This window comes from Xyrauchen texanus, chromosome 45, assembly GCF_025860055.1.
Source record: "Xyrauchen texanus isolate HMW12.3.18 chromosome 45, RBS_HiC_50CHRs, whole genome shotgun sequence".
Lineage (NCBI taxonomy): Eukaryota > Metazoa > Chordata > Actinopteri > Cypriniformes > Catostomidae > Xyrauchen > Xyrauchen texanus.
In genome coordinates this window covers 1,086,392-1,230,570 of record NC_068320.1, presented here as the reverse complement: position 1 = coordinate 1,230,570, position 144,179 = coordinate 1,086,392, and the positions used below count along the sequence as shown (strand labels likewise).

General features: G+C 42.7%; 1 protein-coding gene and 1 long non-coding RNA gene across 2 annotated transcripts; one reads left to right on the top strand and one right to left on the bottom strand.

Annotated features, from left to right (window-relative positions):
- Positions 1-31,438: 31,438 nt before the first annotated feature.
- On the bottom strand, positions 31,439-34,003 carry LOC127637153 (uncharacterized). The gene is made up of 3 exons (XR_007969677.1): positions 33,522-34,003; positions 32,358-32,457; positions 31,439-31,566 (listed from the first exon to the last, which is right to left on the bottom strand). It is a non-coding gene; the product is annotated as an uncharacterized LOC127637153 (long non-coding RNA).
- Positions 34,004-56,654: 22,651 nt separating this feature from the next.
- Positions 56,655-141,508, top strand: si:ch211-262h13.5 (uncharacterized protein LOC571127 homolog). Its single transcript, XM_052118161.1, has 7 exons — positions 56,655-56,922; positions 57,167-57,277; positions 59,213-59,300; positions 60,713-60,879; positions 86,290-86,391; positions 133,006-133,092; positions 138,521-141,508. Exons 1-7 carry the CDS (start codon positions 56,728-56,730, stop codon positions 138,959-138,961), a joined length of 1,191 nt encoding a protein of 396 aa, XP_051974121.1. The 5' UTR covers positions 56,655-56,727; the 3' UTR covers positions 138,962-141,508.
- The last annotated feature ends 2,671 nt before the right edge of the window (positions 141,509-144,179 follow it).

Sequence of the window (144,179 nt, the reverse complement as noted above, 5' to 3'; positions counted from 1 at the left end):
TGAGTGTTTATGTACCTGTGGCGGTCTGATCTGGTGTTTTAATGTGTTAAATATGAGTGTTTATGTACCTGTGCTGGTCTGATCTGGTGTTTTAATGTGTTAAATATGAGTGTTTATGTACCTGTGGCAGTCTGATATGGTGTTTTAATGTGTTAAATATGAGTGTTTATGTACCTGTGGCGGTCTGATATGGTGATTTAATGTGTTAAATATGAGTGTACCTGTGGCGGTCTGATCTGGTGTTTTATTGTGTTGAATATGAGTGTTTATGTACCTGAGGCGGTCTGATATCGTGTTTTAATGTGTTAAATATGAGTGTTTATGTACCTGTGGTGGTCTGATCTGGTGTTTTAATGTGTTAAATATGAGTGTTTATGTACCTGTGGCAGTCTGATATGGTGTTTTAATGTGTTAAATATGAGTGTTTATGTACCTGTGGCGGTCTGATCTGGTGTTTTAATGTGTTAAATATGAGTGTTTATGTACCTGTGGTGGTCTGATCTGGTGTTTTAATGTGTTAAATATGAGTGTTTATGTACCTGTGGCGGTCTGATATGGTGGTTTATTGTGTTAAATAGGAGTGTTTATGTACCTGTGGCGGTCTGATCTGGTGTTTTATTGTGTTAAATATGAGTGTTTATGTACCTGTGGCGGTCTGATCTGGTGTTTTAATGTGTTAAATATGAGTGTTTATGTACCTGTGGCGGTCTGATATGGTGTTTTAATGTGTTAAATATGAGTGTTTATGTACCTGTGGCGGTCTGATCTGGTGTTTTAATGTGTTAAATATGAGTGTTTATGTACCTGTGGCGGTCTGATATGGTGTTTTAATGTGTAAAATATGAGTGTTTATGTGCCTGTGGCGGTCTGATCTGGTGTTTTAATGTGTTAAATATGAGTGTTTATGTACCTGTGGCGGTCTGATCTGGTGTTTTAATGTGTTAAATATGAGTGTTTATGTACCTGTGGTGGTCTGATCTGGTGTTTTAATGTGTTAAATATGAGTGTTTATGTACCTGTGGCGGTCTGATATGGTGTTTTAATGTGTTAAATATGAGTGTTTATGTACCTGTGGCGGTCTGATATGGTGATTTAATGTGTTAAATATGAGTGTACCTGTGGTGGTCTGATCTGGTGTTTTAATGTGTTAAATATGAGTGTTTATGTACCTGTGGCGGTCTGATCTGGTGTTTTAATGTGTTAAATATGAGTGTTTATGTACCTGTGGCGGTCTGATCTGGTGTTTTAATGTGTTAAATATGAGTGTTTATGTACCTGTGGCGGTCTGATATGGTGTTTTAATGTGTTAAATATGAGTGTTTATGTACCTGTGGCGGTCTGATCTGGTGTTTTAATGTGTTAAATATGAGTGTTTATGTACCTGTGGCGGTCTGATATGGTGTTTTAATGTGTTAAATATGAGTGTTTATGTACCTGTGGCGGTCTGATCTGGTGTTTTAATGTGTTAAATATGAGTGTTTATGTACCTGTGGCGGTCTGATCTGGTGTTTTAATCTGTTAAATATGAGTGTTTATGTACCTGTGGTGGTCTGATCTGGTGTTTTAATGTGTTAAATATGAGTGTTTATGTACCTGTGGCGGTCTGATCTGGTGTTTTAATGTGTTAAATATGAGTGTTTATGTACCTGTGGTGGTCTGATCTGGTGTTTTAATGTGTTAAATATGAGTGTTTATGTACCTGTGGCGGTCTGATACGGTGTTTTAATGTGTTAAATATGAGTGTTTATGTACCTGTGGCGGTCTGATATGGTGTTTTAATGTGTTAAATATGAGTGTTTATGTACTTGTGGCGGTCTGATATGGTGATTTAATGTGTTAAATATGAGTGTACCTGTGGCGGTCTGATCTGGTGTTTTATTGTGTTAAATATGAGTGTTTATGTACCTGTGGCGGTCTGATCTGGTGTTTTAATGTGTTAAATATGAGTGTTTATGTACCTGTGCTGGTCTGATCTGGTGTTTTAATGTGTTAAATATGAGTGTTTATGTACCTGTGGCGGTCTGATATGGTGTTTTAATGTGTTAAATATGAGTGTTTATGTACCTGAGGCGGTCTGATATCGTGTTTTAATGTGTTAAATATGAGTGTTTATGTACCTGTGGTGGTCTGATCTGGTCTTTTAATGTGTTAAATATGAGTGTTTATGTACCTGTGGCAGTCTGATATGGTGTTTTAATGTGTTAAATATGAGTGTTTATGTACCTGTGGCGGTCTGATCTGGTGTTTTAATGTGTTAAATATGAGTGTTTATGTACCTGTGGTGGTCTGATCTGGTGTTTTAATGTGTTAAATATGAGTGTTTATGTACCTGTGGTGGTCTGATATGGTGTTTTAATGTGTTAAATATGAGTGTTTATGTACCTGTGGCGGTCTGATATGGTGTTTTAATGTGTTAAATATGAGTGTTTATGTACCTGTGGAGGTCTGATATGGTGATTTAATGTGTTAAATATGAGTGTACCTGTGGTGGTCTGATCTGGTGTTTTAATGTGTTAAATATGAGTGTTTATGTACCTGTGGCGGTCTGATCTGGTGTTTTAATGTGTTAAATATGAGTGTTTATGTACCTGTGGCGGTCTGATCTGGTGTTTTAATGTGTTAAATATGAGTGTTTATGTACCTGTGGCGGTCTGATATGGTGTTTTAATGTGTTAAATATGAGTGTTTATGTACCTGTGGCGGTCTGATCTGGTGTTTTAATGTGTTAAATATGAGTGTTTATGTACCTGTGGCGGTCTGATATGGTGTTTTAATGTGTTAAATATGAGTGTTTATGTACCTGTGGTGGTCTGATCTGGTGTTTTAATGTGTTAAATAAGAGTGTTTATGTACCTGTGGCGGTCTGATCTGGTGTTTTAATCTGTTAAATATGAGTGTTTATGTACCTGTGGTGGTCTGATCTGGTGTTTTAATGTGTTAAATATGAGTGTTTATGTACCTGTGGCGGTCTGATCTGGTGTTTTAATGTGTTAAATATGAGTGTTTATGTACCTGTGGTGGTCTGATCTGGTGTTTTAATGTGTTAAATATGAGTGTTTATGTACCTGTGGCGGTCTGATACGGTGTTTTAATGTGTTAAATATGAGTGTTTATGTACCTGTGGCGGTCTGATATGGTGTTTTAATGTGTTAAATATGAGTGTTTATGTACTTGTGGCGGTCTGATATGGTGATTTAATGTGTTAAATATGAGTGTACCTGTGGCGGTCTGATCTGGTGTTTTATTGTGTTAAATATGAGTGTTTATGTACCTGTGGCGGTCTGATCTGGTGTTTTAATGTGTTAAATATGAGTGTTTATGTACCTGTGCTGGTCTGATCTGGTGTTTTAATGTGTTAAATATGAGTGTTTATGTACCTGTGGCAGTCTGATATGGTGTTTTAATGTGTTAAATATGAGTGTTTATGTACCTGTGGCGGTCTGATATGGTGATTTAATGTGTTAAATATGAGTGTACCTGTGGCGGTCTGATCTGGTGTTTTATTGTGTTAAATATGAGTGTTTATGTACCTGAGGCGGTCTGATATGGTGTTTTAATGTGTTAAATATGAGTGTTTATGTACCTGTGGTGGTCTGATCTGGTGTTTTAATGTGTTAAATATGAGTGTTTATGTACCTGTGGCAGTCTGATATGGTGTTTTAATGTGTTAAATATGAGTGTTTATGTACCTGTGGCGGTCTGATCTGGTGTTTTAATGTGTTAAATATGAGTGTTTATGTACCTGTGGTGGTCTGATCTGGTGTTTTAATGTGTTAAATATGAGTGTTTATGTACCTGTGGTGGTCTGATATGGTGTTTTAATGTGTTAAATATGAGTGTTTATGTACCTGTGGCGGTCTGATCTGGTGTTTTAATGTGTTAAATATGAGTGTTTATGTACCTGTGGTGGTCTGATCTGGTGTTTTAATGTGTTAAATATGAGTGTTTATGTACCTGTGGCGGTCTGATCTGGTGTTTTAATGTGTTAAATATGAGTGTTTATGTACCTGTGGCGGTCTGATCTGGTGTTTTAATGTGTTAAATATGAGTGTTTATGTACCTGTGGCGGTCTGATCTGGTGTTTTAATGTGTTAAATATGAGTGTTTATGTACCTGTGGCGGTCTGATCTGGTGTTTTAATGTGTTAAATATGAGTGTTTATGTACCTGTGGCGGTCTGATCTGGTGTTTTAATGTGTTAAATATGAGTGTTTATGTACCTGTGGCGGTCTGATCTGGTGTTTTAATGTGTTAAATATGAGTGTTTATGTACCTGTGGTGGTCTGATCTGGTGTTTTAATGTGTTAAATATGAGTGTTTATGTACCTGTGGCGGTCTGATCTGGTGTTTTAATGTGTTAAATATGAGTGTTTATGTACCTGTGGCGGTCTGATATGGTGTTTTAATGTGTTAAATATGAGTGTTTATGTACTTGTGGCGGTCTGATATGGTGATTTAATGTGTTAAATATGAGTGTGTACCTGTGGCGGTCTGATCTGGTGTTTTATTGTGTTAAATATGAGTGTTTATGTACCTGTGGCGGTCTGATCTGGTGTTTTAATGTGTTAAATATGAGTGTTTATGTACCTGTGGCTGGTCTGATCTGGTGTTTTAATGTGTTAAATATGAGTGTTTATGTACCTGTGGCGGTCTGATATGGTGTTTTAATGTGTTAAATATGAGTGTTTATGTACCTGTGGCGGTCTGATATGGTGTTTTAATGTGTTAAATATGAGTGTTTATGTACCTGTGGCGGTCTGATCTGGTGTTTTAATGTGTTAAATATGAGTGTTTATGTACCTGTGGCGGTCTGATCTGGTGTTTTAATGTGTTAAATATGAGTGTTTATGTACCTGTGGTGGTCTGATCTGGTGTTTTAATGTGTTAAATATGAGTGTTTATGTACCTGTGGCGGTCTGATATGGTGTTTTAATGTGTTAAATATGAGTGTTTATGTACCTGTGGCGGTCTGATCTGGTGTTTTAATGTGTTAAATATGAGTGTTATGTACCTGTGGCGGTCTGATCTGGTGTTTTAATGTGTTAAATATGAGTGTTTATGTACCTGTGGCGGTCTGATATGGTGTTTTAATGTGTTAAATATGAGTGTTTATGTACCTGTGGTGGTCTGATCTGGTGTTTTAATGTGTTAAATATGAGTGTTTATGTACCTGTGGCGGTCTGATATGGTGTTTTAATGTGTTAAATATGAGTGTTTATGTACCTGTGGCGGTCTGATCTGGTGTTTTAATGTGTTAAATATGAGTGTTTATGTACCTGTGGCGGTCTGATCTGGTGTTTTAATGTGTTAAATATGAGTGTTTATGTACCTGTGGCGGTCTGATATGGTGTTTTAATGTGTTAAATATGAGTGTTTATGTACCTGTGGCGGTCTGATCTGGTGTTTTAATGTGTTAAATATGAGTGTTTATGTACCTGTGGCGGTCTGATATGGTGTTTTAATGTGTTAAATATGAGTGTTTATGTACCTGTGGCGGTCTGATCTGGTGTTTTAATGTGTTAAATATGAGTGTTTATGTACCTGTGGCGGTCTGATCTGGTGTTTTAATGTGTTAAATATGAGTGTTTATGTACCTGTGGTGGTCTGATCTGGTGTTTTAATGTGTTAAATATGAGTGTTTATGTACCTGTGGCGGTCTGATATGGTGTTTTAATGTGTTAAATATGAGTGTTTATGTACCTGTGGCGGTCTGATATGGTGATTTAATGTGTTAAATATGAGTGTTGTACCTGTGGTGGTCTGATCTGGTGTTTTAATGTGTTAAATATGAGTGTTTATGTACCTGTGGCGGTCTGATCTGGTGTTTTAATGTGTTAAATATGAGTGTTTATGTACCTGTGGCGGTCTGATCTGGTGTTTTAATGTGTTAAATATGAGTGTTTATGTACCTGTGGCGGTCTGATATGGTGTTTTAATGTGTTAAATATGAGTGTTTATGTACCTGTGGCGGTCTGATCTGGTGTTTTAATGTGTTAAATATGAGTGTTTATGTACCTGTGGCGGTCTGATATGGTGTTTTAATGTGTTAAATATGAGTGTTTATGTACCTGTGGCGGTCTGATCTGGTGTTTTAATGTGTTAAATATGAGTGTTTATGTACCTGTGGCGGTCTGATCTGGTGTTTTAATGTGTTAAATATGAGTGTTTATGTACCTGTGGTGGTCTGATCTGGTGTTTTAATGTGTTAAATATGAGTGTTTATGTACCTGTGGCGGTCTGATCTGGTGTTTTAATGTGTTAAATATGAGTGTTTATGTACCTGTGGTGGTCTGATCTGGTGTTTTAATGTGTTAAATATGAGTGTTTATGTACCTGTGGCGGTCTGATCTGGTGTTTTAATGTGTTAAATATGAGTGTTTATGTACCTGTGGCGGTCTGATATGGTGTTTTAATGTGTTAAATATGAGTGTTTATGTACCTGTGGCGGTCTGATATGGTGATTTAATGTGTTAAATATGAGTGTACCTGTGGCGGTCTGATCTGGTGTTTTATTGTGTTAAATATGAGTGTTTATGTACCTGTGGCGGTCTGATCTGGTGTTTTAATGTGTTAAATATGAGTGTTTATGTACCTGTGGCGGTCTGATCTGGTGTTTTAATGTGTTAAATATGAGTGTTTATGTACCTGTGGCGGTCTGATCTGGTGTTTTAATGTGTTAAATATGAGTGTTTATGTACCTGTGGTGGTCTGATCTGGTGTTTTAATGTGTTAAATATGAGTGTTTATGTACCTGTGGCGGTCTGATATGGTGTTTTAATGTGTTAAATATGAGTGTTTATGTACCTGTGGCGGTCTGATATGGTGATTTAATGTGTTAAATATGAGTGTACCTGTGGTGGTCTGATCTGGTGTTTTAATGTGTTAAATATGAGTGTTTATGTACCTGTGGCGGTCTGATCTGGTGTTTTAATGTGTTAAATATGAGTGTTTATGTACCTGTGGCGGTCTGATCTGGTGTTTTAATGTGTTAAATATGAGTGTTTATGTACCTGTGGCGGTCTGATATGGTGTTTTAATGTGTTAAATATGAGTGTTTATGTACCTGTGGCGGTCTGATCTGGTGTTTTAATGTGTTAAATATGAGTGTTTATGTACCTGTGGCGGTCTGATATGGTGTTTTAATGTGTTAAATATGAGTGTTTATGTACCTGTGGCGGTCTGATCTGGTGTTTTAATGTGTTAAATATGAGTGTTTATGTACCTGTGGCGGTCTGATCTGGTGTTTTAATGTGTTAAATATGAGTGTTTATGTACCTGTGGTGGTCTGATCTGGTGTTTTAATGTGTTAAATATGAGTGTTTATGTACCTGTGGCGGTCTGATCTGGTGTTTTAATGTGTTAAATATGAGTGTTTATGTACCTGTGGTGGTCTGATCTGGTGTTTTAATGTGTTAAATATGAGTGTTTATGTACCTGTGGCGGTCTGATACTGGTGTTTTAATGTGTTAAATATGAGTGTTTATGTACCTGTGGCGGTCTGATATGGTGTTTTAATGTGTTAAATATGAGTGTTTATGTACCTGTGGCGGTCTGATATGGTGTTTTAATGTGTTAAATATGAGTGTTTATGTACCTGTGGCGGTCTGATCTGGTGTTTTAATGTGTTAAATATGAGTGTTTATGTACCTGTGGCGGTCTGATCTGGTGTTTTAATGTGTTAAATATGAGTGTTTATGTACCTGTGGCGGTCTGATCTGGTGTTTTAATGTGTTAAATATGAGTGTTTATGTACCTGTGGCGGTCTGATCTGGTGTTTTAATGTGTTAAATATGAGTGTTTATGTACCTGTGGCGGTCTGATATGGTGTTTTAATGTGTTAAATATGAGTGTTTATGTACCTGTGGCGGTCTGATCTGGTGTTTTAATGTGTTAAATATGAGTGTTTATGTACCTGTGGCGGTCTGATCTGGTGTTTTAATCTGTTAAATATGAGTGTTTATGTACCTGTGGTGGTCTGATCTGGTGTTTTAATGTGTTAAATATGAGTGTTTATGTACCTGTGGCGGTCTGATCTGGTGTTTTAATGTGTTAAATATGAGTGTTTATGTACCTGTGGTGGTCTGATCTGGTGTTTTAATGTGTTAAATATGAGTGTTTATGTACCTGTGGCGGTCTGATACTGGTGTTTTAATGTGTTAAATATGAGTGTTTATGTACCTGTGGCGGTCTGATATGGTGTTTTAATGTGTTAAATATGAGTGTTTATGTACTTGTGGCGGTCTGATATGGTGATTTAATGTGTTAAATATGAGTGTACCTGTGGCGGTCTGATCTGGTGTTTTATTGTGTTAAATATGAGTGTTTATGTACCTGTGGCGGTCTGATCTGGTGTTTTAATGTGTTAAATATGAGTGTTTATGTACCTGTGCTGGTCTGATCTGGTGTTTTAATGTGTTAAATATGAGTGTTTATGTACCTGTGGCGGTCTGATATGGTGTTTTAATGTGTTAAATATGAGTGTTTATGTACCTGAGGCGGTCTGATCTGGTGTTTTATTGTGTTAAATATGAGTGTTTATGTACCTGTGGTGGTCTGATCTGGTCTTTTAATGTGTTAAATATGAGTGTTTATGTACCTGTGGCAGTCTGATATGGTGTTTTAATGTGTTAAATATGAGTGTTTATGTACCTGTGGCGGTCTGATCTGGTGTTTTAATGTGTTAAATATGAGTGTTTATGTACCTGTGGTGGTCTGATCTGGTGTTTTAATGTGTTAAATATGAGTGTTTATGTACCTGTGGTGGTCTGATATGGTGTTTTAATGTGTTAAATATGAGTGTTTATGTACCTGTGGCGGTCTGATATGGTGTTTTAATGTGTTAAATATGAGTGTTTATGTACCTGTGGAGGTCTGATATGGTGATTTAATGTGTTAAATATGAGTGTACCTGTGGTGGTCTGATCTGGTGTTTTAATGTGTTAAATATGAGTGTTTATGTACCTGTGGCGGTCTGATCTGGTGTTTTAATGTGTTAAATATGAGTGTTTATGTACCTGTGGCGGTCTGATCTGGTGTTTTAATGTGTTAAATATGAGTGTTTATGTACCTGTGGCGGTCTGATATGGTGTTTTAATGTGTTAAATATGAGTGTTTATGTACCTGTGGCGGTCTGATCTGGTGTTTTAATGTGTTAAATATGAGTGTTTATGTACCTGTGGCGGTCTGATATGGTGATTTAATGTGTTAAATATGAGTGTGTACCTGTGGCGGTCTGATCTGGTGTTTTAATGTGTTAAATATGAGTGTTTATGTACCTGTGGCGGTCTGATATGGTGTTTTAATGTGTTAAATATGAGTGTTTATGTACCTGTGGTGGTCTGATCTGGTGTTTTAATGTGTTAAATATGAGTGTTTATGTACCTGTGGCGGTCTGATATGGTGTTTTAATGTGTTAAATATGAGTGTTTATGTACCTGTGGCGGTCTGATCTGGTGTTTTAATGTGTTAAATATGAGTGTTTATGTACCTGTGGTGGTCTGATCTGGTGTTTTAATGTGTTAAATATGAGTGTTTATGTACCTGTGGCGGTCTGATCTGGTGTTTTAATGTGTTAAATATGAGTGTTTATGTACCTGTGGCGGTCTGATCTGGTGTTTTAATGTGTTAAATATGAGTGTTTATGTACCTGTGGCGGTCTGATCTGGTGTTTTAATGTGTTAAATATGAGTGTTTATGTACCTGTGGCGGTCTGATATGGTGTTTTAATGTGTTAAATATGAGTGTTTATGTACCTGTGGCGGTCTGATCTGGTGTTTTAATGTGTTAAATATGAGTGTTTATGTACCTGTGGCGGTCTGATCTGGTGTTTTAATGTGTTAAATATGAGTGTTTATGTACCTGTGGCGGTCTGATCTGGTGTTTTAATGTGTTAAATATGAGTGTTTATGTACCTGTGGCGGTCTGATATGGTGTTTTAATGTGTTAAATATGAGTGTTTATGTACCTGTGGCGGTCTGATCTGGTGTTTTAATGTGTTAAATATGAGTGTTTATGTACCTGTGGCGGTCTGATCTGGTGTTTTAATGTGTTAAATATGAGTGTTTATGTACCTGTGGCGGTCTGATATGGTGTTTTAATGTGTTAAATATGAGTGTTTATGTACCTGTGGTGGTCTGATCTGGTGTTTTAATGTGTTAAATATGAGTGTTTATGTACCTGTGGCGGTCTGATCTGGTGTTTTAATGTGTTAAATATGAGTGTTTATGTACCTGTGGCGGTCTGATCTGGTGTTTTAATGTGTTAAATATGAGTGTTTATGTACCTGTGGCGGTCTGATCTGGTGTTTTAATGTGTTAAATATGAGTGTTTATGTACCTGTGGTGGTCTGATCTGGTGTTTTAATGTGTTAAATATGAGTGTTTATGTACCTGTGGCGGTCTGATCTGGTGTTTTAATGTGTTAAATATGAGTGTTTATGTACCTGTGGCGGTCTGATCTGGTGTTTTAATGTGTTAAATATGAGTGTTTATGTACCTGTGGCGGTCTGATCTGGTGTTTTAATGTGTTAAATATGAGTGTTTATGTACCTGTGGCGGTCTGATATGGTGTTTTAATGTGTTAAATATGAGTGTTTATGTACCTGTGGCGGTCTGATCTGGTGTTTTAATGTGTTAAATATGAGTGTTTATGTACCTGTGGCGGTCTGATATGGTGTTTTAATGTGTTAAATATGAGTGTTTATGTACCTGTGGCGGTCTGATCTGGTGTTTTAATGTGTTAAATATGAGTGTTTATGTACCTGTGGCGGTCTGATCTGGTGTTTTAATCTGTTAAATATGAGTGTTTATGTACCTGTGGTGGTCTGATCTGGTGTTTTAATGTGTTAAATATGAGTGTTTATGTACCTGTGGCGGTCTGATCTGGTGTTTTAATGTGTTAAATATGAGTGTTTATGTACCTGTGGTGGTCTGATCTGGTGTTTTAATGTGTTAAATATGAGTGTTTATGTACCTGTGGTGGTCTGATCTGGTGTTTTAATGTGTTAAATATGAGTGTTTATGTACCTGTGGCGGTCTGATACTGGTGTTTTAATGTGTTAAATATGAGTGTTTATGTACCTGTGGCGGTCTGATATGGTGTTTTAATGTGTTAAATATGAGTGTTTATGTACCTGTGGCGGTCTGATATGGTGATTTAATGTGTTAAATATGAGTGTTATGTACCTGTGGCGGTCTGATCTGGTGTTTTAATGTGTTAAATATGAGTGTTTATGTACCTGTGGCGGTCTGATCTGGTGTTTTAATGTGTTAAATATGAGTGTTTATGTACCTGTGGCGGTCTGATCTGGTGTTTTAATGTGTTAAATATGAGTGTTTATGTACCTGTGGTGGTCTGATATGGTGTTTTAATGTGTTAAATATGAGTGTTTATGTACCTGTGGCGGTCTGATATGGTGTTTTAATGTGTTAAATATGAGTGTTTATGTACCTGTGGCGGTCTGATCTGGTGTTTTAATGTGTTAAATATGAGTGTTTATGTACCTGTGGTGGTCTGATCTGGTGTTTTAATGTGTTAAATATGAGTGTTTATGTACCTGTGGCGGTCTGATCTGGTGTTTTAATGTGTTAAATATGAGTGTTTATGTACCTGTGGCGGTCTGATCTGGTGTTTTAATGTGTTAAATATGAGTGTTTATGTACCTGTGGCGGTCTGATATGGTGTTTTAATGTGTTAAATATGAGTGTTTATGTACCTGTGGCGGTCTGATCTGGTGTTTTAATGTGTTAAATATGAGTGTTTATGTACCTGTGGCGGTCTGATCTGGTGTTTTAATGTGTTAAATATGAGTGTTTATGTACCTGTGGCGGTCTGATCTGGTGTTTTAATGTGTTAAATATGAGTGTTTATGTACCTGTGGTGGTCTGATCTGGTGTTTTAATGTGTTAAATATGAGTGTTTATGTACCTGTGGCGGTCTGATATGGTGTTTTAATGTGTTAAATATGAGTGTTTATGTACCTGTGGCGGTCTGATATGGTGATTTAATGTGTTAAATATGAGTGTACCTGTGGTGGTCTGATCTGGTGTTTTAATGTGTTAAATATGAGTGTTTATGTACCTGTGGCGGTCTGATCTGGTGTTTTAATGTGTTAAATATGAGTGTTTATGTACCTGTGGCGGTCTGATCTGGTGTTTTAATGTGTTAAATATGAGTGTTTATGTACCTGTGGCGGTCTGATATGGTGTTTTAATGTGTTAAATATGAGTGTTTATGTACCTGTGGCGGTCTGATCTGGTGTTTTAATGTGTTAAATATGAGTGTTTATGTACCTGTGGCGGTCTGATCTGGTGTTTTAATGTGTTAAATATGAGTGTTTATGTACCTGTGGTGGTCTGATCTGGTGTTTTAATGTGTTAAATATGAGTGTTTATGTACCTGTGGCGGTCTGATCTGGTGTTTTAATGTGTTAAATATGAGTGTTTATGTACCTGTGGTGGTCTGATCTGGTGTTTTAATGTGTTAAATATGAGTGTTTATGTACCTGTGGCGGTCTGATCTGGTGTTTTAATGTGTTAAATATGAGTGTTTATGTACCTGTGGTGGTCTGATCTGGTGTTTTAATGTGTTAAATATGAGTGTTTATGTACCTGTGGCGGTCTGATATGGTGTTTTAATGTGTTAAATATGAGTGTTTATGTACCTGTGGCGGTCTGATATGGTGTTTTAATGTGTTAAATATGAGTGTTTATGTACCTGTGGCGGTCTGATATGGTGATTTAATGTGTTAAATATGAGATGTACCTGTGGCGGTCTGATCTGGTGTTTTATTGTGTTAAATATGAGTGTTTATGTACCTGTGGCGGTCTGATCTGGTGTTTTAATGTGTTAAATATGAGTGTTTATGTACCTGTGGTGGTCTGATCTGGTGTTTTAATGTGTTAAATATGAGTGTTTATGTACCTGTGGCGGTCTGATCTGGTGTTTTAATGTGTTAAATATGAGTGTTTATGTACCTGTGGCGGTCTGATCTGGTGTTTTAATGTGTTAAATATGAGTGTTTATGTACCTGTGGCGGTCTGATCTGGTGTTTTAATGTGTTAAATATGAGTGTTTATGTACCTGTGGCGGTCTGATCTGGTGTTTTAATGTGTTAAATATGAGTGTTTATGTACCTGTGGCGGTCTGATATGGTGTTTTAATGTGTTAAATATGAGTGTTTATGTACCTGTGGCGGTCTGATCTGGTGTTTTAATGTGTTAAATATGAGTGTTTATGTACCTGTGGTGGTCTGATCTGGTGTTTTAATGTGTTAAATATGAGTGTTTATGTACCTGTGGTGGTCTGATCTGGTGTTTTAATGTGTTAAATATGAGTGTTTATGTACCTGTGGCGGTCTGATATGGTGTTTTAATGTGTTAAATATGAGTGTTTATGTACCTGTGGCGGTCTGATCTGGTGTTTTAATGTGTTAAATATGAGTGTTTATGTACCTGTGGCGGTCTGATCTGGTGTTTTAATGTGTTAAATATGAGTGTTTATGTACCTGTGGCGGTCTGATCTGGTGTTTTAATGTGTTAAATATGAGTGTTTATGTACCTGTGGCGGTCTGATCTGGTGTTTTAATGTGTTAAATATGAGTGTTTATGTACCTGTGGCGGTCTGATATGGTGTTTTAATGTGTTAAATATGAGTGTTTATGTACCTGTGGCGGTCTGATCTGGTGTTTTAATGTGTTAAATATGAGTGTTTATGTACCTGTGGTGGTCTGATCTGGTGTTTTAATGTGTTAAATATGAGTGTTTATGTACCTGTGGCGGTCTGATCTGGTGTTTTAATGTGTTAAATATGAGTGTTTATGTACCTGTGGCGGTCTGATCTGGTGTTTTAATGTGTTAAATATGAGTGTTTATGTACCTGTGGCGGTCTGATATGGTGTTTTAATGTGTTAAATATGAGTGTTTATGTACCTGTGGCGGTCTGATCTGGTGTTTTAATGTGTTAAATATGAGTGTTTATGTACCTGTGGCGGTCTGATCTGGTGTTTTAATGTGTTAAATATGAGTGTTTATGTACCTGTGGCGGTCTGATCTGGTGTTTTAATGTGTTAAATATGAGTGTTTATGTACCTGTGGCGGTCTGATATGGTGTTTTAATGTGTTAAATATGAGTGTTTATGTACCTGTGGCGGTCTGATCTGGTGTTTTAATGTGTTAAATATGAGTGTTTATGTACCTGTGGCGGTCTGATCTGGTGTTTTAATGTGTTAAATATGAGTGTTTATGTACCTGTGGTGGTCTGATCTGGTGTTTTAATGTGTTAAATATGAGTGTTTATGTACCTGTGGCGGTCTGATCTGGTGTTTTAATGTGTTAAATATGAGTGTTTATGTACCTGTGGCGGTCTGATCTGGTGTTTTAATGTGTTAAATATGAGTGTTTATGTACCTGTGGCGGTCTGATCTGGTGTTTTAATGTGTTAAATATGAGTGTTTATGTACCTGTGGCGGTCTGATCTGGTGTTTTAATGTGTTAAATATGAGTGTTTATGTACCTGTGGCGGTCTGATATGGTGTTTTAATGTGTTAAATATGAGTGTTTATGTACCTGTGGCGGTCTGATCTGGTGTTTTAATGTGTTAAATATGAGTGTTTATGTACCTGTGGCAGTCTGATATGGTGTTTTAATGTGTTAAATATGAGTGTTTATGTACCTGTGGCGGTCTGATCTGGTGTTTTAATGTGTTAAATATGAGTGTTTATGTACCTGTGGTGGTCTGATCTGGTGTTTTAATGTGTTAAATATGAGTGTTTATGTACCTGTGGTGGTCTGATATGGTGTTTTAATGTGTTAAATATGAGTGTTTATGTACCTGTGGCGGTCTGATATGGTGTTTTAATGTGTTAAATATGAGTGTTTATGTACCTGTGGAGGTCTGATATGGTGATTTAATGTGTTAAATATGAGTGTACCTGTGGTGGTCTGATCTGGTGTTTTAATGTGTTAAATATGAGTGTTTATGTACCTGTGGCGGTCTGATCTGGTGTTTTAATGTGTTAAATATGAGTGTTTATGTACCTGTGGCGGTCTGATCTGGTGTTTTAATGTGTTAAATATGAGTGTTTATGTACCTGTGGCGGTCTGATATGGTGTTTTAATGTGTTAAATATGAGTGTTTATGTACCTGTGGCGGTCTGATCTGGTGTTTTAATGTGTTAAATATGAGTGTTTATGTACCTGTGGCGGTCTGATATGGTGTTTTAATGTGTTAAATATGAGTGTTTATGTACCTGTGGTGGTCTGATCTGGTGTTTTAATGTGTTAAATATGAGTGTTTATGTACCTGTGGCGGTCTGATCTGGTGTTTTAATCTGTTAAATATGAGTGTTTATGTACCTGTGGTGGTCTGATCTGGTGTTTTAATGTGTTAAATATGAGTGTTTATGTACCTGTGGCGGTCTGATCTGGTGTTTTAATGTGTTAAATATGAGTGTTTATGTACCTGTGGTGGTCTGATCTGGTGTTTTAATGTGTTAAATATGAGTGTTTATGTACCTGTGGCGGTCTGATACGGTGTTTTAATGTGTTAAATATGAGTGTTTATGTACCTGTGGCGGTCTGATATGGTGTTTTAATGTGTTAAATATGAGTGTTTATGTACTTGTGGCGGTCTGATATGGTGATTTAATGTGTTAAATATGAGTGTACCTGTGGCGGTCTGATCTGGTGTTTTATTGTGTTAAATATGAGTGTTTATGTACCTGTGGCGGTCTGATCTGGTGTTTTAATGTGTTAAATATGAGTGTTTATGTACCTGTGGTGGTCTGATCTGGTGTTTTAATGTGTTAAATATGAGTGTTTATGTACCTGTGGCAGTCTGATATGGTGTTTTAATGTGTTAAATATGAGTGTTTATGTACCTGTGGCGGTCTGATCTGGTGTTTTAATGTGTTAAATATGAGTGTTTATGTACCTGTGGTGGTCTGATCTGGTGTTTTAATGTGTTAAATATGAGTGTTTATGTACCTGTGGCGGTCTGATATGGTGTTTTAATGTGTTAAATATGAGTGTTTATGTACCTGTGGTGGTCTGATCTGGTGTTTTAATGTGTTAAATATGAGTGTTTATGTACCTGTGGCAGTCTGATCTGGTGTTTTAATCTGTTAAATATGAGTGTTTATGTACCTGTGGTGGTCTGATCTGGTGTTTTAATGTGTTAAATATGAGTGTTTATGTACCTGTGGCGGTCTGATCTGGTGTTTTAATGTGTTAAATATGAGTGTTTATGTACCTGTGGTGGTCTGATCTGGTGTTTTAATGTGTTAAATATGAGTGTTTATGTACCTGTGGCGGTCTGATATGGTGTTTTAATGTGTTAAATATGAGTGTTTATGTACCTGTGGCGGTCTGATATGGTGTTTTAATGTGTTAAATATGAGTGTTTATGTACCTGTGGCGGTCTGATATGGTGATTTAATGTGTTAAATATGAGTGTACCTGTGGTGGTCTGATCTGGTGTTTTAATGTGTTAAATATGAGTGTTTATGTACCTGTGGCGGTCTGATCTGGTGTTTTAATGTGTTAAATATGAGTGTTTATGTACCTGTGGCTGGTCTGATCTGGTGTTTTAATGTGTTAAATATGAGTGTTTATGTACCTGTGGCGGTCTGATATGGTGTTTTAATGTGTTAAATATGAGTGTTTATGTACCTGTGGCGGTCTGATCTGGTGTTTTAATGTGTTAAATATGAGTGTTTATGTACCTGTGGCGGTCTGATATGGTGTTTTAATGTGTTAAATATGAGTGTTTATGTACCTGTGGCGGTCTGATCTGGTGTTTTAATGTGTTAAATATGAGTGTTTATGTACCTGTGGCGGTCTGATCTGGTGTTTTAATCTGTTAAATATGAGTGTTTATGTACCTGTGGTGGTCTGATCTGGTGTTTTAATGTGTTAAATATGAGTGTTTATGTACCTGTGGCGGTCTGATCTGGTGTTTTAATGTGTTAAATATGAGTGTTTATGTACCTGTGGCGGTCTGATCTGGTGTTTTAATGTGTTAAATATGAGTGTTTATGTACCTGTGGCGGTCTGATCTGGTGTTTTAATGTGTTAAATATGAGTGTTTATGTACCTGTGGCGGTCTGATCTGGTGTTTTAATGTGTTAAATATGAGTGTTTATGTACCTGTGGTGGTCTGATATGGTGTTTTAATGTGTTAAATATGAGTGTTTATGTACCTGTGGCGGTCTGATATGGTGTTTTAATGTGTTAAATATGAGTGTTTATGTACCTGTGGCGGTCTGATATGGTGTTTTAATGTGTTAAATATGAGTGTTTATGTACCTGTGGCGGTCTGATCTGGTGTTTTAATGTGTTAAATATGAGTGTTTATGTACCTGTGGCGGTCTGATCTGGTGTTTTAATGTGTTAAATATGAGTGTTTATGTACCTGTGGCGGTCTGATCTGGTGTTTTAATGTGTTAAATATGAGTGTTTATGTACCTGTGGCGGTCTGATATGGTGTTTTAATGTGTTAAATATGAGTGTTTATGTACCTGTGGCGGTCTGATATGGTGTTTTAATGTGTTAAATATGAGTGTTTATGTACCTGTGGCGGTCTGATATGGTGTTTTAATGTGTTAAATATGAGTGTTTATGTACCTGTGGCGGTCTGATATGGTGTTTTAATGTGTTAAATATGAGTGTTTATGTACCTGTGGCTGTCTGATCTGGTGTTTTAATGTGTTAAATATGAGTGTTTATGTACCTGTGGCGGTCTGATATGGTGTTTTAATATGTTAAATATGAGTGTTTATGTACCTGTGGCGGTCTGATATGGTGTTTTAATGTGTTAAATATGAGTGTTTATGTACCTGTGGCAGTCTGATATGGTGTTTTAATGTGTTAAATATGAGTGTTTATGTACCTGTGGCAGTCTGATATGGTGTTTTAATGTGTTAAATATGAATGTTTATGTACCTGAGGCGGTCTGATATGGTGTTTTAATGTGTTAAATATGAATGTTTATGTACCTGAGGCGGTCTGATATGGTGTTTTAATGTGTTAAATATGAGTGTACCTGTGGTGGTCTGATCTGGTGTTTTAATGTGTTAAATATGAGTGTTTATGTACCTGTGGCGGTCTGATCTGGTGTTTTAATATGTTAAATATGAGTGTTTATGTACCTGTGGCTGTCTGATCTGGTGTTTTAATGTGTTAAATATGAGTGTTTATGTACCTGTGGCTGTCTGATCTGGTGTTTTAATGTGTTAAATATGAGTGTTTATGTACCTGTGGCAGTCTGATATGGTGTTTTAATGTGTTAAATATGAGTGTTTATGTACCTGTGGCGGTCTGATCTGGTGTTTTAATGTGTTAAATATGAGTGTTTATGTACCTGTGGCGGTCTGATCTGGTGTTTTAATGTGTTAAATATGAGTGTTTATGTACCTGTGGCGGTCTGATCTGGTGTTTTAATGTGTTAAATATGAGTATTTATGTACCTGTGGCGGTCTGATACGGTGTTTTAATGTGTTAAATATGAGTGTTTATGTACCTGTGGCGGTCTGATATGGTGTTTTAATGTGTTAAATATGAGTGTTTACGTACTTGTGGCGGTCTGATATGGTGATTTAATGTGTTAAATATGAGTGTACCTGTGGCGGTCTGATCTGGTGTTTTAATGTGTTAAATATGAGTGTTTATGTACCTGTGGCGGTCTGATCTGGTGTTTTAATGTGTTAAATATGAGTGTTTATGTACCTGTGGCGGTCTGATCTGGTGTTTTAATGTGTTAAATATGAGTGTTTATGTACCTGAGGCGGTCTGATATGGTGTTTTAATGTGTTAAATATGAGTGTTTATGTACCTGTGGCGGTCTGATATGGTGTTTTAATGTGTTAAATATGAGTGTTTATGTACCTGTGGCGGTCTGATATGGTGTTTTAATGTGTTAAATATGAGTGTTTATGTACCTGTGGCGGTCTGATCTGGTGTTTTAATCTGTTAAATATGAGTGTTTATGTACCTGTGGCAGTCTGATATGGTGTTTTAATGTGTTAAATATGAGTGTTTATGTACCTGTGGCGGTCTGATCTGGTGTTTTAATGTGTTAAATTTGAGTGTTTATGTACCTGTGGCTGTCTGATCTGGTGTTTTAATGTGTTAAATATGAGTGTTTATGTACCTGTGGCGGTCTGATATGGTGTTTTAATGTGTTAAATATGAGTGTTTATGTACCTGTGGCGGTCTGATATCGTGTTTTAATGTGTTAAATATGAGTGTTTATGTACCTGTGGCGGTCTGATCTGGTGTTTTAATGTGTTAAATATGAGTGTTTATGTACCTGTGGCGGTCTGATCTGGTGTTTTAATGTGTTAAATATGAGTATTTATGTACCTGTGGCGGTCTGATACGGTGTTTTAATGTGTTAAATATGAGTGTTTATGTACCTGTGGCGGTCTGATATGGTGTTTTAATGTGTTAAATATGAGTGTTTACGTACTTGTGGCGGTCTGATATGGTGATTTAATGTGTTAAATATGAGTGTACCTGTGGCGGTCTGATCTGGTGTTTTAATGTGTTAAATATGAGTGTTTATGTACCTGTGGCGGTCTGATCTGGTGTTTTAATGTGTTAAATATGAGTGTTTATGTACCTGTGGCGGTCTGATCTGGTGTTTTAATGTGTTAAATATGAGTGTTTATGTACCTGAGGCGGTCTGATATGGTGTTTTAATGTGTTAAATATGAGTGTTTATGTACCTGTGGCGGTCTGATATGGTGTTTTAATGTGTTAAATATGAGTGTTTATGTACCTGTGGCGGTCTGATATGGTGTTTTAATGTGTTAAATATGAGTGTTTATGTACCTGTGGCGGTCTGATCTGGTGTTTTAATCTGTTAAATATGAGTGTTTATGTACCTGTGGCAGTCTGATATGGTGTTTTAATGTGTTAAATATGAGTGTTTATGTACCTGTGGCGGTCTGATCTGGTGTTTTAATGTGTTAAATATGAGTGTTTATGTACCTGTGGCTGTCTGATCTGGTGTTTTAATGTGTTAAATATGAGTGTTTATGTACCTGTGGCGGTCTGATATGGTGTTTTAATGTGTTAAATATGAGTGTTTATGTACCTGTGGCGGTCTGATATCGTGTTTTAATGTGTTAAATATGAGTGTTTATGTACCTGTGGTGGTCTGATCTTGCAGATGCCGGTGTTCTCGGCGATCTCTCTGATTTTATGGATGAATCCGAACGGGTCACTGAAGTCCTGCCAGCTGGGCTCGAACACCGGACACTCCGGCGGAGCCACAAACTCACTGAACACCGACATCTCAGTAATATTTGAAGAACACATTGATCATTTCATCCAGTGTTAATATGAACCACCGTCTGGAAGATGATGTCTGTCCATTCAGCGACTACAGTCCAGTTGAAGAAGGGCGCAGATCATCCGTGTGTGTTCTATGATTGTTATTGTTATTATTGATTATGTAAAAACAGACGAAGAGCATCAGTTCCATCACTTCATTATCAAGCGATCACATCCGTCCGATTAATGACTGATCCATCAGACCCGTCAGTTCAGTGGATTGCGGATTAAGTTTGATTAATCTGATTAATTCATCATATAAACAGTGTTAGCATCTTCCGCTAGTTGCCTGCGATCTATTTCCGAAAACGTCACCTTTCCTCGACAGCACTTCCGCTTTACACCCTGTTGCGTTAAAACAAAAGCCCCAAAAGACTTCACACTTTTTTTTTTTTTACAATAAATATAATTTCCCCCCCACAAATATCTCAGGAATGTGTTCATTTAAGGGTCTGCTCTTACTTAATTCTGATAGATTACTGACATTTAAACACTTTGCCCTTATTATAGGTGCTTTAACATCTTGGACTTACAGTAACCCCTCGTGACGTGGATGCAGCATAATTTAAAATCAATAGTTTTCAGTTTCAGATGCCTTTGTAGAAATATTAACAGTCAGTCATGATTACTTTAATCAATGAGTGAAATAACAGAACGGTTACCAGAGTTGGGCAAGATACTATAAATAAGTAATCCACTACTGATTACTATTTCATTTTGGGAAATTGTAATTCGATTATTTTACTAATTACTTCATCTGGATAGTAATTTGATTACTAATTACTTTACTTTGAAGTTACTTTCTTAAACCAATCAAACCCTGTGAATTGTTTTTTTTTTTTACACTAATAGCTCTTTTAGTACTTAAAATTGACTGAAAACGATAACAAAATTACCGCAATATGACAAAGACAGCAACTTGGCTAAAGAGATCCAATGCATTTCTAAATATGCAACTTAACGACTCGGTTACTTACGTAACCTCGGTTCCCTGAGAGGAGGGAACGAGTATTGCGTAAGTAGCTTACGCTATGGGAAAACTCAGTTTCTCGAGAAATATTGAAGTCTTTATGTAAAACGCATTGCAGCTGCACAGCAGACAGCAATGAGCGAGGCAGCTCGGTCATTGGCTGTGCTGCGGCAACTTGCTCGAACCAATGGCGGGGCGACTCTGAACGCGCAACCAATGGCTCGTGCGCTCAGAGCCCACCAAGATGGGCATGGCTAGGGCTATATATTAGGCGCCCCGTCATGAGATTTCTTTAGGTTCAATCGACTGAAGCGAACTGACCAAGCACAAGCACGGCAGCTTACGTAATACTCGTTCCCTCCTCTCAGGGAACCGAGGTTACGTTAGTAACCGAGTCGTTCCCTCTCGAGAGGTCTCTCCTATTGCGTAAGTAGCTTACGCTATGGGAACACCATGCAAAACACTGTGCGTGCTGACTTCGCTCTATAAAGCCAGAGGCAGATGCCTGAGCCTTAAAGCAAAGTGATTATTCAACGAGCCGGCCAACGGCGAGCTATATAATGGGATAATACAGAGCGCCTTTGCCCCAAGGTGGCCCATGGTGGGAGCTCATTGTAAAAACATAAGCACATATCTTATGTACTGATTTTTTCTACATACTGATATGCATAAAAAACCTTCTAAGTCAGTCAGAGACGGACCTTATAAGGGAGGAGATAATGCTCAGCAAATACATACTCCAGTTCATACTACAGTCAGGCTGATAGAATGTTGGAATGCCATGAGGGGACCTGTAGGTTATAAAACCTGATAAATGTCGAAGGCGAGGCCCAGCCTGCCGCCACACAAATATCTTCAATGGGTATCCCACTCGACCACGCCCATGAGGAGGCCATGCTCCTCGTAGAGTGAGCTCTGACGCCTAAGGGGCATTGAAGGCCCTTGGCTTCATAAGCCAGCGCTATAGCATCCACTATCCAGCGCGATATTCTTTGCTTTGAAACTGCGAGACCTTTAGTGCGGCCGCCAAAGCATACAAATAATTGTTCCGTCTGTCTGAACAGGGCAGAACGTTCCAAATATACTCTGAGCGCCCTGACCGGGCAGAGTAAATTAGCGTTGCTTTCATCTGCTGGAGACGATAGCGCTGCCAGAGATATAACCTGTACTCTGAAGGGTGTGGAGAGCACTTTAGGAATATACCCGTGCTTTGGCCTAAGGACAACTCTGCAGCCGTTAGGTCCAAATTCCAGGCAAGCAGCGCTTGATGACAGCGCATGCAGGTCGCCCACTCTCTTGACTGAGGCGAGCGCCAGCAAGAGCGCAGTTTTGAGCGAGAGCTGTTTAAGGTGCACGGTTCGGAGAGGTTATAACGGGGCACTCTTGAGTGCGTCCAGGACCGTGGCCAGGTCCCAGATCGGCACCGAGGGGGGGCGAGGAGGGTTCATCCTCCTAGCGCCTCTTAGGAAACAAATGATTAGGTCGTTTTTCCCTAATGAGCGTCCCTTGTCAGGATTGTGTGACGCCGCTATGGCAGCCACATAGACTTTGAGCGTGGAGGGTGTGCGGCCCGCCTCCAGCAACTCTTGCAAGAAGGCGAGTACACTTGGTATCTCGCACGATTTGGGGTTCAAGCTCTTGGTATCACACCAGTCACTGAACACTTTCCACTTTTGGGCATATAAGCGCCTCGTAGAGGGTGCTCGCGCCTCAGTGATGGTTCTCAACACTCCACTGGGGAGGTTCTCGGGAACCCGTTGAGGGGCCATGCATGAAGGGCCCACAGATCGGGGCGGGGATGAAGAATCATCCCGTTGGCCTGCCTGAGGAGGTCCAGCCTCAACGGAATCGGCCATGGGGCAGATTGCATCATCTGCATCAGTTCTGGAAACCACGTCTGGTTCTTCTAGAGTGGGGCTACCAGGAGCACTGCACATTTCACTTCCCTGATCCGACTGATGACCTGAGGTAGCATCGCGATCAGGGGAAAAGCATACAAGGGGCGGTTCGGCCAGACTTGGGCGAGCGCGTCCGTGCTTTTTGAGAAGAAAAGAGGGCAGTGCGCATTTTCCCTGGAGGCGAAGAGGTCGACCTCTGCCTTGCCAAAGGTTTGCCATAACCACTGAGCCGTCAGGGGGTGGAGAGACCATTCCCCTGGGAGAACTTTGTCTCTGGACAGCATGTCCGCTCCCTGGTTCAGGACGCCTGGCACATGCGCTGCTCTCAGCGAGCGCAGGTTGTGCTGTGACCATAAGATGAGCTCCCTGGCCATAGAGTGCAGGGGGCTCGACCTGAGTCCACCCTGGCGATTTATATATGATACTACCGTCATGTTGTCCGTTCGGACCAGGACGTGTTTGTTTTTCAGGTACGGAAGCAGGGCTCTGAGAGCCAAGGCGCCCGCTTTCATTTCCAGACAGTTTATATGTAGGCACTTTTCCGGGTTTGACCAAAAGCCGGAGACAGGCCTGCCCTCGTAAAGGGCCCCCCATCCTATTTTGGAGGCATCTGTCGTGATAATTTTTCTCCGTGTGTTCATGCCCAGACTCACGCCGGTTTGATACCAGTTGACAGCTTTCCAGGGCGTCAGGGCTTTTATACAGCCGTGATTCGCTCTGATTAAAAAGTGGCCCGAGCGCCACGCGGGAGTGGGGACACGGCTCTTGAGCCAGCGTTGGAGAGGACGCATGTGCAACAATCCTAGCTGGAGTACAGCTGATGCCGAGGCCATGAGACCGAGCATCCTTTGAAATCGTTTGACGGGGGCATGCGCGCCCGCTCTGAATGATGTTGCAAGGCGCCGAATAGTGAGCCCGCGCTCTGATGAGAGGCGCGCCGTCATCTGCACTGAGTCTAGCACTATTCCCAGAAAAGAGATATTTTGGCTGGGGGATAGCACGCTCTTTGCAAAATTGATTCTCAGACCCAGGCATTCTAGATGGCTGATAATCCAAGATCTGTGCATTGTTAACTGACTCTCTGATTGTGCTATGATTAGCCAATCAGCGAGGTAATTCAGTATTCGCACTCCCCGCTGTCTCAGGGGGAAAAGTGCTGCGTCCATACATTTCGTGAATGTACGGGGGGCCAATGATAGGCCGAATGGTAGTACTGTGTACTGGAATGACTGTCCCTCGAAAGCGAATCTCAGAAAAGGCCTGTGATGAGGTGATACATTTCATGAATGTACGGGGGGCCAATGATAGGCCGAATGGTAGTACTGTGTACTGGTATGACTGTCCCTCGAAAGCGAATCTCAGAAAAGGCCTGTGATGAGGCGCTATCGGAATGTGAAAGCGTCTTTCAAATCCACTGATAGAAACCAATCCCGGGCTGAACTTGCGCGAGGATATGTTTGGTCGTTAACATTCTGAACGAGCGAATCATTAAAGCTTTGTTCAGATGTCTGAGATCTAGGATGGGGCGGAGGCCACCGTCCTTTTTCGGGACGAGAAAATAGCGGCTGTAAAAACCCGCCTCGCTCATAGAGGGAGGGACAGTTTCTGTAGCGCCCTTCTCTATCAGTTTGAGCACCTCGGTGCGTAGAACATGTGAAACATCTTTCCTCACTTTCGTCTCGACCACCGCTGAAAAGCGGGGTGGTCAGCGAGCGAATTGAAGCGAGTAACCGTGTTTTATTATGTTCAAAACCCATTTCGGTATGTCTGGGATTTTTTCCCAGGCTTTTGCTCGCACAGATATGGGCTGAATGCTGGCTGGGGGCGTGTCGCAGTGACGTATGGGCCCCACCGGCGAATCGCCTTGTGCTAACACTGAGCTTACAGCTCTCAGAAGCGCGGGCGCGCGCTGAGCAGCTTTGTTGAGTGCCGAGTGCAGGGGTGCGTGTGAGATTACAGGCACGCGTGCTATCTCCGTAATGCTCGCAGCGTGAGCTGGAGAAATGTTTGAAACTGTATCGACAGTGTTTACGGGTGGGGGTGCATACATTGTAATAGGCACGCGCGCCACTTTCATAAAGCTTCCCGCTCTTAGCGGGGAGTTTCTTGGCTCGCGCGTCGCATCTGTGATGCTCGCGGCATGAGCCAGAGAACTGTATGGGCAGCGCTTATGGGTGGGGGTGCATATACTGTAGTAGGCACGCGCGCCAATTTCATAAAGCCTCCCGCTCGTGGCGGGGGGTTTCTGGCCATGCATACAGTGTTTGTGTGTAGGGGTGCATGCATGACAGCAGGCACGCGCGCTACCTTTATAGTATTTCCCGCTTTTACTGGGGAAGTGTTTATAACTGTGGGAACAGTACTTGTGTGTATTGGTGCATACATGACAATAGGCACACGATCTACATTTATGGGGCGTCCAGCTGGAGCTGGGGAAGTATTCGGCACTGTTTGGACAGTATTGATATGTGGTAATGCGCACTTTAGTGTGGACACGTGACCCCTTAGTGACACAAGCAGAAAATGACTCTTTTTGTGATTTTTGTGTGTCGCTGTTAAAACGGCGTTTGATTGCAGGTGAGCGAGTTCTGTGACTGGCCCATTGACTGCTGTACAGACATTTCCAGCCACCTGTAAGGGGACTGGGTAATGTTTTACACGTTTTGGAGAGAGTGGTCCGGCTTTTGCGAGACACGCACTCTCTCTTTTTCTTCCTATGGCTAGGAAGACTTACGAGGCTCTGGGTTCAGCACGATCTTGGGCCGAGGTCCCCGTCGCTCAGGCGGCTGCTTTTGGTTAGCGGAATGCGAGCGGCGTCGAGCGTCTGTTCCAGGTCTGTTTTTTGGCTGGGAGACGGGAGGCGCCGCTCTGGCTCGCTGCTGCTGCTGAGGCGGTCTCTGGCGGCTCTGTGACGAGCTGGAGCGCTTGGGCAGGAAGTGACGCATAGCCTGCGAATCCTTCCGAGCTTCAGTGAAGCGTTCCGCGAACTCTCTTACCGCCGGTCCGAACAGGCCGCTTGGAGTGATAGGCGCGTCGAGGAATGGCGCCTTATCCGCGTCCTTCATCTACGTTAGCGTCAGCCACAGATAGCACTCAAGGACAGTCAGGTTAGCCATGGCCCGGCCGATGGATTGGGCGGTGGCCTTTGTGGCTCGCAGGGCTACATCAGTGGCGCTGCACAGGTCCTTGAAAGCCTCAGGTTCAGGTCCAGACTCGTCCATGGTGCAGAGAAGTTTGGCCTGATAAACTTGCAGAACAGCCATGGAATGAAGCGCTGATGCAGCTTGGCCGGCGGCGCCGTATGCACGACCGGCGAGAGCTGAGGTAGATCGGCAGGGCTTCGAGGGATGAGAAGCTTTGGCACAGATGGTTGGCCACAGCCTCCTCGAGGGGCGGGGTTCCCTCGTAGCCTCTTTCTCTTGCGCCGTCTACCGAGGAGCGCGAGGAAGAGAAAGAAGGCTTCAGGTGAGCAGAGTGCGGGGCTTTCCACGACTTTGTGAGTTCGTCGTGAACTTCGGGGAAGAAAGGGGAGGGTCTCTGTCGAGGGGCCTGCTGGCGCCCCTGTAGGAACCACTCGTCCAGCCGGCTGCGGGCGGGTTCTTCCGGAGAAGACCAGTCGAGCCCGAGGTCTTCCACGGCTTTAGATAGGATGCGGACGATCTCCGAGTCCATGCTGGTGCCCGTGCTCGTGTCCGCTAATGTCGACGGCGCGGGACGAGACGAGACCCACCGCTCTGTTGGAGGGGTTCTGGTCCGCCTGCGTGAAATGGACTGGCGGCGGGGAGTTCTCGGGTAGTGGTGAAGCACGCGGGGACTGGCCCGGCGTGACGTCACTGAAGTCTGCGTGCTCTGGCGGCCTCTGTGAGCGGCGCTTTCTTGCGCAGCTCGAACAGAGGGGACGGCAGCACGGTGGTAGCAGGCTCATTCGCGGCGAAAGCGGCGAAGCGAGCGCGCAGCTCGGTGAGGCCCAGGGAGTCACATTCGGGGCATCCGCCTCGAGTGAGAGCAGCTTCTGCGTGGTCGGGTCCCAGGCAGCGAGTGCAGATAATGTGACAGTCCCCGTCAGGAAGAAGGCCTCTGCACGAGGTGCAGGTGGAAGGCATTTGGAACAACGCCTCGAAATTGCTCTTTTACTAAAATACAAAAAGCGTCGCAGAGGCGAACACTTGCAAAGTAGCTTAGCAAAAGGATATCAGGGTGATGCGCGCCGGATGGCGTAGCAGAAGGCTTTGAAGGCAGCTGAAGGCGCCGGCGTCCTCGTAGTAGTCCTGCTGTAGGCTTGTCGACGGCGGGCGAAAAGACTCCAATAATCCGGAGGATCCAGCGAAGAGAAGGTCTTCGCTGAAGGAGATTAAATCTAAAGAACTCTCATGACGGGGCGCCTAATATATAGCCCTAGCCACGCCCATCTTGGCGGGCTCTGAGCGCGTGAGCGCGAAGCGCGAGCCCATTGGTCACGCGTTCAGAGTCGCCCCGCCATTGGTTCGAGCAAGTTGCCGCAGCACAGCCAATGACCGAGCTGCCTCGCTCATTGCTGTCTGCTGTGCAGCTGCAATGCGTTTTACATAAAGACTTCAATATTTCTCGAGAAACGGAGTTTTCCCATAGCGTAAGCTACTTACGCAATAGGAGAAACCTCTCGAGAGGGAACTCTCTTATCTCAAATATGCTGTAGTCATATCTTCAGGTGTGTGTGTGTGTGTGTCCGCTGTCTACAAACTTCTTAGCTGTGTGTGGCATGTATGTGTACAGTATGCTTGTTAACCTGTGTTTGTGACAGAAAAAGAATACTAATGAACTGAAAATATTTCTGAAAACACATTTGCAGACAGCTTTGATAGTAAATCCATTGTGTATTTCTTTTCAGTGTGAATATACAGATTTGCTTGTGTGTTGCATCATGCATGTGTATGTGCAGGGCTGGAGTAACAAAATACATGTAACAGGATTACGTATTTAAAATACAAAATATAAGTAACTATATTCCACTACAGTTACAATTTAAATAATTGGTATTTAGAATACAGTTACATTCAAAAAGTATTTTCATTACTGAAGAGAATACTTAGCATTTTTATTGTCATTTGTTTCATTTAATATTTCCTCCTTTCAGATGTAAAACATTTCTACATATAAATGATGAGATACAAAGTGCATTTGAACAGCGGTGAAACACTTTCTTATGATGTGTTTATTCATATGAGAGATAAGTACGTTTGAAGTAAGTTTGGAGCAGAAGAAATAGAAATAAACCTTGTGTAAACTGTCAGCTTTACGCTAAGCTAAAATGCTATTTCTAGACATTTTACATGCACATGATACCAGACACCACCATATTTTTATATCACTTTGATTGATCTTGTTTTAGAAACAACACTGCATAAGGTATTTGGGTTTTTCACAGAATGTATTTTTAATGTGTATTTTGTCTTACTGTACTGACAGAGATGTTATAGTCAAAACAAGTGAAAAAATCTGCCAGTGCTGAAGAAGTAATCCAGAGTATTTAGAATACGTTACTGACCTTGAGTAATCTAATGGAATACATTACAAATTACATTTTACAGCATGTATTCTGTAATCTGTAGTGGAATACTTTTCAAAAGAAACCCTCCTAACCCTGTGTATGTGTGCATGTACAGTATGTCTGTTTGTGTGTGTACATGTGCAGCATGTGTGTGTTTACACAACTTTACAGCAAGTGGATTATCTCTCCGCTTGTGCTCGGATGAATTGTGTATCCTATCACTTGCGCATCTGTAACACTACTGCATTGTGTTTGTGTTTTATTGTGTACAGTATATAAAGAACATAAAAAGCTGTATAATTAGTGATGTCTTTTTTCAAGATGCCGCTCTACATCTGTTCACACACTGTGAGCGATATATCCCTCTGTCAGGCGCTGAACAAGCAATGTTTTCTATATACACCTGAAACCGATCCCCTCTCCTCCCACAGCAGCTGCAGAGAGGGATGTGCGTGAAGATGGGGTAGAGCGTGGTTATTTAAGGAGGATTTGTCGGCAGCCCAGGGCTGGGAGCAGAGATGGGCAGTATTTCAGATACATGTATTTGAAATACAAAATATTATTTTGTACTTCGTATTTTAAATTCTTTGAAAAAAATCTAATGTAATTTGTATCTAAAAAAAACTTTGTACGAAAGTTTGGTATTAGTGTATTTTCAAAATATATCAAATACTTTGTGCTAGTCAACCTCTTTATTAGCTGCTGATTTCCTGTATCAACGAGTTCCGCTGTGCCCCCCAATATGGGCTGAAATATGTGCCACCAGAAACTGAATTTGAACCATTTATATTTGAATTTGAATGGCTAAACTTGAATAATTGCATTGAAAAACTGAATTTGAATCACATAATTTGAAATTGTATTGTTTAATTAAAATTGAATTTATTCAAAAACTGAATCTGAATTGTATCATTTGAAATTGAATTTATTAGTTTGGAACTGAAGTCCAATAAAATTTGATCCTCAACTCTCTATATATCTTCACATTAACTTCTCACAATTCAGATTCAGTTCTCAAATTCAATTTCAAGTTACTGAGACAGACATCCGGGTAGTTGGAGGATGAAGGAAGAGCAATCGAGCGCAGATCGATAGATAGCGTTCATTGGTTGGTTTCACGTGACGTCACGCTGCTGCATCGCGAGAGCGCGCAATTCAGATGGAGGGCAGGAAGTGAAATAGCTGAGGATCTGCCGTCTGCCAAAATGCCAATGTTTTGTGTAGTTTACGGCTGCTCCAATCGTTCTAATCGAGAAAAGGGAAAGGGTTTTTATAGAGTAGATTTCTCGATTTTTAACGTACGTCTGCGGTCGGGAGGAGCAGAGTCTGTTAATGCCCGTGTCTGCAGCGACCACTTCGTCGGAGGTATGTTAGCTAGCCAACGTGTTTTTTGTGCCTGTGTTTATATAGCATTAGGTTGTCATTAAATGCTTATTTACTTAGTAATGCTTATTAAGTTACCGGTAGTCTAATATGGACTTTTTAGGTTGCCCTAGCGCTTGTCTAATCTTTCGGAGTCTGTTGTCCCATTGGAGTAAGGAGGAGGGATAATAATCAGTCAGTCCAGTACCTGAGCCCTCACACATGTAGTGTCCAATACCTGATACCTGCTTCTTGGCTCTGATGATGATAAGTAAGAGGACAGGGAGTAGTAGTACCTGAGCCCCGACACATATCAGTCTGTTAATATGTTTTCAACAAGTGTAATACTTTTATCCACTAGTCCAATTGTACTGGCTATATGTATTATATGTAATGAAATGGATTCTAATCTGTTATTGCACACCATGTTCTTGTTATTATAACAATTGTTGAAAAATCTAATCTTGTAAATAAACCACCATGTATAATTCTGTCTTCTCAATGGCATTTAATCTTTTCATTTAAATTATACAACAACCAGAACTCACAAAGACCACACTCATAACAATAGTCAAAATGTAGAGTGCCTAGATCCTTTCATTACATTATACATGTGAGTTTGTAACTTGCTGTCCCAGTATTTCTGGAGTATACCGTTTCTAAAAAAGCACTCAACTTTAGGGATAACATCATCCCAAAGTTCAAGATCGGGCAAAATCCTTTCAACAAAAATGTCATTGTGGTTCCACACAACAAAATCACAGTACTCAGCGTCTACAATGTGAAGCTGTCCCTGAACTTGGTAGTAGTAGTCATGTGTCCGGTCCAGCATGACATTATAATAATAATGCATTTTATTTAATGGCGCCTTTCATAACACCCAAGGTCACCTCACAAGCAATATACAGGTCACTGCATAAGACAATACACACAACAAACAAGCCGCATACAGATAAAGTGCATTAAAAACTCAATACCATATGTTATAAAAAAGCTTGTATAAAAAGATATGTCTTAAGACGCGTTTTAAAAGTCAACAAGCAGTCGCTATTGCGAACATCAAGGGGGAGAGATTATCCCCATCATTGATGAGGCAGAAGCCCTTTTCCCCAGCACACAAGCGCAGATTGGCTTCATCTTGGTGAGAGTGTGGACACTAAAATCACAAAGAGAAGGACACGTGAACAATAGATTAACAAATATATTTTCTGCCTTTTTGCTCAGTTTAGGACTTGAGACACGACTCAGACTCGAGATTTAGGGACTTTACTACAACAGAGACTGTAATATTACCTTAATCTCACGAGATGCCAGTTCCGTGACAGTCACAAGCAACAATCCCATCAGGGAGGACCCCATGTATGGCCACTTGGGGTTCAGCCAGAGACCACTGTCCATACAGGAGAAGCCTGCATGCTCCCGACCCATCAGCTTCTCATAGACTCCTCTGGCTTGTGCTTCATGTTTGCATCCATAACTGTACACAGTACACATGCAAAACATGAAAAGGAAATGATTACTTAGTATTGGATGTGTAGAGCTAGTTCAGTGATTTAAATGCCATTTCCCTAACCCCTATACTTAGTTCTACTCCTGCATAACCATAGTCTTATAACCCTATAACTAATAACTAACGTGCACCAAAGCAATGTGTTACTATACATTTCATTTAATATTCCACCAGTAAGATACATTTACTTAATAGACAAGCTTCTTTTTTATCCAAATTATACCCTTTGTTGTTAGTGTTTCTTTTTCTGGACATAAACACTGTTTACACGCGGCCTTACCTCTGCCTTACCCTAATTCAAACCCTAAATACCTTGTAGCGGCTGTGGTGAACCTATATGCTTCTGGGTAGCATATGGCCTTGATCAAGCTCTTGGATGGTTGCTGTGGGTTGGTCTTAATAGCTTGTTTCAGCTTGGAAGCAGTTATACGTCCAGCTCTTTGCCTAAACCAAATCCTGCATGCACTCTGACTTCGAGTTGCCCTCTCTACAGCCTGGACCTGGGACATGATGAGCTCTTCTAGGTGGAATACCTGGCATAGCTCTCCAAGCTCTTTGGGGGTAGCTGCAGAGTCTCTGGTGTTCTGTATTCAAGAACAGTTTTAGGAAGCATACTAGATTTGGGGATGAATTCTTTGTAGTAAGGCTCCTAGCCATCAGTGCTGCACTCCTTGGACAGTTTTTGCTTAAAGTCTCAAAAAAACTAGCATATGTTTCTGACCCTCTCTTCACTCTTGGGCATGAAGTGATTTCCCAACCTGGTTTTCAGTTGTCCTGCCATCAATAGAACGGTCAAGCTTTTTTTTTTTTGGCTTTAGCAGAGGAGAAGTCGATCAGAGCTACTGGAGCAGCAGGAATCTGAAAATAAGTTAACACAAAGAAGATCATTAAGTCCACATTTCTGTGGTCCATAACCATAACATATCTATATGCAGTATAAATCTGCCGTTTATCCTATGGCTGTGAGCAAAACAGGTAAGGCTATCATCACAGGATTGAGATGCCAAACTGTGTTTATGTGGGTCTTTGCTGTCTTAGCTTCTCTTTGTCCAACAGGGAAATTGTGATGGACCACATTGTCACAAGCTACACATATTAAGGCAGAATATAGAATAGAAATAATTTAATAATCCCCAACATTAGGTATGATGGAATATAATGAAAATCCCCTAAAAGAAGATGAAATGTAGATGAAGACAAGCAATCTGCCTGATGAAGTAACCAAAGGGGCACAATATAAACATTAATTTAACATCATAATTTAGCCTACAGTTACACAGTGTCCAAAAAATACAGTGTCACCTTACCTTTTTTACGTGTGATGGCATCAGCCACTTGCACTGCTCTGTTGTGCAGGAAGCTGTATCGCTTTCTTTCGAAGTGTAAATGTGCTATTTTTGTGTTCTAGTCAAACGGAATTAGCTAACTTATGCATTCAATTCAAATGAATAGGGCTAGTGCTATGGTGTAATTGCCCTGAAGTTTATGGCCTTACATTATGCTAGCACCTGCCAAACACAGCGACACATAACTTACACGCTTACTACTCTCTCTCTCTCTCTCTCTCTCTCTCTCTCTCTCTCAGTAAGCAGTAACGTTACTCTGACAATGACAACCACGAGGAGAAGTTATCGGGAAAAAAAAATCACAATGAAGACATGACCAGTCTACTTGGCGGCGGCTAACACTAGCTACGTTTGCAACAACATTTTCACCGGAGGAAGAGGCAAACGCTTAGAAATAATAAACACCAGGCAAAAATGTTGTTACCAGAGCTAGTAGGCTACCATAAAAACGTGGGATTATAGCTACTGTGTTTGCAACGTCGGAGAAAGATTTAATTTCCCTGTTTCTACAAAATAGCTATAACATTAACAACAGTTAAACAAAAGATCGTTAGATCGTAAAAAAAATGTCATTACCGTATTTGTCCCAGCCGAATCCATGGTGGTGGTCACGCAAGTCAGGCAGCACTTCTTCTTTGTTTCATGGCGGGTAACGCCCTGTGCTCCAAAACATTGGTGCTGATTGGCCCAAGAGGAGTCCTGTGCGCCAATGAACGCTATCTATCGATCTGCGCTCGATTGCTCTTCCTTCATCCTCCAACTACCCGGATGTCTGTCTCAGTAACTTGAAATTGAATTTGAGAACTGAATCTGAATTGTGAGAAGTGAATGTGAAGATATATAGAGAGTTTAATTTTCAGTGAGGATCAAATTTTATTGGACTTCAGTTCCAAACGAATAAATTCAATTTCAAATGATACAATTCAGATTCAGTTTTTGAATAAATTCAATTTTAAATAAACAATACAATTTCAAATTATGTGATTCAAATTCAGTTTTTCAATGCAATTATTCAAGTTTAGCCATTCAAATTCAAATATAAAGGGTTCAAATTCAGATTCTGGTGGCACATATTTCAGCCCATACCCCAACCCCAACTTTCATGCACGCGAGCTGCAGATGTCAGAGAGAATTGCTCCATCTAGCACTGGGAGAGTGAATTGTCTGTGCTTCTGCTAGGAAATATGGAGAAAGAAAAGGTGATGATGAGATGGTCGATTCTACTTGTTGCTGGCAACAGTTATTTTATTTCCTTTCAAATATTAAGGTAACTATGATACTTCTCGCCAGCCAATGCGATGCATGTCAACAGTGAGAAAATCAAAATTAGTCAGCAGCCAGCTAGCGAGCTAGTCTAACTATCATTAGCTAGATTGCTAGCTAACAAGCTAAAAAAAAAACATTATTCAGATCTGACTTCAGTTTACATGAAGGAATAAAAGAGCACTGGCAAGTTGAAAATAGTTTTAGCACTAGCACTGGAAATTAGAGCTAGCTAGTCACTCTTGCTAGCTAATCAGTTGTTGGTGTTAAGGCGGCGTCTCACTAGCTGATTTTTCTAATGATATTCAGATAACAAAATCACAGGCCAGACACAGGGTTCTTCTTTTTCTGAAGAACTGAGAAGACATCAAGCCGATGTAAATGTTTTCATTCCACTCAGATTCTGTCACCAAACTATTTTGTGCACTAAAATGAGCTACAACCGTTTTTGTTGGATGCATTTCTTTCCTCACTGAAAGCTGTATGTTGACATGCGTTCTACGACAAGCCTCGATTGGATAAATAAACAATCATGCACTTTCACAAGGAAAAGTTACTCTATATTCACAATTACTTATTTGCATTGCAGCAAAAGACAGGAAGAGTTAGCTCAGTGACTGTGAGAAATGATGCAAAAGCAACTAATGACAGGTAAAAATAACCACAAAGAAAATGCTCCATTTTGAATTTTTTGTATTTTTATCCCCTTTCCTCCCAATTTGGAATGCCCAATTCCCACTACTTAGTAGGTCCTAATTGTGGCGCGGTTACTCGCCTCAATCCGGGTGGCGGAGGACAAGTCTCAGTTGCCTCTGCTTCTGAGACCTTCAATCCGAGCGTCTTATCACGTGACTCGTTGTTCGTGACACCGCGGAGACTCACAGCATGTGGAGACTCATGCTACTCTCCACGATCCACACACAACTCGCCACACGCCACATTGAGAGAACCACTAATCACCACCACGAGGAGGTTACCCCATGTGACTCTACCCTCCCTAGCAACTGGGCCAATTTGGTTGCTTAGGAGACCTGGCTGGAGTCACTCAGCACACCCTGGATTCAGGGGTGGTAGTCGTGTCAATACTTGCTGATCTACCCAGGCCCCAGTTTTGGTCCATTTTAAAATATAATCTTATGAAAGCAGACCGAACCTGCATTTGGATGAGAAGCTTTGGAGTCAAAAAGTATGTTTGAATGACATTTCTATTTCATATCATCACAGACAATTAAATGAAAAACATTTCTGCTGATTAGATCTTTGCACAACTTGAAATAAATGTGTAAAACCTTTTACATTTAATACTTGGGAGTTACATTATTATATATAACATAAACATAATATATAATACCTGTGTATTTCATTGAATGGCCAATTTTACATGTATTTTGTGTATTTTCAAGATAAAAAACAGATTTAGATTTTTTTTTATACCTTTTAACTGAAGTATTTTGTATTTTTATTTAAAATATATTAAAATAAAGAGCTCGCTGAGACTGATTGTGAGCACATGAAAATTTGAAATGCTTCACTTTCATTTTCAATTTGAATAAACAACTACTCTCCTCTTCATCCATATTAACACAGCTCACTCATCTGCCTCCATACATGTCCTCTATATGCCATGGTGGTTTGTTAGAGCACATGCTCATTAGCTGACACAGCAACACACATAAAAGTACTAACAATGGAATGTAAATTTTTTTAAAATGCATTCTACTTAATTAAAATGATTAGTATTATTGTTTTAGCAATAAAAATTTGCAATTCAGTAACACATTTTTATTCATGTCTGTAACTGTAATCATATTACTTAATTTTTAAAGTAAAGTTTTAGTTACACTACTGCGTTAACGCAAAATGTAATCAGATTACAGTAACGTTTTACACCCAACACAGACGGTTACTTAGATTAAGTGAGTAGTATTCAGCTGGTCATGTGATTCTAACATGTGCGGACCCTCTCAATGTAGAATAAAACAGCTTTTATAAGATTACTGATATGACTGGAATCTTCATTTTAATGTGAGTGCTCATGAGTTCATAAATGTACTGGCGGCCAAAAGTTTGGAATAATGTTCAGATTTTGCTGTTTCAGAAGGAAATTGGTTCTTCAATTCACCAAACTGACCACAAAGTATAGCCAGGACATTACTGATGTAAAAAAAACAGCATCGTCACTATTTGAAAAATGTTATTTTTGATAAAATCTAGGCATCACTCCAACAACTTATCCTTGAGTAAGCATGATAAATTGATACTAGAAAATCACTTGCCATTATATAAAACACAGGTGAAAGCTATTTGGTTCATTAAATTAAGCTTAATATTGTCTTTGTGTTGTTTTTGAGTTGCCACAGTATGCAATAGACTGGCATGTCTTAAGATCAATATTAGGTCAGAAATGGCAATAAAGAAACAGCTTTCTCTAGAAACTCATCAGTCAATCATTGTTTTGAGGAATGAAGGCTATACAATGCTTAAAATGGCCAAAACACTGAAATAAAATCACTTTATTGCCACTCAACCACATGCACAAGTGCAACAGTAGTTGAAAGTCTTGTGTGCAGTTCCGAGCAACATAGCGGTCATGACAGTGACGAGACAAATACCAATTACAATAAACAACATTTTTACACAACACAATTTACATATCAAATGTACACATACTTACACAACACAATAATAATATACAATGTACAGTAAACAATACACACAATATAGAATACACATACAATTAAAATAGTATATAAAGTGTATATAAAATATACAGTAGGTTGTATTTTACTGTATTGACATTCAGGCTGTCGGTTGATAGTCAATTGCCAGTGTGTTGTTAAGAGAAAATATAATTTATGACTGTCCAGTGTGAGATAATAAGATTAATAAAGTGCAGTGCTGATGTATATTGATCGTGAGAGATCAAGTTTTCAAAAGTCTGATTGCTTGGGAGAAGAAGCTGTCATGAAGTTGGTGGGTCATGATGCTGCGATACCACCTTCCTGATGGTAGCACTGTGAGCAGTCCATGGCTCGGGTGGCTGGTGTCTCTGATGATCTTCGGAGCTTTTTCACACATCGCCTGGTATATATGTCCTGGAGGGAGGGAAGCTCGCCTCACCCATTTTCAGGTGATCCAAGATGGCAGCGTGGTAGCACGCAGCGGACACTCCGGATCCAAAATGGTGCTATTTTTGTTAAAAAAGCCCAACCTTTGTGGCACATGGACATCGGAGCAACCGGTGTTCGTGTCTGCCATCGCCAGACACTACTGAAATATAAGACTCATGCAAAAACCAAGCTGCATGATAATCTGCAGGAGGCGCTACGCGTACTCGGCTTGCTGTGGAGACCAGGCCTCCAGTCCTCGGGGAGAGGATGTCGTAAGCAGTGTGCAAGAAAGCGGAAGTGCGGCAAGAGGGCGGGGGTCCATGCTAGGCTAAAAACAAACCCTAGCCGGCCGGCTCTCCCGTCTATCCTGCTCTCAAATGTTTGCTCCCTGGACAATAAACCGGACTATATCCGACTCCAGCAGACTACGCAGGGTGAGTTTAGAGACTGCTGCGTCTTTGTTTTCACGGAGACGTGGCTCAGCGACAGAGTTCCGGATGCCACCATTCAGCTAGACGGTCTCGTTTCGTTTCGTGCCGACAGAATTACATCAACATGGAATGGTGCAAAACTCTATGCTAGTCTCTAGTTACTGTTCATCGCTGTTGGAGCTTGTGACTGTTAGATGCAGACCTTTTTATTTACCACGGGAATTCACCACTGCTTGCATAACCAGAGTTTACATTTCTCCCAGCGCTAACGCTAAGGAAGCGCTCTGTGAACAGTATGGGGCTATGAGCGAACTGCAGAACGCTCACCCCGACGGACTGTTTATTGTCGCTGGAGATTTCAACCATGCGAATCTCAAGACAGTGCTCCCTATATTTCATCAGTATGTGGACTTTGCAACGAGAGGGGCAAACGCGCTTGATCTTGTTTACACAAACATCCCAGGCTCGTACCGGGCGGTTCTACCAACTTCACCATCACCATCACCACACGCTCCAACCAGAAGCCGTGGATGACTGCGGAGGAGTTCGCGCCGCTGAGGACCCGAGACCACATCTTAGGCAATATGGCAGCCTTAAGAACAGCTAGGGCCAAACTGTCCTGGGCAATCAGAGATGCAAAGCGCGCACACGCCCAGAGAATCCACAGTCACTTCCAGGACAGCGGTGACATGCGGCGCATGTGGCAGGGCATCCAGGCCATCACCAACTACAGGACAACATCAGTTGCCTGTGACAAAAATGCGTCGAAGTGCAGAACGACGTGGTGGCGAGGAAGACCACCCCTCCTCCCAATGACCAGGTGCTCTGTCGTACCACGGCGGATGTGAGGAAAACTCTACATATAGTCAACCCACGGAAGGCTGCTGGACCAGACAACATTCCTGACAGAGTGCTCAGAGGATGTGCAGACCAGCAAGCAGATGTTCTTACCAACATCTTCAACATCTCTCTGAGCAGCGCCATCGTTCCAACGTGCTTCAAGACCACCACCATCATCCCCATGCCAAAGAAGTCTTCAGTGTCCTGCCTCAACAACTACCGTCCCGTCGCACTCACACCAATCATCGTGAAGTGCTTCGAGAGGCATATTAAGACCCAGCTGCCCCCCTCACTAGACCCACTGCAGTTTGCGTATCGTCCAAACCGTTCAACGGACGACGCCATCTCCACAACCCTCCATCTGGCCCTCACCCACCTAGACAAAAAGGACTCATAGGTTCGAATGCTGTTCATAGATTTCAGCTCAGCATTCAACACGATAATTCCTCAGCACCTGATTGGAAAGCTGAACCTGCTGAGCCTGGACACCTCCCTCTGCAACTGGATCCTGGACTTCCTGACTGGGAGACCTCAGTCAGTCCGGATCGGGAACAGCATCTCCACCACCACCACACTGAGCACTTGGGCCCCCCAGGGCTGTGTGCTCAGTCCACTGCTGTTCACTATGCTGACTCACGACTGTGCAGCAATGCACAGCTCGAACCACATCGTCAAGTTCGCAGATGACACAACCATGGTGGATCTCATCAGCAAGAACGACGAGTCAGCATACAGAGAGGATGTGCAGCGGCTAACAGACTGGTGTAGAGCCAACAACCTGTCCCTGAATGTCAAAACAAAAGAGATGGTTGTTGACTTTAGGAGAGCACAGGGTGACCGCTCTCCGCTGAACATTGACGGCTCCTCTGTGCAGATCGTCAAGAGCACCAAATTCCTTGGTGTTCACCTGGTCCCTCAACACAAGCTCTATCACCAAGAAAGCCCAGCAGTGTCTCTACTTTTTTCGAAGGCTGAGGAAAGCACATCTCCCACCCCCATCCTCACTACATTCTATTTCTTGTACTGTCCCGTACTCTTTGCACATGTATGCACGTGCACTTTATATAGGTATATATAGGTATGTTATATAGGTATTTTATTTAGTTGTGTAGTCTCATGTGGTTCTGTGTTTGTCCTATGTTGTTTTTATGTAGCACCATGGTCCTGGAGGAACGCTGTCTAGTTTCGCTGTGTACTGTACTAACTTTATATGGTTGAAACAACAATAAAAACCACTTGACTTGACTCAGATGATGTGTCTGGCAGTTCTTACCACCCCATGCCTGGCTTTGTGGTTGTGGGTGATGCTATTGCCATACCAGGCAGTGATGCAGCCAGTCAGGATGCTCTCTACAGTACTGGTGTAGAACCGTGTGAGGATGTGTTGGTTCATCAGCCATCTCAGGAAGAAGAGGCACTGATGAGCCTTCTTCACAATGGCCTCATTGATGACAGGCCATGTGAGTTCCACAGTGATGTGGACACAGAGGAACTTGAAGCTGCTGACTCTCTCCACCGGTGCTCCATTGATGGGGATGAGGCTATGTTCTCTGTCTTTCCTCCTGAAGTCCACCACAAGCTCCTTGATATTACTGACATTGAGGGAGAGGTTGTGCTCTTGACACCAGCATGTCAGAGTGTGCACCTCCTCTCTGTGGGCTGTTTCATCATTGTCAGTGATCAGAACAATCACTGTCGTATCATCAGCAAACTTAATGATGGCATTGGAGCTGTGTGTTGTCACACAGTCATGTGTGTAAAAGGAATAAAGGAGTGGGCTAAGAACTCAGCCCTGTGGGGCTCCAGTGTTGATGCTCAGTGATAAGGAGATGTTGCTGCCCACTCTAACCACCTGGGGTCTGCTTGTCAGGAAGTCCAGGATGCAGCTTCAAAGTAAGCTGTATAAGCCCAGTGCCTGGAGTTTCACATCAAGTTTGGAGGGCACTATGGTGTTGAATGCTGAGCTGTAGTATACAAACAGCATTCTCACATATGTTTTCTTCCTTTTTTCCAGGAGGGAGAGAGCAGTGTGTAGTGTAGATTCAATGGCATCGTCAGTGGAGCGGTTGTTGCAGTAAGAAAACTGCAATGGGCCCAGTGAGGCAGGCAGCACAGAGCAGATGTCATCTCTGTCATCTCTAAAGTGGTGGTGGTGTAGTGGTCTAAACCACATAACTGGTAAACTGGTAATCAGAAGGTTGCTGGTTCGACTCCCACAGCCAACACCATTGTGTCCTTGAGCAAGGCACTTAATGCCAGGTTGCTCCAGGGGGATTGTCCCTGTAATAAGGGCTCTGTCAGTCACTTTGGATAAAAATGTCTGCCAAATGCATAAATGTAAATGTAAAATTATTAGACTCTCAAAGCATTTGCTGATGATGGGGGTCAGAGCAACAGGACGCCAGTCATTTAAGCAAGTGATTTTGGATTGCTTTGGTACAGGCACAATGGTATACATTTTGAAGCATGTGGGGACTACAGACAAGGACAGGGAAAGGTTGAAAATGTCTGTAAAAACACCAGCCAGTTTGTTCGCAAGCACTCTAATGACGCGGCCCGGAATGCCATCTGGGCCTGCGGCTTTACGGATATTCACCCATCAGAAGGATAGGGTTATTTCCGCTACAGAGACGGAGAGTGAACTAACCTCTGTAGCTTCAGCCATTAGAGCTCTCTCCACGAGGGCATTGTTATTTCCATTGAAACAAGCATAAAAAGTATTTAGCTCATCCGGGAGAGAGGCAGCAGGGTTCACGGCACAATTTTTATTCCCTTTGTAGTCCATGATGATAGAAAATCCCTGCCACATGCTTTAAGACTCGGTGGGGTTGAACTGTCCTTCAATCTTGTCCTTGTACTGGCGTTTGACTGCTCTGATAGTTTTGCGGAGGGCATAACTTGCTTGTTTATGCTCCTCCGCATTCCCGGAATTAAAAGTGGAGGTCCGTACATTAAGTGATGTGTGAACATTGCTGTAAAACCATGGTTTCTTTTTGGGGTAGATCTGTATTGTTTTTGTCAGAACAATGTCCTCTAAGCACTTTATGATGAAACACGTTACACTATCAGCGTAAACCTCAATGTCGTCATCAGAGTCAGACCGGAACATCTCCCAGTCCGCGTGATCAAACCAGTCTTGTAGTGTAGAATCTGATTGGTCTGACCAGCACTGGATCATTCTGAGGGTGTGTGCTTCCTGTTTCAGTTTCTGCCTGTAAGCAGGTAGTAACACATTATACACAGTTTTTTGCATATATACAGTTTTTTAGTTTTCATATTTATTAGTTTTCACATATCCCAGCTAAGCTGGGGTCGGGTCAGCCATGGTACGGCGCCCCTGGAGCAGATAGGGTTAAGGGCCTTGCTCAAGGGCCCAACAGTGCCATCTTGGTGGTGCTGGGGCGTGAACCCCCGACCTTCTGGTCAGTAACCCTGAGCCTCAACCACTGAGCCACAAAAATGGTAAATTTTTAAATGGTAAATGGTAAATGGTAAATACACACATTCATGTTGGCTTGCGGGGGTATGTAAACAGCAGTGATTATGACCGCTGTGAATTCTCTCGGTAGACAGAATGGTCGACAAAGAAGCATAAGAAATTCCAGATTAGGAGAGCAGTAAGACTTGATAGAATGTATGTTCCTCTGATCATACCAGGATTTGTTGATCATAAAGCATACACCACCACCTCTGCTCGGGGCACGGAGAAACACACAGGTTTGATGTCTGAGTCTGGTATCTCCATAGACATCAAAGTTTCTGTATGGCAAATAATGCAGTAGTCCCTTGTTGTGGCAAAAAATTATCAACCAACCATTATCACTGCATAAGAGACACTCTGACTCAAACAGTCTTTTAAAATAAATTTATTCTTGCAAGAAGACCCAGTCATTACACAGCAACCCGTCTGTGTCATGAGAGAGTGTTTTTTTATCAGGCAGGGCTGCCTTTCTTATACATTTCTCCCCCCCGAGGTCAACTGGCAGAACCAGATCTTCCTCCCCCCTTCTCTCCCTCTGATACAGGGACTAGGCTACTAGGCCTGATTTACTATTAACCAGCCCAAACGTACCCCCCTGTACTACATGACCTCTGACCTGAAGAGGGTAGAGGTCCCCACTCAGCCTGGACCGAGGTGTCTCTGTTCATCTTTTCAGTCGTAAATACTGTCCCTTGTTCAAACATAAATTTCTCAATGTCTTCTCCCTTTCCAGATCAGAAGACCAGATGGCATTCCTGTGCAATGACTCAGTCTTGACCACTGATTATCAAAAATGTCTACAACACCCTCATCTCTCATGGAAAGAGATCCATACTCTTAGCTCGCAGGGGAATGTCCTGAGATTTGCGATTTGCACGACGTCTTAGTCTGATGAGAACGCTGGTTCTATTTCCCTTTTTCCTTTTGCGTTTCCGTGGCCGGGCAGCCCAGACAAAGGGCTCCGCTAGCATGTTTGTAAACAGCGTGTCGGCATTGAGGAATTTGACATTTCTGGTGTGCAATTGCAGAACCAATGTCCAAAAGTGTTTGTCTATCGTATAAAATAATAATGCAGACAACATCCAAGACAAAAAACAAAAGAACTGTAAACAAAACAAACAAAAAACTGCAATGCTGTCATAAAAGCTTGTAACACGGCAGCCATACTCGGCACCATCTTGAGTCTATCCTCAGTGCCATCATTGAATACACTACAGTCTTCAAAGACAAAGGACAACTGGCTCTAACAAGGACAGATAGAGATGTGGAAGGCCAGATGAACAATTAAACAAGAGGATAAGTACATCAGAGTCTCTAGTTTGACACATGTTCTCAGCTGACCGCTTCATTGAATTCTACCCGCTCAACACCAGTTTCATGTACTACAGTAAAGAGAAGACTCAGGCCTTATGAGAAGAACTGCAAAGAAAAAGCCTCTTTTGAAACAGAAAAACAAAAAGAAAAGGTTAGAGTGGGCAAAGAAACAGACATTGGACAACATATAATTGGAAAAGAGTGTTATGGATCTTAACCCCATTGAGCTTTTGTAGGATTAGCTAAACTGTAAGGTGTGTGAGAAGTGCCCGACAAGACAGACACATCTATGGCAAGTGCTACAGGAAGCCTAGAGTGAAATGTCTCCTGAGTATCTGGACAAACTGACAGCTAGAATGCCAAGGATCTGCAAAGCTGTCATTGGTGCACGTTGAGGATTTTTTGACGAGAACTCTTTGAAATAGTCTAAGAAGTTCTGAAAATCTTTTTTCAAATTGTAGTAGCAATTCTTCATGTTATTAATGTTCTGACTATACATTTTGATCAATTGAATGCCACTTTGGTGAATAAAAGTACCAATTCCTTTCTGTATGAGCAAATTCTTTACATTATTCCAAACTTTTGGCCGCCAGTGTATGCAGCGAAGTGCCTGTTAACGCAGCACCCACATTGGTCCACTGGCATCCACATTGTCAGACATCAGGAACAGCCCTTGATGCCTTTGCTTTGTTGCGCTTTCATTTAATTGCTTGTAGCTAGTATTGTTGTGGTGTAGTAATGGTTTTACAAAAGCATGAAGGCACTTGAATAACTCTGCTGAGCATTGAGCCTAACAACCTACATTTGAAGTCATAAGTTTACATACACTTAGGCTGAAGTCCATCCATCCATCCATCCATCTTCAACCGCTTATCCGAAGTTGGGTCACGGGGGCAGCTGCTCCAGCAGGGGGCCCCAAACTTCCCTATCCCGAGCCACATTAACCAGCTCTGACTGGGGGTCCCTGAGGCGTTCCCAGGCCAGTGTGGAGATGTAATCTCTCCACCTAATCCTGGGTCTTTCCCAAGGCCTCCTCCCAGCTGGACGTGCCTGAAACACCTCCCAAGGGAGGCGGCCAGGGGGCATCCTTACCAGATGCCCAAACCACCTCAACTGACTCCTTTCGACGCAAAGGAGCAGTGGCTCTACTCCGAGCTCCTCACGGATGACTGAGCTCCTCGCCCTATCTCTAAGGGAGAAGCCCGCCACCCTTCTGAGGAAGCCCATTTCGGCCGCTTGTACTCGCGACCTAGTTCTTTCGGTCATGACCCAACCTTCATGACCATAGGTGAGGGTAGGAACAAAAATTGACCGGTAGATCGAGAGCTTTGCCTTTCGGCTCAGCTCTCTTTTCGTGACAACGGTGCGATAGAGCGAGTGCAATACCGCCCCCACTGCCCCGATTCTCCGGCCAACCTCCCGCTCCATTGTCCCCTCACTCGTGAACAAGACCCTGATGTACTTGAACTCCTTCACTTGGGGCAAAACCTCATTCCCTACCTGGAGTACGCACTCCATCGGTTTTCTGCTGAGAACCATGGCCTCAGATTTAGAGGTGCTAATCCTCATCCCAGCTGCTTCACACTCGACTGCCAAGCGATCCAGTGAGAGCTGAAGGTCACGGACCGATGATGACATGAAGACAACATCATCTGCAAAAAGCAGCGACGAGATCCCCAGCCCACCGAACCGCACACCTTCCCCACCCCGACTACGCCTCGATGTCCTGTCCATGAATATCACAAACAGGATTGGTGACAAAGCGCAGCCTTGGCGGAGACCAACCCCCACATAGAATGAACTCGACTTCTTGCCAAGGACCCGGACACAGCTCTCGCTTTGGACGTACAGGGATTGGATCGCCCTAAGAAGGGACCCCCCCACCCCGTACTCCCGCAGCACCTCCCACAGTTTCTCCCGGGGGACCCGGTCATACGCCTTCTCCAGATCCACAAAACACATGTAGACCGGATGGGCATACTCCCAGGCCCCCTCCAGGATCCTTGCGAGAGTAAAGATCTGGTCCGTCATTCCACGGCCAGGACGAAAACAGCATTGTTCCTCTTCAATCCAAGGTTCGACAATCGGCCAAACCCTCCTCTCCAGAACCTTGGAGTAAACTTTACCGGGGAGGCTGAGAAGTGTGATACCCCTGTAGTTGGCACACACTCTCTGATCCCCCTTTTTGAAGAGGGGAACCACCACCCCGCTCTGCCACTCCTTAGGCACTGTCCCAGATTTCCACGCTAATGTTGAAGAGGCGTGTCATCCATGACACCCCTCCACATCCAAAGCTTTCAGCATTTCTGGTCGGATATCATCAATCCCCGGGGCTTTGCCACTGCGGAGTTGTTTGACTACCTCAGTGACCTCCCCCAGGGAAATAGAATCTGATCCCCCATCATCCTCCGGCTCTGCCTCTACCATAGAGGGTGTGTTGGGATTTAGGATTTCTTCAAAGTGTTCCTTCCACCGTCCAATAACCTCCTCGGTTGAGGTCAACAGCGTCCCATCTTTGCTGTATACAGCTTGGATGGTTCCCCGTTTCCCCCTCCTAAGGTGGCGGACAGTTTTCCAGAAGCACTTTGGTGCGGACCGAAAGTCCTTCTCCATGGCTTCTCCGAACTTTTCCCACACCCACTGCTTTGCCTCCCTCACGGTCAAGGCCGCAGCCCTTCAGGCCTGTCGGTACCTTGCAACTGCCTCCGGAGACCTCCGGGACAACAAATCCCGGAAGGCCTCTTTCTTCAGTCGGACGGCTTACCTGACCACCAGTGTCCACCACGGTGTTCGAGGGTTACCACCCCTTGCGGCACCTAAAACCTTGAGGCCGCAGCTCTCCACCGCGGCTTCGGCAATGGAAGCTTTGAATATTGCCCACTCCGGTTCAATGTCCCCAACCTCCACAGGACTCCATTCAGGGTCTCCAAGAAGGCCGAATACTCTGAACTGCTGTTCGGTGCATATGCACAGACAACAGTCAGAGTTTTCCCCCCCACAACCCATAGGCGTAGGGAGGCGACCCTCTCATCCACCGGGGTAAACTACAACGTAGTGGCGCTCAGCCGGGGACTCGTGAGTATCCCCACACCCGCCCGTCGCCTCACACCCTGGGAAACTCCAGAGAAGAATAGAGTCCATCCCCTATCCAGGGGTACGGATCTAGAGCCAAAACTGTGCGTTGATGTAAGCCCCACCAGATTCAACTGGTAACGCTCCACCTCCCTCACCAGTTCCGGCTCCTTCTCCCCCAGTGAGGTGACATTCCATGTCCCCAGAGCAAGCCTTTGCTGCCCGGGTCTGGTCCGTCAAGGCCCATGGCCTTCACTGCCGCCCATATGGCAGAGCACCTGACTCCTGCAGTTTCTCCAATGGGTGGTGGGCCCAAGGGATGTAGAGGGGGGTTTCACATTGCTTCTTTGGGCTGTGCCCGGCCGGGGTCCGTGACAAGCCTGGCCACCAGGCGCTCGCCGACGAGCCCTCCATCTGGGCCTGGCTCCAGACGGGGGCCCCGGGCTTCCTCCGGGCAGGGTAACTCCTCCTCTTCCCGTTTTTTCCATAGAGTCATTGTGAACCATTCTTAGTCTGGCCCCTCACCTGAGACAACTTTGCCTTGGGAGACCCTACCAGGAGCACATGGCTCCAGACAACACAGCCCTCAGGATCATAAGGGCACACAAACCTCTCCACCACGATAAGGTGCTGGTTCCCGGAGAGGTTGAAGTCATTAAATCTAATTTTTTAACCACACTAAAGAATTAATATTAGCAAACTATAATTTTGGCAAGTCGTTTAGGACATCTACTTTGTGCATGACACAAGTAATTTCTAACAATTGTTTACAGACAGATTGTTTCACTTTTAATTGACTATATTACACTTCCAGTGGGTCAGAAGTTTACATACACTAAATTAACTGTGCTTTGAAGCAGCTTGGATAATTCCAGGAAATTATGTAATTATGAAATTAAGCCTTTAGACAATTAGCTTCTGATAGGCTAATTGGAGTCAATTCGAGGTGTACCTTAGAGATTCATTTTTAAAAATGAATTAACTGTCACTGTACAATGCACTTTATAAGTCTGTGTGTGCCTGTCATCAAAGGCTTCATAATAGGCTTACGTTCTGGCTGTTTTTTATTTATTTTATTATAAATAGACTCAAAGTGAATTTTTGTTCTTATTTGAAGATCAAAATGAGTTGTGTGTTTATGAGCCTTTTTGAACTTTTTGTTGTTGTTTTTAAAAATAAAATTTGATTCCAGTCACAGATTAAATAAATATGACAGAAAATATGGAATCAAATTATATGAACTTAAAACCCTTCCATCTGAACATTGACCTAAAAAATCTTAAATTGCATCAGACGCACCCTTGCCTCTTTAAATAAAAGTATCTGCCGCTTTTGGAGGGGTGTATGCTACTCCCAAAAATAGTACAGAGCTGGTGGTGCAGTTGTAAATACCTGAAGAATTGAGATCTTGGTATTCTAAAATGTTGAACCAAATTTTCAAAGGATCTCAACACTCCACTCTCATATAGGTCACTGAGCGTATTAACCTCCCTCACAATCCTCTCTGACCAGCAGAAAGGGGATTTATTAATTTGTAAGCTTGGGTTCCGCCATATGCTTAAGGCAACATTTACATAAATGTTTTGTCCATACCACATCCAAATGTGAGATAACGGGTTGTGATTTAACTGCTCCGGTTAGTTTAATAGAAAGGCTTTGCAACAGCAAAATAGGGGCAAGTACAGCCATGGCCAAAAGTATTGGCAATGACATATATTTTGTGTTGAGTGCAGACCACAGAATGAGTGCATCTGCATGCACAGTGAGGCGAAGATTTTGGACAATGCCCTGGTGTCAAGAAGGTCAGCAAAGAAGCCACTTCTCTCCAAAAAAAACATCAAGGACAGACTAAAATTCTGCAGGAAGTACAAGGATTGAACAGCTGGTGCAAATATATTTTATCTGATGAAGCCCTCTTATGATTGTTTGGGACATCTTGAAAATCAGTAGTCTAGAAAAGAAAAGGTGAACGCTACCATGAGTCCTGTGTCGTGCCAACAGTGAAGCATCCTGAGACCGTCCATGTGTTTCTTTTCATCCAAGAGTGGGCTCTCTCACAATTCTGCCCAAAAACACTGCCATGAATAAAGAATGGTATCAAAACGTCCTGCAAGAGCAACATCTCCCGACAATCCAGGAGCAATTTGGTGATGATCTGTGCATTTTACAGCATGATGGAGCACCATGTCACAAGACAAGAGTGTTAATGAAGTGGCTAGGAGATCATTACATTGACATTTTGGATCCTGTAAGGAACCCTTAACTGGACCGCTATTGTTCTACTGGTCGGCAGGTGGCGCCTCTCACCTGACTCCTGCTGAACACACCACTCATTATGCCTGATGTATCACACCTGTGTATTGCCCTATTTAAGTGTGTTTGTGCCATGCTTTATTGTTCAGTCTTGAGCCTATGTTACCTGCTGCAAGCTAGTCTGTGTAAAGTCTAAGTTTATTTCATTGGACCCTTGTGACTATCTTTCTTTGCACTGTTTCTTGGAAGCCTGGCTTCCTTTGTTAGCTAAACCTGTTTACACAGTGACTTGGAACACGAGAGACCCGGGTTCAATCCCCACCTAGAACAGCCTTGTTACAGATCCATGGCCAGGCAACTCCCCGGATCTTAATCCCATGGAGAACCTGTGGTCAATCCTCAAAAGGCGAGTGGTCAAGCAGAAGCTCACAAATTGTGATCAACCCCGAGCACTAATAAGGCAAGAATGGATCGCCATCAGACAGGATTTGGCCCAGAGGATGATATTTGTCAGTGCGAATTGCAGAGGTTAGGAAGAACAAGGGTCAACACTGTAAAAATTGACTCTTTGCATATATTGAGTGTTTTTGCCAATAAAAGCCTTTAAAGCTCATGAAATGCTTATCATTGTTTTCGAGAATACCATAGAAACATGTGAAAAAATAATCTACAAATACTGAAGCAGCAAACTTTGCAAAACACAAAATGTATGTCACTGCCAATACTTTTGGCCACGGCTGTAATTTCTGTTCAATACAAAACCAGGGAGGGGCTCTCTCAGGTGGAAGCGACCAATAAGCCAAATGTCTGTGACCAAATGCATAACACTAAAACAAAGTCTTGGGTAGGCTTAACCCACCCTTGTTAATTGACCAATGTTACTTATTAAAATGTAATCTGGGATGTTTAACATTTCAAATGAAGGACTTTGCTATACTATCAAATTGCTTAAAATAAGTGAGGGAGACATCTACAGGGAGAGATTGTATCAAGTAGTTACATTTTGGAATACAATTCAATATAATAACATTAACCTTCCCAATCATAGATGAATGTAATAAAGCCCACCTGCCATATCGCTCGAAAACCTTTTCATTAAGAGGTCAAAATTAACTTAAATAATTAATGCCCTGTTTGGCCACAGGAAGGTGCCCATCTGGAAAGCCGTTACTGAGCAGTATGCTCAGAAATGTTGTATGAGCAACATTTCGGATTAAACCAATTGACTCTGTATCCTGAGAACTTAGAAAAGGAATTAATAATTCAGTGGAGGCAAGGGTTAGATCTAGTAGGGTCGGAGACAAATAATAAAACATCATCTGTGTAAAGCAAAACCATATGTGCCATACCTCCTGCCAACCCCCCCTGGAAAATCCTCCTCCTTTCTTATCACGGCTGCTAATGGTTCCAGGGCAAGACAGAACAGTAATGGGGAAAGAGAGCAATCCTGCTGGGTGACCCTATCCAGAGTAAAATAATATGAAATGAATACATTTGTTTGTACCGCCGCTACTGGGTGTCTATCCATCCAATAAAACTATTCCCAAACCCGTATATTTCAAAAATATAAAAACTATATTCCCATTCTACCATATCAAACGCCTTTTTGGCATCAAGTGAGATGGGAGCGACCAGAGTCTGATCATTCACCACTGACCACATGATATTGATGAGATGTCATACCTTTACTTAATCAGTTAGCCAGAATTATTTACAATAATTTTATGTCTAGCTTGATCAGGAAAATTGGATGGTAACTCTTGCACTCGCTTGGATCTTTGTCCTTTTTAAGAATCAGACTGATCTTATTGTGTCATGGTTGGCGAAAGGTTTCCATTCTTTAATGTTTCCGTATAAACTTCTAACAAAAGTGGAGCCAGTTCTGTAGCATAAGATCTCAAAAATTCAGGCCCTGGAGCCTTGCCTGTAGGCTCAGTCGTCAGTTTAGGGAGTTCTAATGGTTCCATAAAGTTTCTAATATCTTCATTGGTAGACGATGTTGAACTGAAAAGATCAAGATAGAATTCTTTAAAAGCATTATTAATATCAATGGCTGAGGTAAATATTTCACCACCAGCAGATTTCACTGAAGGTATGGTAGAAAAAGACTCTCTACTTTATACATCTAGCCAAAAGCTTCCCTGCTTTGTCCCCCGACTCAAAGTATGACTGTCTTGCCCTGAATAGATAAAACTCCACCTTCCGTGACAAAATTGTATTATATCTGTATTTCAATGGGGTCAATTCTCTGAGGCCATCAGACAACATACAACGCTTCAGCTCTGCCTCGGCACTTTTAATATTCCCTTCCTACTACACGAGTTCTTGTGCTTTGGATTTGTTGATGAATGAGGCATACTGTATGATCCGGCCCCTAAGAACTGCTTTAAGTGCCTCCCAAGCCATGCCCACAGAGGATACCGAGGACCAGTTGGTCTCCATTTAAACAGTAATTTCAGCCTTTAACATTTGTTGGAATTCAGGATTTTACAAAAGGGATACATTAAAGCACCAACTATATGATTTATTTTTCTCAGTATGTGGCAGCACCTCCAAACTCACCAGGGCATGTTCCGAGACTAAGATGTTTCCAATTGAGCAGTCAACAACACGAGGGGCTTAGATATATTACAAAAAAAAATCTATTCTAGAATAAATCTTATGTACTGATGAAAAAAAATTATAGTCCCTAACAGATGGGTTCAAAAGTCTCGAAATATCTTGTGGGAGGGCGGGACCAGGTGGTGATTCTACACACCCGGTCCCTTATCAGGCTAATCAAGCCTCCGAGAGGGAGAAAGACCGACTGCAGAAGATGGTGCGGGAGAGAGAGATAATTTACTGCCATGTCCGTCATGTGTGTGTTTTTGTCTTTTGTTTAAGTTTATCATTAAAACTATTATTTATATTGTCAAAAACACACACATGCCTGATAAGGGACCAGGTGTGTAGAATCACCACCCGGCCCCGCCCTCCCACATATATGTAAGACCAAGTTCCCCTTCTGTCACTTACTCAACGTTGTGTCGATGTAGTGACACTAGGGGTCGCTCTTTGGAGCCCCAAAACACCTCACATCTTTTAGAAAAGGCCAATGAAAATTGGCGAGTGGAATTTGCATGCCACTCCCCCGGACATACGGGTATAAAAGGAGAACGAATGCCCAATGTCATTCAGATTTTTTCTTCGGATCCGAGCCTTTGTGTACCAGCAAGCTGAATACTACTGCTGTTCCATACACCTCGAAAAAGCGTATGTTCACAGCCAAGCACCGTGAAGTGGAAGGTTTAGGGAAGTGTGCATCCACATACTCAACTACCTCGACGACTAGATGATTCTAGCACACTCCTGGTGCTCATGCACCTCAGCTGTCTAGGGCTTCGGTTCAACTGGGAAAAGAGCAAGCTCTCCCCGGTTCAGAGCATCTCTTTTATCGGCATAGAGGAAGACTTTGTGTCGATGATTGCGCACATCACAAGCAAGCGTGTGCAGTCAGTGCTGAACAGCAGTTCCACTGAAACACTTTCAGAAGCTCTTGGGGCATATGGGATCTTTGGCGGCGGTCACGCTGCTTGGGTTGATGCTTATGAGACCGCATCAGCAGTGGCTTCAGACTCGAGTCCTTACGCAGCACATATCGCGTGGCTGTTATGCCCCTCTGCTGCTAATTATTCAGCCCTTGGACAGACCTTGTTCATTTCTACGGGCAGGAGTTCCCCTACAGCAAGTGTCCAGAAGTGGCATGGTCACCACAGGTGCCTCCAAGCCAGGCTGGGGTGCCATGTGCAATGGGCACACAGCGGCTGGTTCCTGAATAGGACCACGGCTGTGTTGGCACATCAACTGCCTAGAGTTGCTGGCTGTACTGTTTGCCCTGCGGAGGCTATTGCCATTGATCCGAGGCAAGCACATGTTTGTCCAGTCTGACAACACGAATATTGTAGTGTATATAAATCACCAAGGCGGTGTACATTCTCCTTGCATGTCGTAACTCGGCCGTCATCTCCTCCTCTGGAGTCAGAAGCGGCTGAGGTCGCTATCTCACATCCCGGGCAGCCTCAAAACCACAGCGGATGTGCTGTCATGGCAGGCGACACTCTGCGGAGAGTGATGTCTCCACCCCCAGGTGGTCCAGCTAATTTGGAGTCGATTAGGCAAAGCACAGTTAGACCTGTTCGCTTCCCGGGATTCCTCCCATTGCCCACTCTGGTATGCAATGATGGAAGCCCCCCTTGACACAGACTCACTGGCACACAGCTGGCCCAAATATGCACATCCATGCCAAGACCTCTGGAACCTTCACGTCTGGTCCCTGGATGGGACGCGGAAGACTTAATTGGTCTACCCCAGTGGGATCACTCAGGCCAGGGCTCTTTCAACAAGGCAGCTGTATTACCTGAAGTGGCGTGTTCGCTAAGTGGTGTTCTTCCCATAGTGAAGACCCCCAGAGATGCGCAATTGGGTCAGTGCTTTCCTTCTGGGTTATTATGATCTGCACCAGGTTTCTTAAGTATAGCGATAATAGCAGCTACTTTAAGAGATGAAGGAATAGTAGCAGTAATAAGTGAAGAATGTATAATTTGAGTTATTAGTGGTAACAAAGACGGTAAGCAAAACTTGACCAAATGTGTAAGAATGGGATCTAACTGACAAGTAGTAGATTTAAATTTTTTAACACACTTACACACTGCAGGGTTAGGGTTAGGGGTTAGGGTTAGTACAGTACAGTACAGCTTGTACTTTGTAGGTGTCCATGGCAACACCTTCAGTGGAGATGATATAGCCCAGGAACAAAATGGTGGATTGGTGGAACTCACATTTCTCCATCTTGGCGTAAAGCTGGTGTTGAGTAAGATGGTTGAGACCACTCTGACATGCTGAATGTGTTCATCGAGGGAAGATGAGAATATCAAGATGTCGTCGATGTAAACCAGAACCCACTTGCCAATAATGTCCCTGCATATGGCATTTACGAAGGCTTGGAAGACTGAAGGACAATTGGAAAGTCTGAAAGGCATCACCTGATATTCATAGTGGCCCGTGTGTGTAGAGAAGTCCGTTTTCCATTCATCCCCCTCCCGGATGCAGATCAAGTTGTAGGCGTTACGAAGATCCAGCTTAGTGTAGATCTTGGAGTTTCTTAACAGCTCTAGTGCAGGTGGCACCAGAGGAAGGGGGTAATGATACTTGACATTGACAGAGTTCAGGCCTGTATTTTCAGTGCATAGACGAAGACCCCTGTCCTTTTGAGATGGGTTCAGGGAGGTTGAGGGAGGATTGAAAATGTTAAGTACTCCAACGAGTCATTTGTCCACACAAGGTACAAAAGACAATTTTAAATTCGTGGCGAAGGCCAGATCAATGAAGTTACCAGCAGCCTCAGAATCTAAAATGGCTGACATCTGCTGTTCAAATCAGATGGTTGAGAACTGCTGTTGTAGCACAACTGTTTGGCAACTCTTACCACCTTACTAAACATGTACTTTGACTTTCTGAACCTGTCTCTGTCCCCACGCCTAAACGCTTCTTTCTCTAAACTTAGCTGTGTGAGTATAGCTGTGAACCAGGGTTTGTCATTGTTGTAACTCACCCTACTGCATGATGGTACACTGCAGTCCTCACAGGATCTGATGTATTATGTCACAGCCTCTGTGTACTCATCCAGACTGTTGGTAGCAGTCCTGAATACATCCCAATCAGTACAGTCAAGCATGCCTGCAGATCCTCCACAGCCCCACTGCTCCACTGCTTTGATGTCCTCACAACAGGTTTAGATAGTTGTAACACACTTTGTTCAGCTAATGGAGGAGTCAGGAGACAGCGAAGCAGGATTGAGGTCTGTTGTACTTTTTATTCTCATACAGTCAATGGTAACCATCAATAACTAAAAATAAGACACATAAACAAAGTAAGGCTTCAGGGTTCTCTCTCCCTCTCTGGCCCTTCAGCGTTCCTCTTATGTCTCGCTCCGCATCACTATAACAAGACACATGTGTTAGGGTTAATTACAAACCAGGTGACAAGCCTTACCCCCCCCAGAGAAAGTCAGCCACAACCATCTGCGCCCCCGGCCTGTGGATCACCTTGAATTTAAAAGGCTGGAGAGCCAGATACTAATGGGTGATCCACACATTAGTATCCTTCATGTGGTGGAGCCACTGCAGAGGGGCGTGATCGGAGCAGAGGGTGAAGGCCCGCCCAGCAGGTAGTAGCGGAGCGTCAGAACAGCCCATTTAATCGCAAGACACTCCTTCTCAATGGTGCTATATTTTGTCTCCCTGAAGGAGAGCTTGTGACTAAAAAAAAGCATTGGCCGTTCCTCCCCCCGACCTCCTGCGAGAGCACTGCACCCAGCCCCCTGACAGATGCATCAGTCTGCAAAATAAAGGGGAGAGAGAAAACCCCTCGGTAATCCTGTATGATGCATTTCCACTGTTTGGTTTCCTCTCAGGTGAACCCTGTGTTTCACTTTGACAGAGCTTCGCTTTGCCTCGGCCACTGTTCATGTGTATCCTCTACGTAGATAGGGTCCTCCCAGTGGCTTCATTCCATATGTAAACTTCCCCGTCAGTATGTCCATGTGAGGTATTCTTCACATGTTAACCTCCCTCTGGTAGGATGTGGTCTTCGTAGTTCTCTCCCTCCTGGAGAGGGAAGAGCACTTTCCCAGCACTATACTAGCAGGTGCTCGGTGGGAAATTGCTTAATACAAAAATCAGGAAAGGCCACCACCTGTAGCCTCCTCGTGTAAGTGCCTCCTCCCACCCTTAATGGTATCAGGGAGACGCCTTACTTAACTCACTGGAAGGGGCCGGGCCCTTCTCCACTACTCCATTCTTCTTGACACAGCTCAGCACCTGTGGCATTTCGTATAGGAGCCCCTAGTGTCACTACATCAACACAACGTCGAATGAGTGACAAACAGGGAACGTCTTTGTTAGAAATGTAAAATCTGTTCCCTGATGGAGGGAACAAGAAGTTGTGTCCCTCCTGCCGTGGTGCTGAACCGACCAATGACATGGCCGGGACTCTCTCTCGGCACCTCAACACAAATCTGAATGAGTGGTGCACGCAATCTCCTTTTATACTCATATGTCTGGGCCGGAGAGCCGCATGCAAATTCGAGTCGACAATTTTTATTGGCCTTTTCTGAATAAATCAAAGGGTTTTGGGGCTCTCAAGAACAAACCCCTAGTGTCACTACATCGACACAACGTCTCATTCCCTCCATCAGGCAACAGAGGTTACATCTGAAACCAACACGTTCTGCCATGGTCAGCAAAGAGCCTGGATCTCAATCCCATTGAGCACGTCTGGGACCTGTTGGAATGGAGGGTGAGGGCTAGGGCCATTCCCCCAGAAATGTGTGGGAACTTGCAAGTGCCTTGGTGGAAGAATGGGGTAACATCTCACAGCAAGAACTGGCAAAGCTGGTGCAGTCCATGAGGAGGAGATGCCCTGCAGCACTTAATGCAGCACTTAATGCAGCTGGTGGCCACACCAGATACTGACTGTTAATTTTGACCCCCCCTTTGTTCAGGGACACATTTTTCTGTGAAACTTGTTCAGTTTATGTCTCAGTTGTTGATATGTTTATGTTCATACAAATATTTACACGTTAAGTTTCCTGAAAATAAAAAAGTTGAAAGAAGATATATATATATATATATATATATATATATATATATATATATATATATATATATATATATATATATACAATATAAAACATATATAGAAGAATCACTATTAAGAAAATTAATAATGTTGCCCTCAAGGCTATAGGGATCCAGCTTTGTGGCCCCTGAGTTTTCCAAAGATAAGTAGCCCTGTTGTACTATGACACAGGCATTATTTACACTGCTGCTGTACGAGGTCACAAATTGATCATTCTGTTAATCTTTATCAAACCTGAATCCAAAGTCACATTCATCTCCTGGTATAAATGGATGTTAAACTGCATTCAGAAACAAAACTGCTTATTTCACGCAAAACAGTAATTTCAATAAGAAAAAGAGATGCTAAATCTGATTTTGTTTTTTCTGACCTCAAACATTTTGTGTGTCTTGGGAACAAATCTAATTCATGTTCCTTGCGATGACAAGATTGTGGGGAAGTTGTCGCGGCTGGCTGTCACATACATAAATGAAGACAGACAAACAGGCTACAAATTTGCCCTTAATAGAATCTCAAACATCCATGTTCATCCACAGGTTGGTAAGCAGTAATGTTATTTTTACCACTGAAAATGCAAACACAACATTAGTAGATTTACTCAAATTATTAAATTAGTTATTAATAACATAAGTAATATTTTAACCATTGTTTTATTTATACTGATTAAGATTTGCCTAAAAAAATTATATTCTGGAATATTGTTATACGCGTTCAAACCGTTGCTCTTATTTTTTAGATTTTGTTAGAATTTTTGCTCATTTCCACATTTCTGTGTTGTAGGATCTAGCTGGAAAGGTCTATTATCTGGATTTAGACATCCTTGAGACCAAGTGCCATGTTCTCAGTCCTAAATCATGGAAACAATGTGATATAAGACCTTTCATGGAAACGGTAAGATTGACACTAAGATAGTTGCATAGCTACTGCATCTCAAGGAATAGTAAGAATTTGGGTGGAATTTATAGTCTTTTGTGAGACAGCTGGCTGTTTACAGCACATACTAATGTCTGGTAAGATTTACAGTAAACAAATGTTGATTAAGGGTCAGCAGGACTTTGCAGAACATATAATACTACATTAAAATTTGTAACTACATACAATGTAGATGCTTATGTTAGTGTTGCCCCATTCTGAGTTTAAAAACTTTTTGTGTAATTTACAATGTAAAAAATGGCTACATGCATTTGTACCTTAAGGTGCCATTTCTACATCTGACACTTACCATTTATTGGTGTAACTTACTGCATTTAGTTTGATTTTGTCAATTTAAAGGTACACTATGGAAATTTTGACTTTGTCAACATGGGTGAAACATAAAATTGCAAAACACTTATGGAGGAACAAGTGAGTTGTGCTTAGGCAATGCACTTTCTTTCTGAAAGTGTCTGATTGTTTAAGTACAGTGATATTTTTTTTACAGTGTATCATTGCACCATAAAACTTGCATTTTGCATCCTTACATCTAAGCGGTGTACATACATATATACAGTTCATCCAGAAAGTATTCAAGGCACTTCACTTTTTCCACATTTTGTTATGTTACAGCCTTATTCCAAAATTGATTAAATTCATTATTTTCCTCAAAATTCTACAAACAATACCCCATAATGACAACATGAAAGGAGTTTGTTTGAAATCTTTGCAAATGTATTACAAATAAAAAATGAAAATATGATAAGTATTCACAGCCTTTGCTCAATACTTTGTTGAAGCACCTTTGGCACCAATTACAGCCTCAAGTCTTTTTGAGTATGATGCTACAAGCTTGGCACACCTATTTTTGGGCAGTTTCTCCCATTCTTCTTTGCAGGACCTCTCAAGATCCATCAGGTTGGATGGGGAGCATCGGTGCACAGCCACTTTCAAGTCTGGGCTCTGGCTGGGCCACTCAAGGACATTCACAGAATTGTCCCGTAGCCATTCCTTTGTTATCTTGGCTGTTTACTTGGGGTTGATGAACCTTCGCCCCAGTCTGAGGTCCAGAGCGCTCTGGAGCAGGTTTTCATCAAGGATGTCTCTGTACATTGCTGCATTCATCTTTCCCTGAATCCTGACTAGTCTCCCAGTTCCTGCCTCTGAAAAACATCCCCACAGCATGATGCTGCCACCACCAGTAAGGATGGCATTGGCCAGGTGATGAGCGGTGCCTGGATTCCTCCAGACAAGATGCTTGCCATTCAGGCCAAAGAGTTCAATCTTTGTTTCATCAGACCAGAGAACATGGAGGCCACTGTGCTCATTGGGACCTTCAATGCTGCAGAAATGTTTCTGTACTCTTCCCCAGATCTGTGCCTCGATACAATCTTGTCTCTGAGGTCTACAGACAATTCCTTGGACTTCATGGCTTGGTTTGTGCTCTGACATGCACTGTTAAATGTGGGACCTTATATAGACAGGTGTGTGCCTTTCCAAATCATGTCCAATCGACTGAATTTACCACAGGTGGATTTTTTTCTTCGTTTTTTATTTGTAATAAATTTGCAAAGATTTCAAACAAACTTCTTTCATGTTGTCATTATGGGGTATTATTTGTAGAATTTTGAGGAAAATAATGAATTTAATCCATTTTGGAATAAGGCTGTAACATAACAAAATGTGGAAAAAGTGAATCACTGTGAATACTTTCTGGATGCACTGTGTATATATACATACACACTATAAAGTGACAAAAGATAACTAATCCATGTCCTACCTCAAGTAAATATATTTTATTAATAATGCAGCTACATTGCAGAATTTCTGATAATTTCTTTAGAAAATATAAGGTGTGAGAAAGAGTGTTTTAGATTGTGTCTGTAGAATGTGTATGTGTTCCTTGTGTTGTAGCAAATATCTGGAAACTGCAATACCACAGTACTGCACACACCTGATGGCTTCACTTACCTCAACATCTATGTCTGCACGCTGGTTCCAGGTCCACAATTATTTCCATTTCTCATTTTACCCATTTGGTAGAGTTTACATTTTAAATTCAAGACAATTACAAGAAGAGCTCACTGCATATTAGAAAGCTCAAGACATGGACAGATTAGGTGAAACTGGATACCCAATTTGTCATAAAATTGTAATCTGGGACTTCACTCAAAAAGGGTATTCATTGGGTTTTCACTACTTATTTTAAAGTAACAGAGGCACAAATGATTCTGTAGTGGTGATAAAATATTATCTAACATAAAATTACCATAACATGAAAAGTAGCTAGTTTTATTTAACAAATTATGAAATGTATGTTTTTTGTTTTAAAATGATTGAGTGTTCTTGCATAAAATCTAAACATACATTACTATCTACATACATTACATTACCTGTCCATCCATCCATCCATCATCAACCGCTTATCCTGTGTACAGGGTCACGGGGGGCTGGAGCCTATCCCAGTTAACATTGGGCAAAAGGCAGGGGACACCCTGGACAGGTCACCAGTCCATCGCAGGGCCACACATAGACAGACATACACTCACACTCACCTCCACATCCACGGCAATTTTTTTGGAGACACCAATTAACCTAGCCTGCATGTCTTTTGGATGGTGGGAGGAAGCCGGAGTACCGGAGAGAACCCACGCAGACATGGGGAGAACATGCAAACTCCACACAGAAAGGCCGGGGCAACCAGGGTTTGAACCCACGACCTTCTTGGGTCTTCTTAAAAACTTTTTGGGAGATCCTTTTTAGGTGTGTTACTTGAAGGCAGCATTATGCTACAATGAAAAGGAAACAAATACAGGAGTTTATTTATTTAAACATTTATGGTGAAACTGGGTAAAATAACAGGGTGTGCTGAGTGACTACAGCCAGGTCTACTAAGCAACCAAATTGGCCTGGTTGCTAGGGAGGGTAGAGTCACATGGTGTAACCTACTCGTGGTCGCTATAATGGGGTTCGTTTTCGGTGGGGCGCATGGTGAGTTGAGTGTGGATGCCGCGGTGAATGGCGTGAAGCCTCAAGATGCACGGGGTTGACGGTCTCAGACACGGAGGCAGCTGGGATTTGTCCTCCACCATGCGGATTGAGGCGAATCACTACTCGTCCACAAGGACTTTAAAGTTCATTGGGAATTGGGCATTCCCAACTGGGAGAAAAAGGGGAAAAAACAAAACAGCAGCTTGATGTTTTAGACATCAAATATGACTGTAAACTACAATTTCAAACAGCTGAAGTAAATGGTAGTGATGTACTGCAATTCATGGACCATGTGACTAGAAATGCATATCCAAATAAGTTAAACTTCTCACTATTTATTCATTTATGGCAATTCTAGATTGTGTCATTTCTTTCCTACTTTAAGATGCTTATCACTGTGGCCCACAATCTCCTCTTTTTAAGACCCTCCAGAGAAGTTGCAGTTGACCTGTCCAGACTGCCCTCTGTTGCTAGAGGTAGACAGCGCAGAAGCCATCTCTACCGCTAGAACGACCCTCCTCAAATACAACAGACAGAGCACATTTCCTATCAGCCTCAGAGTGGACACCATCGTTAGAGCCTCACATCAGGTAACAATGGACATAATCACACAAACTCAAAAAGTAGACTGTCGTTAAGCCTGTTGTCGTACTTTTTTTTTTTTACTATTTCTGTGTTAATGCTGTGGTATCTATCATGCCAAAATTACATTATTATTAGACGTGCCGATGGAAGGTGAATTGAATAAACTAGTCAGTTATCAACATTTCTTAAAAAGCATTTCTTACATTAAGTTTTTCAGTATTTTTAGTTATTATCTATGTAATTATGACAATCAGACAGTTAGCAATTTTGGCCTATTTCACAAAACTGGATTTAGTGGCTAGCTAGATAAATTTACATTTTGTTTCAGAAAACAGAATTTGCAGTACCAATAAGATGGATAGGTTTTTATCAGAGTTCATTGTCATACTAACATATGCTAAATGACTAACCAGCTCAAGGGCAGGTTATGTTCTCAATCACAGATCACACTCAGATACTGAACCAATCACTTGTGAGTAAAGTGATATATCTGATTAATAAGGTACCTCTCGGGTCAAGTGATGCCATATGAGGATTGGACATGTGAATGGTGAGCTCTACGCACTTTGCTAGTTTTAATACTTTTTATGATATAAACCGGTGAGATTCGATACACTCTGCCCCATAACTGTTCTCTTAGGACAATAGTAGTAGTCCTTTATTGTCACATAGGAAACCAGTGAAATTGGCCATCGACCTGTCCATACAAACATACATATGACAAGGGGGTAGACAGGACAGGAAGACAGGGAATTAGACAGAAATTCAGCATGACATGAGGAGAGGTGAGGAGAAAAAAGGCAGCCCCCAGACTATGCTCCTTAAGAAGTACAGTGTGGGAACAGGAAAAAAAAACACCTCAGCAACATTAGCACATAATCAGTACACTCTACAACATGAACAAGACTTGCAACTGGAGAGGGGATTGGGGGGTGGAGGTGGCCCAGCACAGGCAAGCAGCCATCCGGTCCTGCAGCCATTCTCGGCGCTGGTCACAGACCCGCCTGTCAGACTGGGGGTACAAAGCGGCGATGGCGAGGGATAGGGTATCGGGCGGATGATTGCATATCTGTATATATGTGTAAGAGTTCATGTGTGTGTAGGCCTGGAGAGTCGCTATGCCAGCATTTAATCTAGGTGCCTCAGTCCGCAGGGTTGTCATAGCGATACACAGCAAGTTGCCATGGAGACAACCTTGATCAGGTTACAGACATAGTCAACAATCACCAGGTGTCTGGGGAGTCGGGGAAGGAACGCGAGAGTGGCTCACTGCAGTACTCTTCCGGGGGAGTTGTTGTTCCAACAGCGGCCTTGGCCAAGGCCAGTGCTGGTTGAGGGCGGCCGAAACAGATAAGATTGGGATTGTTTGGTCTTGAGGCGAGTAGCCGCTTCTAATTTACATGGCTATTCTTCTGGTCCATTTTGGTCTCTGAAACGATCCATTTGCCTTTGCAAAGCTGTGAGCTTCTCCATGATGTTATCCGTATTTTGGTTCATAGACCCAGTCTGAGTGCAGACAGCTCTGCCCACTGCTTCAATCATGACAGGCAGCCTTGTGAGGCTTTAGACAGCTGTCACCATCTTCTTAATTCCTCGATAAACCAGGGCAATGCCTAATCCAATCAGCAGAAGACCTGTTATCATGGTACCGAATAGGTAGATATCTTCAACGTCCTCCACGGAAAGAGCCGCCAGACACACAACCCACCACCTCTCCCATGCGGCCATCGTGTAGTAAACTGTGAACGTTCCGTCAGGGCAGTCAGGTTCCCCCGAACCCAAGCTTCTCGTCGAGAAGATGGTGTCAATTGCGTTGAGAGACCAGTTGATCAAATCCATGATGTCTTATTTTGGAGAGCAGTGCTGAGAGAGTCTCTCAAAGTACAAGACAGTAGACTAGATGTGACGAGAGGAGCAAAGTAGGGAAGGTAAGGGGAGGGAGAGGGTGAGAAAATGCAACCGCCTTCGTTGAGCGCCAAAAGAAGAGGAATATGTCATGAAATATAGAATATGTATGAAAAGAATATGTCAAAGAATTAAAAATCCTCAGGCTCTTGAGACATTAATAGACACTTATGTGCTCAGGCTAATAACACTGACAAGGCAGCAGACCCGGGAGCCGATTTGGTCAGAGTTTCGGGAATTGCGGCGAGAAATATTGAATATGAAGGTCATTGCTGACTTGGAGGATCTTGCTTTGATACGTCAATCGATCACTGCCATGGAGCCAAAATGTACTGATGTGGTCACAAGAGTGGGGGATGTCAAGAAACTGATCGATTCTCTGGAGTCATAGGATAGGGAATTATCTGCTAATCCGCTAGCGACCAAGGTGGATTTGGAGCATGTCTGGGAGAAGTTGGAGGACATGGAAAACCATATCCGGCGGAATAACATCCGTATTGTGGGAGTCCCGGAGGGAGTGGAGGAGAATCTGCTCGACTTAACAGGCCATAAGCTGGAAATCGAGAAAGATCACAGGGTTCCAGCTTGGAGATCCACTGAAAATAATTGAGATTGTCCGATAAAGATCTTGTGTTGTGTGAGGCAAGGAGTAAAGGAAGGATTTCTTGGAATAACCACAGCATTTTCTTGTTCCAGACTTTGCGAACTCGACAATAGAGAAATGGGCTCACTGAACGTCCATTTAACAGTTTAAGAAACCTGCAAATTGTTTTTGTGTGCTGGTGCCACCTATAGGTTGGTTTATTTTGTGGAGTATTTCTTGCAAAGTTATTGGAGTAAGTAATTTGCTTGTACTCTTGTTGCAGCCGAATGAACTGGCTCACTGAACATTTGTTTGACTGTATGAAGAATCTGTATGCTCTTTTTGTGCTGGTTCCACCTAGCAGCTGGAGTTTATTAAGTAGAATAATACACCCTTATGATAGTTTTATGGATGAAGCTACATGTTCTTTGTGTTTATTCTGACTATCAGCTAGAGTTTGTTTTATAGATTATCTTTTGCTGTGTAAATCTGTCTCACAAAATGTGTATAGAAACACCGGACTTGAGCAATCCAACTGCAAAGTTGTTGCAGAGATTCTCATAGGCATACGTGTACTGTTTGTGTTTGGAGGGATGGATGCCAATTGGCGCTTTTGTTCTAGGGGATGTTCGGGGTTTGATTGTTGCACTAATGTTGGAATGTGGTCTTTGTAATCTTCATAATCTTTGTAATCATGTCAAAATATCAAAAGCTAATATGAGTGGATTGTCTCTCTCTACTTGGAATGTGGATGGGTTACATTTACACATTAGGCAGACGCTTTTTATCCAAAGCGACTTACAGTGCATTTATTAGAGGGACAATCCCCCCGGAGCAACCTGGATTTAAGTGCCTTGCTCAAGGACACAATGGTGGTGGCCATGGGGATCAATCCAGCCACCTTCTGATTAACAGTTATGTGCTTTAGCCCATTACGCCACCACCACTCAATATAGGGGCACCCCATAAAAAGAAGGAAGGTTATTGCTCTTCTTAAGAGTAAGAAATATGATATAGTGTTTCTTCAAAAAATGCACCTTTCCCCGCAGGAAGCTGAAAAATTTAGGAAAATATGGGGTGGGGATTTTTTTTATAGTACTGGCTCGAGTAAGAGCAGGGGAGTCATCATATTGAGAAGTAAACATCTACAATTCAAATGTCTCAAACAGAGTAAAGATCAATTAATTCAAGTCAAGTCAAGTCAATTTTATTTGTATAGCGCTTTTCACAACACACATCGTTTCAAAGCAGCTTTACAGAAGATAAGGCATTAACAGAAGATAAAACAGTAATGACTATAATGTCGATGAATCATCATTATGTAATTAGAAAAAATAAAGCGACTGTTGCAAGGAACACAAAACTCCATAAGATGTTGATTAATGGAGAAAATAACCTTGGAGAAACCAGACTCACGGTGGGGGCCAGTTCCCCTCTGGCTAACATCATGAATACATTTACATTTATGCATTTGGCAGACTCTTTTATCCAAAGCAACTCACAGTGCAATTATTACAGGGACAATCCCCCTGGAGAAACTTGGAGTTAAGTGCTTTGCTCAAGGGCCCAACAGTGGCATCTTGGTGGTGCTGGGGCTTGAACCCCCAACCTTCTGGTCAATAACCCTGAGCCTCAACCACTGAGCCACCACTGCCTATAATGTAAATATTACTTATGTATAGTTAAAATCATGGTTTAAAATTATTAAACTAAGTAAGTGTTAAGGGTCAGTGTTTAAACATCGATTTTGTTTGAACTGTAAGATTAATGACCAATGTCTTTGAAGTCCATCCTGGATTAACTGCAGAAGTTCACAGAGGTGCAATTGTCCTTGTTAATTGGCTAATGAAGGCTTTTGTTGGCAATTGTTAGTCTATGCATTCCATTTCAAGATCGTAGTCCATCAATAGACCTAGGTGATGCAGGCAGAGATCAGGGATGTGAAACGCAGTTCAACCTGGCCGGTAATTTCGGTGAGGTTCAGTGTGGTCCATCCTAAATCCATGGTTCAGACAATGGCATATGACGTATCCCATGTCTTATGGTTGGAGTTGGCATCAGTTCATCCTCTGAAGTCCATCATAATAGACTGAAGTGATGTTTGGCTGGCACTGGCTGCATTTAGTCATCATCGTTCAGCGACACATAGCAGTGGAGTCCAACACGAAGCAGGAATGGTGCTGGATCCAGCCGGTTCTGGTGACCTCAGACTAGGAGTCCCGAGGTAGAGACAGGGAAACAAATAAAATAATATAAGCATAGTTATAAATCATGATCAATGTTTCTGGTTTCTGCTTCCGGCAGACAAAACTAAAGCAGCCTAATTGTGGGTTGGAGGATAAATTAGGTGTATGCCTGGCTAAATAGATGAGTCTTTAGTCTAGACTTAAACTGAGGGAGTGTGTCTGCATCTCGAACAGTGTTAGAGAGACTATTCCATAGTTTAGGTGCCAAATATGAAAAGGAGCTATCTCCTTTTGTGGATTTTGATATTCTAGGAACTATTAACAGGCCAGAATTTTGTGATCGTAATGAACGTGATGGAATATAGCGTAGTAGAAGGTCACTTAAGTACTGCGGAGCTAGACCATTCAAAGCTTTGTACGTAGTTAACAGAATTTTAAAATGAATACGTAATTTAACAGGTAACCAATGTAACGATGATAAAATGGGACTAATATGATAATTTTTCTTGGTTCTCTTTAGCACTCTGGCTGCTGCATTTTGAACCAATTCAAGTTTATTTATTGATCTTGCTGGACATCCTCCCAGTAATGCATTACAATAATCTAGTCTTGAGGTCATGAATGCATTAATTTGTTTTTTCGGCATCAGCAACAGAGAGCATTTGCCTTAATTTAGCAAAATGTCTTAGGTGGAAGAATGCTGTTCTACAAACACTGGTAATTTGATTTTCAAAGGACAGATTGGTATCAAATATAACACCTAAGTTCTTCGCTGTTGAAGATGATGTAACAGTACATCCATCGAGAGTCAAATTATATTGTAGTGGCTTATTTTTTGAGTTTTTTGGTCCAATAATTAGTACCTCTGTTTTGTCAGAATTGAGTAGAAGGAAATAAGGAAGATTCATTATTGTTTTAGCTGAAATTCAGCTAAATATTTACCCACCTAACATTGATCATCAGGGCTTTTTTATAGATCTTGAAGGGATGTTACAAGCTGCTGGCCCTCCTCATGACATAATATTGGGAGGAGACTTTAATCTTTTGATGGACTCAGTCCTTGATCATAGTAACAAAAAAGTGTGCAAGCCCCCTAGAACAACAGAGACAATTCACAGAATGTGTTAAAATCCCCAGATCTTACAGATATTTGGAAATATTTGAACCCATCTGGTTGGGGCTATAACTTTTTTCATCAGTCCATAAGATTTACTCTAGAATAGATTTTTTTTTATATCTAGGTCCATATCCAATTCATCTGTTGTTGATTGCTCAATTGTAAAACTCTCAGATCACACCCTGGTGGGTTTAGAGAGGTTGCCACATACGGAGAAAAAGAAATCATATCAAATCAAATCAAATCACTTTATTGTCACACTACCATGTACAGAAGTGCAACAGTAGGTGAAAGTCTTGTGTGCAGTTCCGAGCAACATAGCAGTCATGACAGTGACGAGACATATACCAATTACAATAAACAACATATTTACACAACACAATTTACATATCAAATGTACACATACTTACACAACACAATAATTATATACAATGTACAGTAAACAATACACACAATATAGAATACACATACAATAAATAAAAAAAATAAGAGTATATAAAAAATATATATACAGTAGATGTATTGTGGAAAATATAATTATGACAGTCCAGTGTGAGATATAAGATTAATAAAGTGCAGTGCTTATTATTGATCGTGAGAGATCTGATTGCTTGGGGGAAGAAGCTGTCATGTAGTCGGCTGGTGCGGGTCCTGATGCTGCGATACCACCTGCCTGATGGTAGCAGTGAGAGCAGCCCATGACTCGGGTGGCTGGAGTCTCTGATGATCCTCCAAGCTTTTTTCACACACTGCCTGTTATATATGTCCTGGAGGGAGGGAAGCGCACCTCCGATGATGTGTCTGGCAATTCGCACCACCCTTTGCAGGGCTTTGCAGTTGTGGGTGGTGCTATAACCGTACCAGACGGTGATGCAGCCAGTCAGGATGCTCTCTACAGTACTGGTGTAGAACTGTGTGAGGATGTGATGGTTCATTCCAAACTTCCTCAGACGTCTCAGGAAGAAGAGGCACTGGTGAGCCTTCTTCACAACAGCCTCAGTATGGACGGACCACTTGAGTTCCTCAGTAATGTGGACACCGCGAAACTTGAAGCTGCTGACTCTCTCCACCGGTGCTCCATTAATGGTGATGGGGCTGTGTTCTCTGTATTTCTTCCTGAAGTCCAGAAAATGTCTGTCTCATAAAAAAAAACAAGAAAATGTCTGCGTCATCATTGTCAGTGATCAGACCTACCACCTTCGTAACGACAGCAAACTTAATGATGGCATTGGAGCTATGTGTTGCCACACAGTCATGTGTGTACAGGGAATACAGGAGTGGGCTGAGAACACAGCCCTGTGGGGCTCCAGTGTTGAGGGTCAGTGATGATGAGATGTTGCTGCCCATTCTAACCACCTGACGTCTGTCTGACAGGAAGTCCAGGATCCAGCTGCACAGCGAGCTGTTTAAGCCAAGCTTGGGGGGCACTATGGTGTTGAATGCTGAGCTGTAGTCTACAAACAGCATTCTCACATATGTGTTCCTTTTTTCCAGGTGGGAGAGAGCAGTACGTATTGTAGATGCAATGGCATCATCAGTGGAGTGGTTGTTGCAGTAGGCAAACTGCAATGGGTCCAAAGAGGTGGGCAGCACAGAGCAGATGTGATCTCTGATTAGCCTCTCAAAGCATTTGCTGATGATGGGGGTGAAAGCAACAGGACAGTAGTCATTTAAAAAAGTGATTTTTGATTGATTTTGTACCGGCACAATGGTGGACGTTTTGAAGCATGTGGGGACTACAGACAGGAAGAGGGACAGGTTGAAAATGTCTGTAAAAACACCAGCCAGTTGGTTCACGCAAGCTCTGATGATGCGGCCCGGAATGCCGTCTGGACCCGTGTCTCTACGGATGTTCACCCGTCAGAATGATCGGGTTACATCCGCAACAGAGACGGAGAGTGAACCAACTTCTGTAGTGTCGGCCACGAGTGCTCTCTCCACGAGGGCGGAGTTATTGTCCTCGAAACGAGCATAACATTTATTAAGCTCATCCGGGAGAGAGGCAGTGGTGTACACGGTGAGTTTTTATTCCCATTGTAGTCCGTGATGATGTTAATTCCCTGCCACGTACTGCTCTGATAGAGTTACAGAGGGCATAACTGGCTTGTTTAAGCTCCTCCGCGTTCCCGGAAGTAAAAGCGGGGGTCCGAGCATTAAGTGCCGTCGTCATCAGCGGCGGACCGGAACATCTCCCAGTCCGCGTGATCAAAACAGTCTTGTAGCATTGAGTCTGATTGGTCCGACCAGCACTAGATCGTTCTGAGGGTGGGTGCTTCCTGTTTTAGTTTCTGCAGAAACAGAACGGAAGAGTGGTCTGATTTGCCAAATGGTGGGCGGGGGAGGGATTTGTAGCCATCCCGGATAGGAGAATTGCAATGGTCCAAAACCCGGTCTCCTAGTGTGTTGAAGCTGATGTGTTGGTGGTATTTTGGTGCGATTGTTTAAAAATTGGCTTTGTTAAAGTCCCTGGTAACAATGAACGTGGCCTCAGGGTGCGCGGTTTCCTGCTCACTTATGCTCCCATACAGTTCTTTGAGTGCCCGGTCTGTGTCAGCTTGTTGGGGGATGTGAACAGCTGTGATAATGACCGCTGTGAATTCCCTTAGTAGCCATTATGGTCGACACAGAAGCATGAGATATTCCAGATCAGGAGAACAGAAAGACTTGATAAAATGTAAGTTCCTCTGATCACACCATTATTTGTTGATCATAAAACATACACCACCACCTCTGCATTTACCTGAGAGGTCTTTCGCTCTGTCCGCTCGGTGCACAGAGAACCCTGCGGGTTCGATGGCCGAGTCTGGAATATCCGCAGACATCCAGGATTCTGTAGTCTCTTGTTGGAAAGAGATCCGCGCTCAGCTCACAGAGCTTGTTGTCCAGAGACTGAACATTTGCCAGTAGTATACTGGGTAGCGGGGGTCGATTTGCGTGACATCTTACTCTGATGAGAACGCCGGCTCTTTTTGCCCTTTTCATTCTGCATTTCCGTGGCTGGGTAGCCCAGACAAAGGGCTCTGCTGCCGTGTTTGTAAACAGTGTTTGTCTGTCATATACAATAAGGTTGACAACATCCAAGACAAAAAAAAAACTGTAAACAAAACAAACAATAAACTGCAGTGTTGTGTTGGAGCTTGCAACGCAGCAGCCATACTCGGCGCCATCTTGAGTCCAACACCGTTAAACACCATAAAACATATAGTTGGCACATTAATGTATTTGTCATGTCTATATGTGTTTTTGTTCATGTTTTGTTTTCATGTCTTTTATTTTGAAATTCTAGTTCCTGTTTCATGTCATGTGGTTCCCTTGTCATGTGATTTAATGTTTCCCTCCATGTTCATGTGTCTTGTTTTCATTGGTTTATTGTCTTGTCAGTTCTATTTTGTCATTGGTTTAAGGTTATTAGTCTTGTTATCTTGTTTATAGTTCTGTCTGTTTATTGGTTTTCTTGTTATTGTTTTACCTAATGTCTGTGTATTTAACCCTCTGGGGGTCTGAGGGTGTTTTGGGCCCTGGAGAAGTTTTGACATGCCTTGACATTTGTGCTTTTATCAGTTGCTTAAAAACACATTAATGGCTAAACTCTGATAACACTGTATTCAGCACAAACTGGGAGGAATGTGGCAGGGCGGAGGGCGGGGCCGGGTCGTGATCCTACACACCCGGTCCCATATTAGGCTAATTAAGCCTCCGAGAGGGATCAAGGTTGACTGCAGAGGATCGTGCGGGAGAGAGAGATCGTTTATGGAAATGTCCGTCGTGTGTGTTTGTTTAAGTTTTATATTAAACTATTTATATTGACAAGCCTCCTCCTTTCCATTGATCCCTTTACACCTTGTTTGCTAAGTCTAGCTTAAGTAGAGTTTATGTTCATGTTAATAGATCATGTTTATGTTTAGTTTAGTTCATGTCTATAGTTAGGGTTTTGGATTTCACGTATTTCAATAAACTGCACATGGGTTCTTCATCTTTACGTCATTGCCAGTGCCAGCACATCGTTACATTATTCCTTTTGCAAAATCCTGAATTCTAACACATGCTAAAGGCTGAAATCCATGTTTGGACTTAAGGCAGTTCTTAGGGGCCGGATCATACAGTATGCCTCATTCACCAAAAAAATCCAAAGCACAAGAACTCATGGAATTGGAAGGGAATATTAAAAGCACAGAGGCAGAAGTTAAGTGCCAAATGTCATCTAATGGCCTCAGAGAATTGACCCAATTGAAATACAAATATAATAAAAAAGTTTCACAGAAGGTGGATTTTTGGTTATTCAGGGCAAGACAATCATACTTTGGGTTGGGGAAAAAGAAGGGAAGATTTTGGCTAAATATATAAAACAGAGAGAGTCTTTTTCTATCATTCCCTCAGTGAAATCTTCTGGTGAAATATTTACCTTTGCCATGGATATTAATAATGCTTTTAAAGAATTTGATCTTGATCTCTATAGTTCCATGTCTTCGTCTGCTGATGATATTATTAAACATGTTGTGGAGCCATTAGAACTTCTTAATTTGCACCTGAGCAAAGAAATTCTGTTGATTATGAGATAACCTTGGAGGAGCTAGGCGAGGTAATTAAGGCCTTGCTACAGGCAAGGCTATGCTCTGGTCCTAACCCTAACCCTGAATTTTTAGATCTTATGCTACAGAACTGGCTCCATTTTTGCTAGAAGTTTATACAGCATTACAGTGACTTTCTCCCCACTCTGCATGGATGCACTGCAGACATCGCCCCTGGGCACTTCAGCAGATATAAAAGAGTATATTCTGAAAGAGTTTAATTTCCCTTTCCTAAAAGAGTATATTCTAAAAGAGCGGCACACACCGGAACGTCTTTTTCAAGATGTGTCTTTTTCAAGATTCCATTCCGGCCATGTGATATTCCTGGTTGCGGTCGATATCTCTCACCCTCTGACAGCCACAATTTGTTGTCTTTCGTGCCTGGGTGCCGCCCATGCCGAGACTTCTTTTGTGGACGCGTCATGTCCTCATTGCGAGGCCATGACCATGGCAACGTTGTGGTTGTGGCTCGCTTTCGTAAGAGAGCAAGCCATCCCAACCGCTCCCTGCCTCGGTCCTTCCACCTACAGGTATGAGGCCGGCATTGTGAGTACTGGGAGCGATTTGGGGACCACAATGGGACCACCTCTGCCGGTTAAATCCCTGCGGACCTCCCATGCCCTGCCACGCTCGTTTTTCTCCGCTTGGGCACACGGATGATGGTGCCAGCTCATTCCAGGGTGAGTACGACCTCTTATTTGGTCAGCATCAGAGAGCGCCGTCCAGTCTGACTCAGAAACCTCCACTGTGCTTCCCCTTTGGGCGTGGTTGCCCAGTCACAGGTGGACATTGAAATGATGGACTCTTGGGCTCTGACCAGTGGCACCTCTCTGTCTCACATTTGCAGAGCAGTGGGCTGGGCTACACCTAACAAATTTGTGAGATTCTACAATCTCCAGGTTGAGCTGGTGCTATCTAAGCCCCGTTCTGGGATAGATGCTCCCTGTAGGCAACCCCTTGTGATGTATTTTCCACTGAAATATGTATCCCTGTTGGCAAACGTCATCTTTCTTAGGCAGAGGCCCCTCTGCCCCGGGTTCCATGTTTGTAGAGCTTCCTCCCCCCAAGTTGGGCAGGACCTTCTACAGGACTTCTCCACATGGCATACTTAGACTAGTCTCTGCAAGACCATGTGACATATTTCCACTTAATACCCCCCCCGGGTGGGGTGTGGTCTCTGCGGTGTCTTCCCCCTGGGGAGTGACACCCCCCACCCCCGATGTGGACACTGGCGTTCCAGTCAGTTTGTGAATTCCCTCTTTTCTGGGGAGAAAAGAAAGGGGAAGAAAAGGCACAACTAGGAAAAGCCTGTCCCTATTCTTGGGTAGTCGACTGGTACCCAGTTGGGTTGCACGACACTCACTCCTGCATCAGGGGAGGTTACATGCTGGCTTGGTGCACTGGCTATGCGGCACACACTCTGCCCACATCGTAACGCCGACCCACATAACACAGTTCAGTCTAAACACATATTTGTGAATCAATGTCTTGGAATAAGTCTAAAAATGTATCCTCCCTTCCCTGAGGGAGGGAACGAGATGTTGTGTCGAATGAAGTGACACAAGGGGTCTTCCTTGGGAGCCTCGCACAAAGCCAATGAGAAATTGACAGACAGAATTTGCATGTCCACCCCGTCGGTTGTTCCGCATTACCGAGTTCTACCGGCTCGGACCTGACAAAACATGGGTCGAGACCAACTCAACCCTGAGATTGTAAAATCTCACAAAGGTATTGGGTGTTACCCAGCCCGCTGCTCTGCAGATATCTGCTAGGGAGGTGCCTTTGGCCAGTGCCCACGAGGATGCCATACTTCTTGTCGAGTGTGCTCGAACCCGCAAGGGGGTGGGCACGGCCTGAGGAAATGGCAAGGCCAAGAAAATGGCATCGATGACCCAGTGGGCAGCCTCATTTTGGAGACAGCGTTCCCTTTCCACCCCCCGCCGAAGCAGACAAAGAGCTGCTCAGAACATCTAGAGCTATTCGTGCAGTCCAAATAGATACGCAAAGCACGTACTGGACACAGCAATGAGAAGTCTGGGTCTGCCTCCTCCTGGGGCAGCTTGCTTGCAGGTTCATGACATGGTACCTGAAGGGGGTCGTAGGAACCTTGGTTACTGTGGCAGGGCGGAGGGCAGGGCCGGGTCGTGATCCTACACACCCGGTCCCGTATTAGGCTAATTATGCCTCCGTGAGGTTTAAAGGTCGACTGCAGAGGGCCGTGCGGGAGAGAGAGATTGTTAGCGGACATGTCCGTCATGTGTGTTTGTGTTGTCTTTTAAGTTTTCCATTAAACTATGATTTATATTGTCAAGCCGGTTCTCGCCTCCTCCTTGCCCATCGTTTAACTGTTTTACAGTTACGTAGCCCGGTTGCGGTCTCAGGATAATGTGAGAATGTGCCAGACCGAACTCCAGGCAAGTGTCACTGACAGAAAACTTGCTCCTAACCCTCTTGATGGAAGCTAGCACTATCAGGAGGGCTGTCTTCAAAGAGAGGGCATTGAGCTCAACTGTCAAGCGGCTCGAAGGGCCGATAGGACCACTGGGAGATCCCAGGAGGGGAACAGGCTTTGCCGGGGAGGATTCAGCCTCCAGCGCCTATAAGGGACCTGATAATCAAGTTGTGCTTACCCAAGGACTTGCCGTCCACTGCGTCGTGGTGGGCCACCATAGCTGCTACATGCACCTTATGGTGGAGGGGAACAGCCTCCCCTCCAGCCTATATTGCAGGAACGAGAGCACTGACCGAACTACACATCTCTGTGGATCTTCAGATCGGGAAGAACACCAATTTGCGAACAAGCAACATAGAGTCAGGGCATAAAGTTGCCTGGTGGAGGGAGCTCTGTCTTGGTTGATCACAGAGTTCTACCTGTGCCATGCCGAATCGGCCCCAAATCAGCTGGACCACCTGGGGGTGGAGCCTCCAATCTCCACTGGGCAAAACTTGTCGAGAAAACTCGTCCGCCGTCGTGTTGCAGTTGCCAGGGATATGAGTGGTGCGCAATCACTGCTGACTCCAAAGGAGGAATGCACGCTGCCTTGCCGATTTATGTACGCTACCATCATGGGGCTGAGCAGTCACGGGTCCCGAGGCGAGGTGACTGCGTCCAGGAAGCCGGGACTGTAGATTTTGGAGCTGGGGCACCATGAGAATGGCACACGCCGGCTAGATGACCCAGGAAGTGGGGAAATCACTCTTTTATCTAAGGTTTTCTTGCCGGCCCTCCCCCAGGAAATGGAGTGGACTTGGTACCAGCTCCAGAGCAAACGTCTGACTCCCTGGGTCTTCCATCTCAGGAGTGCATAGGAGCCTTCTGTGCGCCGACTGTGAGGTGCTCATCGCTGGGGCTGAGAGCTGGGCCCCGGTTGAGGTGGAGCTGCCTGTTGCTTGGATGCAGGGGGATGCCCTCGGTGGGCAGATGGGGCGCGGACCGTGCTGGGGCAGTTAGGGCATGGGTGTGGACTGCACAGCGTGCAGAGAGACAACGCCGCTGGAAACGCGCCATAGATCCAACAGCAGTGCTCTGCCACAGAGGTGAGTGGAACAGTAGTGAGATTCAGCTTACTGATGCACAACCTCTTGGCTCAGAAGAAAAAATCTGACTGACAGACACATGCCCGCTTCACTTTATACCCATATGTCCGGGGACGGGAAATTCAAATTCTGTCTGCCAATTTCTCATTGGCCTTTTCTGAAGTTCAGAGGTACATGAGGCTCCCAAGGAACACCCCTTGTGTGACTTCATTTGACACACTGTCGAGTGAGTGACAGAAGGGGAACTTTCACATATTTTCAGTATAGAGTACATTGGCTTGATATTTATTTGCACATTGAATTACAAATATAATATAACCAGTGTGTTTCTGTGTAATTTTTACAAAACAATATATAATTTATTTGTGCATTTTAATACAAGCAATTGTGAAAATCTTTGCTGTTAACTTGTTGTGTTTAATCCCCCTATCCCCCTCTACCCTGCTGCAGACCATGCCAACTGTAGGATATTTGGCATGCTACATTTAGAAGGGAAATGTTAAGGTGTCCTCATTCTCACATTATTATATGTAAGGGAATTTAGGGTCTCGAAATATGTGAGATATGAACAAAATTAAACTGTCCTGATTCTACATTACTATGTAAGGCAATTTATAATGGAATCAGTCACGTTCGACAACCATTATAAATTAGATAAATGACTGTGGAGCGGAGGGGGGCGGGGCCGGGTCGGAATATCGCGCGCCCGGTCCCCAATCGGCCTGTTGAGGCGCGCGAGGGATAAAGGCGGCCGGTGACGATTGTTCGAGAGAGAGAGAATTACGGGCATGTCCGTCATGTGTGTTTGTTTATGTGTTTTTAAGTTTTAATTAAATTATTATTTATATTGAAAAGCCGGTTCTCGCCTCCTCCTTGCCCATCCTTTAACTGTTTTACATTGGTGCCGAAAGCCGGGAAGGAGGAGGGATGGCCGTCGCAGAGTCCTCGACACTGCCGTCCACCCAGGGGAGCGCCGCTGCTATCTGCCGGGTGACGGAGTAGCCCGACCGCCCGGATGCGGGGTACGGCCGTCGTCCGTGGGGCAAGTGGGGACTGGATACCCCGACCGCCTGGAGCGAGGGAGCCGCTGCCGGGGGCGGAGGAGTGCCCTGCCGTCCCCAGAGATGCGGAGGGGTCGAGGGAAGACCGCCGTCCGCGAGGGGAGGAGGGAAGAAACTCTCCGACCGCCCGGAGCGGTAGAGCCGCTGCCAGGGGTGGAGGAGTGTCCCCATTTGCCGCCAGAAAAGCGGAGGCGTGTTCTGCCCACTGGGGGTCGACAGTTTCACTCCGGTTCGCCCGGGGGTGGAGCGGCTGTCGTCCGCCTCAGTGTGGAGGAGTGTTCGAGGACCATGCGACGGTACATCAGAGAACCAGTGAGTGAGCTTTTTCTCTCTCTCCTCTCTCTCTCCCTTTCGCACCGTGTTGGCCTTTTCCCTCGCCTATTTTGTTGTTGTTTTTCCCCTCCTGTCTCCTCCCAGGGCGAGGAAGGCGGGGATGACCACGCGGGACGCGAGATACACCCCGCCCCAGGGATGGGGGTGTACGTCATGCCGGTGGCACCCGGCCTGAGATAACGCCGGGAGGAATGTGGAGCGGAGGGGGCGGGGCCGGGTCGGAATATCGCGCGCCCGGTCCCCAATCAGCCTGATGAGGCGCGCGAGGGATAAAGGCGGCCGGTGACGATTGTTCGAGAGAGAGAGAATTACGGGCATGTCCGTCATGTGTGTTTGTTTATGTGTTTTTGAGTTTTCATTAAATTATTATTTATATTGACAAGCCGGTTCTCGCCTCTTCCTTGCCCATCCTTTAACTGTTTTACAATGACAAATAACTAGATTAAATAAAATTCTCCACCATTAAAATCATAATACAATGTCTTGTTGTATCCGCTCACAATTTCTACTGTAAGGAATTAGCTTTAATAAGTGAATTATGATTCATTCACTAATTGGAGTAATATTATTCTCACGGTTTATTGAAAATAATATCACACGTATTTACGTACAGATTTGAAGGGATGAGATTATTTATCAAAATATACCACATTCATCTTTGAATACATAAATCTAATCTAACACATATATACATGAGACAGGTTGGTGAGTAGTGGCAGAATGTGAAATAAATTATCAATACAGTGAAAATGAATTTATGGAGTCTGTTGACAATGCCTTAAAACATGTATCTTTATTTGAGTCTACATCGATTTGCTATCAGATTACCCAAAGTATTTAACTAATACACCAGCACTTTGAGCACGATATTGGAGATGTACTTGCGTGTCTTTGTGTTTCCTTGCATTATTTGTGTTGCTTGGTTCTTGCTCGAAAGTTCGTTCTGTCTATGTTTTGGACCTCTGTAAAATCAGATAGTTATTGTCTGAATGAATGATTAGGTTGGCTTTGAAGCAAGGCCTTCTCATGGACCATAGAGAGTGAGAGGCTTCCTCGGGACTTTGAGTCCTGAGCTTCCTTGGACCTCTCATGGCATGATTCTGGTTCCAAAAAGATTCAGAGAAGACCACGAGGGAAGAGTCAGAGCAAAGTCTGAGCAGTCAGAAGAGCCGGAGAAGATGAGAGAAAAGGGACAAAGACCGGACGTTCTTCCTGTTTGGAAACATTTGAACTGAAATTGGCCGCATCCCCAAAGGTGTCCTGCGCCAAACAGAAGTAACTTTTCAGGGTCACATGGTCAACTGGGCTGTCTTTTCTGACAGCTGATTTTATGGTCCTTTGTTTCAGATTCTTTTACAAAAATCCCGCTCAAAATGTTTCATCATTAACTTTATATCTCGCAAATGGTACAAGAGGCATGACATTCGTTGTCATCAGCTTTCTCTGCATACTCCAGTGAACGTTTACATACTAAACATGACATTCTTTCATGGATATTATACGTGTAGGTAACAAAAACGGACAATCCCTGGTTACAAATCATACTGGTTAATTAACTGGTTATACAAAATTGATAAAACATTACACGCATTTTAAAGGGGTATATCAGGCTATAATCATTCATTTGTCAGCTATAAAAGTTAACACCTTTCAAAGCAATTGTCAGAATTACCTAGCAAGACTAGGTATTGTATAAATCATGGATTTAAATGCATTCTGTATATTTTAGAAGGTTAAATCGGCAAAGTAAAGACTTTGTGTAGAATGTTCCTGGATTAAGATGAAATGTGTTAGCATTCGAGTGCAAATCTGATGGTCTTTTGGAAACCTTTCAAAGAAAAGTCTGCTTTAACTCACTGCGGAAGTTCAGAAGGTCATGCTGAGGGGCATTTCTGACCAATGACCCTTTTTGCTTTGAATCATGGTGTTTAGAATGTCTTGACCATTTTAGTGTCCAAAGTCAGGCCTTCAGTAGGATTCTTGATGCTTGGTCCATTAATTTATGATGTTGAAGAATTCCAGGATTAACTATGTTGGGGTTTTCCTAGATTCAAATCATGTAGTTTCCATTCTTCTGCATGTATAATACTACACAACTCTCCCTAGCATTTTTTGAATTTCTGGTGAGAACTCAACTGTGCTGAAACAGGGGGTTTCATGACCTTTTAAAGACACATAATTGGCTGAGCTTGATAGAAAAAAATACTTACAGTAACAAAACTGAAATATCATAGACTTTACAGAATACAAATGACAAATACAATTTCTTAGACAAAGCAAGCAAGACCCATCTCATCAATTCATGCCCCATGGAGCTAAAGGCCTCTTTCTTTAATAATATTTTGTCTCACACTGTATCCTTGACTTTACCGCAATAGTACCTTAAAGCCATTGTATAAGGTCTGTGTTGAAGATGAGGTCCTCCATATTTCAGCATATAGTGAAGACAGTGATGGTGATTTTATAGCAGATCAGTCAAGCGACAAATACAACCACTCAAAGACATCATGAAAATTACCCACTGTGTCAAAGAGGACCAACTGTGGTAGACTGGTTGTCAAGAAGAGGAGCATTACAGTCGGAAGAGGGGAACTCACCAAAGGACAGCGTGATCTTTAATCTTACCAGCCAGGAACTGTGTCCACATACAGTAAGCCTTTTGAACAAACGCCTTTGCTTTTATAGAACTAGTGATATTTTTGTCACTAAAATTTGTCATTTAAAAAATTCTGAACTCTTAAATTGAAATGTTTCTGAAAAAATACAAAACCCATATACATTACAAATTAAATCTTACTAAAGAGTTCTTCCATAAGATCCTAATATACAGTTAAAAAAAAGATTTTCAGACTTTTCTTTAGGAAGCACATTCCCGGTTACTGATTTCTGACTAAGAATTAGAGTCAATCAATCTCTCCCACCAAGTCCAAAAGGATTTGATTAAACCACCTGGTCCTCCATAGGGGTGGGACACAAAGGTCTTATGGAGCCCCTTCCAATTTTGCTGACTTTGTTTTGAGACCCCAGTAACATCTCAGATATCTCGACGTTGTGTCGAAGAAGCTACACTAGGGGTCTCTCTTGAGTGCTGAATATGCCTCTGATCTACGAAAAAAGGCCAATGAGAATTAGGCAGACAGTATTTGCATACCCCGCCCCCGGACATACGAGTATAAAAGCGGAGAAATACGTTGAGTTCATTCAGAAATTTTCTTCGGAGCCGATGTTCGTGTATGCAGTCAGCTGCGAGTTACACACCCGTTCCTGTTCCTCTGACGCTTGCCTGCTGTTGGATCTATGGCGCACTTCAGTAGCTTTTTCCTTCTCTGCACGGCAGTGCAGTTTGCCCCTGGGCGCTTCAACAGCGCAAAACTAAAAGAGTTTATCGTAAAAGAGTGATTTTCTCTGAAAGAGTATTTTCCTCTAAAAGAGCAAATACACAGCTGGCGTTAGGGTTAGTGCGCGTGGAAATCGCTACTCTCTAACTCAAAGACGCGATAGAGCCTGTTCCTCCAACTGAGATGAAGAAGGGTTTCTACAGCCCTTACTTCATCATACCCAAGAAAGGCGGCAGCTTACGACTGATCTTGGACTTGCGAGTTTTCAACCAGGCTTTGCACAAACTCCCATTCAAAAAACACTCACGCAAAAACACATCTTAACTTGCGTCCGGAATCTAGATTGGTTTGCAGCGGTAGACCTGAAGGACGTGTACTTTCAAGTCTCAATTCTGCCTCGACACCGACCCTTCCTACGGTTCACGTTCGACAGCCAGGCGTATCAGTACAAAGTCCTCCCCTTCGGCATGCAAAGTCCTCCCCTCTCCCTAAAGATGGCCCTGATGATCGCGCTCGCCTCCATCTCTGTCAGCGAGTTCCTGGACTGCCTGGAGTTCGGTCCGGCAGACACATATGTGATCCTAAGACCGCGACCGGGCTACATGCCCAAGGTTCCTACCATGCCCTTTAGAGACCAGGTAGTGAACCTGCAAGCGCTGTCCCCGGAGGAGGCAGACCCAGCCACAGTTGCTGTGTCCGGTACATGCCTTACAGTAGTCACTGTAATGAACTCATAGTATTTCCTTGCCTTTATACCCGTATGTCCAGGGGCGGGGTATGTAAATACTGTCTGCCAACTTCTCATTGGCATTTTTTCATAGATCAGAGGCATATTCGGCGCTCAAGAGAGACCCCTAGTTTCGCTGCTCTGTCGCAACGTCTCGTTCCCTCCATCAGGGAATGGAGGTTACATCCGTAACCTAGATGTTTCGGTTACCCTCGTGATTAGCTTTGTTGTGCTAAGCAGCATTAAGGCATGTCCAGCGCCAGGTAAGATATTTAAACTGCAGGATCCATAGACATTTCATGGGAAGCAAACAATCTACAGGAGTCTGCTGTTGTGTTACTGTGTGTTCATTTTATTGTTTTACTTTGTTTTAGAATAGTATTCATTGTTAGACTTGTGCTGTTTGTTTACTATGTTGTACTTTGTTGCACTCACATTGCTTAAACGTGTGTGTGTGCAACATTGTTTTTGACATGTCCTAGGGTATTCACTGCTAATTTTAGTTGTTTGTTTATTGTAAATCAAACTAGTGTTATTTTCAGTGTGTCTTGTTTTAGAGTATTATTCATTGCTAAAGTTTAGCTTTGTTTTTTTGCTGTGTAGCCTACTGAAGTTGCGTTTGTTCGTGCATTTGTCACTTCACGCGACCCTTAGTTTTGCTCACTCTCTCAAACACCCACCTCCTGTATGCAGCTCTTCTCTCTCTATGATCTCTCCTCTGACTGACTGACCCCACCACTTGTTCCCTTGACCCAATTCCTTCCCACCTTCTTCAAGCCATCTCTCCATCCATCCATCCTACCTGCACTCACACACATAATTAACATATCTCTACTTATAGGCATTTTTCCCACAACATTTAAGCAGCCTTGAGTAACCCCGCTGCTTAAAAAACCTGCACTTAACCCCACACAAGTAGAACAATGCAGACCAGTCTCTCTCATCCCATTCATGGTGAAAACACTTGAAAGGGTGGTTTTAAATCAGATCTCTCGCAGAACAAGCTGCTGGATGACATTCAGTCAGGCTTCAAAAATGAACACTCCAACAAGACTGCTCTGCTGTCTTTCACTGAGTCACTGAGACAGGCAAGAGCTGGATCCAGACCATCCGTCCTGATTATACTGGACCTTTCTGCAGCCTTTGACACAGTCAATCATCAGATCCTACTCTTCACCCTCGCTACTCTGGGCATCACAGGAACTGTGTTTGACTGGTTTAATTCCTATCTCTCAGGTAGGTCCTTTAAGGTAGCCAGGAGAGGTGATGTGTCCAAGTCACATCGGCTACCTACTGGGGTACCTCAGAGCTCAGTGCTTGGGCCACTTCTCTTCTCTATATACACACAACATCACTTGGACACATCATTCAGGCATATGGTTTCTCTTACCACTGCTACGCCGATGACACACAGCTCTACTTGTGTTTCCATCCCAATGAAACCATGGTGAGTGCTTGAATCTTTGCCTGTTTAGCAGCCTGGATGAAGGAACACAACCTGTAACTTAACCCGGAGAAGACTGAGGTCCTCATCTTTCCAGCCAACCCTGCTGTTGAACACAACATCATTATGCAGCTGGGTTCAACTACAGTAATGCCTCAATTCCAACTCAGTTTCACAGAACACATAACAAAGACAGCACGATCATGTAGATTTAAACTCTACAATATCAGGCAAATAAGAACCTTCCTCTCTGAGGAACGTATTTTTCAGTCACTTGTCATAACTAGACTGGACTATTTTAACACTCTCATTGCAGGCCTCCCTGCATGTGCAGTTAGACCCCTGCATACCTAAAATAATTTCTGCGGAGGTACATTCCCACCAGAAGCCTGCGGTCGGCTAATGAGCGGTGCCTTGTTGTACCAAGTCAAGTCAAGTCAAGTCAATTTTATTTGTATAGCGCCTTTCACAACACACATAGTTTCAAAGCAGCTTTACAGAATATTAGCATTAACAGACGATAAGAACTGTAATGTCTATAAAGTCGATTAATCATCATTGTGTAATTTAGATAAAATACGAATTTTAATAATGTTTATAAATAATTAAATGATAATTGTATTAATAACCCCAGTGAGCAAGCTGTAGGCGACTGTGGCAAGGAACACAAAACTCCATAAGATGTGGATTAATGGAGAAAAATAACCTTGGGAGAAACCGGACTCACTGTGGGGGCCAGTTCCCCTCTGGCTAACATTATGAATGTAATGTAAATATTAATTATGTATAGGTAAAATCATGGTTTAAAATTATTAAACTAAGTGATAAGGGTCATTGATTAAACATAGATTGTGTTTGAACTGTAAGATTAATGACCAAAGTCTTTGAAGTCCATCTTGATTAATTGCAGAAGTTCACATAGATGCAATTGTCCTTGTTAATTGGCTGATGAAGGCTTTTGCTGGCAATTGTTAGTCTAAGCATTTCATTTCAGGATCGTAGTCCATAAATAGACCGAGGTGATGCAGGTTGGAGTTGGCATAATTTCATCCTCTGAAGTCCGTCATAATAGATTGAAGTGATGTTTGGCTGGCACCGGCTGCATTTAGTCATCATCATTCAGCAACATGAAGCAGTGGAGTCCAACATGAAGCAGGAATGGTGCTGGATCCAGCCGGTTCTAGTGACCTCAGGATAGGAGTCCCGAGGTTGAGACAGGGAAACAAATAAAAAGATGTAAGCGTAGATGCCATTGAATTTATTGCAGAGTTAGAGATCATGCTCAATGTTTCTGGTTTCTGGTTCCGGCAGACCCAACTAAAGCAGCCTAATTGTGGGATAAATTAGGTGTATGCCTGGCTAAATAGATGAGTCTTTAGTCTAGACTTAAACTGAGAGAGTGTGTCTGCATCTCGAACAGTGTTTGGGAGACTATTCCATAGTTTAGGAGCCAAATATGAAAAGGATCTTCCTCCTTTAGTGGATTTTGATATTCTAGGAACTATTAATAGGCCAGACTTTTGCGATCTTAATGAACGTGTTGGAATATAGCGTGTTAGAAGATCACTTAAGTACTGCTGGAGCTAGACCATTCAAAGCTTTGTACGTAGTTAACAGAATTTTAAAATCAATACGGAATTTAACAGGTAGCCAATGTAACGATGATAAAATGGGGCTAATATGATCATATTTCTTGGTTCTCGTCAGCACTCTGGCTGCTGCATTTTGAACCAATTGAAGTTTATTTATTGATCTTGCTGGACATCCTCCCAGTAATGCATTACAATAATCTAGTCTTGAGGTCATGAACGCATGAATTAGTTTTTCGGCATCAGCAACTGAGAGCATATGCCTTAATTTAGCAATATTTCTTAGGTGGAAGAATGCTGTTCTACAAACATTTGTAATTTGATTTTCAAAGGACAGATTGGTATCAAATATAACACCTAAGTTCTTTGCTGTTGAAGATGATGTAACAGTACATCCATCTAGAGTCAAATTATATTTTAGTGGCTTATTTTTAGAGTTTTTTGGTCCAATAATTAAAACCTCTGTTTTGTCAGAATTGAGTAGAAGGAAATTTCTGGCCATCCAATCTTTTATTTCATTGATACACTCTGCTAATTTTGAGAATTGTGAAATCTCATCAGGTTTTGAAGAAATATAAAGTTGTGTATCATCAGCATAGCAGTGGAAACGTATTCCACGATTCCTGATAATATCTCCCAGGGGAAGCATATACATGGAGAAAAGCAGAGGCCCTAAAACTGATCCCTGTGGCACTCCATACTTTACTTTTGTTTGGTTTGACAATTCCTCATTTAAATAGACAAAGTGGTAGCGGTCTGCTAAATATGACCTAAACCATGCTAATGCCACTCCACAAATTCCAACATAATTCTCCAGCCTATTCAAGAGAATGTTGTGATCTATCGTGTCGAATGCAGCACTAAGATCTAAAAGCACTAGAAGAGAAATGCAGCCGCGATCAGATGATAAGAGCAAGTCATTTGTAACTCTGATAACACAAAAGAGTTACCAAACCACTTTCCTGGACATTCGGTTTCACTGTAACACATTGGTGGAATGACCTTACCAACTTCATCCGTGAAGCAGACTAGATCTCTGTCTTCAAAAAAATGACTAAAACGCATCTTTTCCATGAGCACTTAACCACTCACTCATATAAAATAAAAATACAAAATTATAAATATTTTGGTTGATGATCCCGCAACGCAATCCGCTCTGAACAGCTGGAAGCACAGCAGATGAAATTGGCTGTCTGGGATGGCTCCATTTAGCCAGGTTTCCATGAAACACAGAGCATCAGAGTTAGAAAAGTCCTTATTTGTTTTAGTGAGTAGAAGAAGTTTGTCCATTTTGTAGGTGAGGGAACAGACATTTGACAGATGAACACTCTGCTAAATCCACACTGACAACGCTTCACAAGCATGCCGGTTTGCTTCCCTCATGTGCATCTTTTGGACTGCTTGTAGAGCACCGAGGCACCTCCATCTAAGATGTCTAATAAAAAGTCTGAATAATCAAACACTAGTAAAATAATTCAGGAATGCTCAGCAGTTCAATTCTGGTGAAACTGATCAAGAAAGAGTGACAAAAAACATGACAAACAAACAAGCAGCCATCTGAGGCACCATCATGAAACATTTGGAAAGGGGTGAATGCTTCCCGAACCCCTTCTTTCATGGATGAGAGATTAACATAATCTTACTGCAATTTCAATAAAAACTCATTGGGGCACCTAAACCTGTACATCTTCATTGCTTGCCATGTTGCTAGAAAAAAGAGCAAATTGGTTTTATTATTGCTTACCATATTATCATGTTCCAAATTCTCACCTTTTAAGTATTAAAATGCATAGTAATTTCTAAGTTAATAAATTACATATTATATATATATAAAATCATATACTGTACTGTGCAAACATTTTAGGTACTTTTGAAAATGTTGCATAGTGAGTATGTCTTCAAAAATAATTACATAATTATTTTTCATTTATCACTAAATGTCATAAAAAGTCCAGTAAACATAAAAAAGCTAAATCAATATTTGGTGTGACCACCTGTGCCTTTAAAACAGCACCAATTCTCCTAGGTACACCTGGGCACAGTTCTTGGTTGTTGGCAGATAGGATGTCTCAATTGCTTCAGTCTCTTTATGTAATCTCAGACTGACATGATGTTCAGTGGAGGGCTTTGTGGGGGCCATGCCATCTGTTGCAGGGCTCCCTGTTCTTCTATTTGCTAAAGTAATGTTTGAGAGTCTAACATTTATATTTCCTATTGACACACTAAAGCTGAAGATATAAATAACTATCTTAAGACAAATGCTTTTGTGAAACTTGTTTTATCTTATCTTATCTTATCTTATCTTATCTTATCTTATCTTATCTTATCTTATCTTATCTTATGTCTTAAGACTTTTGCACAGTACTGTATATTTAAAGAATTAAAACTTTAAAATGAATATACCTGTATGTGCTCTTTTTGGATCTATATAAATTCACTTTCATTTAATTTATCAGCTGCATTTATTTGTCAATGTTTTTATATTTGTATTGCATTCAGATTTGTTTCCAGCAGTCCTCTTATGCTCTTGCGGCAGCATTGGTGTTTCTTCTTGCAGTGTAAATGTAAAAGTAAATTGCGCACTCTCTTTCTCCATATTTCATGTGATTAGCTGCTAGTGCCAAACGTTACTTATTCATGTGCAAATGCTCATTAACTAATCATGAACTCGGGATCAGACTCTGAGTTGACAGAGAAGGTATAGAACATTGTTGTAGCATTTAAACTGTGTTGGATTGGTTTGGTATTGTCAACTCAAAACCAGTCCTGTAACCCTGAGTTTTATTGGCTAGCCTTGTGACAAAAGCCAGCAGCAGAAATGGTGGTCAAACACAGTCTACGTAGTCAAACTTGCAGAAGATACGTTTTTTAGTCATCCACAAAGGTAAAAACAAAGGGATCAAATATATGGGTAAATTATTTTATATATAATTGGATGGGTTTATATTAATAAAATAATTATTATTACTTTTATTATATTAATAAAATGAGGCTGATATACTGAATCTTGTTCCTTTGTTTTTTTAGAGTTCCCCTGTTTCCACAAGTTTTGTGGAGTACACAGTTCAGGAATGCTCCACCGCTCCATTCCCAGAGATTCTATGTGATCCAGGACATGACGGTAAAGAGGTGGGTTCATGCAATCATCCATTACCAAAAAATGTCCAGCCTCGTTTAATTGGATGTTTTTATGTTGGATCACAGACTATGAACAGAACATTCATTATTTACATTTACTTAACTGGTTTTCTGACTAAATAAGAATTTTTATTGATTGCTTTTCCCTTAATTTGTCAAATGGTGTGCTCTCTGTCATTATTGCCATTATTTTTTCTTTTGTATGTCTGTCATTAGTGTAGTTACATATATTACCATTCAAGAATGGCCTAAACAGTTTAATTTTAATTTTAATTTATATTATCCAACATATCCACTTCTGCCATTACTTACATTGCTCTGTACATAATATACAGGTTTTTGTTCTTTATATAACAGACTGTATTAGATTTGCACTACGTGTGTGTATGTGGGTATGTATGAAGGTGAGTGTATGTACGTATATGTATAATTATTTAATTTGTGTTCTTTTTTGTTTTTAATTACCTATGTCTTGCAGCTGTTTTTGGTATTGTTTGTATTGTTGTTGACTGGAAGCTCCTGTCACCAAGACAAATTCCTTGTATGTGTAAGCATACTTGGCAATAAAGCTGATTCTGATTCTGATTCTGATTCTGAACTGCCATGGTAAATACTCTATGCACTTGATGCTCTAAACCACTAAGTGGTACAATATCATGGTAGTTGACATTACCCCCATAAAAAAGAAAATCTGCTGGTCCACCCATTACATTTTACAGTTTACAACAATGTATAGATGTACATTCACTACAATGTTATGGGTTAATGTTAAATGGAATAATAAAAATAAAAAGGAATGTAGCTACAAGCCATCAGGCATTATATAGCCAGCTAGGGGGTGCCACTTGTAGTAGTTTGACCAGAGATTATTTGATAAAAACCTCTGTGAGTTTAGCATAGGAGCGAGTGCAATGATCAGCTAGCATGTTTCGACAATAAGTCACCATTTGCGGACACAATACAAATGAATGAGGAGAGACATAAACTGACACCCACCTGTCAGTTTATGTAGGGTTAACCCTAACCCTAACCCTAACCCTAACCCTAAAAATTGTCAGAGACTACTCCTATAAAACAGCAATTTTATCATAGTAAACTTCACACATAGTTCACTCCAAAAAGTACACTACAAAATGTTGTATAAAACATGTTGAACATAAGTGGACAGGTGGTCAATTCATTAAGTGATTAGCTGTGTCCACACAAAAGCAGTTTATTCAGCACACTGATGTATCTCCACCATTAACATCCATTCAAAAAGAACAGCCTCGGGTCTCCTCGTCAGTGTATCACCACATTACGCTTTGTTTTGATAACCTTGAAGGCTCCCCCTTGGTAGAGAGGTTCTAGTTTGACACCTGAGATGAAAATGATGAGCAACGTTCTTTTGACGATCCATTCACATTGTTTTGTATGTGAATGGATTGGATGGGATACAAATTAACCATTATGTTATCTCCTCATGAACAGCTATTTATTACAAAAGTGCTACAATAGGCAGCATCCATTGAGCTGTAATGTGGCTAAAAGTTTACAGACTAATATGTGCCTGAACATATTAGTCTGGACTACCTGTATCTGGAGGTGGTCCCCACTCTTCTTGCAGCCCCTCGTTCAGATGATTACTGGCAGACACGAGTGTTCAGATTTCTGAAAAGAAATATGGCAGGCAAAGAGTCATTTATATTCAAAAGTATTCAATAACCGATTGTACAATTTATTCATCAAGAGAGCGCTACCTGATTGGTCCGAAAAAACTATAACCCAACCCCTGAACCTAACCCTAACAAATCAGGTAGAGCTTTTCTCTTTAATATAAATTAGAAATCCAGCACCCGCTGTATTTCCCATAGATGGATTTTTAAATTACATGTAAAACATCTAGTCAACGTCAAGCTGACAGTGTCGACTACATTAGTTATAGTTGACTTGTTGACTAATCTGTGAAACCTCATCACACATTCTGGCTATTTGCACTCCAAGTCAGATGGAACCAGACAAAACTATGGAAAAGTCTAAATGTTCAGTCAGATAAGTGGGATTAAGTGTAAAGCATTTGAATTGGACTTTTATTGCGAGCAACCTAAGTTCGAATCTGCCTTTTTCTGATCTCATTCTTCTTTCAACGTGTCAGAAAAGACAGACACTTTATTTTAAAACATTACCATTATTTTAATAAACAGTAACATATAATATAGTAAAAGTGGAAATTACTGTAAGTGTCTCTCTGTCACATATGTGGGGAACTTTAGTTTTGATTTTGGATTCTTATGTGAACAGCAGATGTGAACCACAGGTGTGAACTTTCCTTGAAGTTGACTTCACTGACTATGTTTGAGACTCACATTATCACCATACACTGTTGGGTATGGCAGTACTCCCATGCCGCTGGCAGCACCCACGTCTGACATGGTCAACAAGCCAGCGTCCACGCATGCCACAGTCAACGAGCCAGTGCCCACGCCTGCCAAGGTCAACGAGCCAGTTCCCGAAGCCTTTGCCATCCCAGAGCTAGTTAAAACCTCTGTCTGTTCCAGAGCCAGAGCCTGAAGCCTCGACTGTCCCAGAGCTAGCGTCTGAAGCCTCGACCGTCCCAGAGCCCATGCCTGAAGCCTCAACCGTCCCAGTGCCAGTGTCCTTTTCCATGGAAGCCATTCCTGCAGCAGTGCTCCTGGACGTTCGGAAGAGGAGGAGGTGGAGAAGGGCCCATGCTCGTCATTCGCTGACTGCACTCACAGCCATGTAGGCATCTCGCCTGCCGCTGCCAGTGCTTCCGGCCACAGAGGCCGTTACCCACTCGCTGCCAGTGCTCTTGCCCATGGAGGCCGTTTCCCAGTTGCTGCCAGCACTCCCGACCATGGTGGCCATCAATGAGCCTGTCCAGTTCCCTGAGGCTGTCGACGAGCCCATCCAGTTCCCAGAGACTGTTGACGAGCCTGTTCAGTTCCCCGAGACTGTCGATGAGTCTGTCCAGTTCCCCGAGACTGTCGATGAGCCCGTCAAGTTCCCTGAGGCTGTCTACAAGCCTGTCCAGTTCCCCAAGGCTGTCGACAAGCCTGTTCAGTTCCCTGATGCTGTTAACGAGCCTGTTCAGTTCCCTGATGCTGTTAACGAGCATGTCCATTTCCCTGTGCTCATTGACCCTGTCCAGTTCCCTGAGGCTGTCGACAAGTCCGTCCAGTTCCCTGAGGCTGTCGATGAGCCTGTGCAGTTCCCAGAGGCTGTCGATGATTCTTCCAGTTCCCTGTACTCACTGAGCCTGTCCAGTTCCCTGAGGCAGTCGACAAGCATGTCCAGTTCACGGAGGCTGTCGACGAGTCTGTCCAGTTCCCTGTGCTCATTGAGCCTGTCCACTTCCCTGTGACCATTGAAGATTATATTTACATTTACATTTATTCATTTGGCAGACGCTTTTATCCAAAGCGACTTACAAAAGATGAAAAACATCAGCGAATCATCTTAGGGAGACAGTGGTACAAAAAGTGCCATATTACAAAGTTTCACTATCATCAGTGAACTTTTTTTTTTTAGTGACCGGTTGAGTGCTTTTGGAAAAGATGTGTTTTTAGCCGTTTTTTGAAGATAGAGAGTGAGTTACCTTCCCGGATTGAGTTGGGAAGGTCATTCCACCACCGTGGTATGATGAAACTGAAAGTCCGGGAAAGTGTTTTGGTGCCTCTTTGTTTTGGAACGACAAGGCGACGTTCCTTAGCCGACCGCACGCTTCTGGTGGGAACATAGCTCTGCTTAAAGGTTTTTAGGTATGCTGGAGCAGACCCAGTGACTGTTTTGTATGCCAGCATCAGGGCCTTGAATTTAATACATGCATGAACCGGCAGCCAGTGGAGAGAGACAAAAAGTGGTGTAACATGTGCTCTCTTAGGTTCATTAAAGACCAGACGTGCTGCTGCATTCTGGATCATTTGGAGAGGTCTAATAGCACATGCAGGAAGGCCTGCAATGAGAGCGTTACAGTAGTCCAGTCTAGTTATGAGAAGGGACTGAACGAGCAGTTGTGTGGCATGTACAGAGAGGAAGGGTCTTATCTTCCTGATATTGTAGAGTGTAAATCTACATGCTCTTGCAGGTTTTGAAATGTGGTCAGTGAAATTTAGCTCATCATCAATGGTTACCCCTAGATTTCTGACCGTTTTGGAAGGTGAAACTGTAGTTGGACCCAGCTGCACGGTGATGTTGTGTTCAACAGCAGGGTTGGCTGGAAAGACAAGGAGCTCAGTCTTGGCTGGGTTGAGTTGAAGGTGGTGTTCCTTCATCCAGGCTGAGATGTCTGCCAGACAGGCAGCGATTCGAGCGGTCACTGTGGTGTCATTGGGCTGGAAAGACAAGTAGAGTTGCGTGTCATCAGCGTAGCAGTGGTAAGATAAACCATGTGACTGGATGATGGGTCCCAGTGATGTTGTGTATATGGAGAAGAGAAGTGGCCCAAGCACTGATCCCTGAGGTACCCCAGTAAGTAACTGGTGTGGCTTGGATACTTCCCCTCTCCAGGCTACCGAAAAGGACCTTTCTGAGAGATAAGAGTTGAACCAGTCAAGCACAGTTCCAGTGATGCTCAGTTTAGAGAGGGTGAAGAGTAGGATCTGATGGTTGACTGTGTCAAAGGCAGCAGAAAGGTCCAGCAGAATCAGAACGGATGATCTGGATTCAGCTTTCGCCTGTCTCAGCGACTCAGTGACAGACAGCAGGGCAGTCTCAGTGGAGTGTCCACTTTTGAAGCCTGACTGATTGTCATCCAGCAGCTTGTTCTGTGAGAGATAGGTGGAGATCTGATTGAAAACTGCCCTTTCAAGTGTTTTTGCCATGAATGGGATGAGAGAGACTGGTCTGTAGTGTTCTATCTGTGTGGGGTTAAGTGCAGGTTTTTTCAGCAGTGGGGTTACTCTAGCCTGCTTAAATGTAGTGGGAAAAGTGCCTGCAAGAAGGGATGTGTTAATTATGTGTCTAAGTTCCGGTAGGTTGTGGGGTGGTTGGAGAGGAGGAGTTTAGAGACCTCAGTGTCAGTTAAAGGAGAGAACATAGGGAAAGAAGAGTTGCATACAGGAGCCAGGTGTTTGACAGGATGTGGTGCAGTGAATGTATTGCTGATGGCTGTAACGTTATCAGTAAAAAATGTCTGCTGTCAGTGATGTGTCAGGTGGTGGAGGGGGAGAGCAGAGAAGTGTGTTAAATGTTCTAAACAAGCTACGAGTGTCTGTGGTGCTGTTGATCTTGGTCTGGTAATATTAAGTTTTTGCAGTTTTAACGTTATTTGAAAAAGTTGCATGCAGAAGCTGATATTTACCTAGATCAGCTGGATCTTTAGATTTCCGCCATCTCCTTTCAGCTGCCCTGAGATCAGTCCGATGTTCACAAAGGACATCAGACAGCCAGGGGCTGGGTGGTGTAGTCTGTGCTGGTCTAGAGGAGAGAGGACAGATGTTGTCTAGACAGGTTGTTAAAGTAGAGCTAAATGTGTCTGTGGCAGTGTTTACATCAAGCATGGAAAATACATTTATTGTGGGAAGAGAGGCAGAGACATCAGTGGAAAGGCAAGAGGGTGAGAGGGAACGGAGGTTACGGAGGTTACGGCGAAAGGAAACAAAAGGTGGAGTCGGTTTTACAATGGATGGGAGAGTCATGTTGAATTGAACAAAGTAGTGATCAGAGACATGTAAAGGTGTAACAAGAATATTAGAGGTGGTACAGTTACGTGTAAAAATGAGGTCCAGCTGGTTGCCCGACCTGTGAGTTGCTGTGGTGTGTAGTCTTTCCAAGTCAAATGAGGCTAGAAGAGTATTCAGTTCAATGGCCTGGGGCTTATCTTGGTGTATGTTGAAATCGCCAAGAACCACAAGTGGCCTGCCATCCTCTGGCATGGAGGACAGCAGGACATCCAATTCCTCAAGAAAGCTTGTCAGCTGACCTGAGGGGCGACATGTAATTTTGTGGGTTGCATAGCAGTAATGGCATGGATTTCAAAAGATGTATTGTTACATAGTGAAGCCTGTGGTGAAAAAGTCCAGTTATTATGAATGAGCAAACCTGTTCCCCCACCCCTACTAGTATTTCGAGGGGTGTGGGAGAAGGAGAAGTTGTTGGAGAGAGCAGCAGGTGTTGCTGTATCCTCAGGATGTATCCATGTCTCCGTCAGTGCCAGGATGCTGAGGGTGGACAGTGTGGTGAAAGCTGGGATGAAGGCAGCTTTGTTCACAGCAGACTGGCAGTTCCAGAGTCCAACTGAGAACGAGAGTGGAGCAGGTGTTGAAGTGCAAAGCGGCCGCAGGTTGAGTGGGTTGCGTTTTGTCTTGCATCTGTATCTTGTGAAAGGTCTACAACAGATAACAGGGATGTGCTTGAAGGCATGTGTTATTAGTGAACTAGACATGTTAGTATATATGTATGTATAAGTAAAATAAGAAAAGAGATCAAAATAAAAAAATAATTAAGTGCTTTGGTGAGTAGAGCCTTGTCCGTGTCCTTGCTCGGTGGACTCACACAGGTAGACTCGCTGGTCTTTACCCAAGTAGGTCTTCGCAGGAGGAGGGCTTGACACGAGGGCCACCACTTCCACTGCTTCCGCGTCAGCATTAAGTCCAATAAATACACACTTTAACGAGCCGTTCAGTGGAAAAAAGCATCCACGCCTTAATGCTACTTAGCACAACAAAGCTAGTCACATGTTCACCCGAAACCGAAACTCAGGGTTGCGCGGGAACAAACGCAACTTCTGTAGAGCGCAAATAAATTATGCTGCACTTTTGCAATAAATAATACTCTAAAACAAGTGAAGCACTGTTTGCAGACACTAAAAGACAATAGTTTTACACACACTGGATAACCAACCCGAAGTCTAAGCAAATCTAGCAACGAATCCTACGTGACAGGTCAAAACAAATCTAGCAATTAATATTATTTGACAAGTCTAACAATTCTATCAGCGAATACTATGGGACAAGTCAACACAAATATAGCGCACACACACCAAACACACGTTTAAGCGACCCGCGTTCAAGACAGTAAACAAACAGCACCTGATCTAGCATTGAATACCACTCTAACAACGTTAAAAACAATGAAATAAACACACTTACATACAACTGCAGACTCCTGTAGATAGATCGCTTCTATCACCTCTCGTACTGCGAATAACAGGGGGTCGAGCCACTTATCCCAATTCCTAGCGTCTTCGTGTACGAACTTACGAATCATATTTTTGAGCATTTTATTAAATCGCTCCACTAGGCCATCGGTCTGCGGATGGTACAAGCTAGTGCGAATCGACTTAATGCCCAACAGTTCGTAAAGTTCGCAAAGTGTACGTGACATAAACGTTGTGCCCTGATCGGTGAGGATTTCTTTCGGAATACCCACCCGGGAGATTATCTTGAAGAGTGCCCCTGCAACACTACGTGCTGAGATGTTGCTTAGAGGCACTGCTTCCGGATATCGCGTTGCAAAATCCACTAGGACTAATACAAAGCGATGTCCGCGTGCGGTCCGTTCTAATGGCCCGACGAGGTCCATTCCAATTCTCTCAAAGGGGACCTCGATCAGTGGAAGGGGGCACAATGGCGCTTTTGGGGTGGCCGGTGGGTTAACCAGCTGACATTCGCGGCACGCCGCACACCACCTGCGGACGTCGCCGCCAATGCCCGGCCAATAGAAACTATTGATATTAGATGGAGCAGTGTCTTCCTTTCTCCTAGGTGACCCGCCATGGGATTATAGTGAGCCGCCTGAAAAAACATTTCCAGGCGGCTCCGTGGAATTAACAGCTGTGTTACATTTGAGCATCCTGCGTCACTCTATATAACCGGTCATTTAGAATGGTAAAATAAGGGTATGAAATGGCGATGCCCGGCCGGAGTTGTTGACCATCGATTATTCTCACTTGGTCAAAGGCGTGCTTAAGGGTTTCGTCCCTCGACTGCTCCAAAGGGAAATCCCCCTCAGGGAATTCCCTGAGAGGAGGGGCGGTAACCCCGCCCCCTTCCTCGTCATTCCGACTTGAAGCGGTCGAGGACGGCCCCGGCTCCGCCTCCCCTGCAAAATCATCGCACATCGCACATCTCCTCATTTTAGTGCAGGACCCATCCATGCAAACTCCCTCTAATACATTTCTAAAGCCCGGCCAATCGGTCCCCAAAATCAGCGGATGAGTGAGGCGGGAACTAACCGCTGCCTCCATTCTATGTTTTTCCCCCCGAAATTTGATCACCAAGGTCACCATAGAATACTTGTGAACATCCCCATGCACACACCTCACCCTCACCAGTTTAGCTGTGCCCAAAGCCCCGGGTTGAACCAAGCGTTGGTGGATGGTGGTCTGATTACAGCCTGTATCCAGCAATGCTTGTTAAGTACCCCCCTTGATTCTTACCGGAATCCGGTACGCTCCAGCCCGATCGGGGGCAGCCTGCTGGACATCGGAGACCCGCACCACCGTCCCCACCTCCATCAGCGGACACTGATCCCGGAAGTGGTCCGGGTCTCCGCATCTCCAACACGCCGGCCCAGGCGCTACGCCCGTACCTGCGTCGGTGGGCGCCCCCACCTGAGGGGGAGGGCGGCTGAAGGTTGGGGAAGGGGAATATGTTGCTTCCCATGGCCGGGAAGCTGGTCTCATGAATCTTCCTCGCCTACGTGGGGCAGGAACAGGCCCTGGGGAGAGAGCAGAGCGAGAAGGCAGAGAGGAAGGAGAGGGAACAGGGGAAAATACAGGGGAAGGGGGAAGGGGGAGAGAGAGAGAGGGCTCCTCCCCTCGGGATCGCTGCCATGTGGTCCTCCGCGAGCCAGACAGCAGCCTCCAGCGACGCCGGGCGGTGGCACTGGACCCACTCCGCCGATTTCCTGTGCAGGCCTTGAATGAACTGTTCCAGCACTACCTGGTCGATGAGTCCCTCGACTTCGCGGTCCCCCACTAGCAACCACCTCCGGCAGGCGTCCCGGAGCCGTTGGGCAAAAGCGAATGGGCGGTCGGTCTTCTCCAGCTTCATAGCCCGGAAGAGTTGCCGGTTCTCTTCCTGGCTCCGACCAACCCATTGCAGGATGGCTCTCTTGAGGTCAGCATAGGCCAGGAGGCTTGTTGCCAGCAATTGTTGAGCCGCGAGTTGGGCTTCCCCGGACAACAGAGGAACAAGGCGAGCTGCCCATTGGTCATGCGGCCAGCCTCAAATCTCGGCGGTGCGCTCAAAGAGGTCGAGGAACGCTTCTGGATCGTCCACCGCCTCCATCTTCTGTAACGCGGTGGGGGCAAAGAGGCGCGGGTGTCTGGGGTCGCGGCTGGGGCTGGATCGGCCTCCTGGCCGAGAAGACTCCGGATCGCAAGCCGATCCTCTGCTTGAGCCTGCATGATCTCAAAGAACCGACGATCCTGGTCCTGCCGGAGCTCAACCAGGGACTGTTGGTGGCTCTGATGCATCACAGCGAGGGACTGGAGGACCTCCGCTAGCTGGGAGGACTCTATGGGGCGATTACCTTCCATGACTGGGATAACGTTTCATCACCAGTGTAAGAGAACTTCTCACAAGGCAGTTCAGGTCAGTCACTTTTAATGTTGCCACAATGTAGTACAGACAGCTTCAACAATATACATATACATAATACGGAACTGAGCCTTCAGCTACACACATATCTCTCTGTCTCTCTCTCCCTCTGTGGAGACCCCCTGGCTGCTTTTTATGCCGCTCTCCCAGTGCTCACTGAAATTAGAGACAGGTGTTAGACATAATTTAGCTCAGGTGTAAGCGCCCTTACCGCTTTTCTCTCCCGGACAGGCGCTTGACCATGCCCCCGCTGCCACAGTATTGTTTGGTGTAACATTGTCATGGTAAGTCAAGCCCATGTTTATGTATCATAGTCTATGTCAAGTCAAGTCAAGTTATGTTTATATTTTGTTTTGTTCCACTTCACGTTGGATTTCACTCATCAAAATAAACTGCACTTGAGTTCACTTCATCATCGTCTTTGTCTGCTCCTGTGTCCTGCCTGCCAGAAACGTTACAGAATACTCGACTGGCCACTATGAACCCATTAGTTCGGCTCCTATGCCTACATCAGGGGAATCATCCCCTGGAGGACTATGTGATGGACTTCTGCTATCTGGCCAGCTAGGTTGGTTTTAATGAGGTCGACCTCAAAGACTGTTTTCATTTGGGACTGAGTGAGCCAATCTCTTCCTTCATGCCTAGTGGTCGCAATCCCCTCAATCTGGCCCAATATATCGACCTCGCCCTGCTAACCACAGGTTCCACGTTCACTCTGGGGGAGGAGGATTACCGAGCCAGAGTTCCTCGACAAGGCCGCCACCGACCCAGAGTTTCACGTCATGGCCGCCAAGCCAGAGTCAGCTCCAGGCCATGTCACAGCAAGGCCTCAGCCTGCTCCAGGCCATGTCACAGCAAGGCATCAGCCTGCTCCATGCCATGTCACAGCCACGCCTCAGCCTGCTCGATGCCATGTCACAGACACGCCACAGACTTCTCCATGCCATGTCACAGCCGAACCGCAGTCTGATCCATGCTATGCCTCAGCCAAACCCCAGATTGCTCCATGCCATGTCACAAGCAAGCCTCAGCTCACCAGCCCAGGCCCGTCTGCTCCATGGTCCAGGCCCGTCTCAGCTCCACGGTCCAGGCCCGCCTCTGCTCCATGGTCCAGGCCCGCCCCTACACCACCTTGGTCCTCAGCCCCATCAGCTCTGCCCCTTCGAGCCTCTCATGGCTCCATGGCTCTGAAGTTTTCAGACAAAAAGAGAGCTAGTCCCTCAAATCCATCTGTTGAATTTATGTAGAGATCACTTTTACACTATTTCTTAAAACATATTTGATTACTTGTTCCTTCTTGACACCTCATGACCATTCAGATAAGAAGGGGCACCATATACAAGTCTGGGTCACACTTTGGGCAGTTCCGTGTGTATGTCTGAAAAGTTTATACCACCACGTCCTTGGTGTGTTTTCCCTTCTCTTTTGTGGTTGTATAGTGTTTTTGTCTGATCTTTGCCATACTCCCAATCCAAGTACCCCCTCAATTTGACTTTCCCTTGTTGGTCCCCTAAGAGACTCTTCTGCCTCTGCCAAAGTTAGTCATGCCTGGTGTGAGCTGCATTTCCTTGACCCCGCTGCTAAGCACTGAGGTGCTCTCCGATCCATCCCACTCCCATTCCCAAATGTAAGCAAATATCATGGGTAGTGTGTTAAATGGTGCTCCACGCATTTTACTTATCATTATTTACAGGCCTCCAAAATACTCTCCAGCCTTTGCTGAGGACTTTACAGAACTGTTATCAACAATTAGCATGTACATGGACCCACACACAATCATGGACACACTCTAGATTTACTTATCAGTAAGGGTCTAAACATTTCATTGATTGTTATTAAGGATGTAGCATTGTCTGATCATTTCTGTATTTTCTTTGATATATTGATCTCTCCTGCCATTGAAGCTAGATCTGTGTCTGTCAAGAAGAGATGCTTAAATGAGAACACTAGTGTACTATTTATGAAGGTTATATCTTTAACACCAAGTATATCTGCTGACTCTGTTGATTTTCTCCTTGATTCTTTTAACTCAAAAGTTAAAAGTGTAATTGATGATATTGCTCCTGTGAAAGTCAGGAAGAAGAGTGGCAGACAAAAAGCACCTTGGAGAAACTCAACAGCAGTGTAAAATATGAAAAGACAATGCGCATGTGGCGGAAGACAAAACTTATAGTCCATCATAACATCTACAAAGACAGCATCCATGCTTTTAATATGGAATTAGGCAAAGCTAGACAGACTTTCTTCTCGAATATTATAAACAGCAACTTAAACAATACACGCACTCTTTTTGTGACTGTAGAGAGACTGACAAACCCCCCAAGCCAGATTCCCAGTGAAATGCTCTCAGACAGCAAGTGCAGTGAGTTTGCTTCTTTCTTCTCTGAAAAAATAAATAATATCAGAAAGGTGATCAGCACATCCTTGAGTTGTGCTGGGGTCAGACAAATCAAACCACAACCTGAGAAAGTAGTTACTATGTCTGATTTCAAAGAAATTGATGGCAAAATTTTGGAAGCAACCGTACAGCACCTTAAAACATCAACCTGCGCCCTTGATGCACTTCCCACATCTTTTTTCAAAAGTGTGTTCAACTGTTTAGAAGCAGATCTCCTAGAAGTGATAAACTCCTCACTTCTCTCTGGGAGTTTTCCAAACTCCCTGAAAACTGCAGTTGTCAAGCCCCTCTTGAAAAAGAGCAATCTGGATAAGACCATATTAAGCAACTATAGACCAATCTCAAATCTTCCTTTCATAGGCAATATCATTGAAAAAGTTGTCTTCAATCAGCTGAACAAATTCTTGAACTCAAATGGATACTTTGACAATTTTCAATCTGGTTTCCGATCGCATCACAGCACAGAGACAGCGCTCATAAAGATAATAAACGATATTCGCCTAAATACTGATACAGGCAAATTATCAGTACTGGTACAACTCGACCTCAGTGCTGCATTTGACACTGTCGATCACAACATACTTCTTGACAGGCTGGAAAACTGGGTGGGGCTTTCTGGTATGGTCCTAAAATGGTTCAGGTCATACTTAGAAGGGAGAGGTTATTATGTGAGTATAGGAGACCATAAGTCTGAGTGGACGTCCATGACATGCAGATTCCCTCAAGGCTCAATTCTTGTGCCACTCCTGTTCAACCTGTATATGCTCCCAATGAGCCAAATAATGAAAAAGAACCAAATTGCTTACCACAGCTATGCAGACGACACGCAGATCTACTTAGCCCTATCACCTAACGATTACAGCCCCATTGACTCCCTGTGCCAATGCATTGATGAAGTTAACAGTTGGATGTGCCAAAACTTTCTTCAGTTAAACAAAGACAAAACTGAAGTCATTGTGTTTGGAAACAAAGATGAAGTTCTCAAGGTGAAGGCATACCTTGACGCTAGGGGTCAAACAATTAAAAATCAAGTCAGGAATCTTGGTGTGTCTCTAGAGTCAGACCTTAGCTTCAGTAGTCATGTCAAAGCAATAACTAAATCAGCATACTATCATCTGAAAAATATTGCAAGAATTAGATGCTTTGTTTCCAGTCAAGACCTGGAGAAACTTGTGCATGCTTTCATCACCAGCAGGGTGGATTATTGTAATGGACTCCTCACTGGCCTTCCCAAAAAGACCATAAGACCGTTGCAGCTCATACAGAACGCTGCTGTCAGGATTCTGAGCAGAACCAGAAAACATGAACATATCACACCAGTCCTCAGGTCTTTACACTGGCTCCCAGTTACATTTAGGATTGATTTAAAAATATTATTACTGGTATATAAATAACTCAATGAGCTAGGACCTCAATATATTGCAGATATGCTCACTGAATATAAACCCAACAGATCACTCAGATCATTAGGATCACATCAGCTAGAAATACGAAGGGTTCACTCTAAGCAAGGAGAGTCTGCTTATTTTAATCTCTTCTATGTAAAACACTTTGAATTACCATTGTGTATGAAATGTGCTATATAAATAAACTTGCCTTGCCTTGCCTGCAGTGACTGGCGTGGATCCAGTTAGCCTTCTCCATGATTTTCACTGCAGAGTTGGTCACTAACAGCACCTGGTTGGGCCCGGTCCTCCTAGATTTCCTCCAATTTCTCTTTTTATAGTCCTCACCACCACCCAGTCTCTCGGCTCTAGATCATGGTTTCACCTGTCTATGAATATCACAAAGCACAGCAAAAAGGTTTGCACAATAATGCAACATTTCATCCTCACACTGGTCAGTATAAGGCAACTGCCTTTTTTGTGATCCAATTCCCAAGTTAAGAGGCCTGTTAAACAAAATTACAATGGGCTCAAACCATTTCATTTTCTGAGCCTTGCCCACATCTGCATTAACACCAGTTGTAATGCGTGAACCAAATGTAGTCAATTTTCAACTGAATATTTGTCCAATTTTTTTTTGTATGCTTTTTTCACTTTCGACTGCTCCCCTACTCTTAGGGTGGTAGGCACGTTATGTTGTCGTATAAATTCTCAAATACTGACTGGGGTTCCATTGTTACTGCTAATTTTCCTGGAATGTCCCATCTTGGATTATTTCTAGTGTTAGAATTTTTGCTACTGTACTTACGTCTGTCTTTCTGTGGGGTACGCTTTTACCTACTTGGAGAACATGTCTACAGTCAACTTTTGACTGGTAGTGTAGGCCAAAAATCTCTTGAGCATATTAATGAAGAGTAATACAATGCATTTAAAAAGATTAGTAAAAATATCATTGTTTTTCCAATTTCCCAAAATGGTGGACTTTCTACCATTTGATGAAATTGAACCCTTCAGGTTTGACATTGGAATTCAGAGATTGTATTTCATTTGAACATCTGGACTATACGTACAACAATTTACATTTATGCATTTGGCACAATGATCACCTATCAATGCACAAATGCCACCTTCTTTAGCTAAGAGGTAGTCTAATGCTGCAGCATTTTGAAGAGCTACTAGTCTGATGTTTTGCATTTCTTGTGTCATAAGTGAAAAAAGCAAACTGTTCTAATTCCATACTAATATTGTCGATCGCATGAGCATTGTATATGGTACCATACCTCGAATATAGGCTGCAGATATGCTCCATTAAGTTTTGAAGATTTATCTGGGAGTTTTCTGCTAAAATTTGTATTTCTCAGGATTCTTAAAAACTGAGAACAGTCAGTGTGATCGGCAGCATGTAGTACTACACTTGCACAGTAACTGCAATTGATTCTTACAGATACAAGTTTAATTATAAATGGATTAGCCAATGAATATGGAGCATCAGCACACACATAGCAGTTAGAAACCCATACCAACGTTTGATGAATGATTTAACAATTTCCACAAGTATTGCTTTGATGAGCATACATTGTAGCATTAGGTGGATGTTAGCTATTGGCAAGGTCACCAGTCTCAAATTTTTGAGGAGTTGGGATGGTGATACTTGCTGCAGAAAGAAATATAAAACCTATTATAGAGACGATAAAGAACATAGCCTCGGTTAGGATGACACGATTATCATAGAAAATGGTGATTATCTGGAAAACTTGGAAAATGGTGAATTGTCCATTAATCAGATTTCGTTGTTAGAGGAATTAAAGGAGATCTTTTATTGCTGCAATCTTCAGGTGTCACCAGGATTTAGGACGTCACCCATAAGGAAAATGAAGATACACACAAGTAACTAGGAAATAATGATATATTAAGTCATATGCTATCTCAAGGTTGAGATGAATTTGATATATTATAATAAGATTTTAAAAAGGTCTGAGAAGAGCTAGCGAGACTAAGCTACAGACATGGTGTAAGCTATCCCATATACCACTAAAAGGTATAGTTCTTTTCATGACTCCAGTCTACAGCAATTCATCCTGTTTATTCTTGTGTATCCATCTAGGTTTATCCATTAATTGAACTGCTGATGGAGTTAATAAAAGGACTATGAATGAACCTTCCCATCAAGGTTCTAAATCTGCATGTTGTAATTTTGAGTGACAGATGGGAAGTCTCTGTTCTCTGATGGAGGGAACGAGACATTGTGTTCCTCTTGATACAACAATGTACTAGCCGCTGAAATGGCCAAGATCTTGCCTCGGCTCCTCAGCACAAAACCTGAATGAGAGTGGGCCTTCCAGGTCCTTTTAGACCCGTATGTCCGGGAGAGTGGCATGAAAATTCCACTTGCCAATTCTCATTGGCCTTTTCTCAAAGATTTGAGGTGTTGGGTCTCCCAAGAGCGACCATTAGTGTCACGACATCGACTCATCATCTCGTTCCCTCCATCAGAGAATGGAGGTTACAAAAGGAACCGAGAATTCTCCTAGGTACACCTTGACACGTTTTTTCTTGGTTGCTGGCAGAGAGGATGTTCCAAGCTTCTTGGAGAATTTGCCACAGTTCTTCTATCTATTTAGGCTGTCCCAATTGCAGCTGTCTCTTTATGTAATCTCAGTGGGGGGCTTTGTGGGGGCCACGAGTCAAGGCAAGTCATTTTCATATGAATAATGCTTTTCACAACACACATTGTTTCAATGCAGCTTTACAGAAGATCAGGCATTAACAGAAGATAAAACTGTAATGTCTATAATGTCTAGAGTCATCATTGTGTAGTTTGATAAAAACACAATTGTGAATTGTGTTTAAAATTAAGTAATTAAATAATACATGTATTTATAACCCCAGTGAGCAAGCCGAAGGCGACTGTGACAAGGAACACGAAACTCCATAAGATGTTGGTTAATGGAGAAAAATAACCTTGGGAGAAACCAGACTCACTGTGTGGGCCAGTACCCCTCTGGCTAACATCATGAATATAATGCCAATATTACTTATGTATAGTGCAAGTCATGGTTTCAAATGATTAAACTAATAAGTGTTAAGGGACAGTGTTTAAACAAAGATTCTGTATGAACTGTAAGATTAATGACTAATGTCTTTGAAGTTCCTCCTGGATTAACTGCAGAAGTTCACATAGATGCAATTGTCCTTGTTAGTTGGCTGATGAAGGGTTTTGTTGGCAATTAATTGATGGTCAGTGTATTCCATTTCAAGAGTGTATTCCATCAATAGACTGAGGTGATGCAGGCAGAGATCAGTGAGGTGCATCACAATTCAACCTGGCCGGTTATTTCAGTGAGATCTACCCTATGTCCAAGGTTCAGGCAATGGCGTATGAAGTATACAATGTCTTATGGTTGGAGTTGGCATCAGTTCATCCTCATTTACATTGACAAAGTGGTAGCGGCCTGCTAAATATGACCTAAACCATGCTAATGCAACTCCACAAATGCCAACATAATTCTCTGACCTATTCAAGAGAATGTCGTGATCTATCGTGTCGAATGTAGCACTAAGATCTAAAAGCACTAGAAGTGAAATGCAGCCATGATCAGATGATAAGAGCAAGTCATTTGTAACTCTGATAAGTGTCTGTTCTGTGATGAGACCTAAATCCTGCCTGAAATTGTTAATATATACTATTTATCTGTAGAAAGGAACATATTTGGGAGGATAGTACTATTTCTAGTATTTTTGACATAAATGGGAAATTTGAAATCAGTCTATCATTAGCCAGTTTTCAAGGATCAAAATGTGGCTTCTTAATAAGCATTTTGATAACTGCCATTTTAGTTTCTTGGAATATGTCCTAAGGCGAGTGAGGAGTAAATAATATTAATAAGATGTTCTGAAATTACAGGAGATAGCTCTTTTTAGAGCTTAGTTGGTATTGGATCTAACAAACATGTTGTGGTTTTTGATGTTTAGATCAGTTTTGTTAGCTCTTCGTGACCTATGACAGCAAATGAGTGAAGTTACACACTGTTTTCTGAGGAGCTATGACAGATGTGACATAATTCCATAAGTGGCTGTCTGTAGCTACAGACACTATCCTTCCATGCACTGCAAATTACTTCTAATTATGTATTCTTCCACATGCACTCCATTTTCCGAGCTGCTCTCTTGAGAGCATGAGTGTGATCATTGTACGATGGTGCAGGGTTTATTTCTTTAAATTTTTTTAACCCAAGGGGGACAACACTATCACGAGTGCTAGAGATGACTGTATTTATATTTTCTGTTATTTCATCAAGATAAATCTGGAAAATTATTAATGAAACTATCTTTAGTGGTCAAAAGAATAGTTCTATCTGAACGATAGCATGGTGTAGATTGAGGAATATTAGCTGATGGCAGCATATAAGAGACAAGGTAATTATACGAGATGTCTTTGCTCTGCTGCAGAATTTCTATATTATTGTAACACAGTTAAAGGATGGGCAAGGAGGAGGCGAGAACCGGCTTGTCAACATAAACCATATTTAATAAAACTCAAAACTCAAAGCACAAACATAAACACACATGACGGACATGCCCGTATTTCTCTCTCTCTCGAACCATCGTCACCGGCCGCCTTTATCCCTCGCGCGCCTCATCAGGCTGATTGGGGACCGGGCGCGCGATATTCCGACCGGCCCCGCCCCCCTCCGCTCCACAATTATCAACATCAACTCCATATAACATATTTAAATCTAGTGTATGATTATGGTGATGAGTTTGTCCTGTTACATTTTGTCTGACTCCAAGAGAGTTCAGAATATTGATAAATGCTTACCCCAATGTGTCATTTTCATTATCTATGTGAATGTTGAAGTCACCAACAATTCAAGCTCTATCTACAAGAACTACAAGATCTGATAAAAAATTTGCAAATTCACCAAGGAAATCAGAATAAGGCCCAGGTGATCTATAAACTGTAGCAAGGATAAAAGACGACAGAGTTTCTTTATTTGTATCTGACAGTGTCACATTAAGCATTAGAAAATTTAAAGAATTAAATTGATCCTGTCCTCTGAGTAAATTGTAGCAACACCTCCTCCTCGACCCTTCAGACGAGGCCCATGTTTATAACAATAATCTGGGGGAGTAGATTCATTTAAACTAATATATTCATCTGGTTTAAAGATAAACGTCATATAAAGTTAGGGCTACTAAACATTAGATCTCTTTCTACCAAAGCACTAATTGTAAATGAAATTATTACAGATCATAGTTTGGATGCGCTCTGTTTGACTGAAACCTGGCTTAACCCTCTGGGATCTGAGTGTGTTTTGGGCCCTGGAGAAGTTTGACATGCCTTGACATTTGTGCTTTTTTCAGTTGCTTAAAAACATATTAATGTCTAAAGTCTGATAACACTGTATTCAGCACAAATGTTGCCTTCATTATTTCACTGCTGTAAGGCAAAGCTCTAGACTGGGCTATGGCAGTTTGGTGTCGAGAAAACATCTGAAAGGGTTCTTTGTCTCACTTCCTAGCTCACTTACGGGAAGTTTTTGAACACACTGAGGGTGGTAAGGACCCTGGAGAACTTCTGTTATGTCTAAAGCAGAATAATAAGTCAACCGCTGAATTTGCTTTATCGTTACGCACTATAGTAGCACAAACTGTGTGGGTGGAAGATATGTTAAAACTGTTTTTCTGTAAAGGATTAAACACTGACCTTCAAACAGAACTAGCATGTCGTAATGAGGGGAGATCTCTGGATGATTTCATTAAACTCGCCATTCGCCTAGACAACCTGATCAGAGCCCGTCGTCTTACCAACTCTCTGCAATGACCTTCTCTAGACATCGCTGCAACCAGTCTTCATGAGCTCATGCAAGTAGGACATTCCTCCCTCGCCAGCGAAGAGCGACAATGCCATCTCAGATAGAGAATTTGCATCCACTGCGGACAGTCGGGACTGGGGCTGCTGGTAACTTCATTGACCTGGCATTTGCCACAAATTTCAAAAGGTCTTTTGTCCCTTGTGTCCCTCCATTACATGTTGCAGTGCTTCTCCAAAAAAAAAGATTATTCTTGGCTTACCTTGGCTGAGACTTCACAACCCAGAGATTTGGGACAAATTAGTCATTGGAGTACTTCTTGTTTTTCAGTACCGCTTCAACCTCCCCTCATCTCTCTTCCTTTAGTATGTACCACGACCATCTTTCCAGAAAAGCAAATGTCAACCCTACCACAATGTTATTCGGATCTCCGGGAAGATTTCAGTAAAACTAAAGCTACTCAACTTCCTCATCACCATTCCTGTGACTGTGCTATTGACCTTTTGCCAGGCTCCTCTCCTCCATGTGGACGAATTTACCCCTTGTCTGAACCAGAGACTAAAGCTGTGGAAGAATACATATCAGAATCCCTAGAAAGAGATTTCATTCAACCTTCCACCTCTCCAGCTTCAGCGGCTTTCTTTGTAGGAAAGAAGGATGGGGGTCTTCGTCCATGCATTGACTATCATGGCCTTGTCTCTGTCACCGTCAAGTATCTTTACCCTCTTCCTCTGTTGCCTGCTGCAGTAGAGCTGTTAAGAAACGCCAAAATCTACACTAAGCTTGATCTTCGTGATGCCTACAACTTGAACTGCATCCAGGAGGGCGATGAAGGGAAAACGACTTTCTCTACACGTGGGCTACTATGAATATCAGGTGATGCCTTTCGGACCTTCCAATAGTCCTTCAGTCTTCCAAGCCTTCGTAAATTACATATTCTGTGACATTATTGGCAAGTGGGTTCTAGTTTACATTGCCGGCATCCTGATATTCTCTTCTTCCCTTGATGAACACATTCAACATGTCAGAGTGGTACTCAACCATCTTATTCAACATCAGCTTTATGCCAAGATGGAGAAATGTGAGTTCCACCAGTCCACCATTTCGTTCCTGGGGTGCATCGTCTCTCCTGAAGGGGTTACTATGGATTCATCAAAAGTACAAGCTGTAATGAAGTGGCCCTTACCTGTATCTGTTATAGCTAAAATGCTTCCTTGGCTTTGTCAACTTCTACAGGCATTTCATCTGAGGGTTCAGCTCGGTAGCTGCCACACTCACCTCTCTGCTCCTTGGTAAAGCCAAAAGATTCAACTGGACACCTTCCACTCATCAAGCTTTTGTTGATCTTATAAGTTGCATCACCACTGCCCCTATTCTTCATCATCCTGATCCATCTCTACCCATTGTGCTAGAAGTTGATGCTTCTGACTCTGGAGTAGGTGCGGTACTCTCCCAGCGACAAGAATCTCCCGCTAAACTTAATTGCTGTGCATTCTACTCACACAATTTATCTTTGGCAGAGAGAAACTACGAATTGTTGGCCATGAAAACAGCGTTTGAGGAGTGTAAACACTGATTAGAAGGGGCGCATCATCCATTTCTGGTGATTACGGACCAACATAACCTAGAGTACATTCAATCAGCCAAACGTCTAAATCCTCATCCAGCCTGATGGTCTCTCTTCTTCAGATTTGATTTTACAATTACCTTTCAACCTGGGTCTAAGAACACCAAAGCTGATGCTCTATCCTGCATTTATGATTCCTCCAGTGACATCAACCCTGTGACTTCCATCATTCCACACCCTCATAGTTGTGCCTGTACAGTGGGATATCATGACCGATATTACTCAAGCTCAGAACCATGAACCCACTCCCTATGGCTGCCCTCCTAATAAGTTCTTCGTCCCCAGTTGCTTAAAGAATAGAGTTCTCCAGTGGGTTCACGACTCGGCCTGCTAGGGACATCCATGCACTCAAGCTACATTCATGTTAGTGCAAAACTGGTTTTGGTGGGAAAACCTAACCACTGAAGTAGCTGACTATGTTAAGAACTGCCAAGTATGTGCCACCATTAAATCTCCTTGTCAACTCCCGTCTGGTATCCTTCAGCCGCTTCCTGCCTCTCAACGTCCTTGGTCCCATATTGCCGTGGACTTTGTCACAGATCTACCCAATTCTCAGGGTTTCACCACCATCCTAACCATGGTGGATCGATTCTCAAAGGCATGTAGATTCATCACTCTACCCAAACTCCTTTAGTCCATGGAATGTGCAGAGAGCCTGTTCCATTATGTCTTCTGCCTTTATGGCCTTCTCGAGGACATTGTTTCCGACCGTGGACCTTAATTTAAGTCAGCTTTCTTCAAACTACTCAATGTTAATGTGAGTCTGACTTCCGAATACCACCCTCAATCTAATGGTCAAGTCCAATGGCTAAACCAAAACCTGGGTAAATTCCTCAGAGCCTATTGTCAAGTCAATCAACACAACCAAAACCGTTTCCTACCCTGGGCTGAGTACGCTCAGAACTCTTTGTTCAAACCTGCCATCTGAACCACACCTTTCAAATGCATCTAAGGGTTTCAACCACCACTCAGTTTACTTAAAATATAATACATATCATATTTATATCATACAGCATACAATTTAAATACCTGCTTTAGCCAAAACAACATTTAAATTTAAAACTTGCCTATTAGGACATATTTCAAATTGCAATATTTTGAATCCTGGCTGGCAAGTCTGGAAATAGTCCAACTAGTAAAATACTGTATGTATATGTTTATATAAAATTGCATGTCAACTAATATGTAAGTAAAACTAAACGACTTAACCGAAATTGTATCCTCGGCTGGATCATGACGCTCTTCAAAATGCAAATGTTATTCGGAGTCTTGATGCTTTTTAAGGCACCGTTGGGGGTGTTTACCATTTGCATTGATCGCATCAGCACATTACTGTATGAATAGTGCCCTCTGCGTGTGGGTGTGATCACATTAGCGATAATTAGCTGAGCCAGGAGAAACTGTACTTCACTTTGTTTCATACAGATTACATTGCAGGGGACTATTTGTTTTAAATCTGAATTGTTTTATATAAAAGTAGACATTTTATGCTTTATTTAGACATGTTTCATGTTTGTGTGGTAAGTATTTGCAGAGTTTCAGTTCATTTTTGTTACATGTTTCAGAAATACGCTCACAAAGACAGACACGGCTGAAATCGCACCCTGTTGATTTTCTTTATTTTACAAAAGCACAAGGACTTGTTCTTATTGTGAGTGCACACAAATAAAAGTAGACCCTTTATTGTCTCTAATGATGTCTTACACTTATCTGTATGCCCCAAAATGACTGTTTCTGCTGTAATGAGGAAAAAATACAGCAGGACGCACCAAGTTTGACCTTAATACATTTTTTTCTAAATGATTTAGTGAGGGTTTTGTGTTTGGTTGCTCGGGGAACAGACACAGATATCTAGGTGATACAGTCTCTATGTGTTGTAATTTATGTGACCTGTGTGATGTCTTAAGGCAGCCACAACATCTGTTGCAGGGCTCCCTGTTCTTCTATTCTAATCTTTTCTATTTGCAAAAGTAATGTTTGTGAGTCTAACATTTATATTTCCTATTGACAACCTAAAGCTGAAGATATAAACAACCATTTTAAGACAAATGCTTTTGTGAAACATCTTATGTGCCTAAGACTTTTGCAGAGTACTGTATATGTGTAGTGCGGTAAGGTAGTAAAACATTTGGTGCTACCAAACAATGTTGTTTTCTCCATGTTTTGTTATCTGATAGTTTACAACCATTTTCTAGCCACTTCCATTTCTCTTCTCTGGAGCATTGTTCTTGAATCTTAGTTCCCCGTCTGTCGTTCACTTCGACGTTGTGTCGAAGAAGCGACACTAGGGGTCTCTCTTGAGCACCGAATATGCCTCTGATCTATGAAAAAAAGCCAATGGGAATTAGGCAGACAGTATTTGCATACCCCGCCTCGGACATACGGGTATAAATGCGGGCAAATACGTCGAGGTCATTCAGAAATCTTCTTCGGAGCTGATGGTCATGTTGCAGTCAGCTGCGAGTCACACACCTGTTCCTGTTTTCCTCTGACGCTTGCCTGTTGGATTCAACGGTGCAATACAGCGGCTTTCTCCTTCTCTGCACGGCAGTGCCCCCCTGGGCAATTCGACAGCGCAAGAAACTTAAAGACTTATAAAAGAGTGATTTTCTCTAAAAGAGTTATTTCCTCTGAAAGAGCAAATACGCATCTGGCATTGAACGTCCTTTTCAGGACACATCTTTATAAAGATGCCCTTCTGCCCCTGCGTAGTTCCTGGATGCGGTAGCGTGCTCTCCACTTCAGACGGCCACAGGCATTGTCTTGTGTGTCTGGGTTGCGATCACACCGAGGCAGCGTTTGTGGATGTTTCATGTTCTCACTGCGAGAGCATGACCATGGCAACGTTGTGAAAGCGTGCCATTCCAGCTGCCCCCCGCATTGTTCCTTTTTCCCACAGGATTGAGGACAGTGAGGCTGGCGATGGAGTCAGCCGGGTACACCCCCTCAGACCACCTGTCCCCCGGCATACCCGTTGACTCCCGTCCGTGCTCGAGGCAATAGCGGCTCGCCTCACGGCAGTCTGCCTATCCTCTAGAGCTCGAGGTGGATGAGCTCTGACACTGAGGACTCCCCTGGGCTGCCGCCTTCGGGCCTGCATGCCCAGGCTGAGGCCGACATGCAGATGTCCGATATGCTTGCCCGGGCCGCCTCCAGCGTAGGGCTGGACTGGAACCCTCCGTCCTCCCCACAGTCATCGCGGTTGGATGACTGGTTCCTGGGGGCTCCGCGCTGCTCACAAAAAGAGACGGAGCCGCTGAGGAAACAGACGGAGGCTATTTCACATAGTCTGCCCCACCGCAAGCCTGCCACCGTGGGCCATGCCCCGTCTGCTCACTGAGGGCGTCCTCCTGCGGCGAGGAAACACCAAGCTGCTCCGCCTCAACCCGGGCCCAGCTCTCAGCCCATGCGTCGAGCACCCCGCAGGAAGTAGACCCCCTCGAGGACCTGTAAGACTCCCAGGCGCTCCTGAGGCGATCGACCCAGGGACCAAGACGTTAGCTACAGAGCAGGTAAGCAGACTGCTCTGTCCCCCGTTGGAGGGCCGGGAGGAGAATCCTTTGTTTAATTTATTTAATTTGCTCCACCCCCTACACGGGGCTGCGGTACCCACATTCTCAATAAAAGAGCTATTTCTTTTGTCTCTGGGTCACCTGGCCCGCAAATGTCGTTCTCACGGCACTCTGCCGCCACACCTCAACAGTCCCGGCACTTTTGACGAGTCCAGAGGACGCTGCTACAGGACCTCCTCCTCAATCACGAACCCGCCGCCTGCTGGGAGTGCGGAGCAAGGTAAGAGCTTTGAGTCTTTTCTCAGCACTAGAGCCTCGGGACGCGTCCGCGCATCCTGATGCCATACTACCTGCTCCGACCCGCACGTCAAAAATAATCGTCCCCTTGGTGCCCCTAGCATAGAGCTTGGATGCGTGGCTTTCACTTCCCAACCCATCATGCTGGCTGGCTCGGACCATACAACTTGGTTACGCCATTCAGTTTGCCAGACCCCCGCCCCCCTTAACGGGCGCCCGCTTCTCCGCAGTACACGGCGAACATGCCAAATCCCTGCACGCAGAAATCGCTACTCTTCTACTCAAAGACGTCAACCGAGATGAATAAGGGTTTCTAAAGCCTTTCATCGTACCCAAGAAAGGCGGCGGCTTACGACCGATCTTGGACTTGCGAGTTTTCAACTGGGCCTTGTACAAACTCCCGTTCAAAATGCTCACGCAAAAACACATCCTAACTTGCGTCCGGCATCTAGATTGGTTTGCAGCGGTAGACCTGAAGGACGTGTACTTTCACGTATCAATTCTGCCTCGACACGACCCTTCCCACGGGTTGCATTCGACAGCCAGGCGTATCAGTACAAAGTCCTCCCCTTCGGCATGTCTCTGTCCCCTTGCGTCTTCACGAAAGTCGCAGAGGAAGCTCTTGCCCTGCTCCGAGAAGCCGGCATCCTCATACTCAATTACCTCGACGACTGGCTCATACTGGCCCACTCCCGAGAGTTACTATGCACTCACAGAGACCAGGTGCTCAGGCACCTCAGCCGCTTGGGGCTTCAGGTCAACCGAGAAAAGAACAAACTCACGCCGGTTCAGAGTATCTCTTTTCTCGGCATGGAGTTAGATTTAGTCTCAATGTTAGCACGTCTCACCAACGAGCGTGCGGTCAGTGCTGGACTGCCTTGCCACCTTCAGGCCAAGCGCAACGGTCCCTTTAAAACTTTTCCAGAGGCTCTTGGGGCATGTGGCATCCTCCGCAGAGGTCACACCGCTGGGGTTGATGCATATGAGACCACTTCAGCACTGGCTTCAGACTCGAGTCCCGAGGCGAGCATGGCGCCACGGCACGCACCGGGTAACAATCACCACCTGTGCAACTGAACAGATCAGAATATCATCCATATACTGAATAATAGCAGATGTTGATTTGAATTCATCCAAATGTCTTTTTAATGCCTGGTGATATATAATAGAGGAATTGTGAAGCCCTTGTAGTAATCGAGTAAAAGTGAACTATTGACCTTTAGCTATAAAAGCAAACCAAGTTTGAACTTCCACAGAAATTGGAACTGACCAAAACATATTGGCCATATCTATTACTGAAATCCATTTGTATTTTGGATCAACAGTGCTAAAAATTGTTGAAGGATCATCCACTAAATGAGTTATGTTGTCTATGTATTGATTTGCTATCATAAGTCTCCATGATCCATCAGGCTTTCTCACAGGACCCAATGGACAGTTAATTTTTATGACAATTCCTTTTTATTCTAGTTGCTCAGTCACTGGCAGATTACCAGTCACTGCTGTTGGGGTTAAAGGATATTGTTTCGTACAAGGCCATTTGCCATTAAAAATTAAAGATTCCATATCAAGAAGACAGCAGTCAGTCTTGTCATCAGTCCAGAGGGGGTGGTTTTTATCACTCTGTTTAGTTCAATTAGGGCAACGTCTCTATAAGTAGGAATTAACTGTTCCACACTTAAAGCAGAGTCAGATGGAGTACCTAGACCAGCATGTTTCAAACAAACTCATTTCTGTATTTCAGGCCTTAACCCATTAAGCCACATTGACAAGAAGGGTCCTTCTTTGCCAGCTAATTTTAGAAATGTTTCTGGTTCCCTATGAGAAAGGATTCCAGAATGCATATAACATGTCTCACACATTCTTTCAGAGTTTTCTTCAGCACTCTCATCTGTTTTCTGTTTATAAGCAGTTATTTGTCCCCAGTCAATTTTTTTTGTCATTGGACTTTCCTACACCATGCTCTTAGTGCTTTCCACCCTGGCTTTTCAGCATTCATATCTATTTCAGTCATGTCTAAGATTTCTCCTAGAAGTTCTTTCAATTCTCTCCTGTCTCCCACTGACAAACTGACAGCCACAATGTTATATCCATCTTTTACAGATAGACTATAGATATATTTTAGTGCTTCTAATTTGCTTCTAATCAGTACAGAGCGAGGATCTTTCTTAAACTATTGAACTATGAACTTGAACTACAGGTTGTTTAACTTGCTCCTTTTCATCATCACCCTTTATTATTATTGAAATTTGATATGGAATGGAATGCGTTTATGACATCATCAGCATTGCTGTCATGTTGATTGTTTTGTGTTGATGCTTTCCACTGCCAATCCATTCACCTCTGCAAGAAAGCAAAGAGTGATCTCTGCAGCTGCCAGATTTTATGGCACATCAGGCACATCGCTAAAAGAGTAAATATTTTCCTTAAAAAATACCCGCAGGCATAAGACCGCGACAGTTAGCACTGGGGGCAATTTCGGGGCTTCAATGGAAGTAGCTCAACCAGGCTTTCAAGTTCTGCTGCTCTCACCACCGTTAATGACGGGGCGGCCAGGGGCTACACGGACAATCCCCAGGTGGAGCAGGCAATTGCGGTGCACTTGAGTACCTGGCAGAGAGCTTCCCGCAGTAAGTTGACACCCCCCGTCTCATGGTCCGTGACCAAGAACCTAGGAAGGCTTCTAAGCACTCCTGAGATGGGCAACCCAGAGGTGAGGAGACACACAGTGGCCTGCCTGCACCTGCAACACCAATCCATGTAACACAGTTCGGCTGGATGTGGCATTTTGTATAGGAACCCATAGTGTCACTGCATTGACACAATGTTGAGTGAGTGAGAGATAGGGAACGTCTAGGTTACTGTCATAACCTCCGTTTCCTGAAGGAGGGAATGAGACGTTGTGTCCCTCCTGCCACAACACTGAGCTACCTGCTGTAATGGCCGGGACTCTGTGTCGGCTCCTCAGCACAAACCTGAATGAGTGGTTGCACAACAGCTCCTTTTATACCCGTATGTCTGGGGGAGTGGGATGCAAATTCCTCTCGCCAATTTGACACAATGTCTCGTTTCCAGGGTTACGACAGAAACCTAGAATTTATGTCAGGAGTTTTCTGTTTCAGTTGATTTTTTAATTCTTCACACCTGGTTTGAATCCCTTTTAACCTGCTATCCTAAGACTGTTTATCTCTTTCATAATTGAGGGCTTGAGATGAAGAACCATATAAGTCCATATTTTCAAATTTTGAATAATACATTTTTTTTAATTTGGACTCTGAATATTATATTATTATTATTTTTTTGACTTGAAGATAGACAACAAAAGCTTCACAATTCTAATGAGATAAGATTTTTTAGTATCAATCTTAAAAATAAAAAGTTAGAGTAATTTACATTTCTGGAATGAGGAAGAACAGTATATGTCCAGTTAATGTGGAATAACAGTATAAGTCCGATTCATCATATCACTTTAAACCACTGGAGATTTGATTCCTTTATCTTAGTTTTAATACAGTAACAGAACCTTAAAGAAAATATTAAGCATTTCTTTCTTTCAATTTCTTTTATTTTTTGCCAACGTAAATCACAGAACAAAAACACGGAATACAGTACGAACAATGAACAATACATAGGCCTACTTATAGAGCAGAAAATAGACATCAGTACAAACAATAAACCGTACATACAATCAACAATACATACAAACAATAAACAACATTAATAACTGTAAACAATACATATTTACAATACAGACATACATCATCATCATTCCATGCTATGGTTCCATATGCTAGTTTACCATTTTATAATACATTTCATAAATCATCCCATTCATTCATTTACTAAATAAATAACTATATATTCCTATTATACAACATAAGATAAGGCATACAAGATAAGCTACAACTACTATTATGATTAATTTTACACAATATACACAATATACACAATGTACCCCACCTTACCCTGCACATTACCTACACATACCAGGCTACTCTTCACATTCTAATGTCCCATAAAATTCTTGGGCCTCCGCTGGCATGTAGGCTAGCATTTTCATAAGATCCCGGTGCTTCTCCTTCTTGACGGGCAGAGGGTCCTTGTAAGCATGAGCATACGTGGTGGAGAACAAGGGAGCTGGAGGTGGTTGATTCTTCCTCTGTTTGGTGATCAGCCAGGTCTTCCATCCCTCGTAGAGGCTGTGGCTCCCTTTTGTGTGGACACACCATGGATCAGCAGCTGAAATCATTATTCAACAAGAAATTCAATAAAGATTCTTCTTTCACGCACATATCCCCAACACTGTTAATCTCAGAAAACCAACTCTTTAGTTTTTTACCTGTCACTTTCAACCACATCATGGATGTGATTAGCAAGCCAGGTGGACGCTTTAATGTTGCATCAGGGAGCTGCCTGAAGTCCGCACATTTCATCTCAATGACATTGAATGGATGCTGCTGCCTTGCTCCACGGATCATCTCGGCGACATCGCTGGGGGTGTGGAGTGTGGACACCTTATGCTTCTTGTCCAGCGTTTGTAAAAGAACGGTCACAGGGAAGGAAGGTGTGACCAGACACCATGAACTTCTGCTCTATCTGACTGAAGTACCCTCTAGATACGAGCAGGGCCATGAGGTTTAGGACTCGCCAGTTGTTGTTCTGCCCACAGCATCGGTCACTATAGATGACGAGCTTCCGTTCCTTTGCCTGGACTAGGGGATTGAAAGATGTTTCTGCCCACTTCAAAAGACAGCTTGCCACCTCGATGGAACCTCTGTGTGCAATGCCCTCATGCCAGAGGCACATTGTATTGATTGTCAGTGCCCATCTCCTGGATACAGAGGTTGTAGTTGGCCAGCTGTCATTGATAGTACACGTTGCAGTGTGTCAGGTTTGGCGTGAACACTACCCCCTGCATGTCGATACAAATGACATGGCAGTCATCATTGGCTTTGGCCCTCGCTGTGTTAGCCTGCAACTGGGTGTACGCTTTTTCAGCTTTGAGGGGGTGAAGCTCTCTCTCGGCTGCGATCTTCAACCTTTCTCCATCTGTTGTAGCAGCTGTTAATTTTGAGAACAGGGCGTCACATTTCGCACAAGTGTCACTTCTTGGCTGCCCAAAACTGAGGTTCTGCTGCGTGAAGAGGTCCCTATAGAGCCAGAACTTTGCAGTGGATGTTGGATTGTTTTCCTTGTACAGGCGGAACATGCGGAGCAGGTTTAAATCAGGGCTCAGGTACTCCCTCTCCACATCTCCCTTCATCCGTGAGTAGTGGTTCGGTTGGCTTGGGAAGCTCATGATATGCTCTCTTATCCCCTCTCTCACTGCAGGATGAATGCTATGAGGCCTAAAAAATAAACAACACAACTCATGAACAAGGGAAATATAATAAACTATGCTGGTCTGTTTTGCACAATTGCACTGTTTCTGTGACCATAAATGTATAATTCTAAACCTTCCTCTAAACTATAGGATTTTGTTTTTCACATACAGTCATTAAAGGGTTACTTCAGGATATAGCATTAAGTTCTCTTACGAGAGGTTCTCTCGTATTGCGTAAGCTAGCTTACGCTACGGGAAAGATTCATCTTTTCTGAGATATTGAAGCCAAAAAATTATCCTTAATTTTTGTATCCATTGTAAACGCAGTGCGGCAGCTGCAGACCTTGAGCGGGCTAGCTAGCGAGCTCATAGGTTGCTCTGCGGCAACTGCTGCAGCCTATAGACGAGCTTGGGTGAACTCGCATCCAATGAGAGGCGTCCGCGCGCTCACTGCATCAAAGCCTGCCAAAATGGGCGTGACTTAAGTGCATATAAGCGTAGTTCGTAGGCTGGAACCCTGATTTTCATCTCTTCAGCGAAGCTCTTCACATCGCTGACCTGGAAGCTGCGTCGCCGTTCGAGGGGCATCAAGCAAGCGTGGACAGCGCTAGAAGAAGCCAGCCGTCTCAGCCACCTTCAGCCATCCTGCGAGCTACGCCATCCGACGACGTATCCTTTTATTCAGCAAGCTAGTTCTCACGAACTATTCACAAAAGAGTACGAGCGTCTTTTTCAAGATGCCTCGCTCCACTTGCGCCTCATGTCGCGCCCTTCTCAGCACAGGAGACCGCCACATCATCTGCGCTCTCTGCCTGGGACTGGGGCACGCAGAGCTCGCCCTCACTGAGGGTGGATGTGATTTCTGCGAGGAGCTACCGATGTCGACCCTGCGGGCTCGACTCGAAGCGCTCAAAGCAGAAACCGCCGCGCCGCCTTACCTTCAGCCGCGCAGGAAGAAGCGCCACTCACAAAGGCTGCCGGAAACTGTGGTTGAAGCGACTGCCTCGCCGGAGCCTCTCCCTCGAGCATCGCTTTCACCCTCCCCGCTCCCCCGGGACGCGCAGTTGCCACCGAGCGGCCGCACTGCTGCCATCTCGGATGAGGAGGCGGAGGATAAGGGTCGCTGTTCCATCATGGCTTCGGACAGCGAGGAGTGGTCAGGCTCCCAAGCCTCCTCCTCGGCCCAGGAATCCAGCAGGACCCGCGCCGGAGTCGAAGGGGAGTTAACACGCCTCCTCACACAGGCCGTCGACCGCCTCGGGCTCGAGTGGTCACCGCCCCCTGAGCAGGCACCCAACAGACTCGACGGCTGCTTTCTTCAAAGCCATCGCCGCTCTACACCCGCGGCCCAGGCCGCTCCCTTCCTGCCAGAATTACGCACGGAGCTTGCAAAGTCGTGGAACGCTCCTTTTTCAGCCAGGTCCCGTTCCCACGTCTCCACCTCTCTCGCGTCGGTGGACGGCGCCACTGAGAGAGGCTACTCCTCCATCCCCCCGTTCAAGGACTCGGTAGCAGCACACCTTTGTCCGCCCTCCGCGAGATGGCGTTCCAAGCCTGTGCTCCCGTCTAAGGCCTGCAGAGCGACTTCCGCCTATGTTGGCCACGCCTATTCCGCTGCCGGCCAAGCCGCATCTGCTCTGCACTCAATGGCCGTTTTACAGATCCTACAAGCAGACCTTCTTCGGGAGTGGGATGAGAAAGGCAGGCACCCAGAGGCTGTTACTGATCTACGAAGCGTGACAGACCTCGCCCTTCACGCTACCAAAGCTGCAGCCCAAGCTCTAGGGAAGTGCATGGCCTCCCTGACTGTGACCGAGAGACACTTGTGGCTAACACTAGCATGGGAGAAGCAGAGCGCTCCACGTTCCACAACGCACCGCTCTCTCCGACCGGTCTCTTCGGCTCCGTGGTGAGTGGCATTGTTGACCGCTTCTCAGAAGCGCTTCTCAGAAGTCCCGCTCACGTGATCAGCCTCCTGCACGAGCCTCTTCACAGCGCCCAGTTCAACAAACTCAGACTTCTCAGCGTCGACAGGGCGGCCGCCCTCGATCGCGCTCAGACAGCCGCCGCAGACCGCCGCCCCCCCGCGGGCCTCGATCTCTCAGGCTACTGCAGTGGTGAATTTAGCAGCCAACAAGCCAGTGACACTGCCCGCTTGCCTGCACTCAAATGCCGTTTTCACGGCGACCCAAATAAATCTTGTAAAGAGCAAACATGTCTTATGTGTAGAAAATGTGCCCACAACCCAGTGTTCACCCCTACACACAAGCATAACACATCCTGTGCCCCTATCAGAGCACACTCTCATAAAGCGGTTAAGAACCGCTCGAGCGTCAGAGTCAATGAAGGCGCCCACAAATGCGTGCGCGTGCCCATTCTCTGGCCACTCTGTCACACGACCAGCCCTATGTGTAGAAAATGTGCCCACAATCCAGTGTTCACCTCTACACACAAGCACTGCATGTCTCGTGTCCCCACCAGAGCACGCTCACATAAAGCGGTTACGAACCGCTCGAGCGCTAGAGTCAATAAATGCGCCCACGAATACGTGCGCGCGCCCATTCTCTGCCCGCTCTGTTACACGGCCAGCAAACATTCCTCTGTGTGTAAGTCCCGTGCCCATGACTATGCTTAGCATCATGTAACAGATGTGACTCTTTCCCCATTCATTCCAATCGGAAGTCACTCACAAAACAGCCTGTTCATGCTGTCTGCGAGCAATCATGCATAAACACACTAAACGCGCTCACACATTTTGTTCAGCGCTCTGTGTGCGGCAATCAGAGAGAATTGGCCATTCACCCTCTAGCGTTACGCTTCAAAGCGTGGGAAGCTATTCCAGGGATATCCAAGTGGGTGTTAAGCACAATACAACAGGGCTATTTGCTACAGTTCGATCGCCGCCCTCCTCGCTTCAGAGCTGGCTCGAAACCACTGTGAACACGGAAGCAGCGTGCATGCTTCGTTCAGAAATAGCAAGCCTTCTGTGCAAAAGGGCCATAGAGAAAGTGCCACCCTCTCTGAGCGAGTCGGGGCTTTACAGCTGTTATTTTCTTGTTCCCAAGAAAGACGGCGGCCTTAGACCCATATTAGATCTCAGGGTTTTGAACAAGGTGCTTGCAAAAAGACCGTTCAAAATGCTTACAATCAGGAAACTCCTCGCGCATGTGCGCCAGGGGACTGGTTTATTTCTCTCGATCTGAAAGATGCATACTTTCAGATTCAGATAAATCCCGTCACAGGCCATTCTTGAGATTCAGCCTCGACGGCCAGGTTTATCAATACACCGTCCTTCTGTTCGGCCTGTCCTTAGCACCCCGTACTTTCACGAAGTGCATGGATGCGGCGCTCGCACCCCTGCGGAGTCAGGGTTTGCGAATTTTGAACTATTTGGACGACTGGCTGATTATGGCACAGTCACATATGGAGCTTCTATCTCACAGAGCAGTTCTCCTCAGCCATCGGAACAGTTTGGGTCTTGCAGTCAATTGGACCAAGAGCTCACTACAGCCCAGTCAGACAATTTCCTTCCTTGGAATAGAACTAGACTCCGTGGCAATGACGGCTCGCTTATCTACACAGCGCGCGCGCCGTGTACAGCGACTAGCCGCATCTTTTCAGATGAACAGCCTCACGCCTCTGAAGAAATTCCAGAGAGTGCTAGGTTACATGGCCTCAGCCGCAGCAGTACTTCAGCTGGGTTTACTGCACAGGCGCCCGCTTCAGCATTGGCTAAACACCCGCGTGTCTCGCCGGGCTTGGGCCACAGGCCGCCAGCCCATCAAGGTGACTCAGACCTGTATTTCCGCTCTGCATCCCTGGACAGTGGCCGAATGGTATCAGCGGGGAGTGACAATGGGAGCTGTATCTCGCCGAAAAGTCATCTCGACAGACGCGTCCAACACGGGTTAGGGCGCGGTCTGCGAGGGCTCTCCGGTTTTCGGCCTATGGTCAGTTCAGGAAAAGCTCCTTCACATAAATTGTCTGGAAATGATAGCGGTCGAGTACGCGCTCGTGCGCTTTCTCCCGGTCATTCAGGTTCACCACGTCCTGGTCCGTTCGGACAACAGATCTGTGGTATCCTACCTAAACCGCCGTCAGGGCGGTGTCAGATCCAGGAACCTATTCCATCTGACGAAATGCATACTGAGTTGGTCCCAGTGCCACCTGCGCTCGCTGAGGGCGATGCACGTGCCAGGCCACCTGAACGACGGCCCGGACAGACTGTCCAGAGACAATATTCCCCCAGGGGAATGGTCACTGCACGCTCAAACAGTCCAGATGTTATGGCACCTATTCGGCAGAGCAGAGATAGACCTCTTTGCGTCCAAAGAGAACGCTCACTGCCCAATATTTTTTCTCGAAAAGCGAGGACGCGCTGGCCCAGGACTGGCCCAGACGCCCGCTTTACGCCTTCCCTCCCGTCTCGCTATTGCCACAGGTAATGCAGAGGATCAGGGAAACGCGTCACTCGGTGCTCCTCATAGCCCCGCGTTGGGAGAATCAGACATGGTTCCCGGAGCTTACGCAGCTGTCACTGACAGCGCCGTGGCCCATCCCAGTGAGAGCAGATCTCCTCTCTCAAGCTCGCGGCACAATCTGGCATCCCCACCCAGAGCTGGGCTGCATGCGTGGGTGATCAACGACTACCCGTCGCTCTGCCAGAAGGAGTAATAAACACCATCATACACGCTAGAGCCCCTTCCACGAGAAGACTCTATGCGTCAAAATGGTCTGTGTTCTCAAAATGGTGCACCGACAGAGACCTGGACCCGCGGACATGTGGGGTGTCGTCGCTGCTCGTATTTCTACAAGAGCTGCTGGATAAGGGCAGATCCCCTTCCATGCTCAAAGTGTATGTGGCGGCCGTTGCGTCGTTCGCTGAACCCCTGCACGGCCAGTCATGGGGTAAAAACGAGCTGGTCATCCGCTTCCTCAGGGGAGCTAGAAGGATGAACCCCCCGCGCCCCCCATCGGTTCCTATCTGGGATCTTGGGCATTAGGGCTCACTCCACTAGAGGCATGGCATCCTCGTGGGCATGGTCCAGCTGGATTTCCATTCACGACATATGTGTGGCAGCGGGATGGACTTCCCCCTCCACCTTTGTCAGATTTTACAATATGGAAGTGCCCGCTCTGCAGGCAAAACTACTAGCGGTTTAATACGCTACAGCTCCCCTGGTGAGCTGCACTGATGGGACACATTCCACACAGACCGGCACCGCCGCTCTGTCGTTCCCTTCCCACTATGTGCTTATGTATTACACAATCAATGACCCGCATTCTTGCCGGCCAAATATTATTTCCCCACTCATAAGGGCTCCCCGGGTCCCCCTTAATTCCCTGGGGCTCATACAGTGGATGCTTGGTGCGCACGGCGTTGACAATGGGTTCCCGTAGCGTAAGCTAGCTTACGTATACGAGAGAACCTCTCGTAAGAGAACGTATCGGTTACCTAACGTAACCTCGGTTCTCTCTAGATGAGGGAACGAGTATTGCGTAGCCGGCCGTGCTCGAGCGACTTTCGCTCAGTCAATGAAACCAGTGTTTCAGCCTACTGAACTACGCTTATATGCACTTAAGTCATGCCCATTTTGGCGGGCTTTGATGCAGTGAGCGCGCGGACGCCTCTCATTGGATGCGAGTTCGCCCAAGCTCGTCTATAGGCTGCAGCAGTTGCCGCAGAGCAACCTATGAGCTCGCTAGCTAGCCCGCTCAAGGTCTGCAGCTGCCGCACTGCGTTGACAATGGATACAAAAATTAAGGATAATTTTTTGGCTTCAATATCTCAGAAAAGATGAATCTTTCCCGTAGCGTAAGCTAGCTTACACAATACTCTTTCCCTCATCTAGAGAGAACCGAGGTTACGTTAGGTAACCGATACGTTTTGTATCATTAGAAAACCGAATTCTTTTTAGTATTTTCGAATTACCATGCTTTCCTCCCTCATATCCCCCTGAGATGAGAGATTTATGTATTTTTTGTCTGGAATAAATCCTCTGATGATGCAAAAATAGTCATTGTTTACATGCACACATTTTGTTTCAATCTAACTGAATTTATTCCGATTTGTGAATCTGAATGTTGTGTTTACATGAATGCTAAACATGTGATGGATTGATGTGTGCGTTTTAGCATTGCAATCTGGGAGTTGTTGTCTTTCATCCCCATAAATCAAAAATAAATTTTCTGGCTTTTCTCAGTCTAGAAGGCTCGAAATTCAAAAATAATTTCACATTTCTACTACATAAATGACCCATTTTAAATACATTAATCTTTCCAGAGCTGAAGTATCCCTTTAAGATCTACATGTTGTAATGATACAAAGAATAATCATACATACATTTGCATAGCACTTTACCTCTGATATTGATCTCAAAGTGCAAAAATATGTTTCCTGACTGGGCAACAACAGTGAGCAGAATCCTAACCATTACGGCACATGCACGCTGGTGTTATAGGGTGGCAAGGCACCCGACGCCCTATAATGCCAGCGTCCAGTGCACCATTAGACCAGGGAATGTTGTAGGGCAACGGATGCTGACAATGGTGCAGCTTTAAAAACTAACAGGACGAGAGCACGAGGTCCTTCAAGATTTTTTTTTTACTTACCTGTTCTTATGTTTTCCTCTGAAGTCCTCTAATGGAGACCCGACTTTATCTACATGCTCTGTTCCCTCAGACTGACTGCCTAACTTTTCTTGAATAACCTTTTCAAAGATAAGTAACTTTAAATAAATATGTTATGGACAATGTATCTAATTAAAATCATGCATGTAATAAAAAGTTAACAAACGGAAAACGCTAGGCTATATAAAACTTGCCTGTAGGCGACTGTTGTTCAGTTGAAAGACTGACATAAATGTGAGCTTACAAACAGCAAGTCTTTGGCCTCCTTGTTGCACATGGTACTTGAAGGTGTACTTCCTCTTAGTAATCTCAGTGTCAGGCCCACGTGGTCGTCTGTGGCTCACCTTGTGCTAGAAGTAAAAAGACATGAAGTAAAAAGACATTTACCATAGCGTAGCAGGCTAGCCGTAGTGTAGAGCTGTCAAGTTAAGGTCATTAAGTACGTGAGTAGGCTTTGGTTAGGAGAATGAATAAGCCATGTGTATGCCTTTTAGGGCACCAAAGCGCTGTGGTCTGTAATGCACTTGGTGGCCTACTTGATGCCGATCATCCTTCATCCATCCTCACAAAATTTAACATTTACAGTGATCAGGCACATGTGCAGTCTTAGTGAATTGAAGGCATACAGTAGTATTCAATTCACTGGTTATTTCATGGGCCTACATTGTGATGCATTGCATACTGTTGACATGATATGGTCATGATTTGCTTCAGTTAGCCTACTGCTCCAAACCAGAGAGAATGATAGCCTGCTGCCTCTCATAAGAGACAGCATAAAACTCTGTGAAGAGCTGGAGTTTTCTTTGTTCTGTTAGGCTTGAACACTACCTGGGACACGTCTCATTGCACACCTTGCCCTTAACAAAAACAAAGTCACATTAGCTGGGTTTTTTTTTTTTTTTTTTTTTTTTTTTTTTATTAAGCTATAGAACACTAGAGCTATTAGTAGCTATTAAGGTTACTAGCTAGAATATATAACAGCTTACACAATGTATTTTTTTTATTATTACCTTTTATTTATTTATTGTATTTAATGAGTAACAAACATAGCAAAGCATACAATATTACAAAACAAAGTGTTGCATTAAATGGTAACAGGGGATCCAAAAAATATATCAAAATATTTTAAACACGTCGATGACTTTTTAATTTTTTTTTACCAATTTCAGTGAAGACATAAAGCAATCAAAGTCTAATTTTCTTAGCTTTCATTTCGACCTATTCATGACTTGATTCGCTAAACAGTCCGAGCTGTATGAACATTAGTAACATTAGACGGCCAGTAATATGCCCCCTGACTGTAACCAGCTACGTTACAAAGTAACTGGCCAGCCAGCTAACATTAGGGACATCAAACGCAGCTAAAATGTTTCGATTAATTTATCCGTGGTTATAAGGAGTAGTCTACAGCATTCATTTTGACCCATTCATGAATTGATCCGTTAAACAGAGTGAGTTATATGAATAAACTGTAGTAGACGATGCCCAGTAGCCTACACGCCCCTCTGACTGTAACCGCTAAAGTTAGGTAGATAATTTGTATAGGGTTCTTTCACTCACCTTTTTCGGTGGACTTTTTCCTCGTTTTTGCTCTCCTCTCCGGTTCACATATGGTTTCCCAGCATCCCTCAAAGACTTCCTTGCTCTGTCCTTCCATTCATTCATGTTTGCTCTCCTTTTTTTGCTGAGGTTTTGCCTTTTAATGTCCGCAGCGGACATGAAAGCAACCGGCGTCTCCATTTTTCGTTAGTGGACATAAACGTTTTTTCCGCGTGAGACTATTTTAAAATTTAAAATACAGAGTTTTGGTTGCGCGAACACCCCCCCAAAGTGATTATGTATACAGAGTGGCACACATACATTCAAGTCACATGGTTATCTCAATTTTTGTTTATTTGGACTTATACGGTTGTTTGTCGCATGAACACAATTGTCTTCAGTCATTTTATTTCCCATTTTCTACAGTGTTATAAAACAACCATAATCCATGAGGTTTATCTTGAATCTCTATCTTGAAATCATTTGAATTTTTCCCCATGCTTTTTTTAAATAATCTGGACACCACATATCAGCCTTTTGGGCTTTAATTTGATATTTTGCAATCATTTCTGCCTCAATTTTCATGAATTCTCTTAAATTATTTGATAGAACATCTGTCACCTCAGATAGTGTGACATCAAGAACACCTCTACCACCTTTCTCTGAAGTTGGAACTGAATCCTAAGCTACTCAAATTTTTCTGTTTACCATTAAGGCTCTAATACAAATTGCTACACTGTAACCCAGCCAACATAGTTCCCAAAATGTCACCATGACTCAAAACACATTATTTGTTTAATTTGCACAAATATTTGAATTTAATTTAATTTGAATTTTTATTGTAGAGGATAACCCCTTGAGATGAAACATCTAGTTTTCGAGGGGGTCCTCGAGACAAAGACAAAGATAATACAATACATATACATTCACTCACACTAAAGCTCTACCTCATCCCGCCTCGCCCTGCCCACCCAGCCCACCAGGCCCACCAACTCCTTATTGGAAACAAATCCATATATAAAACATACTGCAGTATTAAGATGCATGACAACATTTAGCCCTTACATACACATATGTCTATACATACATACACTCACCTAAAGGATTATTAGGAATACCTGTTCAATTTTTCATTAATGCAATTATCTAATCAACCAATCACATGGCAGTTGCTTCAATGCATTTAGGGGTGTGGTCCTGGTCAAGACAATCTCCTGAACTCCAAACTGAATGTCAGAATGGGAAAGAATGGTGATTTAAGCAATTTTGAGTGTGGCATGGTTGTTGGTGCCAGACGGGCCGGTCTGAGTATTTCACAATCTGCTCAGTTACTGGGATTTTCACACACAACCATTTCTAGGGTTTACAAAGAATAGTGTGAAAAGGGAAAAACATCCAGTATGCGGCAGTCCTGTGGGCAAAAATGCCTTGTTGATGCTAGAGGTCAGAGGAGAATGGGCCGACTGATTCAAGCTGATAGAAGAGCAACTTTGCCTGAAATAACCACTCGTTACAACCGAGGTATGCAGCAAAGCATTTGTGAAGCCACAACACGCACAACCTTGAGGCGGATGGGCTACAACAGCAGAAGACCCCACCGGGTACCACTCATCTCCACTACAAATAGGAAAAAGAGGCTACAATTTGCAAGAGCTCACCAAAATTGGACAGTTGAAGACTGGAAAAATGTTGCCTGGTCTGATGAGTCTCGATTTCTGTTGAGAAATTCAGATGGTAGAGTCAGAATTTGGCGTAAACAGAATGAGAACATGGATCCATCATGCCTTGTTACCACTGTGCAGGCTGGTGGTGGTGGTGTAATGGTGTGGGGGATGTTTTCTTGGCACACTTTAGGCCCCTTAGTGCCAATTGGGCATCGTTTAAATGCCACGGCCTACCTGAGCATTGTTTCTGACCATGTCCATCTCTTTATGGCCACCATGTACCCATCCTCTGATGGCTACTTCCAGCAGGATAATGCACCATGTCACAAAGCTTGAATCATTTCAAATTGGTTTCTTGAACATGACAATGAGTTCACTGTACTAAAATGGCCCCCACAGTCACCAGATCTCAACCCAATAGAGCATCTTTGGGATGTGGTGGAATGGGAGCTTCGTGCCCTGGATGTGCATCCCACAAATCTCCATCAACTGCAAGATGCTATCCTATCAATATGGGCCAACATTTCTAAAGAATGCTTTCAGGACCTTGTTGAATCAATGCCACGTAGAATTAAGGCAGTTCTGAAGGCAAAGGGGGTCAAACACAGTATTAGTATGGTGTTTCTAATAATCCTTTAGGTGAGTGTACATACATAATGTATACGCACACCTACACCCATACTCGCATATGTACACATAAATAAAAAATAAATAAAAAAAATAATAAAATAAGTATCCAGATATAAGGGGTATAAAAAACAAAGTCCAGATATGGGAAATATTAACTGTGACACAATTCTTAGTCTAATCATTTGAGTGAAACAGTTAATAGAGCGATACAATATTTGTAAATTACAATTAATCTTTTTTACAACAGAATTGATATGACACCTAAAAGAGAGTTGTGAGTCAAGCCAAAGGCCCAGATATTTAAGTTCATCAACTTGATCAAGTTGAGTATCGTCTAGGAATTTGAGTGAAAGATTGTTATCTTGATTCATTGAAGCTGATCTGGTGGGAAACAATATGCTATATGACTTTTTCTTATTCAATAAAAGATGGTTGGATTGGAACCAAAGTTGAATGGCATTAAAATTAGATTGCAATAAGGATTGAATCTTAGAGACAGACATATTAGATGTGTAGATCACTGTGTCATCTGCATATAGATGGATACAACAGTCTGAGCAAATTAAAGGAAGATCATTGATAAATAAAGAAAATAGAAGAGGCCCTAAAGAAGAGCCTTGAGGGACACCTTTGTCCATTATTAAGGACTGTGATACACAACCATGAAAAGAGACACGCTGATGTCTACAGTGAAGGTAAGAATTAAACCAGAGAAGAGAATCTTTAGTAAGGCCTATCGCATATAATTTGTCGAGAAGCAAATAGTGATCGACCATATCAAAGGCCTTAGTGAGATCTATAAATATTGCACCAGTTGACTTGTTATTGTCTAAGGAAGATGAAACATCATTGGTAAATTTTAGAAGAGCAGTAGTTGTAGAAACGTTTTGTCTGAAACCAGATTGATTTGGAGACAGAATAGAGAAATCATTAATATATTTAAATAATTGTTTAAATATTATTTTTTCAAACACTTTTGCTATACTACTGATGATAGAGATAGGTCTATAGTTGTTAAGTTCAAGTGCATTGCCACCCTTATGTATTGGTGTAACTCTGGCAGACTTCCACATTAATGGAACCACACAGGTGGATAATGATAAATTAAATAAATCTGTTAAAGGAAATGCCAGTACATGAGATGCGAGCTTAATAAACTTAATCTCCAGGCCATCGGGATCAGTACCGTTACCTGACTTTAGTTCGGAAATTGCTTGCTGAACTTCAGTAGGATTTATTGTAGCAAATGAAAAGGAACTGTTAAGCTCATCTGCTGGATTAGAGTAGGAGAAATTAGAAAATTGTGAACTACAAATGGAGGAAAAGTGTTGGTTGAAAGCATTGGCAACCGCAGAAGGATCACTGATAACATCATTATTGACTTTGATTTTGGTAGCAATGCTTTTAGTACAATTTTTAAATAAAGAATTAAGACTTTTCCAAAACTTCTTAGGATTATTGAAATTATTAGACAGAAAGTTTGTATAATAATTTGATTTAGCATTTCTTGTTTTAGTCGTACACTTATTTCTTAATTGTTTATATACAGCCCCGTCTGATGGGTCCTTTGACAGGCGGTACTTTTCCCATGCCTTATCTCTTTGTTTAAAAAGATGAATTAAATCAGCATCAATCCATGGTAAATGTCGACCCTTAACCTTGACTGATATCCAAGGGGCATGTTTATCAATTACTTTAAGCACTTCAGTATAGAAAAAATTCCAAGCATCTTCAACAAAAGGAATAAGGTTAAACCGGTTCCAATTTATATCTAATAGATCTTGGATAAAAAGCTCAGTGTTAAAATATTTACTCTGCCTTACCCTAATCACCTTGGGTGGTAGGCAAGGTAATCTAATTTTCCATACACAGAAAACCATGGAATGATCACTAAAGCAATCGGGTAAAACACCGGATTCAATAATTCTGTTAGAGTGGGTGACCAAAATCCAGTCCAACAAAGATTTGGATCTGTGGTCAACCCGAGTAGGTTCTCTAATTAGTTGAGTCAGATTTAAGCTTTCAAAATAATTTCTATCATTTAGAGATGAACGATCTAACCAATTAATGTTAAAATCACCAAGGATAATCATCTCTGTAACACTGTTCAAGGACGGGACAGACACAAACGTCAACTTAAGGGGTAAGTTTATTTTTCTCTCTCTTTTGTTTGACAGTATGCTAGGGTTTGCTTTCTGGGTCGGGTTCTCCCTCTCGTGCTCTGTCACTCCTGCCCTTTTTATGCCGCTCTCCTCATGTTACTGAAATTAGAGACAGGTGTTAGTCATCATTTAGCTCAGGTGTGAGCGCCCTTACCGCTTTTCTCTCCCGGACGGGCGCTTGACCACGTCCCCGCTGCCACAATCTCGTTTGAGCTACCCACAGATTTTATAGTAGTGCCAATGCAGTGTATTGACTCTGTAGGAGAGTTTGGAGGTCTGTAGATGTTCCCTATAATCAGCTGTTTATTTACGTGAAAACTAATTTTAACAAAAAGACATTCAAAGTATACAGGGTTTTCCTTAGGGGCTATAAACTGAGATAATACATTTGAGGAGACATAAGTGGCTACCCCTCCTCCACGAGTAGCCCTATCAGCTCTATACAAGACATAACCATCCAGTTTAATTTCCTCATCTGATGTGTTATTATTCAACCAGGTCTCAGACAGTGTTATAACACTTGGTTTATTATAGACCAACCAGGCCCTTAAGAGATCAATTTTGTGTGGCAAGCTCCTAATGTTCAGATGAATGACAAATAAGCCTTTACCCACGTTGACTATTCAGGGACATAGAAAAAAGGATTGAAGAGTTGGGGGAGACAGCGAAAGATAGCAGCATACATTTACATTTATGAATTTGGCAGACACTTTTATCCAACGCGACTTACAGTGCAATTATTACAGGGACAATCCCCCTAGAGCAACCTGGAGTTAAGTGCCTTGCTCAAGGACACAATGGTGGTGGCCGTGGGGTTAGAACCTGCGACCTGCTCATTAACAGCCCTGTGCTTTAGCCACTACGCCACCACCACCACTCCCAGGGTTTGGGAGTGGTGGTGGCCACACCCACACACAAACGCGCGCGCGCAGGCACACACGCGAACACACACAATCACAAACTGGCTAGGCCAAAACATAACAAAATGCAGATACAGTCTGCTAAGTTTCTCAATAGAATTACATGAAGTGAAAGTTTAATGTTAAGAAAAAATAAAATAAAAACATACAAAATTAAACATTTAAGTCAAGCTGAATCCCAGCCATTAATGGTATAAAATAAAATAATGTATTGGCCGATATCATTACAATATAAACAAATGAGATAAAAATAAAAATAAATATACATAAAAAAAAATTAAAAAAAACGGAAACGGCCAAAATTAGGCTAATTGGCCGGAGAGACAGGTAGCTCACTTCAATAAATGTATTGCCTTTCATGCCACAAAATAACATCAGCATCAAGATGCACTCAGTTAGTCATATACCTCAAGTTCAATGAGACGAATGAAATCAGTCATTCTGGGAGTGAGCCTCAAGATCCCAAAGGAAAGACTCTGCATCTCCAGGACTTTTAAACAGGACTACTTTGCCCGCTGCGATGATCCTCAGTATGGCAGGATATAGAAGAGAATATTCAAACTTCAGCTCGCGAAGCTTTTTCTTGATGTCATCAAACTGCCGACGTTTATGAACAATGCCAGCGCTGAAATCAGGGAAAATGTGGACGCGGTTGCCTTTATACTTTAGTTCCTTCTCACGTGAAAGACGTAAAATTAGTTGTTTATCCTGAAGGCTGACTAATTTCACCAGGATTGTCCTTGGGCCAGCTTTCGGCTTATTTGTTTGTAACATAGTGGGAGAACGGTGGGCTCTCTCGATGACTGAAGGAACTATAAAGTTCTCTTCCCCCAAAAGTAGCTGGATAAGACCTCTCATGAAGCCGATGATGTCCTGGCCCTCCGATTTTTCCGGAACATGCAGAAAGCGCAGGTTGTATGCCCTATTGCGATTCTCTGCATCCTCAACTTTATCACGCAAGTAAGAGTTTTCACTCACTAATGTTTTGACATGCTTTTGTAGTTCAATTAAGTTATCTTCATTTGAGCTTACTCTTTGTTCAAGTTCAGACACATGATCACCAAGTGTGGACAGCGAGCCTTGTATTGTTTGTAAGCCCGATTGGATATTATCCATTTTCGCGTCGAAATGGGAAAACAAATCCAATTTCAGTTGCTGTATAGCATCCCAGATTGATTGATTGGAAATCAGAGTTTGCTCCATAGCGAACTCAAGACACGCTGATCTCTGTTTGAATGATTGGAAACTTTGCAACAGACAAAGGTTCAGTTCGTATTCAATTTGTTGCAAAATAATGAGATTTAGGATTAGGGCATGAAGGCCAAAATTATATAGTTTAGCAGACTACACCTGACGAGCACGTCGCTCACACAGCCCTCTTGGAAATTAAGATGTATATCAGGTGTACCCTTAGCACCCAAAGATTTTATCATCAAGATGACAAATAACCAACTCACACTGTCTGCACAGGGGGCTCGATAGGAGGAAGACCTGCAGAATTTGATTCGTTCCCATGTGAAACGCCCAGAGTCCAGTTACTTTCAGCCTCAATTACATCCCATCCTCATTGCCAGAATGGTTAGATTCTTAAATTTTATTTGCCAGGGTTGAGAGGTGTTCGAGAAGAATGGGAGATAGAAGTTGGACTTCAACAGCTTTTATTAAAGTTCATCAGATTGCATAAAGATCAGAATCAGCTTTATTGCCAAGTATGCTTACACATACAAGGGTTTTGTCTTGGTGATAGGAGCTTCCAGTGCACAACAATACAAAAAAACAATACAAAAACAGCAGCAAGACATTGATAATAAAAAATAAAAAACAAATATATAATTATACATATACGTACATACACACAGACACACACCTTCATACATACACACACATACGTAGTGCAAACCTAAAACAAATCCGTTATATAAAGTACAAAAATACAGTATTTTATGTAAATTGTATTTTAATATAATTAATATAATTATATTATCTAACATAAAAAGACTTAAACTATGTATTGCACATAATTATTGCTCAATGGGGCAGCTTTACTGCGATGGACTGGCGACCTGTCCAGGGTGTCCCCCGCCTTTCGCCCAATGTTAGCTGGGATAGGCTCCAGCCCCCCGCGACCCTGTACACAGGATAAGCGGTTGACGATGGATGGATGGATGGATGGGGCAGCTTTATCTGTTCATGAGATGGATAGCCTGAGGGAAAAAACTGTTCCTGTGCTTGATGGTTCTGGTGCTCAGAGCTCTGAAGCGTCGGCCAGAAGGCAACAGTTCAAAAAGGTAGTGGGCAGGGTGAGTGGGGTCCAGAGTGATTTTTACAGCCTTTTTCCTCACTCTGGAAGTGTATAGTTCTTGAAGGGCGGCAGGGAGCAACCAATAATCCGCTCAGCAGTCCGAAATGTCCTCTGTAGTCTTCTGATGTCTGATTTCATAGCTGCACCAAACCAGACAGTTATTGAAGTGCCGAGTAGAACTGTATCAAAAGCGCCTGGAGATACACTGAGATGTTTATCTGTGTCTTTGTCATCATAGTTGTTGACCTCGTCTGTTGTCCGTTGTTTCCGTCCATCTAATGTTTAAGTGAGAAATAGGTGCTTTATGTACACAGGTTTATGCATACCTTTGCAACACTCGTCTTAGTAAATGTACAAACAAGGTAAGACACAAAGCACCCTGCTGCATGGATGTGCAGGTTCTGTTTTGGAAGCTTCTGAAATAGGAGTAGAACCCTATCTGACCCTTTTGACCCTGACCTTACAAGAGCAGTGCCTAAATCCTTTTATATAACAGATATACATAGAGCATTACATTCTGTGTTTTCTTCAGCCAGTTTCTGCCTCCTCCTTGCCCATCCTTTACCTGTTACAATCAATTATCAAAATAATAATTTGCATCACTATTTGAGTCACTAGAGGCCAGATATTGTTAAATTAAGCTAGAACTTTAATGCTACCATTAATTAATTGCATTGTTTGATCCCCTTTTAAAAATTGATATGTGTGTGCCAGCTAGTGGTGATTTGTGAACGAGTCACTCATGACTTGAATTTACAGTTTTACATGTGACGGTAAGGGTCATTTTCATCTAGTACCAAATGTATTATGTCTCTCTATCATTAGTGTAGTTATTCAGTCTTTCTGTTTTCATTGCAGCCTGTTGGCTTTTGTGTCGGAGAGGTTATTGGTACTGATCACAGCCAGCAAGACGTGAAGGTCTCCTGTGAAATATTTCGCCCACAGGTACTCTTAATATCCTCTTTTATTTGTCAAGATTTGTAAAGTGTGAATTTTACAGCTGTATATGTGATGACCGCAGGAGCAAGATGACTGAGGTAAACAACACTTTAGGAGGTTCATTCCTGGGATTTTGTAATTTTCAATTTGGGGATTATTTTAACTAATATATATATATATATATATATATATATATATATATATATATATATATATATATTTCTACCTCAGGCATTAAAGCCCTTTTATTATTTAATTTCATTTTTTATTTATGATTTGGCCAGACATAATGGAATTGGTTTGAAAATGATTCTACACAATACTGGTTATGAAAAAAAAACATCTACCTACTGCTCATGTTTCCCTCATACCAATTTAATGACCACAAAATATAACATTTATGACAGTTTTCTCATTATTATGTGATAAAGCTACAAAAAGACAAATTGTTTGTCTGTGGTCTCATTATTTTTGTTAAAGCTGTTTTGAAATCAGATTTTTTACTAAAACCCCAACCTCAACGTTTTTGTGCTTGCCCTTAACATGTCAGGCTGTGCTCAGAAAACAATACATAGATTTACTCTCATCTCAACCTCTTTACAACTCTCCCACCACAAGACTACTTTAACCCACATATTTTTAACACCATATTCCATTCAAATAAATATACAAAATTTGGAATGTACTGTATAATATATTGACTCTTCATAGCTCCTGAGCATACATACAATTAATAAATTATTTATATATTTATGGATTAAAATAATTTAATAATTTTGAAAAGTAATGATTTAATATCTTATTTCAAGTGATTGGGTTGATTTGTTAAGCTTGACCATACTCATCTGACTATAATACACTTCAAAATATGAATAGAAGTTATGATATTGCTTACCTTTTTCTTCACTATGCTGTTGAAGTAAGCTGAATGATGTCACTTCTGGTTAATAATGTCACATATGTGTGGAACCAAATTCTTTATGGGCTAAAAATGGTTGGTGTGACAGGTTTGAATTTACATTTACATTTTTTTTTTTTTTTTTTTTAGTGACCGGTTATGTGCTTTTGGAAAAGATGTGTTTTTAGCCATTTTTTGAAGATAGAGAGTGAGTTAGCTTCCCGGATTGAGTTGGGAAGGTCATTCAACCACCGTGGTATGATGAAACTGAAAGTCCGGGAAAGAGTTTTGGTACGACAAGGCCGACCGCAGGCTTCTGGTGGGAATGTAGCTCTGCATAAATGTTTTTAGGTATGCTGGAGCAGACCCAGTGACTGTTTTGTATGCCAGCATCAGGGCCTTGAATTTAATACGTACATGAACCGGCAGCCAGTGGAGAGAGACAAAAAGTGGTGTAACGTGCTCTCTTAGGTTCATTAAAGACCAGATGTGCTGCTGCATTCTGGATCATTTGGAGAGGTCTAATAGCACATGCAGGAAGGCCTGCAATGAGAGCGTTACAGTAGTCCAGTCTAGTTATGACAAGGGACTGAACGAGCAGTTGTGTGGCATGTACAGAGAGGAAGGGTTTTATGATCTTGCAGTTTTTGAAATGTGGTCTGTGAAATTTAGCTCATCATCAATGGTTACCCCTAGATTTCTGACCGTTTTGGAAGGCGAAACTGTAGTTGGACCCAGCTGCACAGTGATGTTGTGTTCAACAGCAGGGTTGGCTGAAAAGACAAGGAGTTCGGTCTTGGCTGGGTTGAGTTGAAGGTGGTGTTCCTTCATCCAGGCTGAGATGTCTGCCAGACAGGCAGTGATTCAAGCGGTCACTGTGGTGTCGTTGGGCTGGAAAGACAAGTAGAGTTGCGTGTCATCAGCGTAGCAGTGGTAAGAGAAACCATGTGACTGGATGATGGGTCCCAGTGATGTTGTGTATATGGAGAAGAGAAGTGGCCCAAGCACTGATCCCTGAGGTACCCCAGTAAGTAACTGGTGTGGCTTGGATACTTCCCCTCTCCAGGCTACCTCAAAAGGACCTTTCTGAGAAATAAGAGTTGAACCAGTCAAGCACAGTTCCAGTGATGCCCAGTTTAGAGAGGGTGGAGAGTAGGATCTGATGGTTTACTGTGTCAAAGGCAGCAGAAAGGTCCAGCAGAATCAGAACGGATGATCTGGGATTCAGCTTTCGCCTGTCTCAGCGACTCGATGACAGACAGCAGGGCAGTCTCAGTGGAGTGTCCACTTTTGAAGCCTGACTGATTGTCATCCAGCAACTTGTTCTGTGAGAGATAGGCAGAGATCTGATTGAAAACTGCCCTTTCAAGTGTTTTTGCCATGAATGGGATGAGAGAGACTGGTCTGTAGTGTTCTATCTGTGTGGGGTTAAGTGCAGGTTTTTTCAGCAGTGGGGTTACTCGAGCCTGCTTAAATGTAGTGGGAAAAGTGCCTGCAAGAAGGGATGTGATAATTATGTGTGTAAGTGCCGGTAGGATGGACGGAGAGATGGCCTGGAGAAGGTGTGGTGGAATGGGGTCAAGGGAACAGGTTGTGGGGTGGTTGGAGAGGAGGAGTTTAGAGACCTCAGTGTCAGTTAAAGGAGAGAACATAGGGAAAGAAGGGTTGCATACAGGAGCCAGGTGTTTGACAGGGTGTGGTGCAGTGAATGTATTGCTGATGGCTGTAACCTTATCAGTAAAAAATGTGGCGAATATATCTGCTGTCAGTGATGTGTCAGGTGGTGGAGGGGGAGGGCAGAGAAGTGTGTTGAATGTTCTAAACAAGCTACGAGTGTCTGTGGTGCTGTTGATCTTGGTCTGGTAATATGAAGTTTTTGCAGTTTTAACATTATTTGAAAAAGTTGCAAGCAGAAGCTGATATTTACCTAGATCAGCTGGATCTTCAGATTTCCGCCATCTCCTCTCAGCTGCCCTAAGATCAGTCCGATGTTCACAAAGGACGTCAGACAGCCAGGGGCTGGGTGGTGTAGTCTGTGCTGGTCTAGAGGAGAGAGGACAGATGTTGTCTAGACAGGTTGTTAAAGTAGAGCTAAGTGTGTCTGTGGCAGTGTTTACATCAAGCATGGAAAATACATTTATTGTGGGAAGAGAGGCAGAGACATCAGTGGAAAGGTGAGAGGGAACGGAGGTTATGGCAAAAGGAAACCAAAGGTGGGGTCGGTTTTACAATGGATGGGAGAATCATGTTGAATTGAACAAAGTAGTGATCAGAGACATGTAAAGGTGTAACAAGAATATTAGAGGTGGTACAGTTACGTGTAAAAATGAGGTCCAGCTGGTTGCCCGACCTGTGAGTTGCTGTGGTGTGTAGTTTTTCCAAGTCAAATGAGGCCAGAAGAGTATTCAGTTCAATGGCCTGGGGTTTGTCTTGGTGTATGTTGAAATCACCAAGAACCACAAGTGGCCTGCCATCCTCTGGCAAGGAGGACAGCAGGACATCCAATTCCTCAAGAAAGCTTGTCAGCTGACCTGGGGGGTGATAGATGACAACAACATGTAATTTTGTGGGTTGCATTGTAGTAATGGCATGGAATTCAAAAGATGTATTGTTACATAGTGAAGCCTGTGGTGAAAAAGTCCAGTTATTATGAATGAGCAAACCTGTTCCCCCACCCCTACCAGTATGTCGAGGGGTGTGGGAGAAGGAGAAGTTGTTGGAGAGAGCAGCAGGTGTTGCTGTATCCTCAGGATGTATCCATGTCTCCGTCAGTGCCAGGATGCTGAGGGTGGACTGTGTGGCGAAAGCTGGGATGAAGGCAGCTTTGTTCACAGCAGACTGGCAGTTCCAGAGTCCAACTGAGAACGAGAGTGGAGCAGGTGTTGAAGTGCAAAGCGGCCGTAGGCTGTGTGGGTTGTGTTTTGACTTGCATCTGTATCTTGTGAACGGTCTGCAACAGATAACAGGGACGTGCTTGAAGGCATGTGTTATTAGTGAACTAGACATGTTAGTATGTATGTATAAGTAAAAATAATAAAGAGATAGAATAGAAAAATACTTAAGTGCTTTGGTGAGTGGAGCCTTGTCAGTGTCCTTGCTCGGTGGACTCGCACAGGTAGACTCGCTGGTCTTTACCCAAGTAGGTCTTCGCACGAGGAGGGCTTGACACGAGGGCCACCACTTCCGCGTCAGCATTAAGTCCAATAAATAACCACTTTTACGAGCCGTTCAGTGGAAACCATGTGACTGGATGATGGGTCCTAATGACATTGTGTATATGGAGAAGAGAAGTGGCCCAAGCACTGACCCTGAGGTACCCCAGTAAGTAACTGGTGTGGCTTGGATACCTCCCCTCTCCAGGCTACCTTGAAGGTGTATATGGCAGTGTTTACATCTACCATTCCCTCAGTGAAATATGCTAGTGGTGAAATATTTACCTCAGCCATTGATATTAATAATTAATAATGTTTTTAAGGAATTATTGATCTCTATAGTTCCACATCTTTGCCTACTGATGAAGATATTAGAAATTTTGTGGAACCATTAGAACTCCCTAAACTGATGACTGAGCAAAAACTGATCTTGATTCTGAGATAAACTTGGTTGAGCTTTGCAAGTTAATTAAAGCCTTGCCTATGGCAAGACTCCTTGGTCAGACGGCTTTGCTGCTGAATTTGTTAGATCTTATGCTATAGAACTGCCTCCACTTTTCTTAGAAGTGTAGGATGTTTGGTACTAATGAATTTAGACGGGAACCATTAAAGTGCCCGCATTCTCACACCATTATATGTAAGGGAGTTTAGGGTCTCTAAATATGTGAGCTATGAACTAAATTAAACTGCATAATAATGTAGAATAAGGACAATTACATTTATAAATGGAATTAGTCGCATTCAACAACCATTATAAATAACTAGATTATTTGTCTGAATAAAATTCTCATTAAAATCATAATACAACGTCTTGTTGTATCAGCTCACAATTTCTACTGTAAGGAATTAGCTTTAATAAGGGAATTGTGATTAATTCTCTTATTGGAGTACTATTATTCTCATGGCTTATTGAAAATAATATCACACATATTTAGGTACAGATTTGAAACTTTTGATTATTTATCAAAATATACTACAGTCAAATCATCTTTGAATACAGACAAACTTTATTGCTATTCTAATCATAAATCTAATCTAACACATATATACATGAGACAGGTTGGTGAGAAGAGTGACAGAATGTGTAATAAATGATCAATACAGTGAAAATGAACTTTATGGAGTCTTTTGAGGATGCCTTAAGAACCATTTATCCTTCTTTGAGTCTACATCGATTTGCTATTGGAATACCCAAATTATTTAACTAATACTCCAGCACTTTGAGCACAATATTGGAGATGTACTTGATTGTTGTGATGTTTCCTTGCATTCTTTGTGTTTTCTTTGTGCTTTAATTTCTTTGTGCTTTAATGAATGAGAATTGTAATGTACCACTTTAACTTATCACTATTTTTGTGCTTCAATGGGTGCAACTGACCCACAGGTGCATGTTGTGACATCAAGAAAGCAAGAGGAAAAGTCCAACACACTTTCCAAGACTCCAGCCAGTGACATTCATATTCCTCACATCCCTGCAACCTCATTCCAAGATGTCATTCCGGAAACACTTCCGCTAGTTGACTCTGTGTATCAGGTCGTCGCTACTTTGCCTGAACCAAGCCCAGGATCAGACCCCACCCTCCCCAACTCCTCCAGTGAATCCAGTGAGTCTGTAGAGGCTGGATCAGACTCTTCTGAGGAAATCAAAGGTTCTGTTCGTGTTGTTAAACCTCCACTGAACTTCCGTTATGTGCCACGTCGTCAGAAGAGGAAGACGGCCACAGGCACCACAGCCTCTTATACACCCATTTTCTTGAACACATTCCCTAGTGTCCCCTCTCCTTTCCGCACCTGTCCAGGAGTCTCACGCTACACCACTGTATAAAGATGCTTTATAAGCACAATATCTACAACTCAATTAAATATGTAAAAGAAAATCTAATATATAAGTTCTCTTATCAGAGCTTCTCAAAATCAAAAAATAAATTCATTATTCTATCTTTGCATGACACTATATATCTCTTGTGTCCTCATGGCATATTACTGATATGTTATTTTTAGTAGATTTAACTTTTTAGATTATTCTATCAGGAAGACTCACAGACTTGAATAAAGTTTAAGATGACAATTATTTGATGAATATAAATGTAATGTCTCTCTTTAGCATAAGCCCCATCTGGCGGTCTAAATAAATTGTACTTGGAAACATCAGATCCTGCCAAAGAAATGAGGCAGGGGCGAGGAGCTTTCCCCCATGTTGGATGGGACTTAACTGGTGGCAGTGGGGTGGTGGAAGTTGCCATGTTGGCACACTGAGCAGATTTATAAAGCGATGGCTGATGCATGATTGGCTAGGAGTTACCTAGCTCAGGGGTTTTCAAACTTTTTGATACCAAGGACCCCCAAACACGATGATCCCCTTGCGAGGGACCCCTTTTCAAAAATGTATATCTTTATATTTTAGATATAAATTCCCTTTTATACTGGGTGAAAAAAAATAAGAATTATATTATAAAGACAATGAGTTGTTTTAAATTAAATAACTGGCTGTTATTTTGTAATAAAAGGAAATTAAGAAAAATGAAAAGAAATGATTAAAATATCATTTAAAATCTGGAAAATATTACTTTGTATTAAATTGAGTGCATATCTTTTTTTATACCCATCATTAGAGTACTAATAGATGTACAAACCTGAAGAAATTTGATTTTAATTGAATTGAGATACATTTATACTTTTTAAAAAGCAGAATGAAAGAATAATATTGTTAAATAGGGTCTTTTTTAAAAAAAAAAAAAATTCTGTGGACCACTTAGCACCTCCTGGCGGCCCCCTTGTGGTCCCTGGACCCAATTTTGAAAACCCCTGACCTAGCTAATGGTGTGATGTACAGCTGCGAGTCTTCCTGCTAGAACTACACTCTTACGCTTACATTTATTATTATAATAATAATTCTAAAATTAATTTTATAAAATGTTTATCAGAATATCAGCCATGTGCATGTCTCCATTCATCACATGTACATTTAATAGGTTATATAGAACTAAAATAATCAAATAATTCTACCTTTCACTGTAAGTTTTTTTTTCTTCTAAAATGCTTAATGCATTTTTCAAGAATACACAGAGGGGCAAATTCAATAAACAGTGCAGCACTTTTGTGCATGGTATTTCAGTGTAACAAGTTGTCTTATTCACTAAACACCCACAATCTAGTTCAAGCAGCCACAATTAGCGCAGAAATACATGTAGTGCTGAGTCTTGAGCATTTAACTCTTTCACAGAAAAGAATGACAATTACTTAATTTAAAGAAATGCTTGTGTACATTTTCTACCAATCATTGTCGTACTAATTAATCAAATAATGATCAAATGATGGAGAAAATCATTATAACCTGGCATATATCCAGATGTGCTGTGTTGTCAAGCACACTTGATCACAATATTGGAGTGATGTTGTACAGTCCAGAACATGGTGGTTTGCTACATCTTATCCAATATAGCACTCATAACCACTCTGGAACTGTGTGTGCAGATTTGTGGCAAAATACAGTATAAGCCAATTCTCTCCAGAACTTGCCATTTGTTCCTTCATTTGCACAGTCCTAACTCCATTATGTGAGGAGAGGATGTAATGGGGATATGCAAAGATAGAGTACTCAAATGAGAATATGTTTGTAAGATGGAATAACCTAGCTCAACTGTCACATCAATGCACCATCTTTGTGCAGTTATATAACCTCTGTGCACTTAAAAGGGTCATGCCACGAGGAATAAAAATGTCCTTGATCTTTTGACATATGTTACACATGTTACACTTTTTATGACTACTTTTCCCCCCTGGTTTTACTCTGCTAACAAACAGCAAAGACACGGACCATGTTGCAAAAAGGAAAGTAAAGAGAAAAAGGCAAGCGGTTTACCATCATTTGCTGAGGGCTTGTGTTTGCCACATGACACGAACATACAGAAAGGTAACATTTCCCAGGCAAGCTAAAAAGGATATTTATTGACTAAATATTATACAAGTAACATTCTCATTTACTATTTTCATATTATAATGTATTTTGAGTTTAAATGAGCTAGTAATCTACTTCCCTGACGGAAAAGCCGTTTAGAAAAATAAATTTAGGTTACAATACTAATTAAACCATCGTAAAATAATGACGATTCTCTAAACAAGTCACCACTTACTAAAGCCATTCCACCAGCATGGTTGAGAACAGTTGAGCTAACCATCCCAAGAATTCTAAACAGAGAACGGTTTATGATCATGCTGTGCTGAACTGTGCTCCAGTGGAAATACTACTGTAACAATACTGAATACTGTATGCAATAATTGATATGCAATAATAAGACTATTTGTTCTTTTTTAACATGTATTTTGTGTACAGCTTATATTTAAATTCACATTAAATAAGAATTGTCTCTAGTCCATGAACCAAAGGGGTTTGGGTCATTCATCCCTTTTTATACTGTAGCTTTTTGAGGAGTGAGCTTTTAATAATGAAAAATGTATCATTATTGGCTGGCATTACAGCTATTCTTAAAAGCTGTTTTATAGATTATATTTATAATACAAATATATATTTTTTTATAGATGTTATATGATTGGGTAAGGGATAGGTTTTTGGGTTAGGGTTAGGTTAGAGGGCTAGGTTTTTAGGGACAGTGGCCCCCCATGACAGTCTCACCAAGTTTAGTTAGGGGCTCACAGAAATGCACTGACGGACGCATGTGTCTGGTGAACTAATGGACTTCTGCCTAAATTTAAAAAGGGTTTCTAGTGCATTCAATCTTCCTCTATTATAAACCATATTTTGTTCCTATGCCTGCATCTGTACCCCCCCGATTGCCTTATTGACAAGTGGCAACTAGGTTCCATTATAGACCATATGTTGTTCCTAATCCTGAACCTGTACCCCCCAGATGGCCTTAGCGACGGTTAGGGTTAGGTTGTAAGGGACAATGGCCCCCCCATAACATTCTCCCCAACTGCTACAGTTCGGGGATAGTGTTAGGGTTAGGGTTAGGTTAGGGTTAGGGTTAGTTGGTTAGGTTAGGGTAAGGGTTAGGGTTAGGTATAGAGGTAATTACGACTTCCACCCTCATTATGTCCACCCTCATTTGCATATTGAATCTGATTGGCTGGATTGTTTCACAGATAAATCTTTTGGACGGTCGGTCCGATTTTGCCAAGCTTGGTGTCATCGAATTCAGAATTCCGTCTGCTTTCATGTGACGAGGAGAGATGAACAGAAGAAGAGAGCAATGGAAATGTAGCGCTGAAAAGGTAGAAGAGTCTTTTGCACGTAGGTTGTGAGTGGTTTAAAAAATTCACATGCACGTCTTTAAGATTTGCATGAATACGACTGTGGTAATGAATGCATTTTTTCACAAGAACGCTGAAATGTTTTTGTAGGAATTGTTGGGTGGGATAAACTCAATCCTTTATTATTATTATCATTTCATGAAACTTATCGGGCCATGCTTGTGAGGAGGAGCTTAATTTGTTGCAAGCAGAGCAGACTTGAGTCCAGTAAATATTAAAGAAATTGTTCCGACTATATTAAGCATATTTTTATGGTAATAAAAGGGGTTCCCCTGGGGCGGGCCACACAAAAGTGTAATATGTTTCTCGTGGAAAGACCCTTATATCGTGTGCAAAGTTTGGGAACGATCACTCGTTAGTAGCCAACACGGCGGCCTAAAACGTACTAATTTCACAGAGGCTTTATATAGTTCCGACTATATTAAGCATATTTATACGGTAATAAAAGGGGTTCCCCTGGGGCGGGGCACACAAAAGTGTAATATGTTTCTGGTGGAAAGACCCCGATAGCGTGTGGAAAGTTTGGGAACGATCGCTCGTTCATAGCCAACACGGCGTCCTAAAACGTACTCATTTCACAGAGGCTTTATATAGTTCCGACTATATTAAGCATATTTATACGGTAATAAAAGGGGTTCCCCTGGGGCGGGGCACACAAAAGTGTAATATGTTTCTCGTGGAAAGACCCCGATAGCGTGTGGAAAGTTTGGGAACGATCTCTTGTTAGTAGCCAACACGGCGGCCTAAAATGTATTCATTTCACAGAGGCTTTATATAGTTCCGACTATATTAAGCATATTTATATGGTAATAAAAGGGGTTCCCCTGGGGCGGGGCACACAAAAGTGTATTATGTTTCTCGTGGAAAGACCCCGATAGTGTGTGCAAAGATTGGGAACGATCGCTCGTTCGTAGCCAACAAGGTGGCCTAAAACGTAATAATTTCACATAAGCCCTTTATTGTTTCCCCCCACTGGGTGGCAGTCTATACAATGTGAGTCTATGGAAAAATGCTCACAAATGATAAGAGTTTTTTACATCTGAGATGTACTGTTGCAGAAATAATTTTTAATCTCTTTCAAAATTTTGCAAGTACAGTATTAATGTGAATAATTCAGGTGGAATTACACAATAACACGAGAAAATTGTATTGATGGACTTATAAGGATAATAACAAGAAAACTATAATACTACTAATAATAACATTACTACTAATAATAATTCATTTCATTTATGAAGTGCTTGTCTAGACACGGATGAGAGACAGCAAAGGCTGTCCATTTAACTGGCAATATATATATATATATATATATATATATATATATATATATATATATAAATCTGCATGTTTTAAAAACATTGCTGTAAAATAAAGATTTTAAGCAGCATAACTTACATTGAAAATCATTGTACAGTATGAACAGGAACATAGTTTGTATTTTTTCTGTTAGATTTCTTTTGCAAGTATTTGTAAACTTAAACGCCCCCTAAAGGTTCAGCATTGAAACTGTCTGTGATTCTCTGTTAAAATATCCACTTTTTAGCAGTTTTACACAGTGCAGGTCTCAATATGTCCACTATTCAATTCAATACAATTCAAAGGGTCTTTATTGGCATGAATATAAACGATACAGTATTGCCAAAGCAGAGGCTGTGTAAAAAAGAACTACACCTTAATCTATAATTACATTTAGTTTAACAAATATAAAAATAACTAATCAAAATAAATCCACTATGTGTATATGTGTGTATATATTTGTATCTGCAAATCAT

Bases quoted from the DNA above. Each gene is read 5' to 3' on its own strand.
- si:ch211-262h13.5 (XM_052118161.1), top strand. From the start codon at position 56,728: ATGCTAAATCTGATTTTGTTTTTTCTGACCTCAAACATTTTGTGTGTC. The intron at 56,923-57,166 runs GTTGGTAAGCAG...TCTGTGTTGTAG, and splicing joins ACATCCATGTTCATCCACAG to GATCTAGCTGGAAAGGTCTA. The intron at 86,392-133,005 runs GTGGGTTCATGC...TTTTCATTGCAG, and splicing joins CAGGACATGACGGTAAAGAG to CCTGTTGGCTTTTGTGTCGG.